We start from the raw sequence: 144,179 nt of genomic DNA, 5'->3' as shown, positions 1-144,179 counted from the left end.
CTCACCACGCTCTTCAGCCTCTGCAATCTGTGCCTCCAGGTTGGCGCGCTGAGAGAACATTTTTGAGAATAAGACTTCTTTCTATGTTTATCTTCAATTGATTTATTTACCGCTTACATTTATATTGTGGTCTTGAAGATGTTTAATCATACCTGTCCTTTGACAGAATCAATCTCTGATGTCAATCTCTGGATAATACGTGTGAGGTCCGCGATCTCTGTTCTGGTTGCCCTCAGGTCATCTCCATATCTGTTGGCAGATGTCTGCATCTCCTCATACTAAAACAAATGAGTAAGGTAATGAGTTACAAATGAGAATGGTTCTTATTAGGGAATGCACTCATTTCGAAAAAGAATGAAAAACAAAGTGAACGTCAAGACATACCTTGGTCTTGTACCATATCTCTGCCTCAGCACGGGTGCGGTTGGCAATATCCTCATACTGAGCCTTCACCTCGGCCACAATGGAATCCATGTCCAGGTTGCGGCTGTTGTCCATCTCCACAATGACTGAGGTGTCCTTGATCTGGCTCTGCAGCTCTAGCAGTTCCTGAATAGCAGCAAAAAAAGGTGAATTAAAATATACACATCTTTAAACTGCATCTTATGAAGAAAACCATTGAAATAATACCAAATGTGGAAAATGTATGGTGAAATTGCAAAACAATATGGTAATAATAATATTAAAATGGCACAACAGACATCATGAATAAATAAATCATCTTGTAACACTGATGAACATACTTGCTCATAGATCGACCTGAGGAAGTTGATCTCATCTGTGAGGCTCTCCAGCTTGGCTTCCAGCTCAACCTTAAGCATGTAGGCTTCATCCACATCCTGGAAACAGTAAAACATGTCATTAGAAAAAATTGGAAAAACAAAAACAAGAAAAAAAAAAGAAAATCAGATGAAATATGTAATGTGAAAAGACAATGCTGTCTGACTGTGAAATCCTATTACCTTCTTAATAAGCACAAAGTCATTCTCACACTCTGTGCGCTTATTGATCTCATCTTCATACCTGATAGGAGGAAAAAGTCAGTTAGATATCAAATATTCAGAAAAATTATCCTCACGTCCCTGTCTAACTTGAGCAGTATGTGCACATAAGTAACACTAGGCGGTGCAAGTTATCCATCATTCAGTCTCATCACTCCCTCCCCCTTGCTTGTCTGAGGCACAGAGCCAAGAAGTGCATCTGACTATTCTTCCTTGAGGCACTGGTTTTGTGTGCATCAAACACGCATGCACCTGTTTTGGTTGGAGAACCTGTAGTGTTTGCAGTGTGTTTGTGTAAACTACACACAGTTTTGCTCTAGACAACTGGGTAAAGACATTAGTTTCACCTCTCGTAATGTAGCGGGTGTTTAGTACATGCTTCCTCGGTGTTGTAATTCTCTTGAGTTTGCATGACGCAAAACAAGGAACAAATGTTGGGAGTAGTCTCCAAAAAGATTTACACAATGTAGGGCAGAACAGATCTTACTGCATACATCTGAGTAAAAGATTTGTGAATTTGCTCTGGTGTAAATGGCGCATCTATTTCTTGAAGGAGTACAGTAATAGGATAGTTAGGGCTACACCTTACAGCTGTACATAACAGCATATCCTCACACTCACTTATTCTTGAAGTCCTCCACCAGGCCCTGCATATTGTATAGGTCAGCCTCCAGTTTCATCTTGTCATTGCCCAGGCTGTCCAGCTGTCTACGCAGGTTGGCAATGTAGGCCTCAAACATGGCGTCAATGTTTGATCTGGTGGTGGTCTGTCCCTGCAGCAGGTTCCACTTGGTCTCCAGCATTTTGTTCTGCTGCTCCAGGAAACGGACCTGAAGTTGTGGAGACAGAAGTATGTGATGAGAGAGCATTCAGGCAGTTGGACTAGAAAATATAGATTCATTTCAATCAGATTTCAGAATTATGTCACTGAAGTCAGCTCTGATGTAACAGTCTCGAGAATTCCACACAAATCACCCATGGGGAATCAACCTTTCTCGTTCACCATGTAGAGACTTTGTTTTTTCTCATCTATATTTGGGGCCTTGCTGGCCACTGTTGGCCATTTTTCCAGACCTGCTGTGCTTTTCCAAAGGAAGGCATGACGTATGTGCATCCTGACAGGAGGCAGATGGGGGGGGGGCAAGACAAGGTTGGAAAAAGCCATTGATGTTAATGGCGGAATAGGGCACATTAACCCTTCTCCATTCCGCCTTCCTGTTTTTATACATTGGGCCCCAGCACAGAAAAGAGGGGGGTGGGGTGGGGTGGGGTTGATGTCAAGTTTCATCTACAGGCAGCCTGGGAAAGTTAAATATTTATCCACACTAAAGGTGTGACAAAAGCTAGAAGAGGGAGATAATACTAATTCAAAAGCAATAGGAATTCAGAGTTGACTTATTAGTTGGGGGGGGATGCAAAGTTGTGAAAGCAGATATGTGCTCTGTTGGAGATCTCATGTAAAGTGCACTTGATCCATATGAAGTGCTCAAAAACAGTTTGCCAGAAAGAATAAAGTATGGTTTATCTGTTGTGCATCGATGCCTGAAAATAAAAATGAAAATGGCCCTCGATACGCCTGTTGGGGGAGAGAGAGAGCCTTACATGTAGCTGTCGACCAGAACGTGAAACCAGCTGGCCTTTTTAAATATTAACCCACTACTGAGGCCTTGAAGCACAAATACACTCATCTACAAACACTGAGCATTGTTGGTGATTTAATCAATTTGTAAACTTATCTATCCATATTCTCTCCAGTTTAATTACATCAATATGCCATCAGTAAGCTTTGGACACCAGCAGTCTGAATTGAATGTATTTGCATTCTAGAGGGGTGGGGGCCATCAGTCCAGCAGAAAAAGCCGCACCCCATCTAAGGGAGGGACCATTCCCAAGGTAACTCGTATCACAAGCTCTGAGCTCTGACCTGACACACCCTTTGCTATCTTTCTCTCTCTTTCTCTTTCCGTCTGTCTTTGTTTTTCTCATTCTCTCTGTTTGGCACGCTGACTTTCATCAATGTAAAATGAAACCTGTACACAGCTGTATACACATTCATCTTTATCACTACATTATTGGGAGTTGACAAAAGCAGACAGAGGACCACAACATCCTCCATATAGTAATTAAGTGTCCAATAGTACAGGCCATGTGACAGACATATCGATCAAAAATTACAAAACAATCAACCAGAGACTCATTTTTTTTGATTACTATGGAACTACCAAAGGCCTTTCTCCCAGCACACACGCGTGCACACACTCACACACACACAGATAAGTATCTGCCCTTTAATTCAAGATCTTACCTTGTCAATGAAGGAGGCAAAACGATTATTGAGGGTCTTGATCTGTTCCTTCTCCTGTGTGCGGACAGCTTGGATGGTGGGGTCAATCTCAAGGTTGAGGGGTGTCAGCAGGCTCTTGTTCACAGTGACAGCGGTGATAGGGGCCTGAACCCCCATGCCACCAAATCCCGAGCCGTAACCCATGCCTGCGCCACCCATGCTGGAGGACAAGCCATAGGAAGTGCTGCTGAGGATGCCTCCTCCTCCGATTCCCCTGCTGGAACCTCCAAAGGAACTTCTGACACTATAGCTCTTGCGGCTGGTGATACCGCCAGGTCCTGCATAGGAGCTGCTGCTGAAGGACCTTGGGCCAGAGGAGGAAGTCTTGATAGTGTATGAGGTCTTGGTGCTCATCCTGGAATCTGGATTAGTTTTCTTTGGGGTGAAGTCTTGGAAGGTCACACAGACTGGTTGAGTTGGTGAGGCAGGCAGGCCAGCAGAGGGGAGACCGGAGAGGATAGGAGAAGTTGAAACTAGTGAGGAGTTTTTAACTGCTAGTTTATGTGGGAGGGGACTGTGGTGGACTGTCATTGGCTGCAGGCTGGGGCAAGAGATAGGAGGCAGGACTGTAATATTACACTGCCATGACACATTGCCCACACAATGAAAACCATTACCTGCCTTTTTTAAAGACGCGGTTGTCGGAGAAAAGCATGTCTTATGATGGGATCATTACATCTCTTACTTTCTTCTGTTCTTTTTTGTCAAAATAAGTAAGAGTATTAATACATGCATTGGCATTCCGGTGCATTGAAAAAACAACCACTTCCACCAGTAGTGATGTAACTTATGCCGCGTGTGTGTGTGTGTGTGTGTGTGTGTGTGTGTGTGTGTGTGTGTGTGTGTGTGTGTGTGTGTGTTTTACTGGTGGCATGTAAACATGTAATTAATGGTGAGACATTTACATTAAAATGTAAGTGAAAAACCTATTTCAGCAATGAAGCGCTGTATCTGTACTGCTAATTGAAATATACACACAGCAACAGCCAGCAGCAGGTTTCCTTCATTATTCCTTAAAACGACAGATCCCCTAAGGAACTGGTAACATTAATTTACACTTATCCCAGCTGTAATTGGGCGAGAGGCGGGGTACAGCCTGTACCAGTCATGAGTTGATCGCAGGGCCACACATAAAGAAAAATAACCATTCACCCTCTCATACACACATCTGGGTAATATTCAAATTATTTTTAAATTAACCTTCTGCGTTTTTTTCAGACTATGGGAGAAACGCAGAAATCCCCCGTACCTGAATCGGACCGGAGTCTCTCTTGTTATGAGGTATAAGCGCTACGAAAACAATATTAATAATGAAAAAAATAAGTTGTGGTTTCCAGGCCTATCAGGATTAAAAGTAAAGATCCCATTATAATGGCCTCCCCTCACAAAGGGGGGTTGGAGCAGAATGTTTTTACCTGCCCAACCAGATCTGTCAGGACGAATTTTCTGAAAACCACACAAGAGGGTTAGTGCTTTAATAATGAAAAACTAATCTGGTGGTCAAGCAGCGGGCTTGTGAACTGGTGGTTGTAACAGCGGAGTCAGTGTGCCCTGTAAGCTACCAGGGTTAGCATTCATCTCACCAGGCTCTCTGATCTTTGTCTTACACTTCTGTTCCTGTGCACTGAATAAAATATTATCAGTGTTGGTTCACTAACTTCAACATGATCTCCATCAAAATTCACCCCTATCCAAATCCCGACATATAGCCGAAGCACTCCCAGGATTTTTGATTTGCAGTTATGTATGACTTTCATTTTATTTAAAGTATCTAGCAGTAAATGAGCTGTTACTTTTCATCAGGAAGAGCAGCTTAAAGTTAGAGCAACAATAAATATATCCACCCCTTATTGTGTAATTTTACTTTTTGTTTTTTTTTACATTTTTGTATTTACATTTTCATCAAATTCTCTGGAAATGTTGCAGCCTTTGACAACAATCACAGACATATTTTCTGTGCTAATATTTGTTCAAGTGTGGGATTTAACACATCCACAATAATAAGCAAAAAAAAAAAAGAGTGAACTATTGGCCTTAGCTATCTGCTCGTCTTCTATAATCAAACATGATTAAAAAAAGAAGCAACGGTGAAGTCTCTGCTGGCTTATGGGCTCAAAATTCTGCAAACTACAGACTCTGAATAGAATACACACCACAAGTATTGTTTTCTTAAATCTGCAAAACAGGTGACCTGCACCAGCCAGCTCTTGAACAAAAACAGTGATACAACAAAGCCTGTTCCATTTAAAAACAATTAACTTTTTTTTTTACATATGATCTGTGTATGTTTATATTACATTACATTACATTACATTACAGTCATTTGGCAGACGCTTTTATCCAAAGCGACTTAGAAAAAGTGCAATTCAGTTACCGAAGATCCGAAGTACCAGTAGTCGGAAGTCAGAAGTGACCACTCAATCAAATAGCCATCTCAGAACCGTATACATACACATATTAATTTCATTTTTTTTTAAATGTTTTTTTTATGTTTCATAGCCAGTAGCAATGTCTTATTACTGATTAATAGGACTCCTTGATGAACCGTGACTGGTGTCCATTCTTCAGAAAACTAACTGTATAAACCTAGATAAAGGAATGATTGCACTGTTATCAGAACTGCTATTGCCTTAGTTACTATAAACTTATTGCACCACATTCTAGAGAAAATTGGGAGGCACACATGATAAACTTCAACAGGCCACCAATGCTCACCCTGGATTCTTCCCCTCCCTCCTCCACTCCCTCACCCTGCTGATGAGTCATGAGTCTTGGCATCAGGGAACTATGACCCCAACCACCACCGCTACCACAGTCATATTACCTCTCATTCTACAGTGTGTCTAGCCTCTTACCGTTCCCACCAATATCTCAGTAACTCAAATTCATCATCGCCATGGAAACATAACGAAAATGAAATCTCACTTCTCTCACTTGATGTCAGTTGAAGAGTGGTAAGGCGACTGACCCGGTTGTATTATAAATGCTGTGGGTATGGTGTCTTTGTATGTATGTAAGAGGACAATTCTGGAGCAGAGCTAAAAACAAACAGTTCTTTGGGGATGTCCTGCTTTTGCTCAATGAAAATCACATGACTTCAGTGAAATCAGACAGTATATAATCATTGGTTTTTGAATCATGTGGGCAAGAAAAACAGGAACAGTTCTCTCAGAATGGTGAGACATTAATTAAATTTCTGAAAATCCACTGTGAATTATGATTTGCTTCATCCTCTGACTCACATTTATCATTTCTGGCTGTTTTCTTTTGTAAACTCCACTATACCTGTTGTCAATATGACACATTGTAAAAGCACATTTTCAGGAAACTTGACTGATATCAGTTATCCCTTTCTGTTGGTGATGACATTGATCAATATAGCTGCCCTTTAATTTTAAGATCAAACAAGCTCCTTGTGATTTTTGGACAGTAACACTTTGATTATGTGCAGAGATAAGAGCTAATCTTTGTGTGTGAAAAATGACCGGGCTTACACTTCTATCTGGTGACAAGTCTTGCACTGGGCAGCGTGTGTGACGACAGATCACTGTATCCCAATCATTTGATACATCATTAGTCAGAATCACATGCTTGAAGTGGCCATCAGTGTTTGGTATTGCGACATGAAGGGCTTGATACTGTCTTTGATAGCTAATCACAAGCTAAGTTAGTTCTCCCTGCAACAATGAAGCTTAAAGGCAAATTCTATAGACTGGCCTTTGGCCTGTTTGTGTGTACGTGTGTGTGTGTTTGCATGCAAATCTATATTTCACACCCTGAAGGATAAAAATCACTATCAGCTTTGCAAGCCCGTCTTAAGAGTCTGAGAGCCTCACCGTCACAAGCTAATACAATCTGAATGCAATTGATTATCTGTGTATGTGTGCTTGTGTATCTGTGTATGTGTCTGAATCAAGGGTGTGGATTCATATTCTAACTTCCTCCATTGCGGACTTGGAAGATTTACAGAAAGCATAGGAGCAAAATTTAGAATCACTTTACCTTATATTTGAATGCATTTCTTCAGCAAACTGCCAGCTTTCCAATAGGGTTTCCTTTCAGGATGCAGCACAGTCATCATGTGCATAATACCCTTTGTATTTCAAGTCTCCCATTGTGATGGAATTTAACCTAATGCCTTGTTGCATAGTTTAAGATGAGTCTACCTCTTATATGGCAAAGTTTCTTGCAGATCATCAGTTTTTGTTTTTAGGTTGTATTTTTTATTTTATCTTTTTAAATTCGAGATTGATATCACATAAAAAAAAAAAAAGACTTATGAGCACACCTTCTTTTGTACCTGAACTGATTTTGCACTTTTATTTATTATGTGAAAGACAACGAGAGGTATCCACCAAAGCATTATTTTAAGAAATGTTTAATGTCATTTACAATTAATATGGTGTTATTTCATGACTTTGGAGACTTATGTTTGGCAGAGTCCTAATTTAGCTGTCTTTATAAAGAAGAGAAGGGTTAATCTGGAGGAGGGGATGGTCAAAAAGTTTAAAATGATCCAACAGTGACATTTGAAATTCATAGTATGGCTTCTTGTTCAGCTCAAAGATTTAGAGAAAGGCACAAACTATTTTGTCATTGACTTTATGGTACTGAGATATAACACATTTTATCATTGTCTTTTGGAACCTTTTTATCTCAGTGTTGGAACCGCTAATGTTTAGATTTTCAAGTACATCTCTGGCACCAAATAAAGTGTCAGCACCAGAGTTATAATTCGTTTTGCATTTGCAAATTTTAAAGGTACATGGGCTAATAAACATCAAGGCTGAGAGCTGCCGCTGTGTGTGTGAACTTGTATTAAGCATTTTATAATCTCTGCAAGGTGATTAAAAGTAGTATGTAAATAAAGACCATTTACAATTCATATCTCGCTGTAAGAGGTAAAAGAATAATCCTGAAACAGACTTTTTTTAAAAATACACACTTTGACACCAATCAATGATAAAGTGATGTGGTGGTGTGGACTCCTGTTAATTCTTTAGCCAGGTCACGACACGGGCAACCATTAAACAGCTCACAATGGAGACCTTAGAGCAAATGACCATGTTAAACTCTGTCTACTAAAAGTGTTTGTTTTTGCAGCTGATGGCCTCAGATTGCTATCAGTGCCTGACGACATCATGGACAGGATTCCTTGCAGAGATAGAGCCATGTTGGCCAAAAACAAACACTCAGTCATGGAGAAGGATCCTTTCAAAATAGTAGTAGAAGAGTTGATGCAGAGGGTGGGTTCAACAGAACTGGCTCACTATGTCTTATGGGTGAACAAATGAAAGGCCTGTTTCGGGACAATGACAAATCCACTTGCAACGCATGACTTAAAACTCCTTTCATGCATTTTATTATACTGCGATTGAATATGAAGGCAGTGTCAAAGATCCTGTCATCCAAACAGGCATGTTTTTTTTTTTTTTTTTGTTTCATTTGTTGTCTTTGTCGGGAATTGTGTCTTGTGATTTTCTGACAAATTTGATCATTTTAGTTCTCTAGTCCAATGATTTATTATTTCTTACCTGGCCTCAATGGTCGAAGACTTATTTCTTCCATTCTCAGAGAAAGGAAGGTTATTTTTGTACTTGTACCACCTCAAAAAGACACACACACACACACACACACACACACACACACACACACACACACACAGGCACACACAAACATACATTTATGAAGAAATGCAGCTGGACTGTGCTTCTACATAGCCGTTATGCTCAAAATGTTTTCTAATTGTTGTAATATGGAACTATTCCAGTTACTTTTAAAAGCCCCTGAAAATCACGATTTACCCTGAATGGTGTTTATGATGCAATTCAGCAAGAGATAAAAACAAATAAATAAATTAATAAAATCACAACTGTAAGCGGACTGTGACATTTGATATAAATACAACCTCTCATCCACAGCTGGAAATACATACATATTTATTCATTCCGAATTTTTTCCCAATTTCAATATCTAGATGATATTAAAATCAACTGTAAATCTGGGCTTTTTGATGAAGAGGCCAAACTCAATATTTTTCTCAATATTTCAATGGAAATATTACACTGTTCACGATGTTACTCCTTTGCAGACTTGGGTTATTTCAAGAACGAGACTCCATACAGGTCATAAAGCTTTGAAAATAGCTAACTGCTAATTCTCTCAATCTCAGGCTCGTTTCCACAGTTGAAATGTGAGAACTATCCTGACAAATCTTTTTTTTTTAATGAAATGTTAATGGCTATTCAAGTTTTGTTCTATGCTGTCTTGTAATTTTGGGGCAGCTATCCTTCTGCAATGTTTGCCCACTCCCTCAGACTTCCTCATGAAGGAAATGATCAAAATCTGGGCAAAAACACTGATGTTATTGTCTCAGCTGAAAGTTGGCCTGAGAAATTTGTTCATAATGACTTAATTCCATAGAGACTTACATAGTATGTAGTATGATGGAACAGGTGAAAGACATACTGTAGGCCGGGCCATGAAAGTGAACTCTGAGGGCACAAACTCTAAGTTTGGAAATCCTAAAAAATTCAACACTTAAAATATATAACCACTGTTATTGGTGTATCAAAAGATTCTTCTGCCACTGCACTATGCTCACATTGTCCATATTGGCTTACAAGGATCAGATAATCTCCAATCCATCCTAGGTATTCTCTATGAAAAACATAACTTTGCCTTGCTCCATATCTGTGGTCCAAATTCATGATGGCTTTCGAGTATCCCAGAAACATCACAATCTGCAGTTTCTCTCACCTGGAGTCTTTACTTTTCGGTTGCCAGATCATCTCATTCCTTGGAATCAGCATTCTACCATTATCCCCCCCCAATAGATTTTTTTCCCATTTGACTCAGACTGTGTTTTTAGATTTGTGGACTCTGCCAATTACCTACTGGTTTGGATACTCCATGTATTTTTGCTTGGCATGCACAGACCTCAGACTGAATAAATGAACTTTGACTGAAAACCATATATGGAGTCATGCATTTTGATCCAGATGACTAGTTTTCATGACAAGATAGTGTTAAATTGATGGATGATACTAATATTGATACTGATACTGATACTGATACTACAAATTCTTCTTTTCAGAAAAATAATTCAACCAACAATCTTAGCTTCAAGCCACATTATGTTTTATCAACCTCAAGTGTTCACGTTTTCAGTAATGATCAAAAAGACCAAATGAATAGATTGCCTGGAACGTCAAAAATAACAGTCAGCTATTATTAGCTACCAGAACATATTGTGGTTGACTCAAATTAAATTATCAAAACATGTTTCATCACTGTGATAAGCATTCCATGTTTTGCAACCAGCAGCTGATCTAAATCTGGAGATGTTTGACTTTCGAGTCTCTTTTTCATAAGCTTGCTACTTTGCAAGACTCACACAGGTCCAAGCTATGCGGATTATTTTGCAACTCTTGTTGTAGTTTAGCAGATATTACTAATCAGCCCACAACAAATATTGTGACTTATAAGTTCTTAATACTTTATCACAACATTTTCAATTTGAGAACTGCTCAAGCTCCGCTAATTCCGCAGTAATTGTCTTTCCTACCTGAGGCTATCAGACTTTTTAATTCCTCTTCCTTCAGCCGAAGGGAATATTCAAATCTTTGTACTTTTTAAGACCTTAAAACACTTTATAGCCTTAACTTGGACACTTCATATTTTATTTGTATTTCTTATTCTCCCTCCTTCCTACTATTGTTTTACTTGAAACTCTGGCACAGCAATTTCCTTCGGGATAAATAAAGTTGTTCTTATTCTTATTCTTATTCTTGTTCTTATTCTTATTCTTATTCTTGTTCTTGTTCTTGTTCTTGTTCTTGTTCTTGTTCTTGTTCTTGTTCTTGTTCTTGTTCTTGTTCTTGTTCTTGTTCTTATTCTTATCTTATTCTTATTCTTATTCTTATTCTTATTCTTATTCTTATTCTTATTCTTATTCTTATTCTTATTCTTATTCTTATTCTTAATTCCTTGCACTCAAAAAGAGTTGCAGCGCCTTATTTCTAGATCTTTCTAAGTCATTTATTTAAGTGCACAAGGTAAAAAAAATCTATTTTGGATTCATTGCCCCTGTTTTCCAACCAGCCTGATTATTATTATTCTCTCTGAACTTGGTAAATGAACTTCCCAGATAATAAATATATTTTCCATTGATCAAGATGGTACAGCATATTGTGCCTTTACAAGGCCCTGGTGTATAACTTACATTACTAAAGGCCTGACATTCCTACCTAGGTTTTGTTCCTATACAGCATCCCTGTTGTTGGAAACAGCAATATAAGACAGGTAAGGGTTGTCTGAATGTTTGGATCTGTTAGCAATCCCCATTCAGTTTAGTCATCACAAAGTATTAATCCAGTGATACTTTGGCATTCAGCAGTAGGTAGGAAAGAGCTGTCAAGCAACAGATAGCATTGTCGACCAGTTTGTGGACATCTTAACTACCAAAACTATACACATAGACTGTGGAGAGGAAACACTGTATTGTTCATGTCTGTCCAATGTATCCATAATTTCCAGGTGACTGTTTTCCTCCGTCATTGTCCTGGTTTCAAATTGGTTGCCCAGTCCAAAAATGAAATACAAAGGCTTTAAAGGTTCCAAAACGACATTATAAAGATGTCACACAGATGTTATCATGCTTTTCAATTGATACTCAACATACTAGAGAACAAAAAACACATGCAAAAAAAAAACAAACATTGGTAATACAGATTATACCCTTTTTTGATATAGTATTGTCTTATCTTTTATTGTCATTTATTTCATTGCTATAAATTTCATTTGATTTTTATCAAAATCCTGAGAAACAACATTTTTTATATTGATGTTGTTCAATGACTAACAGACCAGCTATGAAGTGCCAGTTCCAAATACTATTTATAGCCATGCAGTAGAAATAAAAAGACACAGAAGGAAAATATGAGGGTAGTAGAAGACCAACGTGTGTCATGGAAAACTCCAGCTCAAAAGGACTGGGCCTAGTTTACCAGAAACCACAAAAAGTTTGGCTTATTGATTTTCTGCCTCCACCTTGCTCCTTCCTCTGTCTCTAAAGAGCGCTTCCTGCTTTGTCAAACAAAGGCAGAATATTCTAGAAAGAGAGCGAGAAAGTGTGTGTTTATGTGTGTGCATAGGAGGGGCTACTATGCCCTTTTATTTTGAAAAATCCTGTGCAAACTTTAACCATCTTTCACTCACTTCCTATCACCACACAAACCACATATTCCTCTTATATTTCTTTGAGTGTGTGCGTGTCTGTGTGTGTGTGTGTGTGAGTGTGAGTGTGTGTGTGTGTCTGTCTGTGTTGGTGTGTGCCTGCATGAGTGTTTTCATGAGATCCTTCTGGAACTTTTTTCTTCTTATGTCTCCACCCATAACCCTTGTTACTCTACCCCACCCACACCCACAGTTGCTATAGCAACGGGGCTTGCCACAGACTGTTGATGATTTTGCCAGATGTGTGACCATGGAAACATTTTGAGCATGGTTACCATGGACATGGAGATACACTGAGCTGTACATTGTGTAATAACATATGGTTACAGTAATGTGTGGAAACACCAGCATGTGTTTCAGAGGGGATTTGTAGCCGTCGCTCTGTGTCAAGAAACGGGACAGGCGAACTAAATTACACGCATGCTGAACAGGGTGATAGTAATGCGCTGAGACTCTTAGCCAAGTTTTTGGTGAAGAACTACAGTGTAATAACCCAAACAGCCCCCTCAGTGCACAATTCAAAGGCAAATAAACTCCATCAGACGCATTAAAAGGAACAAGGATGGTTATGAATGAGCTGTTTGTTCGTTTTTCAGACTTCAGTTAAACTGCATTGAAGGAAAAAAAAAAGTCCATGTTGGATGTGTTTTAAATTAAAGTACAATAGTCCTCCTTGTTTTACTGCATATAGTTTAAATGACTTTTCGTTTAACAAGGTTTGTAATTAAAAGAATCACTTGGAGTAGTTTAAGTCAGATATGCCGGGGAGTCTGTCTTTTGTCCACAGTTTCTTTGAAGAATGCCTCAGGCCAACATTCTTCAGCAAGACAGAATCTAATAATTTACGGTCTTTTGTCTGCAGGTAGCTGCCCAGGCATGTGGTCAGCAATGGGAGTATCCTTTAACATTGCAGTGAAAACAGAAAGGCTGACCAGTACTTTGATAAATAAGAGCGTGCTCTTCATATAGCTTACTGCCATCTTTGGACTTAAATGATCTGCTCTTAAGTATCGGAGCATTTATCATTTGCAAGGCTGCATTAATATATTTTGAGAAAAGGGGCTTAACCCTTTTAAGTCCCAGTGATTATTAATAATGTGAATTTACTTCCTGACATGTGAACTTTATCTGTATAACTTTGTCACAATAAAAAGGATGGGTATTGCAATCTGTTCTCAGATAACTCGCAAAAAGCACAAGTTATACCCGCAAGTAAGGGAAAAGTAAAAATATGTGAGAATAAAAAGTGAACCCACAATTTCATTCATTTATACACACCAATAATTCTGCATTTGAATTAGGAGACAATGTATGATCATTTAGAAATAATTAAAAATAATTATGTCCTCCAATTCACTTTCATTTGCTATTTTGTCCTGTTTTGATACGGCAGTCTAATTTTTCTTTTAAGTGAAATACATGCTGAGACGGAAAACATCTAATGCTCAACTGTTGCTTATTTGATAAATCTGAATGAATGAAAATTCATGACATTCCTGAACAGTTGTGAGATTACGATAGAAATTGGGTATCCTTTTTTGCTCCAAATAGAGCTTTGAGGACCTTCTGAAAAAATTATATGTGTAGATTTCATGGACGATCAGGAAGACATGATTTGATTGACAGTATAAATCTTTGCTTCTCACATCTCCGTCTCCTGTGTCTGTGTGATATTCTGCCTTTCTCTGCTTTAACAAAATACAGAGTCCTTTTCATTCAAATATTACATCATCCATTTATTCATTAACTATATCGCTTGTACTACATTCAGGGTGGCAGTGTTGCTGGAGCCGATCCAAGCTGTCATTGAGCGAGAGGCGGGGTTCACCCTGGACCAGTTGCCAGTCAATCACTAGGACGCAAACAATCGATCGCACAAACGATCAATTGCAGGGACAGAAACGATCATTCACCCTCATTCCCAGGTCTGGGCAATTTAAGATATCCAGTTAATGTCCTGGGTGTTTTTGGACTGTGGGAGGAAACTGGAGAACCTGGAGGAAACACAAACAGACATGGGGAGAGCGTTCAAACTCCACCCAGAAAGGCCCCATGTCAAAATCCTATAAGGGACCCTCTTGCTGTGAGAAGGAAGTGCAAACCATTGCGTCACTGTACTACCTATATTACAATTATATTTTGATTTATCTATTCAAGTAGTGTGGAAAAAAATAGATAAAGTAAACATTATAAATCAGATTCTAAAACATGTTGCTTTTCTATTGCTGAGAAAGCAGACATAACAGAATTTAACTATTATCCTGACCTCCAGTCTGGAAAGAGGTGGCTGTCAGACAATGAGACCAAAGACATACGTCTATTGTTCCATGCAACTCAGTTTTGTTTTCCGGAGTCTCTGTAAGATCCTGTCTAAAACATGAAAGCTTTGTGTATCTTGATAGAAACTATGAAACTATATCCCTATACTTTTTCAATTTTTTTGATGATAATTAATATCAAAATAAATTACTATCAAATATGCCATGCTCATTAGAAGAGTCAAAAGATCTGATTGGTTAACTGATTTTGTGCTGAATAAATGAAGTTAAAATACATGAAATTATCAATCAATTATTAACAATCTTTATTTGTAATAAACCAATGGATTGCAATGATAAATCAATTTTTATTGTTGCTGTTCAAGGCTGTAATTTCCTCTTGCCCTGACATTACTAAGAGGAAATGTTTTGTTGCTTTGCCTTTTCACAGCACAGATACTGCAGCTTCAAATTCTCAGATGGTTTCATTTAATTGCCTCAAAGTTTCAGATACTCTAAATGCTTCTAAAATTAGTTTTAAAAAATGTAGCACAAAATATGGCTTTTTACATATCCACACCTCTAGTAGAATACAATGCAAAATAATATTTAAAATACAGTCAAGATTTATCTCGTATTTCCTGCTGTTAAATGACACTAATGTAGGAATATTAGAACACAGCACACTGCATAGCAAATATAAATGCAATTCCAAGAAGAATGTTGGGAATGCTTTGGAATGTATGGGATTCCTATTTTAGTCTTATATTTGTCTTTGCTCAAGGGAATAAGAAAAGAAACGTGAAATGTAAATTCCTATAAACTGTATGTTTCACCAGACTAATATATCAATAAGCCACTGCCTGCATTCTTTATTTATTTATCTATTGATAATATTCTCCATTCGTGCACAAAGCACAGCAATAGCAATTCAACATCAATAATCAAATCGATGACAACTCAAACTGGCTGTCAACTTCACCACAAGCAACATCTTGATCCTACAGGTGACTCATTATTTCACTCATTGTTTATATCAGTTTTTATGCAGTGTTGTAGTTGGGCAGGAGCCTATTGAGCGGGAAATATAGTTTAGCCCAAGTCAGCAGTTAGTCCCAGGGCCACATATGGACACATCCAACCATTCCTACTCTCATTCACACCTCTGGGCAATTAAATCTGCGGTTCACCCACCAACTGTTTTAGGATGATGGGAGGAACCCGAGAACCCAGAAGAAACCCACACAGACAAGGGGGAGAACATGCAAAGTCCACACAGAAAGTCCCAAGTGAGAATTGGTCCAAGAACCTTCTTGTTGTTAGGCAAAAGTGCTAATCATATTGGCTGGTGGGTATTGTGTTTAAAATGCATTCAAAACTCCATGAGTGACTTAATCGGATCTGGAACAATTTGAATATTTTTCAGACACAGATTTCAAGATGATGATGTGACACACACAAAAAGGAAAAGAAAATCCTTTTTTTTAAAGTTCTCATGAGAAACGGCCATCAGACATGTGTTGGACATTCATACAAATGTCTTTTATTAAAATCACATTATCAGGAAAACAAGTGAATGGATTTGGTGAAGTACTTTTTACCAGGCTCAGATCTGAGCAGTGTTATATTACATTACATTACATTACATTTGGCAGACGCTTTTATCCAAAGTGACTTACAATAGAGGACATAGGGACTGCAAATACACACTTGCAAATACAAGATGCACAGGAAATATACAGAACAGTAAGCTTGGGTTTTTTTTTTTTTTTTGTTTGTTTTTTGACAAAGACATACACAAACGTACACACACACACGCACACACACACACACACACACACACTGCATAGCCTAACTTGGTGCCTAACCTGATCTGGGGCATCAGCGCAGTAAAAAGTCCTGAAAGAGAAAAGTTTTTACCTGTTTCTTGAAGGTTGAGATAGATGATGCTAGTCTTGCTGCTTCCGGAATATATGTATGAATATGTATGAATATATGTATGAATATGAATATATTGCTTCCGGTTATATATGTGAATTGTCATTAAAAAACTCAATTCAAGGGAATTAATTACTATAGTCATAAACCATTAGACATACTTGCAACATGATTATATCGTGCCCGAGGTTAAGCGTGAGAAGTAAAATGGTGTCAGAGTAGTAGAAGATGCATTTCCTGTTCCAGCAGGCTGAAATGACATGTTGATTCACCTTTCATTCGTAGCCGCTGGTTTACGGTGAATCCTTTTTTGGCATACCCAATTAGTAAATTTGTAACTTTCCATTTATCATCATCAACTGAGTTACAACCAACCTCATGGAGTCTTAGAACAATGCCAACAGTATTCCTCAAATGCCAGCGAATTCCATCCAAAATGGTCAGCGGTACTACAAGCATGGACAAAAACTGCGAGGTATTGGAGCCTTGCCTGGAAAAAGTATTTGGAGTTGCAATGGGAAAGTTTGGAGACAGGTTTAAGATCCTGACGAGGATAAATGACATTTAGTTCAACAAGAGGTATCGAACATAGTGATAAAACATCAAGTTTGGCTCAGCCTCTTGTCACAGCTGAACGATAAAATTTTAGTGGTTTGGTTAAACCTGTGAAAAGACTGGAGTAACATGAGGTTTTTAACACCCATTATGATGTTTCATTGGTAACGTGTATGTCTTCCTCTCAGTTTCATGTATAAACTTAATTGTTTTGAAATCTGTGTAATTACATATACCAGGTTATACCTTTAAAAGGAAGTTATGTCATATTTTCTAACCAATGCAGCTGATCACTCAATGCCATTGACTAATACATATAAAAAATTAATGTTTTTAAAGCACGTACTATGTACGTACTATGTTGCACCATTTTCTCATGAATGGGCTGCTATTTTGGTAACCCAAAGTGTCCTGCAATGCTTGAATTGTGTTGCTTTTATTTCACATATCAAAATTTTCACATCTCAATTTTATATGTATATTTGTATGTATGTGCATACATACATATATACACATACACACATACATACATACATACACACATATATGTTTATATGTAGATGTAGATGTTTATATATGTACATATACACACACATAAATATGTACAGGACTGTCTCAGAAAATTAGAATATTGTGATAAAGTTCTTTATCTTCTGTCATGCAATTACAAAAACAAAAATGTCATACATTCTGGATTCATTACAAATCAACTGAAATATTGCAAACCTTTTATTATTTTGATATTGCTGATTATGGCTTACATCTTAAGAAAACTCAAAAATCCTATCTCAAAATATTAGAATATCATGAAAAAGTAATTTTTGTTTTTTAATTGCATTACAGAAGATAAAGACCTTTATCACAATATTCTAATTTTCTGAGATAGTCCTGTCTATCGGAATCAGAAAAAAAATGAATTTGTCACTGAGCCAAATTGTGAGCATCAAAGAGTAAAATAAAAAAAGAGAAGAATATATAAATATATGTATAGGGCTGGTATGGTGATGAGGGGTTTGCAAGGTTGCTGGAAAATTGAGAAGTTGGACGATTCTTGGGACAAAGGTTGCCCTTCTCCTCTGGTTTTTGGCAGGGCAGCGGAGTTTGCGACCAGAGGGGAGCCACTCAAGGATCTTTTTGGCTGGTTTTAATATTTGAGCGTCATGGAAGCGGGAGAGAGGTCTAAGGGGGTGGACAATTATTTTGGAGCAGACCCAGGTGGTGCGCTCCAGGTGATTCCTGTCGTGTTGGAGGATGGAATGGAACCAGCAGGTGAAGGAGAAGGTCATTGCATTCTCATTGGAGGTGTTATAGAACCTGGTTGGATTGTGCTGCTAACCGTAAATGACTTCCTGAGCAGATGCTGCCACTGGTAACATTTCCTGATCTCCTAAGTGTCAGAGGAGAACTTCAGGAGGTCGTCAAGGACACTGCCCAGGTATCTGTACACCTTCACTGTTCCAACTGGCTCTCCTTGTATGGTGGTGGTGATTGGCCCTGTCAGTTGTCTCTGCCTACTGGAGAACGTAATGACCATTTTCCTTAGTCTTGTTCATATTCGGCTTCAAACAGGAGACTTCACACCAAAATGCGAAGTCGTGGAGGGACAGGAGGATAGTGTCGTCTGCAGACTTCACCATTTGGCAGTCCTGTTTGGTGGACCTGCAGTTGTCAGGTGAGCCAATAGAGATGAAGAGGGTGTCAAAGAGGACATTTTTTGCCAGAACCCTCTGGGATCTGTTGGTGAGGAAGCTGATGATTTGCTGGATGAGTCAGTGGTTGAGGTGGAAATGGGTCATCAGCTTCTCCGCCTGTATGTACGGTTGCAGGGTTTTAACCCTCTCCAGGCAGATGTTGCAGATTTGCGACAGCTAAATGCTACTTAGCTAATTACGCCACAACTTAATTTGAGCCTGAGAGGGTTAAAAGCTGAGGAGAAGTCTGCAAAAAGGAGCCTGGCTGTTCCAGGTGGCTGAGTATGAAGTCAGTGAGGAAGATATGTATACATATACATATGTATACAATGGGATGTACAAAAGGTCATTGCTGTCCTCCCATATCCCTTGAACACAGTTTAGACACATTGAATTTAAATTCAAACAGACGATTCACAGCAGCATTAACCGGGGAAAACTGGACAATTGAATTCTTAACAGTGTCTCAGTTTACCCTGTATACAGAGACATGTCTTATGTTGACATCAATAAAACAGCAGAGCAGATTTTTGTGCAATCGAAAATAAATATTTTTGAAACCCGAATATGAAATGTAACATGCAGTCTTTAGCGTATATAAAAAATAATTTGAAATTGTTTGGCATCAGTAAATCAACAAATAGAATACTCTCTGACAGCCTGATACATACAGCTTATTATCACTGTGTAGGTCTAGGTGTATGTATCTGAAATATGTTTTTACAAGTTTTGTGGCTGAGTGATTTTGAAAGAGCTGGGTGGACCTATAAGTGAATTGTGAAAGTAAAACAAAAGACAACAAACAAAACATGTCAGGATTCTTATTTGTCAGTCATTTTTACCTGCCATGGGGGTATAGGATTCAAAATAGGTTTCCTCGTACACATTGGACTTTGTAATTGGCCGGGTGTGTCTATGTTTAAACATATACAAATAGGTAAACAAAGTATTATTGCGGAGGTTAAGCCGTGCCCACGCACTTGTTTGATGGCTTCATGTGTACCTCCTCTTATGGTCTAATTGGGTTTAGAGATAATCTAAGCACTTAACATTCACTATATGGGTGAGAACAAAGTTTTATAACCATTTAGAACGATAGCTTATCTTTTGCACCTTGCAATATGATTTTCAATTGCACTGGGGTTTCTTGTTAATGAGTCATTGACAGTTTAGCAGATGCCATTGGTAGAGTTACCCCTCATTTGATGCATATGAAAAGTTCACCAAACACAGAACATTCATGGGAGCAAAGTAAAGTATTTTCCAGCTATAAGTTGTGTTTAACAAAAATGTAAACTTGATAAAAAGTGAGGACTTGAGGGAGGGAGTAAACAGTGTCCATTTTCTGTTTTGTTGGTTGACTGGATAAAGCAACTCCTTAAAACCTTTACCAGTTTCCTGGAAACTCAAATGTGACACGAAGACTCTGAACAGAATAAAACATTTTAACTAGCAAGCTTTGAAAGTGCTTGAATTGTAGCCTATTCACCCCACCTCCTTCTTTATGTTACAAGAGAAATGCCCTGTCTAGCACAAACACAAAGAGATAAGCTATATACGTGTTAGTTCTCTCTATGAAAACAAGAAGTCCTTCTGGGTGAGCAAGGTACTTCATTGGTTCTTCATCAGCCAATATTGCAGAATGCCAATATTTGGAGGCCAATCAGAGCCAGACATCAACCACAACTTGGTTGGTAAACATCCCCTATACTGGCTTTAGATATATACATAAATCTCATTTTATTTTCCTTTCTCCATCACTCCAAATGGCGTGACTACTCAGCGTCTCCCAATTGCACACAAATACGTGGTATGTCACTTGCATGAACAACCGTTGTTTATCTTGATTAAACTGCATACATTGAAATATAAATCAAGACTTTAAAACCAAGACTATATACATATATACATATATATATGATCTCAGGCATAGATAGATAGATGGATAGATAGATAGATGGATAGATAGATAGATAGATAGATAGATAGATAGATAGATAGATAGATAGATAGATAGATAGATGGATGGATGGATGGATGGATGGATGGATGGATGGATGGATGGATGGATGGGCGGGCGGGCGGACGGACGGACGGACGGACGGACGGACGGACGGACGGACGGACGGACGGACGGACGGACGGACGGACAGACAGACAGACAGACAGACAGACAGACAGACAGACAGATAGATAGATAGATAGATAGATAGATAGATAGATAGATAGATAGATAGATAGAGCTGTTATTAATGTCTTATGAACTGACTTACCTGAAATGTTATCACTTGGGATTTACTGTTTTGTTTGACACAAGTTATTTTACTTTAATTTTGTTGAAGAAACCCAGGTCCGCCACAGGTCATGGTATTTGACGTTTTCCAATGATCTATGCTCCCAGTTGCTTTAGCATTCTGAGAACGAGATCCAGTAGAGCCCTTCCTGTCAGTTTGCCTGCCCAGATGTGGGCTGAGATGCACTAACCTTGTATACTAGATTGATCCACCATCCAAAAACAGCTTAACTTTGGAATTTCACCAGAGTGAAACAGGAGTGTAATATTGTATGGAAATACGCCCTATGGTTAATGTAACAACGGTAACACAGCATCTACATGACTTTCAGGGCGGCTGTGTTTGTTTCCTAGGACGTGAGGAATTTGTCATGGCTGTGTGGCAAACATGGGCTATCTACGGTAAAATTTGGGAAAAAATGAGACATCATCCATCTTGGTAATTTAGAAGGAGGAGTTTGAATTTCACATTGTGATGCTTCTACTGATACAGAACTTACTCATACACTTATTTAGAGATCTAAAGGATAATCTGATGGTCTTTGTGTTCATGCCAGGAGGTGTCACTTTGGAATGCAGACAGTAGGATAAGTAACACTGATAATCTGTATTTTTTTGTGCACGGTGAAACACTAGCGCATTCAAACCGTCGCTACCTGCTCTTTGAAGTTTTGCTGTTAAGTGTTAAAGCACATTTACCCCTTTGAAGTCCTGCTTGATCTCAGGCATGATTGTTCAAAGAATACTGTTCTTCATGTGAAATACTTTCATAGGAATAAAAATTCAAAAAAACAGGAAAATCTGCATCGTAAATGCCCTATTCACCTAAACAAAAAATGTTTTTTTTTATTAAATAAGCACCTTAACACCTTCCAAAGTAAGCAAAACATCAAGTAAAAGGCTGAACGGGACACAATAAAAAGGAAAACACAATGGTTTAGCCAAACAGCAGGCACTCACGAAAGGGAAATACAGTATTACATGACTCATTCCCTCATGGCTGTTCTGTGATGAGAAAAAGAAGAAGTACCAGGAAAAATCTGACCAACTCCAAACTGATGCTTCAAATCTGGATCTGTGTTTTCCTGTGCTGACCAGGGATGACTCATAAAGGGCTATTATACGTGCAGAAGTTGTGCTTGGTCCGTGTATCAGAATTACAGATTTCGATTGTTTACATAAGCCTTGAAATTGAGCCCATAATCTAAACAATCTCTGGAAGCACACTGTGAATTACAGTGGAAAAAGAGCATGCTGAAAATTTGTAAAATAAGAACCCTCTAAATCTGCAAATACATCAGCTTTATTGGATGTTCTGTCCTGTTTTATGTTCTTTTTCTCTGTGCAGTAGCTAGGATCAGTGGGCCAAGAGTCCAAAGTAACACCAAAGAGTCTTTGTGCAGAGCCTGGTTTACTGCAAGGGGGGGAGAAAGTTATGGCTGGAGTGCCTTGTGGGAAAAGCGGGTATGATGCAGAGGATAGGAATGTGCCAAAATGGGCAAATGGTGCAAAGGAAGACAAGGAATAGGAGTAAGAGTCATTATAAATGGAGAGGAGTGACTGTAGGAGGGTGGAGGCGTGCAGATAGGGAAAGAAAAGAGGCTTGAGGATGGATGACTTAGGATAGTAAAGCAAGAGGTAGTCTGAATGAAAATGGCAAAAAAGGGTAATTGTCTACACGCTGTACTTGGTTCCTTCTCATGAGCTTGTGAAACTTTCAAATTTGCCAATTCTTTTTATTTTTTTTTTATCCTGATCTTTTTAAAATGTTTCTTTTTATGACAAATTTAAAGGGAGAAATCCCAGATGATCTTCTCTTTATTCTCCACAAATATAGAATTTTTTTTAACATTTTTAAATTAGTGGCCCAACCCATTTTTTCATTTTGGAAGAAGCACAAGTGATTGTTGTTATATGTAACACAGAGACTTAAATTGATAATAAATAATAATAATAATACATTTTAAGGCGCTTTGCTTGACATTCAAGGATACCTTACAGACATTTCATATACACAAAACAGATAAAGAAGACTTTATATGTCTATAAAATAGTGAGGACCACAAACTAATTGCATAAAAGGTTTAACCATCATAGGTGATCAGTGTGGTCTGAATTTACATTTGTGTATTGTTCAGTATTTGGTTTGCTAGTAATCACAGAGCTCACTTCACTGAGAACATGCAAAACATTTGTTGTGGATTTTGACATCTGCTGGTGGCTGTACGCTCATAACTTTAGGCTGCTAACTGTGCAGGGTTATTATATATGGCAAGGACTGTTGCCATTTGTTGTTTATTGATATATATACGCATAATATTCAAGCTCATATACACCCCAGTTGAGTGTGAACCCTGTTATCGGATCAGACGTGCCCAACACCGGTGTAAAACATGGCTCCGAATCAGATTTCTCATCTGAGTGTCAGAAAAATGAATCCAAGGTGAGCCATCCTGTGATACATGTGGGTCTAGCTTGAGATGTGCACAGCAATTTTAGTATTGTTTTTGTTGGATTCAAGGTGAGCCATAGACAAAAAGCACAATTCCATTCTTAGAATTGATATACATAGCCTGAGGATAATACTCATATATTTTGCAGCCAGATGTTTCTGCTTCCTCCTTCCTAACTGGCTGCATGTCACCAGTGTGGGCTCTGCAAGACCAGAGAAAGCAGAGAGACAGTATGTACCCATGTGCCTTCACAAACCGTTGCATGAAAACTGTGAGGCATTGAATACAAGGATGGATTATGGGATAAGCAGTGGGAGGAGATGAAGTAAGAGTGCAACGAGAGAGAGAGAGAGAGAGCTACAGCAAACAAGTGCTTTAGTGTAAAGGGAGGGTTAGATTTATAGGTTCCACTGAAGAATGTGAAGTGTCCAATTCCTCACTTCTTCTGTCCACAGCATATAATCTTACTTTCAGAGGGTCTGTAAAGGAGGTATTTTGACCAGAGCAGACTTGTCATGTGACCTTGTGTCTACAGGGTCGAGGCTGGGAACGCAAAGCCCGAGGGAATCAGAAAGTTTAGTATATTAACATGACCCTTATGGTTGACGCTCGCTCTGCAGGGCTTTTGCAGGTGAATGTCACTGCAGCCACAGAGGGCATCTTCTGTGTTATTAAATTAGGTCTGCACATCCTTTATTTCTTTATGTGCTCTTAAACATTTATTTCTGCTGGTCCAAGTCAAAGTATGACATAGAAGGCTGCTGGCAGAAGTATAAAAACATGTTCATCTGTTGTTGTTTTTTTCCTTTTTCTATTATTCTTCATTCTTCACTTTATTTTCCAGCGGCGCATATGGTTTATAAATGACTATGGAGTGAACCTCAAAACAACAAAAACAAACAATAAATACCCTCATGTCCTTTTTTAGTATAGTTAAGCGAGTTATAGCAAGTCATCACTCTATGCAAGAACTGGGATATTTAATGATTTCAGAGTCACCGATGTTCATTGTTAGTTCTTAGATGACAGGCCAAATACTAAACAGGGTTGCTCATGTGTTCTGTTGAATTCCAAAATGTTTAGCTCAGCATTGCGTCCTCATCTCCTCACCATGTTTGGGGCCACTGTAAGCGACTTGTTCCCCAGGGCATGTCAGAGGGCTTCTTCATCTTGTTACAGTGCCTTCCTTTAGTGATATCATCTTAATAATGTAACAGTGTGATGTTGATGATTCACAAAGTACGATTAATAGTTTGTTGGTTTTTGCTAAATGAATATATCACTTATGCTTCTTTTCATGAGTTATGATGCACCAGTATTTCTTTATTCATGTTGCAAAGTATTTAATGTTTCTAATGCACTCAGTCATTATTAGTCATATACCATAAAGGAGTCTATTTTGTGCTCGCATTCAACTTCATTTTATTCTGTTCAACTCTCCCTGGTTCTAGAGTCTTCTATTTTATCATTTATTACTTAACAGATGCATACACCTACACACGTGGTTCAGCATTTTAGCCAGACATTTGGAGTGAATTATATGCTGCTTGGCCCACAGATTTGGGGTCTTTCAGGGAGTGGTCTGTAGTATATGTAATAGCGTGTGTGTGCGTGTTTTTTTTCTTTTGTGTGCCTGTGTTTGTGTGTGTATGTAGTCAGAGGTCTCTCTGGTGGGACACTCCTCTACTGGATTATTGTCATAACTTTGTTATGACAGGTGCATTGTCTTTATCATAAATCCTCCTTTCTTCCCAACTATTATTTTACACCCAAAAGCACATGTAGATTTACAAAGAGAGCATTGGACTGTACTTCTTAATTGACACACAGAAATGGAAGAATACGTTCTTTGAGACAAACATTGTAAAAAATATTTCAAAAAAATCAAAATTTCAGCTGGGGTTTGTGTACCCAGTCCCGCCCTCTCCACCACAATTCACATTACCTTAGACTGTGTGCATGACTTTAGCCTAGGAGCTGCAGAAGACAAGCATAAATTCATTACCTGGGGCTCTTGGAGAACCCCCCCCCCCCCCCCCCCCAAACACACACACTCACACTCACACTCACACTCACATTCACGCAGATGCTGGACTAACATGGAAGACAGATTGTTCTGCTCTGCACTTGACTATGTTAGTCTTGCAATACTGTGTGTGTGTGTGTGTGTGTGCGTGTGTGTGTGTGTGTGTGTGTGCGTGTGTGAGTACGTTGAAATTAGCTGACCAACAGGCTAAACCACCTCGGTTGGGTCAACATTGGCTTAAGAACAGTAGTGTGTGTCTTCTTTGTGTTTCCACTGTCGAAACAGGGCTCAGATAATTTTAAATACAAGTTGAGCATGTTAGCTGTAGCTTTGTCTGTCACTCGCCTCAAAATCCAAATGTTTATTTAATTTTCACAGTTTACATTTTTACAAAGCAGAGTAGGACTTTGTTAAAGGCTTTTCAGAGTTTGCATTACCAAATTCAGTTCATGCTTTAAGGCCACAGTGGGAAAAATTTTGTTTTCTGACAGATTAAGACTGATAGATTTCCTTGTGTAACTCCGTTATGAAACTCCTATAATCTGCATTTTATGCTGTTACGTCCTAAAAAGACTCCTCATAACTCAAATGACCATCAAAATTGGTTATTTTAAATCATCGAGAGTCATAGAGCTCATAAGAATATGTTCAACCTTGCATGTCAGGAGATGATGTAGCTTCCAAGTTGCCAAGTGATATTGCTGTTTTGTTGCTCTGTGAATGGTCTGTGGATAAAAATACTTGCACGCTGACCCAGAAGGATCACGCTTTGGGTTTAAGTTAACACATTAATTGATTTACTTTATTAGCCATCCTTCATACAGGTGTGATTGTTGACTTGAATGAACAGTGTGTGTGTGTGTGTGTGTGTGTGTGTTTGTAGATTCATATTTGAGAGTGCGTTCCTTTGCATTCTGGCCATGGGGTTAAAAATAATTTATTACATGCCATACCTTTTTTCTCCCTTAACTGACAGTATCAATTACCGATATGGGGGTGATCCTGGGGTCACAGCCAGCCATAAAACCTTCCATAATTTCTGCCTTGTATGGTAATATTAATGATTTGGTCTTGGTTCAAATAACAAACACACCCTGAAAATCATCCCAAAAGTATTGAGGGATACAACTTTTTTTTTTTTTTTTTTTGCCATCAAATGAAATGCATTCGGTGCTTATCATCTTCTTTGGTATATCATTTCATCAGAGTTCTGCAGAATCGAGTTCTTTTCGGTGTCTTGAAAGCCATCCTATGGAGAAAAAAAAAGCACTGACAAGCTAAGGCAGTGTTGACTACAAAGTTGGATACAAGTAATTTGCTTTTTCACATATTTCATTTCATGGCTCTAAAGCAGCAACTGTTTTAATGCAGATCATGTGTTCATTTCCACCCACCAGCAGCATGCTCCATAGTGAACGGTGATAAGCGCTCTATGAAGTCTGCTTTAACCATTTATCTCTTTATTTTATGAGTTCAGCTTTTTTCAATATATGATGTGCTCAACATTTTGCATCATTTTAAATTTCTACTGCATAACCAGTTTTGTAACCAGAAAAGTGATAAATTATTCTAAAAATAAATCCATAGATTAAAAAAAATCTAAAGCAGATGTACAGGATTAACAACAGAGGTTGTGGCCACAAGGGGAATTCCTGGATGTCAGACAGGTAGAAGAGGGGCTTCATAAGGAATGAAGAGGGAGATGTTACAAGACGCAAAAAAAAAAAAAATCTTTTTGAGGCATAGGGGTCAAGGGAGAGAAACAAAAGGATTTTGTGTAATGAGTTAAAATGAAACAGTAGCTAAGGCTTTATCAGGGGAAGTAAGAGAGTTGACCAGGAAGAGGTGCCCTGTGTAGCACTGTTATTTCCTACAAAGTCTGCATGTTGAGTTGAGATAACAGTTGAACACTTTTTTTTATCAGAGTGGAATGCAGGGTTTATTTTCTCAGAAAGGTATTGTTTGGATCCCAGCCACGGCACCTTTACAGCTGCTAGCTGACCACTGCCGCCGATAAGAGCCGAGCGATTTGAAGCAAAAGCACACACGTCAACAACCAGGGCTGTGTATTTGAATTCTCATCAAGGTACTTTCCCTTCACCGTAGGATTTCTGTCATCCCCCCACCCGTCTGCCACACCCTTCCTGCCTCTCTCTAACCCTTCCTCCTGACCAAACAGTACAACAGGTAAAATCTGTTTAAATAAGTGGAATGCAGAAAAAAATATAGAAAGATTAGAGGTGGGCGGAGATTCACATTCCTCACCTGATACTTTGAGACCACACTGTGCTACACTGCCCCCTTCTGTTTCCCTCACTGGTGCAAAATGAAGATTAACTGGATGCCTCTGATTTTAGCAATTATTCCTATCAGACCCGCAGTGTTACATGTTGAACCTACTTTGGAATGTTTCCAGTGAAATGTTTTGAAGAGCTGAGTAAAAATAGCTCATGTCTATATATTAAGCTGTCATATGGCAGCTGTCTGCTCAGCCCGAAAGTGATAGGAAATGCACCCATTGTGTGGCCCATTTGTTTGTAATCCGATACTGTTATGTAATGCTTCACTTGAAAAAAAATGCGTGCATCCAGGAGCAAGATCACGGCTTAGTTGTCAAGATGATAAACAGGATTCTTCAAATAATAATCAATGTTTTTTTTTTTTGTTTTTTTTTAAGGGAAGTTGAATGTTCTATCCATTAAATGAATGAGTCTGCAGCGAAAGCACATTTCCATGGTGGCTGGTGTGTCAATACTTGATTGGCTGAGGCATCCATGACTAAGTTGTTATATCCAGCTGCTTCTTTGTCCAACTCAATGTCTTTCTTCAGTCTCCACTGGGTAAACCATAATAAATATTTCATAGCCGAGGGTTATGCTGTCTAAAAAAAGACCAAAAAGCAAACTAATCACTCACATCACATCGACCAAATTTTCCATCATGCATGTTAAGTTGAGTTTTGAAACTGTTAAATCAAGATAAAAATGAAAAACGTCAAAATAACAACCCTATTGTTATTATGGTTTCATTCATTGTGTTTTTAAAGTCCCCACATAGATTTTGGTCTCACTGATTGTGGCATGAGCAACAGTCAGGAGTTCCCCTGAGTGAAGTTAATCCTCAATTTTAATGACTAATCCCATCTTCCTTCCTCTTCATGTTTCCAGATAGTATGGGGTTACTGCACAAAAAAAAAAAACTGTCATTGTGCAGGCATGTTCTTATCAGCTTATTTTGTTTGTTTATGTACAAACAGCACATTCCTGCGGGGGAGATGGGCGTGCACTACGGGAATCGGAGCTCAGCTCTGCAGCTGGAAGGTCAGGAGAGAATAGAGGGAGAGAGGGGACCCGAATGGGGAGGGAGTGAAAAAGAAAATGAATGTGCTGCACATGAGAGCTGAGCTGTAAAAAGCAGAGGGGGAGGAAAACACGGGGCGGCTGAAAGATGTGTGGCCCTGGGGAGAAAACGAAGAGGAGGTTGAATATAACAACATATAATCTGTGGATAAAACTTGATGAGAAAGGAGTCGAAACTTTGGGCTGAGAGGAGATGATAGATTTGATGATGAATTAGATCCAGATGGGAAGATTTCCAGAGTTCATTTGAAGGCACTCCTTGAGGAATGATGCTTGACACTCAATTTTTACAAATGTAAAATCATATGTCATGGTTAATAACCGTTATCTTCATTAACACAAAGAACACACATTGTTCTTTTTTTAGTTTTCTGGTTTGAATTTACAAATGAATAATGATTTGAACATTTTTTGTTTAGAGTTATGGGACCAACAGATGGAATGCAACTCATTTTTATCACATTCATCAGGTTAAACAGTGGTGTATGATGGCTTGTTCACACTTTAGATTAAGGTGATGCAAAAGCGATTGTAAATGCATTATAAATGATTGCATTAGGAAACCATGATTAAGAACATGACAGATTTATCATCAATCTACAAGTTGCTGGTAACATACTGTAGTCTTAGCCAAATTACGTTCAGAGGTAAAATAATGTTTATTTTACCTAAAATGACAGATAAACTGTTATCATTCTGCTCCCTAAAAAAGGAGTTGTAAGTATGTGGCAAAAAAATTCCTTTTAAGGAGGGAGGAAAAGTAGGGAGGCCCACAGTCCGGCAACATCTTCATTCTTCTTCTCAATCTTGGGTTATCAGCTGCCGCACCCAGTTCAAAGGTCAAGAGAAAACACAAATGCCCTCCAGCAACACACCCAATAATTACACATGATACAGCTACCGGGGAGTCGCGCAACTATTAAAAAAAGGCGTTTCAGTAACGTATACTTTCGTACCCACTTGTGCAAACAACCGCTCATTGTCTATGATTAACAAGTGAGAACTTTTTCAAGGGCTTGATACACAGAAAGAGATCATTGCATATTTTATCTGATGATTTAATTGAATTTTTGTCTGTACTATAAAGTGTTTCTAAAGCTCTTGGTCACTAAATGAGTTGACAAGGAGAAGCCGCTCAAAAGGTCAGTGAATGGGCTCCTGACTGAGTCCTCCGGGAAGCAACACAAACAGCCTCTAGACACAAGTGAGGTTTCTCTTTTCGATTTGCATTCACATATTCGTCCACTACCAGTAGTGTACAAACAGTATATGTAGTTCCTTTCTGTCTGCAGTGTGTTCCCACTCACTTGTAACTTTGCTACAGAGTGTTTGGCTGTTAATCATAGAGAAAAAAAGGCCGCAGCAAGAAGACTGCTAAAGAAGAGGGTAATTGTTGTTCCACCGTATGGAACTGGTTAAAAACCATTCCACGGCTTCAGTAGCATGGTGTGGCATGGAAAAAAAAAAGGATCGGAAAGACTGAGAAATAGAGTGGAAAGCAGTTGCCGGACGTAATGGTTTCCAGACTTGCATATATTAGGAATCTCTTTGGGAGGCATAGAGTAGGCAGGGAAGACTGTTTAGACCTCTCTCTTATATGGGGATACCCCCTTCCTGGAGGGATTTCCCTGAAACGATCTCATCTCCCATGCCTTCCATTTACTGTACAATCTGCACGCGTGCAGTTGGACAGCCAGGATGCAATTACTTGGGAGGAATGAGTCAGCTACCGTATCTGAAATAGCACAGCACTGAAAAAGCAGATGGGACAGTTTGGGAACCGGCGCTTAAAAATGAGTCCCCTGATGCCTCGGTAGCTGCTTGAAGGGATATCATTGGAAAAACAAATATTCAAATCTCTACATCTATCAGGCATAGATGTTTTAGTATTTTCTATGTAGCATAGTTCTGTGCTTCACCAGAGCCATTTTTAGGATAAATGGATTTTGACTTAAAACGTCTGGCCTGAATAAAACAAGAAAAGACAAACACAACAGAGAAAATGTGGGCTGTTCTTTTGAGTCTGTGGCTCCTTGCTGACTGCCAGGATTTTTTTTATAGAAATTTGAGCCATGAGATACAAATTAAGCAAAAAGATCCTGTTTCACCCCCTGGTGGTTCGTTACAGAACAAGATACTTTTAGCATAAAAAAAAATCCTGTTTTGTTTACTATTGTGAGCAAAGTTCATTTGCACCAGTCAGTCTGAACCACTTCCATGTAGATTCAGACCCCTGTCTGAGAATAGTGGAACTGTCCTTCACAGTTGGGTTCATTTTAAATGGTAAAACTCAGAATCACAGCAGTCCCTCGCTAAAAAGAACGCTGTCAGTAAACCCAACAATGGCCCCCATGAGATTTTCCTACCGTAAAAAATAAAATAGGAATTTGACAGGTGACTTCAACAAACTCCATGCAACAATTCTAAATAAATATATGGTTTAAAAAAGGCTAACGACTTGCCGCCGTCGCCGAAACCCACCATAAAGGCTATTTGTGCTACTTTTTGGTAAAAGGTACTGATTGTCTTAAGTAATCAACTAAATAAATACAATTAAGTGGTTCCAAGAAAATGCCATTATCAACCTTTTTAGTCCTCTTTTTTTAAATCCAGCCTAAAAATCTTTGTTTATCAGGTGCCAATAATATCTATTGTTTGTTAATGGTCAACAAAATGTCCTGCAAATCAGTAATAACCAGTATTATGTTTATCTCATTTAGTGATTGTTACTTTGAACACTGCACTGATTTTGGCATGATTACTATTATGTGGCATTGGTTACTGATTAGTACTGTTACATATTGTATTTGTAATGTCTAGCGGTCCGCCTGTTTTGTGGAGTTCAGGAAACATTAAAATTATATAAGCCTCTAGCCAGACAGTTAATTAGATCATTGTATCCATTTTGCCCATTTTTGTATATTTATGAAGGAAATAGCATCAGTCTATTTATTAACCTGATATTTGGGTAACTTGACCACTGGGGATGTGATTTAAACTTCCAAAGTCAATTTACTTTAAATATATGGTTGCCAACCCTATAATTTGCCCCAGTAGCTCCACTTGATGCTACAGTAAACTTTCACTCCTTTCCTCGACATTTCAGATGGAAATATTCTACTTTCTACCGAACTACAGCTTTACACATTTTCTTTATTATTCAACATAAATACAATATTTTAGAAGTTTGATGTTCAGCAAAGTTAGTTTCATCTTGTAAAAGTAGTGCTGTGATGCTAATAAAACTGTTCACAAACATACAAATACATCATATAATGCTGTAGCTGTCATGTTTAACCCTTGTGTTGTCTTGCGGGTCAAAAGTGACCCACTACCATGTTTAGCTGTAGAAAAAACACCTTAACCTATTTTTTTCCAACTTGGAATTTTATGACTTTTCCTAAAGAGACCCCATCATTAGAAAAAGTGATATTTCTTTTTTGTTTATGTTTCCATGTGGGCTGTACACCACTAGGGTACAAAGATTGTCTTATGGGTCATTTTTGACCCGTAGGACAAGGGGAGTAAACGCAATGTTAAGATCGCACAAGGGTTAAGGAAGATGAGCCGACCCAAACGCAAATACACTCCGGAGGTAGGGCGAATTAAGGGGTTTATTGACGAAGACAATAAAATTTTACTGTCTTGATGTGTGTCCCATCTGCCTGGCTTGATTTTCTGTCTGTAGTATATTGTTGACGATGGAACTGACACAGGAGAAATGTGAGCATTATGTGCTGTACCGGAAACAAATTCCACCAACACTGTTGCGTGGCCTAAATAAATGATTCTGATTCTGATTCTGACGGTGGATGGGGAGCTGTGCTGGGGCAGGGTTGTCTCCTGGGGAATGTCACAGCGGTCTCAGGAACTAGCCAGGGGTGACAGGAACCAGGGGCTGGCAAGGAGAATCGTCAACTATCAGGAACTAGGAGCTGGTGAGGAAGCGCAAGACAAAGAATGCGGGGGGGGGTCTCTCATACATTTTGCAGACAATACACACTTTTACTTTAGTGACAATTTCACTCCAGGATTTTTCCTATTTAAGTCTTTTTTAAATTGTTTCTCCTTTTATGGAAGAAAATCAGTTTCATTCATAACTGTATGTGTATATGTCTGGGGAGTGAGGTGGGGTATCATTCATTATTCTGAGAAATCTAGGGTTTTTTTATCCATCCATTTTGCAAGGTAATTTCATATATTTTTGCAAGACCGAGGCTGGTCTTGCCAGACCATACAAGGTAATGGCATTGATAAGAACACTGAAAACTGTTCTTTGCTTGACAATTTAAGTCTCATTTGTTGGAGGACAGCTTCTGTTTACACAAGTTACTTTCTCCTGCTGTGGACTTATACACGTGGAGCAAACGGGAAACCCCTGTATTTGGCTTCACTCTAATGGCTTGTGCTGTGAACAGGAACACTCGCCTCTCACGCACATCTCAATCAATGACTGATTCATCCTCGAATTTTTACTGAACAGATCTGACATTCCTTGAGACGAGACAGTGGTTGTCTTTTTCAACCCCCGTCTTTTCATTCTATCTTTGATGGAGACTGAGAGAGCTTTTGATTACTTTTTTTTTTTTTTCACTCTGAGCCTGTCCACTCAAATGAATCCATTGTGTCTCAATACGTTCACCACAGCAGCCCAGACACAGGGGGGAGAGGAATACAGCCTAGAAAAATGGGACTGCTACCACAGTGTATTCTTACACAAGCATGCGAAATGTGGTGTGTCAACTCCAGCGAGGCTTTGCCAAGAAGGATCTATACCGTCCCATCATGTGTGCTCAAAGGGGCTGTAAAATAATGGCCTGAGCGGAGAGCTTTTCCAAAATGAAGTGATTTGTTTCCCGTTGCCATGGCAAAACAGTTAGGCCCTGGTTTGGAATTTTCTTTTTCCTTCAGAGCTTTGCGTCAGAGGGAGGGATTCTGGGAGTAATTACTGAGTGGGAATGGTGGTTGCGATGGGGAAGAGGAGGAGACACAAAATGAATGTCTGCATGGAGGAAAGAAACTGAGAGAGAATGAAAGAAAGTGATTCAGATTTAATGCATAAATTCACTGTTCTTTATACATGTTCAAATAAGACAATGATCTATGCTACTTTACGTTCCGCCCCTTTGACAATAAGTTACAGAGGAAAGAATCAGTTTATGTGTTAGATACTGACCTTACCCTGGTTTGGAACTTTTACTCCCAAACCGAGCTCCCTCAACGCTCATATAGTCTCATCCACCCTACAGCCTTTTTTGGAACGAGAACAATCTTTTCTTCAAAATCCATTTCATCCAGTAAGTAAGGAAGTACTCACTGAGACTCTTATGAAGAACAACACAATGTGCCTATTCAGATTTCCTCTTCCTCCAGAAGAGCACAGGTTGACCTCTCACCTGCTGTCCAGAACTCTTTAAATCTATCATTTGTTTGAGGCTGCAGAATAGCTCCCGTGCTCCTTAAGACACTCCCAAACTTTGACATGAAAACCAAATTCAGGTTATGCCCTGAACTCATCTAACCTTCAAAAAGTATGCACTGTCTACACAACCTGTGCTTGAAGTTGGACATAGTGTCCTGCTGAGCCCAGGGACTTGACAGTTCAAACTAAATATCATAAATGGCAAAATGTTATTTGCCACTAAATAATCACCTTCTGAGATCAGCAGTGGAAATGGATTCTTGCTGAGCCAGTGTTTTGGTTTGATTTGAAATTTTAAGATCAGTCTAAATCATAACAGTAGGTCTAAAATGTACCATAGATCTTGGTCTGTATTCACACCAACTTTTGGTCTGGTTGAAGAGGATAATCTCTCTCTGGCTTAAATGTAGCCATTTTTGGCTTGTTTGGATGTTTGCAGGAAATAGTGGCAGACGGTGATTACTAATCAAGCTTCAGAATCAAATGATGCACGATGCAGTCATGTCATGCAAAGTTCTTTAAGCAGTCTATTTTCATTTGTTTAACCTGAGATACACTGCAATAGCAGCAGACTGTTTGTCAACAAAGACACCCTTTTTTTTTTTTAAATGATGCAGCCAGACCCTTCCTGTCGTGAGACAGGAATTTCCCAGGCAAGATACATAATCTCTCCAGCAGGTTCTGGATCAAGCATGAGACGGGCTGGACTTACCTTGAACACTTATATATCGACCAGAGGGGCTCTGCAGGTGCAAGAACCACCACCGCAGACTCCTTTCCAGGTGAAGCAGACACAGTTTTAAACTAAAATTCCCTGCTGATGCCTGACCTTCTCATCCTCTCTAAGAGAGCTCACAACCTTCAGTGAGGCTTGGAACTTAAATAGTGATAAATTGAGAGCTATTCTTTCAAGCTAATCACTGCTGACCTCCCACTGATCCTCTGCTGATGGTCTTTGTTACCTTCACTGAGAATGAGATAAGAAAAAAAAAAACTAAACATACAATAATTGGCCAATGTAATCTGTGTGAAGTCCTGAGATTTGTCATATTTTTACAAGAACAAGTTCCTCTCAATACAAGTACTGAATGGTACAAGAATCCAACACTGTACACACAACAGGATGTCAGTGTCAGGATATCACACCTGATCCCAATTTGTAATCGGCGCCAGCTGCAGCAGATGCCGCTAATCAAGATCCCTACAAAGGGCAGCGGCACGCCCTGCCTGGGGCCGGGGGATTGTGGCTCTCACAGACCACTGCGGACCCCAGCCCTGCCACGACCGGACCCAGCCAGCCGGTGTAACATTGGACCCTGCCGTGACCCCTCCTTAACCCGTTCTGACCGGACCCAGCCGGCCGGTGTAACATTGGACCCTGCCGTGACTCTTCCTGAGATCCTGCCGTGACCCTTCTTGCCTTCACCCCCCTGCCTGGGGGCCTGTCCTGCCTGCCACCCTGCCTGCAACCCAGATTCTGCTCTGAGGTGTGGTTCCCTGCCCGAGTCCGCCCCTGCGGTTCGTGACAGTCAGTAAAGTCTTTTCCATTATATATTATCAAAATTCATTGATTCATTCATTGTATTTTTAACGCATGTCCTGTACTTAGGGTCTCAATATATTTTCTTTAAAGGAAAAATTACATTTGAGCACATCAAATTATCCCTTCTTTGCATGTTAATTTAGAATCCAGTAACTTATAGCTCACGTAAAAAGGACATTATGAACACAATTGTTATTCTTTTTTGCTATCTTACACTGTTTTCATTGATAGCGTGGTCTCAGAAAAAGGACAACAGATGCAACATGACATTAGACAAGCCATGTTTTCTTACCAAATGGTCCAATCCCTCTAAACTATGGGATGCATCGGTGTAAAATATGGAAAGTACCCATTGAGTTCAGTCGAAACAGTACCTGGAGTTTGTATTCTCACTCGTAAGCAAAGCTGTTTCAGGCGCAGTCACATTCCCAGAAGAATGTATGAGTGATCGGAAATATTCCATATTGTGTCTGGCTACATGACGAACCTCTTCCGGTTCTCGGTAATTCTGTGACAATTTTGAGAGCAGCTGATGTATTTGTTTGCACTATCATGTGAATCATCTCCAGTCTTACCAGACATATGGTAAAAATGTCATCTGTACACTAGATGTGAAATATGCCTAGCAGTTTATTCATTGATGTAGGACAAATATTTCTCATCATAACGCAATCATATATTAGTTTTAGTATTTCAGATATTAACACAATTCAGTAGAACAAGACACAGGGCTTGTACTTTTCATTTGGTACTGTCTTTCCACTGTTTGATGCGCAAACCCACTCAGCAAATGACCTCTGACCTTTCTGTCACAATGGGGGTCTTTCAGCTCTTAATGCCATGTGCTACCTGAAATCTTCACTTCAATTTTTACTCACAAAAACTTAATGTACAGCCACTTTCATCCATAAACATATAGTCTTGAATGAAGCAAGATCTACCCTCCATCCACTGCTTCATGATTCATCTTTCACTGTGCTTACTTGTGAAAGTTCACATCTTCAAGAATCCACAAATCATCTGTGTGCTGATTTGCTTCTAAGGCAAAAAGGTAGCCACAACTTTTCTCACAGACTCATTATCAGGTTGTCCGTTATCACATCAGTGAGTCAGCAGGGTGCGACTGCACCTGGTGGTAATGTTAGTCTCATCTGTAAATTGTCTGAAAACAAGTGTGTCCCATCTGTGCTCCCCGAGTGACTCACTATATATTCTCACTTTTAAGATATCAGAGGTTTTTTTTTTTTTTCTCACTTCCAATGCAACGGTTTCAATGGAATCATCCTTGGTGGTTTGTTCTCCAACAGAGAGATGTATTGAGTGATACACTGCCAAGAACGTGGTTAATAATTGACCTTGGGTCAGACAGTATAAAATCCCTTGGCCTAGTTTGTTGAAATAGACTTTACAGTAGTCTCCATTCTACTGCTGTCAGGACCCCCACTGATTTAATACTTTCAGTGGGTGTTCTGACCTCCAGGTCAGAACAGAGAAATGATGTCCAGCTGAATAACAGCCCCGGAGTCTCACGGTGGCATTAAAATAAGCAAAGCTACTTGCAAATAGGATTTCCAACTGATAGTCCCATGATTTTAATTCCACAAATCATTATTTTGGTAGGACGCATAATTTACTGTAAAGTGTGTGATCTCATCACACAGGACTTGTGACGACTTGTCAACTGGGTTCACGCTTATTCGGCATTCAAGGCTTGGCCATGTTTCAAAATTTCTACTACCACCATCCCAGTCAAAGGTCTCAGATTAATACGAGCCCTTGTATTACCACCCCCATACTAGCCCACATGCATACACACACACAAACACACCTATGCACACACTTGAGACTGACAACACATAAAGTGTGCTAATATGAGATAGAATTTAGATTTCAATTGACTGAAGGAAACAGTTTCTGCATTTTCAAAGTAAACTCTTTAATTTATAATCTAAACATATTGTTTCCTGTAGGCTATATAATTACATTACATTATATTTGGCAGACACTTTTCTCCAAAGCGACTTATAAAAAAGTACAATTCAGTCACCGAAGATCTGAGATACCAGTAGTCGAAAGTCAGAAGTGACCACTCAGAACCATATACATACATACATTCATTTCATCGTGATTTTTTTTTTTTTTTTCTGGGGGGTTTGGGGGCTAAGAGCGATTACTAGGGTAGTGTTCGGTGAAGAGGGATGTTTTCAGCTCACGGCGAAAGATGGGCAGCGACTCCGCTGTTCTGACATTTTTCGGGCGTTCGTTCCATCACTGAGGAGCCGAGACCGAGAAGAGACGAGACCGGTTCGATCGGCAGCCAGGGGCTCAGTGATGGGGTGGCCGGTCGCCCAGAGGTGGGGGATCGGAGGTACGGGTAGGGACATGTGGCTTGACCGTATCCTGGAGATAAGGATAGAAGGAGATGTTAAAGCTATGATAAGATTTAATTTGGTCATCCATACTGACTGCTAATATATTGAGGGACATTTCAGGGGAGTCATTGAAATGTAATATTTCTTGGGACCAGGGATCACAAACAAACCATATATTCCTCAAATTTAATTTTATAAAGGAATCGAAATCAGCTGCTTTAATATACTGTATTTAAAGTGCAATTCATATGATCTAAGTTAACTTATAAGTTCACTCATAACACTTGCAATATGTCATATGATAGATTTTTTTTTTTTTTTTCTTCTGAAAAACAGGCAACAGAGGGTAAATGGAAAAAGTGTCGAATTAAAAACTGGTGCAGAACGATATGGTTGTTACCTAACACACCCCACATTCTCCACACTTGCACTGGTGAGGAGAATGTTGGCTTCTTCAGGCTTAATCTCAACTAAACACAACACAGACTGTTCCATGGTGTATGGGAATAAACTGAGTGCCTCCCCTTGAAGGAGCAGAGATTAGAGTGTAGACTTTGGGGGAGTTCACGGCGGGCGATGACTATCTGGGTAATGATGGCCCAAATAGTTGACAAGGGGCCAAAGCCTTTGTGGTAAGTCTTAGGTGCCATATTTGCCTTCAGAAAAACAGGACAAAAGGACAAAAAAAGAAAGTCACGTCAACATTTTCCATTAAGATGCCTTCATAAAATTTTTAACGACAACCACTCTGATGATACACTGTGTACATTGTGACATAAAGATGAACGGGCACACAGAAAAAATAGGCAGGTTAATTTCTGAATAACCAGTATTATAACTGTGATGTGTGAACCTGGGCCAGAACAGGGTCAGCTAAGGTGAATCATTTGTTTTTAACGTCAACTTCACACCTTCATGAAACAAAGCAAATTAAAGTTGTGGATAATGCATTGCAAAACTTATCTATCATGCCAGGATCTGTCAGTAGAGAGATTGAGGTGATTAAAAAAACATAAAAGGGAACTTTATTGCTGATAGTTAGTTCAGGAAAACTATACGGACCAACATTAAAATATTTATTGATTTGTTTTACTGACACACGACTCTCCTGTCAAATAAACTAACCCAAGACATTTACTTGAAGAAAATGGCAAAAATATAACTCTCAATTACAGTTTGAAGGAGCGATGATATTCATTTACGGTAAAATAAATAAGTAAATAAACTGTTCGTAATATGAATCGAAACCAGTGATCCACGAAACATGAGCTCCTCCTCTCCTGCCTCTGTTAATCTATAATTCCACTTAATATCGCACATTGAGCATTGAAAGCATAGACACATAATAGAAGTACCCAAGTAGAAGTCTTCACAATTGAAATTCAAAGAACATAAAACCCAAGGATTAGTGCTAATAGGGATCACATGATCCATTTTAGTTTACTATGCAGTTCTGAAGTCCACTTATGTTTGACATCAGACAAACTCTGTAAATCTCTGACAAAGAGGCTGAAAGTGAATCTCTCTGTCTCGGTGAGGAGGATGAACCATCAGGTGCATCGGGGTTTACATCCATCCAAGTTTGGATTTTCCTCAGACAAGTGAAATATATAAGTGGAAATTGAGGATTTGGGCGGGTGTTAAATTTTTGGAATACACAGTTGTTTCTAAATACATATCTGAAGCCATGTCAGTGACCATTGTTTTCTCTTTAAACCTATTTATTGTTTTTTCATTTAAAAAGGATAAAGGTAGATATATATTTTCATAGAGACTCAGACAAACAGCCAAGCTAAACTTAATACAGCTCTGTATTGCAACACAGGACCCTTAAAAGATCAGTTTTGCTGAATAAGTTATCCTTATAAACAATCATTCACCTAAAATTAACCTAGTTGATAGCTTTATATGTGAATTTCACCCAGTGGTTTTGACACCGTTGTCTGCTCTCTACCATCTCGATACAGCAATCTATTTTTCTAGTAGAAACATTATGACAAGACAAAATACCATCATTTCTAAGGAAAAGACCCCATGCAGATGAAGCTATGATTTTTTTTTTTATCTTTGTTTCCTCTCTTCTTTTTTTTCGGGAGAGGGATTTAGAAGTTTTGTTTGTCCTAACCCTCATTCATCACCCCACCTTGATTTTTATCTCTGACTCTGCCTCCATGCATCTGCCATGCCGTGCTTTCCCCTCTTCCAGGAATAACAAAACTTTATCTAAAGACATGTGAGGAACGTTTTGCATTTATATTATTATTATTATAATGTAATAATTACTATTATTAGCATGTTTTGAGGCCATGCTTAACATAAATCCCTCTTGTTTCCCTACTCACCACCCGTAGAACAGTTGTTTTGATTTCATCTGAAGCTCCGTATACTTTAATATCCTGCTGCGTTCTTTGTCCATCCTGGAAAACAACCTTGAAGCAAGGATGAGACCGTTGACCCCGAATGAATGAATGTTATTTGCCAGGGATTAACCTGGTGCTAAAACAGTGGACTGTGGGAGGCGAGACAAGTTACACTTTAAAGATGAGGTGCAGATTTCATTTTTTTTTTTATTTCTGAAAATGACCAATTTAGGTGTTAAAAGTAACACAATATTCAAATATATTTACAGAGCTCATGTGCTTGCCTTTCAATAACCAACAGAATACAACAAAATAGAATATACAAATTAGTATAGAATTGTGGTTCTCCTACAATATCAAATATCTGCAGAGGAAATTTGTTAGGAATGTCCCTCAGTTGAGAACTGCAGGGAGGCTTCTTTAATATGTTTACTGCTTATTGTTCTGACGTACTAACCGAGGAGCCAAAGTGATTGTTCCTTTGTTTGACCATATCCTTCATGGGAAGGGAATAACCAGACACACATCCGGACGGATCACGAACGGATACCAAACTGTAAATCTGGAACTGAAACAAACTGACTGAAATACCCATTTTTCACTTGATTTGTCACTTTAAAAACATACTCTACTCCCAGCTTCCTGCCCGTCTGTGACAAATATTTTGACGTCAACGGCGAAAAAGGTATGCAATAAAATACATTCTCACTGTTAAGAATACAAATGCTGTATTCCTGGCACCACTGCCTGTATTATCACCCAAGAACATGCCATGCATGTTTCTGCTTTTCTTCACACGATATGTTACTTAATGCAACTTGCAGGTGTTGGACATCTTTTGTGGTTTTGTTCTTTCATCAAGTCAAATGAAACCTCTCACATTTCCAGGTGTGACACAACCTGATCTCACACAGCCATAGGGAATGCGGATGATGAATGATGAAATCACAAATTGACCACATCAACCTCCCAGACATGTCTTAAATGAATTCCGATGAAATTAAGACATGTCTGAGGGACACAGTCTACTTTTCAGGGTGGGGAAGGTGAAGCAATTACAGGACTATCTGATTAGTCTATCTTGTGCAGGAAGCTGAGGAGTATTTGCTTATATGATTTCGTTTTTTTTGAATTTTGAATTTGGATAATTGTATTTCATCATTGGTTTTGTTTGAGCGAGCTAAGCAGGATTTTTTTTTAACATTACCTGGCCACTGTAAATGCAAATTTGTGTATTAACATGAAAGGTAAATATAAAAGAATTGAAAGGTAGATTGTGTTACAATGTAAAACATAGTATATCACATAATAAAAGGTATATAATATAATTAGGAGATTGTGCTGTTTTGTACCTAAGGGATAAATACAGCTAGTGTCTAAATTTTTTCAGGAACCCAATTCAAAGTATTTCATACTCTACAACTATCCAATTTCAAGGCTCAGCTAGTGTCAAAATTTTTTCAGGAACTCAATTCTAAGTATTTCATACTCTATAGCTATCCATTTTAAAAGCAAAAAAATGTTGATTGTGTCTTTAGAATAAAACAATGAAAAAGTCTGCTTCTATTTTCCAAATTCAAAAAAAGTTCAGGTTCCAAATCCCGCTGAATTTCCCAACTTAGGAAGACTCCCTGGGACAAAGGCATGCTGTGAGCTGTGGGCTGCGGTGCGGTTTAGGCCTGTGGAAAAGAGGGAGGCGGCTCAGGGTGGGGAGGAGTGGTCTGAGGGGCGGACCTGAGGGCCCGCTAGGTTTATAAGTTTAGGAGCTTTTGCCCTTCTCCTGCCTTGCATCTGTGAGTTCCCATTTCAGCCACCCAGCCTTAGCTCTAAAACTCACAGTCTCTCAAATTGCTCAGCCAAAATGCAAACCTCCAGGCAAACAACATACTCTGTACGCTCTTCCACTAGTAGCAGGGCTCCTGCTTTATCCATCAACCGTACCTCTGCTCCTGTCTACAGGGCCCCCACTATTCATGGTGGGGCCGGTGGGGCCCGCATCAGCGTCTCCTCTAGTGTCCGCAGTGGGCTGGGAGCTGGAATGGGAATGGGAATGTCCTCTGGAGGTTTGGGCCTCTCCAGCGGGGTCCAGGTGAGCTCCAGTGGAAACAGTGCCGACATCATGGGGAATGAGAAGTTTGCCATGCAGAACCTGAATGACCGACTGGCCAACTACTTGGAGACAGTGAGGAACCTGGAGCAGGCCAACAGCAAGCTGGAGCTTAAAATCAAGGAGGCCCTTGAGAGGAGCGGACCTGACTTCAGGGATTACAGCAAGTACCAGGTCATCCTGGATGACCTGAGGAAGAAGGTGAGGAGGGGGAGGGGGGGCAAAGGCGGAAATGTGTATTTCTTGATTAAGATGGTACATGTGAATGAATGATTTGAATTATTGAGCTTTTAACTGTGTGACATGATTAAGCAAGATATGGCTAAAAGTTGGGTCATACCAGTGCTCAGGGTCAGTGATTGGCTGGGAGTTCCTATCCATGTCTTTGCTTAACCCTTAACCCTTAACCCAGTGCCTTTCTGCTGCTGCCATGTGGGCCAGTATCCTGACCGGAAATGGCATAGAGGAAAAATTTCTTAGGATGTGGGGTCACAGAGTGAGGAAACACCACTTAACAAAAATTTGGGGAATTTACAGGGAGAAAAAGGTCAACTTGAAAACTCCAATGACCCTTTTCCTCATTTTCCCATACAATGGAACAGCAAACTATAAGCTGCACTGTTCTCTCAATGAAGTTGGTACTAATGAGCCGGCTGAAATGAAATATTTAATATTACAAAGTGCTGGCCGTATATCATAAATGATTAATTTGATGACAGAAGTCCTCTAATATAACACAAGTGAGGACATGTAATTTAGGTTTATTTTGAAAACACAAGGGCCAGGTCAGTGCTGACAGGGGTCATTTTTACAGAGGCATGGTTCAAATATCATTCAAATGGTTCTTCCCGGAACCATCTGTGGAAAAAAAAAGACTCTCAAGCAAACATTAAAACCAAATCTAAAAAAGCACACCTATACAAACACACACAGGCAACCCATACCACCTTTCCCATGCAAACAAGGTGCATCCATGCTACTGACTGAAATTATCCTGTTTCTCAGCAGCAACAGGATGGCGGTTTCCTGATAATCTATTATTCAAAGATCATGATCGTGGAGAGTATCACCTGAATCCACCCATCCCCCACCCCACCCTAGGCCATCAATCCGAACCCTTATCTGTCATACCTTGCTTAAACAAATGATGTGACTAGCTATATTCAAATTTACACATACAGGCAAGGACACTTCTGCTTTATCAATGCAACAGGTTGCATGAGTAATATCGCAAATTGAAAATAAAAAAAAGATTTTTATTTATCACTTATCTTTGCCAGGTATTAGTGCTCCAACCAGCTGTCTGGACGGGCCAACAGTTTTCTATTTGATTAACATTGTCCTTGTGCAAACCTGTTCCAGGTGTTTGATGCCACCATGGACAATGCCCGTCTGGTTCTCAGCATTGACAACGCTCGCCTGGCAGCCGATGACTTCAGAATGAAGTAAGTCCCGCCCACACAGTTGTTTGATATGTCTACAAAAGCATCAGCCTGTGACTCCCTGTTCCACTGGTTCAAAGAAACCGAGACACATGTTACTTTATAGTAATAGATTCAACTTAACTATAGATAGCATACTTGCAGCATAGGGCTTATGATGCTGCCTAAAAAATTAAGACATTTCTGTTTAGCTCAATGCTTAAAGATACCTGATCATCTAAAGCCATGTGTGGTAAACAGAATTTCAGTGTTTTATAAACATGTCTTTTTTTTTTTCTTGCCCTGTGTTGTTTAGATATGAATCAGAACTTGCAATCCGTCAGTCAGTGGAGGCCGACATCGTAGGTCTGAGGAAGGTCATTGATGACACCAACATGAGTCGTATGAACCTTGAGAGTGAAATTGAAACCCTGAAGGAGGAACTCATCCACCTTAAGAAGAACCACGACAACGTAAGTGTGAATCAGATTTGTTGATTTGTATATTTCTTTTATACGAAAACATCTACTGTGAACATTTTTAAAAGTTGAGCACATGATATCCCCGGTTATAGTGACAGTCACAAAAATTGTTCATTATGGTATAGCACCAGAAGCAATGAGTAGATATTTGTTTTCTAGCTCATCTCAATCATGACCTTTCAGCATCATTGTGTGTGCAATTTTGGGAGAGGGTGTTAAAAAGTGTGAATATATGTGGTGATTCATTTTGCAGCAGGCCAAATAATATAGTTTCATGAACATATTTTTGAATTAAAAAGCCCATATTTGAATTAAAATTTTATATTATCCAAAACACAATATATGTGGGCACAAAAATATATTACAAAATACGAGGAACATCCATATCCATGAGAAAATGTATATTGTTAGTTTTACAGGCATGTGATTTGTCTTTTTTTTTTTTTTTTAAAAATCCCAATAACCATTTTCTCCATACTTTTTTTTCTCTTAGGAGGTAATGGAGCTGCGTAACCAGATTGCACAGTCAGGAGTCCATGTAGATGTTGATGCTCCTAAAGGACAGGACCTGGCACAGATCATGGCAGAAATTAGGGCCAAGTATGAAAAGATGGCACAGAAGAACCAGGCTGAACTGAAAGCATGGCACGAATCCCAGGTAAACCTTTTACAAGAAACCCAGCAGTGATGATGCAATGACCCTGGGGTGGTAGATTTTTAAATATATTTGTTTCCTGGTTTCAGATGACAGAAGTACAGACTCAGGTCAGCCTGAACACAGAGGCCCTGAAAAATGCTCAGATAGAAGTGAATGACCTCCGCAGGCAGGCACAGACCCTCGAGATCGAGCTGGAGTCACAGAAGAGCCTGGTGAGAGGCAGCCATTCCACACACTTCACTGGCCTGAATACATGCTTATCTTAACTCCCTGAAATGCCTAACTCAGCACTCTCACTTCAAGTCGCTCACGTCAACTTTGTTGACACAAGCTTTCCACTCCGGTGAACTGTCGCTATGGGGCTATCAGTAGCATGCTGGAGTCACTATAATATTTTAACCAGTTCTTTTCCCCACTGCAGAAAGCTTCGCTGGAAGCCACACTGAGAGACACAGAGATGCGTTACAACATGGAAATCGAGTCTCTCAACAACATCATCCTGGGTCTGGAGGCAGAGCTTACACAGCTACGTAACAACATTCAGGTGCAGACACAAGAATATGAAGCCCTGCTCAACATGAAGATGAAGCTGGAAGCTGAGATTGCAACATACAGGCGGCTTCTGGATGGTGGAGACTTCAAGTGTGTATATTTCTAATTATTTAATGGGAAAAATGAGTTTCAAAAATTGAAACACCCAGGCATCAAATTCATTCTTTTTGTCTTTTTTTTTTTTTTTTTTTTTGTTTAGGCTTGTTGATGCTCTAGAAGATCAGAAAACGGTGAAGACGAAAGTGACAACTGTGACACAGACCCTGGTTGATGGCAAAGTGGTTTCCTCCAGCACAGAGACCAAGAATGTTTGAATGCAAGCAAAAACATCTGGCATAAACAGACCTAGCACTGTAATACGAACATTCAATTGACTTCATCTCTAATTGGCACTTGTTACACCTTAGTTTGAAAGTTTTAATCACAATTAACATGGTGATGAATTAGACTTCCTGGCTGTATAGCTCATCTACAGGCTAAAAGAAAACTGGATCAGAAGAAAACTAACCATCTTTATTTATTTCATCATAATCCTCCATTATTTATGTCTCATGTTATATGTCATGCAAACAAAATTCAGATTTGGTGTTAAGTTCATTGATAATATTAAGCACAAAAGAATAATGAGGATTCAAATTCCCAGCAATCATGTTTTCTACATATATATCATCAGCTTTAGTTTTCTCTGTGTCCAGTGACACAGCCTGATACTCTGTGTTATTCAGCCCCATCAATAAAGTCCATTCCAGAAAATCTTTGTGTACCCATTGTGTGTGTGAGTTCATGTGTTTATGTATGTTTTAAAACATAACAAATATAAAATGGTACATACAATGTTTTCATAGCATAATAAAGGGAGGATTGTATTAGTAGTAGGGGAAGAGCATATGACGTAAATTTGAGCACAGCCCATGCATTTATTAAACTGTGACTCAGTAGCCTTTTAATTCGAAAGATCCTATTTACTTATAAAGTCATCTTCATTATCATCATCTTGAGAACATGAAGTCAAAATATTATCCATCCACTGTCTAACACTTATCCTACTCAGGGTCAGAGGGGTTGCTGGGTTGCAGTCTATCCCAGCTGCCATCAGGCGAAAGGCAGGGTACAGTCTGGACTGGTAGCCAGTAATTGCAGGGCTACATACACAGACAACCATTCATTCTCTAATTTCGCACATCTGGGCAATTTTCCAATTAACCTGCTGATGTTTTGGACTGTAGGAGGAAATCTGAGAACTTGTAGGAAATACATACAGACACGGGGAGATCATGCCAACTCCTCATAGAAAGGTCCCCTGTTGGAATCAAACCAGGGTCCTTCGTGCAGTGAGGCTAACATGCTAACTACTGCACCACCGCTAAAATCTTATCTTTAGGTTTATTATTAAAAATAAATAACGGAATAAGCCCCAGAGGTCAAGACTTGACACCATTCAGCCAGTTAGCAGTCCTGACCGGAATCTTAATTACCAGTACTTAAATATAACATTAGTTACTTGATATGCAGATGACTTACTCATTCAGCTTTTTAATGGTACATTTGTTTCACCTTTTACAGTAATAGTTTTGATATGACAAAAGAAGGTCAAGCCCAATTCCCAGGAGGATATTCCGAACCTGCCTTTATAATACTTCAGATGTGGGTATCCCCATTCCCTATTTTTTTTAATTCCATTTTTAGGAGCCAGTAAAAATTAGTCCTATGATTCAGATAGCAGATAGATATGGAGATTTCTTTTATTCTGTCATAAACTGGATTTGGAAAGATTCCTGTTTCGCTATTAAGGAATGTCTAATTTTGCAGCGGACCAAAAGCTTCATAGCATGAAACAGCCAACATTAAATGCCAGAATATAAGTGGTTGCCCTCAGTATCATTGTAACCATGGATACTGGTTGCTAAACATTGTGAAATAGAGAGGTTTACACACCTTTATGGTTCGGATTGCTTTTGAATGGGGCAGGTGGGACAAAGTCTGGGAAAGAAGACCAAAGGTAATAATGCAATATAGATAAGAGGTGGGTATCAGTCGAAAATACCGATTTTCAGACCATATATAAACCTGTGAGACTCTTGTTTCTCACCTGCAGCTTCAAAACCCGTCCTGCACCAGACAGCCCGACATCTAATACTACCGGCAATGGAGCCTCTTGTTAGACGCCAGTCTTCTCAGCTTTTTACAACCGGTCAAAGGGAGAGCCTGTATGCTCACAGTGTTAGCGGTGGTGCAGGTGGCCATGGGACCAGGATTTCTTCTGTGTCCTATGGCACAAGGGTTGGCAGCAGCTTTGGTGGTGGGACATCCTGGGCGTCGACGTCTGGGGCCATGGTCGTCGGTAATGAGAAGATTGCCATGCAGCAGCTGAATGACCGCCTGGCTAATTACCTAGAGACGGTGAGGAAACTGGAAAAAGCCAACAGCACTCTGGAGATCAAGATCCGAGAAACAATTGAGAAGAGAGGCCCGCTGGAGGAAAAAGACTTCACTAAATACAACACCATTATCTTGGACCTCAGGGCCAAGGTGAGCAAACAATGTAGTAATTCCTTCAAACTAATCTATATTTTCTTCAGTTGTTACAAAAAAGACCCGAAATGTGTATTATGTGTTACTATTGCGCGCTAGATAGTGGTGTACTCGGCATGAATTTTTGGTAAATTCAAGAAATAAAGAAGGATTATCATTGATTGATCAACAGCTGAGTCTTTGTTTATTTTGAAACCTCTTGTCAATCTTTTTTTCATCGACCAATACAAGCAGCTCTCCTCTCCGTAATGTAATTTATCACTTGTTAATATTCACGGATTTATCTAAGTTAGTGAACCGTATGATTCACAGTGCTATAGTTAAGGCTGCATTCCATGCATTTCAGGCTAACTATGAATTACAGTGTTCACAATTAGACATGCTGGGAATTTCAAAATAGTCTGTAATTTCTTTCAGATATTTGACATGATGAAGGGCAACGCACATCTTGCTGTGTCTCTTGACAATGCACGTCTTGCCTCAGAAGACTTCAGGGTCAAGTGGGTGTTTGTAAATTATGTACATTAATTTACAGATTAATGTACTTTGTAAATTAATGTTTTTTTTTTGTGGATTTTGTGGAGTAATTCAATTATGAACTATTGTTGTAAGGTTGGAGTATGAGCTGTCCATGCACCAGGCAGTGGAAGCTGATATTGCAAAACTGCGGAAGATTCTGGATGACACGAATGTGATTCGTCTTCACCTTGAGAGCGACATTGAGTCTCTGAAGGAGGAGTTGATCACCCTGAAGAAGAACCATGTGATTGTGAGGGACTTTGTCAAAAAACAATTTGTACTATATTGAATCAAATAAGCCTTAACCTGCAGATATATGATAATAGCCATTGATGAATAAGCAGCACGGAAGTCTGTTCTTTCCTTGTTTCACAGACAGGATACCTGCACTGTCCAAAATCAGGAAATCACTCCTTCTCTTTAACCTTGACAGGAGGTTGCTGAATTGCGTTCCCAGATTACACAGGTCGGCGTCAACGTGGATGTTGACGCCCCTAAAGGTCAAGACCTGGCCATGATAATGGAGGAGATCAGGGGTAAATATGAGAAGATTGCATTGAAAAACCAGGAGGAGGTCAAAGCATGGCATGAATCTCAGGTACAAACAATATGATCTGATCAACATCTATGTATGGCACATTGTGTTTGCTTATTGTAATTATTCTTCGCATTTAACTATTCACTCAGATCAAAGAGATACAAGTCAGAGTAACAAAGGATTCAGCAAACTTGAAGGAGGCCGCAAATCTGATGAGTGAAACTAGGAGAAGGTATCAGGCTTTGGACATTGAACTGCAAGCAGCTTTAAGCTTGGTGAGAGTTTTTTTTTTTATTTTTTTTTTTTTTACATGGATGATCATTCACATGAGCTGCCTAGGCTATGTTGAGTTAGTGGTGCAATAGAAATATCTTAATTTTTTGAGAAGTGGATAAAGATTTCCCTTGTCATATTCACTGGATTTGGAATCACAACACCATATCAGCCTTGTCAGTTTGTTCAGATTCATCCAGGTGATGGTGAACAACCATAGTCCTCATCGATAAAAAGCTTCATCTGTAGTCTTTACTTGCTGTGCTGCATTATTCAATCAAACAATTAACTTTTCTCGAACCTCTTTTTATAGAACGCATCTCTGGAGGCAACCCTCCGTGACATTGAAATGCGTTACAATACGGAGCTGGAAAACTACAATACTATTATCCTGAGGCTACAAGGGGAGGTAACACGGATCCGCGCGGACATCCAGCAAAACACACATGAGTATGAACAACTGCTCAACATCAAGTTGAAACTGGAGGCCGAGATCTCGGAGTATAGAAGGCTGCTGGATGGCGAGGATTTAAAGTGAGTATAAGGAGCTTATTTGGGGACTGCAGTTGAAAGATTTGCTGAAATTCATACACATAAGGGGAGATGAAGGGGTGAGCTTCTGCATATTCTATTCAAGGAAGCTCCCTGCAAATATGAATTTTTGAGGCAAAACTAACTATTAACTGTTGTATTTGAGCTATCCGAAAAGCAGTTCATGTTTAGATTTTGTGAAAGTTTGTCTTTTCTATTCCTTTTTTTTTAAGTTGCATAGCTTTTCAAAAGTCAAACTAGCTTGTTCTTTTGCTACTTTACAGACTGGAGGATGCTCTTGATCAGAAGAAGGTCCAGACCAAAGTAGTGACACTCACTCAGACTTTGGTGGATGGAAAAGTGGTTTCTGAGAGCAAGGACATCAAATCTAGTGAACAGATTGTCAACAATTAAGAAATGAACAAAAAAATCTAAATTAAAACCTCTTACAAAAATGCGCCTCCATGACTAAGACTGATTCATTGATGTCTTTTAATAGTTTGACACAAGAATGCAATAGTCTGACTATTGGCTGTTGTCACATCTAATCGTGGCGGTTGTCTCGACAAGAGAACCTTCACAGATAAATAATACGAAATCTTACGGTTACTTTAATTTTAAAAACCCATTCAAAATTCTTAAAAGAGGAAAAGCTGAAATTGTTTCACATATTCTAGAGTTGTGAATCCATTTGCAAAACTATTCATGTGATAAATGATTTTAAACTTCCACTGGCAGCTTTTTGGCCTCCAACCATCAACACTAAAGTCAGGAGCCTGAGCGGGAAATTCTTTCAGCTTCTGAGAAATTCACATCCTGACCCCCAGAGCTTTAGCCTTGTCCCTTAATAGGAATAAGGCCCTGTTCCCATGCCATTGCCCGCTCAGGCAGACTGAGTTTATTTACATTTTCATTAGTGAGTTAAATTCCTATGACCCGTTTGATACTAGCCGACCTGTTTTGGTCCAAGATAAATCATTGTGTGACTTGTGTGTCAATAAAGCAGCTATATTATGTTATGTTGTGTTATATTCTATTATGCAGGCTCTGTTGACGAGCTAAACTAGAACTACACTTTTTTTTTTTTTTTTTCAATCTGACAGCTAATTGGATCTATTGGTGTGTCATCAAGAAAAGGGTGGGCCATGGGGCTTTAAATCCCAATGAAGGAAATAGTTTAAAAAATCATCTCAAGCTGGCAAAAACATTGTGAAGAAGCTAAAAAGGGTGATATCACTCAGAACTTCACATTTGGTGACAATATAAGTTCAGTTAAGTAACATTCATACGCTACCATCTGCAACTGCCCTCATCAAATGGTCCTTGACCCCCTGTTTGACAATGACCTGTCATTTTGTACATTATATTACTGTAACTCTCACAACCATACTTGTAAATATATTTTTCTTATGGTTCTGATGGTTTTGATTTTGATTCTGATGGTATTTCTGCAATTTCGCCTCTGTATTCTAAAGGTGCCAAGCTCATATTTTATTTTCACATTCGCATCGCGGGGAAACTATGGCTCCGGAGCTTAGAGTGGTTATTCTTGGAACCGAACATTCTTTGTTCATTTTTTGCTTTTTTTTTTTTTTTTCATTTTCTGCTCATGGTTCTTCCATGATGGGTTAGACGCACTGATGTTGAGCTGTATGTATAACGGAATGTCACAAATTAAGGGATTTCTATTATAAATCCCCTATTTTCCCCTTCTTAAATAAATATGTGGCCTTCTCTGATGATGTTTGGATGACCTGCAGGCGTCAACAAAAGCAGTATATACTGGTGCACACCTGCTTCTGTTATCTGATGGATCATTTCAAGTTCTGCCACCGATGAAGGGCTTTTTTTGTGTCACTATCAACAAAGCTTGTTGTTGTATTGGTAGTTTCAGTTGCTCTTGGAAACAGAAACTCCTTTCTTGGTGGTGGTGGTGTCAGCTTTTGTGCTTTTCACTGTAAAAACTTCCAGTGGATCGTGTACAAGTGGCAATCAGCAAATCTTTTACCAGTGTTAACTCAACAAGGAATTTGAATACATGAATATTTAAATTAGGAGGAGTAACTCTGCTGTATCGCTGTCTGTGATGTAACCTTTACTACATCCAGTGATGAGCTCTATATGATTAAGCCATTTCCTACTTTGTTGTGCTATAGCTTGTTTATGAAATTGATACAAATAAGTCAGTTTACAGCTCTGGTTGATATAGGACAGTCTCTGATTTGGTCATTCATTGTCTTTCAGACCAGTTATTCCAAACTGGTTATTCTCTACTAGTGGCTCAGATGAGTTGCACAAAACCAGTGCAGGAACAGAAAAAAAAACACCGCATACAACATTTTCACACTGAATAAACAAAATATACACCAAAACAGCCAATGGCATGTCTTTTGGGCTCTGAATCACCAGATTCAAGTTGCAAAACAACAGGTAATTTTTAAACCTATAAAGAGACTAAGCACTCCTTTACTGATTCTTTTTTATCAAACGGTCAAGGGGGCTGAAAGACGGAGGACAGAGCGATTCTACTTTACAAAGCAGCTCAAAATCAGGGAGGTTAACTAGCATTTCATAAGCGGTGAAAGTGAAATATTTGCTGTCATGGAAATATGTTGCGACAGGGTGTCTGTACAAACAGTAGACGCTGTATTCAAATGTCAACATCAGAACAAAACTCACAGTGGCCGTCAAAGTGTCTCTTCATGATTACAAGAGCTCAGTGCTCCAAGGTTAATTTGAAAAGTTCGTCTTTTTCCTGATATCCCCATGAAAATCGACCATGAACATTTTTAGACCTCCGAAATTTCGGAGCTAATGAAATCTGACATAATTGAGAGTTAGTCATGGTCTCTCAGTTTGACATTTTGATCGGATATTCACACTGTTTCTTGACATTCCAACTTCTTGACTTGCTCTGTCTTGGCTTAAGTTGAAAATAGGCTGAGTGCATATTTGTAACAGAAATAAGCCAAGAGAAGCTTCTGGAAGACTTTTTTATTTATAGCCATGTTCCTGGCTGAGGTAGAGCAATTGTCCAGGAGCTGTGATCGGTTCCAGCTGCCAAATCAGCCACAGTGAGATCCAGTAGTTTGTGGGAGAGCTTGACGGAGCGCAAGATGATCCAGGCTGCAGGTGACTTTCCTTTTGTGGTCATAATATAATGATATGATATTGATATTACACATAACCTCCAGGATATGTAAAGCACACTTGTTTGTCGAGGTAGGTAGTTAATGACAAAACAGGAATCACAAGTCTTGTTAATGTTTACGCTGAAATTAGTTTTGCCGTTCTCGCTATACATGCTGACAGTGGCGCCATATTTTCAGATGTGCCATTATCATTTCTTTATTTCCCCTTTGGGGGTCAATAGAGTAAAATAAAATAATGAAGACAATAAAGTTATTCACGCTACAAAAGTATATGTTCCAGTATGATATACGTTATTTGTATGTTGTGTGCTCACAGGGATTAAGAGCGAAAGCTTTCTCATTTGCTTATTTGGTGCCTGATTCTACCCATCCAGTCTAATTTGCAAATAAACAAAAGATTCTGGCCGGGCTAGAAAACAGTAGACAGGCACGGGGATAGGAGATTCCTCAGGGAGAGTTGAAAAGCAGCGATGGATAGGCATGCAGAGCACAGATGGGAAAGCAGATATAAACTAAAACAGGACTGCAGGCCTTCAGCTTCTCCCCTCCTGGGGCCCTCAAAGACCTCGCTGTGCAGCTGTATTGTCTGCTCAGGAGGCCCTGAGGATTTTCTTCCCCTGAATGTTACACCCTCCTGGGGTATTGCTTTAGATTATCATTGGCAATTTTTTCAATATAATTCCAAACCTTATTTATTTATCCATGTATTCAATTTAAACACTAGATGAAGGGGTGATAAATAAATATCAATACTTGAAAAAGTGTAGGAATATTTTATTTGACATATATTAAGCCAGTGAAATAAGATTATACAGCAACTAAATCAATAGCTCCTTTCACTGAGAAATTTCGCAGCAAGCACACAGTGATTGTAGACATTTTGCTCACCTACAGACTAAACATGCGGGCATAATGTTGCCCCTCATTGTGTCTTGATATTATGTTTAGCGACACAAGTACAGTGTGTGAACACAACGGTGTTTCTCTGCTTTGTGCATGCACTCCTTTGTTCATACCTTAACTTAATCTGTTGGTCGCACTTTTCAGAGGTCAATGTAATTTGATGTAACCCCTTATATCAGGCTAAAATGCCCGACTACAGTTGTCAAATCTTTTGTACCAAGATAAAACTTAATTGCCATTTTCCTTGCACGTGATTTTGCTTGGATGTCTTCCAGTGGGCAAATCTTACACATGGTAGAACCAGAGAAATGTGGGAAAATCATATGAAGTGTTCAATATGTTCTCATACTGCAAGTGTTACACTCATGTTGCATCATCCGGAGTACAAATACCCTCCTCTGGCTTTTTTCTCAGTTTGATAGACATAGCTTTTTTGTCAATCATAACAACACAACCACTATCCCTCCCCTGTTCTCCAAGATAAATTATGAAAAAAATAACTCATGAATCATCCGTAACTCCCTACATACATACATCCACCCTTGGAAACACTCTCCATTCTTTTCCCCCGCCCAACAAATCTGCTGGGTCCGTTCAAGGCGACTGATTCATCCTGCACTCTCAACAAACTGTACAGGCCAGGGTTGCATGAGGGAAAAAGAGTAATAAAGTCAGCAAACACAACGCCCCCACATTCTTTCCTCCCGTCATGTGAAAGTGCGGTGGTTAGTATTTCATGTGCACCTGTAGAGGACAACCACATAAAGCATAGCGCTTTCAAGTGTTAAACTACAGGAGGCCAGCAAAAGTTCTGACTGGCGGAACAAAGGCTGCTGAGAAAACTCTCCTATCGGTGTCCCCCCGACATGTTACAACATGGAGGATAGGTGTGTGCATGTTCACGTCTGGTTGTGCACTTGTCATATTAAGTATTCATGAGAAATGGTGACAGGAAGTAGAAGAACCAGTAGGGGAAAAAAGTCAAAGGATTGATTAAATATGTTGTGGAAACTCAACTGAGTGAAAGTTTCGTTTCAGAAATTTCCAACACTGGTGACTGACTCACCGACATGAGACAAAATTACAGACGTGAACTTGTTGTGAGAATACTACTGCAGCATCAAATAATAACTGAGAAAAAAAAAATATATGTATATACTTATACGCTTACATACATGATGAAAAAAAATCTAGAACCTCAGTGGAGGGTTGTAGTGGAAAACCATTCAATTTAAAGGTGAATTAATATGTTATATTCCACTCTGTTTTTATGATGTGATTTTTTATTGCATCTCCATAACTTTGAACATGTGCCACAATTATATCCCAACTCAGTTTATCTTTACATGGAGCAGGTGTTACATAGAGCGCCTCATTGAGTGCTTGCATTCTTTTCAAAAGAAAAGAATAGAGTAGAATGCACATTATTGATCCCCAAACTGAGAAATTATAAATCATGAATATCGGGTTTAATCTACTTGCTTCCTAAACCCTCACATGAAAGACAGGATGGGATCTGGTAGGACGATTTCTGGAAGGTATTTAGTTTCTTACTTGTATCTGTTTGATAATATTCTGTAACCATTCTATTTTCTCTGATTTCCCTGAACTTTTCCTCTCCTCTCACATGAGACACATTCCTATTGCATCGTAATCACCAACACCCACTGATACAAACATATATTACACTCTCACCGTCCTGCAACAGCCTTTCTGATAGTTACTACTTCCCACACCTTAGTTACTATTTCCCACATCATTTTTATTATTTCCCAAATCATTTTTAGCTGTTTTCACCTCCTGTTTTGTGTGCAAAATGTACTTCCCATGCCTTATCATGTGTTTACTCCTGTGAATAAAAGTGACTCACTATGACCAATAAACAGTCCTGCAGTCTCTCCAGTCCCTGTATACAACTTAACCGCCAATATAACTGGCCTCATCCACCATCGGCTTGGAGATTCGGACCCTAGAGTAGTGATTTCTTTGTAAGAAGAAAATGGAGAAAATGTATATAATGGCTAAACTTGTCAGTGATAACACAAGGTTTAGTTACAATGTGAATATTGCACCCTAACCTGATTTGAACTTCTTAATATTTATTATCTGGTGTAATAGGTTTCAATTCAGCCTGATACACTTTCAAGGACAAGGGGTATCATTTCAAGCCCTGTGAGGTAGTTGACTCACAAATAGTGTTTTCACTCTCAACGGCTTCTTGTTTTGTCAGTGATTTTAAGTTTTACATAATATACAGTGTATAATTGTTTCCTGATGTCAAGGTCAAGGGTGGTGGCCATGTAATGGGGTGGGGAAAGGAGCGAAGGTGGAGGGGTGAAGAAGATGAATACGAAAAATAACAGGAGGTGAACAGAGGGGAAAGAGCAATGTGGGAGCATGATGATGTGGAGGAGGTGCAGAGGGCAGATTAAGTAAGAACAGAGCTCGGCGAGGCGCCAGTCGTCAGGCGCCATTTTCTCTTCCCATTCTCTTTTTTTCCACGTGTGTGCAGGCAGAGAGCTGGAAATCTAAGTCGAGCCTGCCGCACCGTGGAGCCGAATTGGCTTAACTTATTGAGTGACTCATACATCTCCTTCCGTGGAAAGTAACCGAAAAAACGTAGTGACCAGAAAGGGGTGAACTGCGCGCCAGAAAGAGAAGGATGATTACCATCTCTGCTCCGCTAAAAATACAGCACTGAATCCACACTTGCAGAAAGATCTTCCAAAGCCACATCCAACAATTGGTGAAACTTTACTTGAAATTAAGAAACATCTTTTTATAAATATGTTTTTTAGTCTTTCACCCGAGGTGTTTTTTAACTCACAGAAACTCTTGAGTGAATGAGCACAATCATTAACCTTGGCATTCATTGAATGAGTAACTCACATTCCAGAGTGAAGGGTGAATGATTAAAACCACCCCATGGGACTGTGGTGCTCTGGACCGAGAGGACCAGAAGGAAAACCTGAAAAGAAAAAAGCCGCGGATAAATAAAATTGTTAAATAAATACAAACCTTTCCATTCAGCTACCATGCAGAAAAAAACATCTATCCAAACACATCTAGAACAAATACCGTTTTACATAGAGGAATTAAACTGTAAAAGTATGCTCTTTGTTCCAATTTGGATGCAAATAAATAAATGAATACTCAATGTGGCTTCCCCAAATGACGCTCCCCCCACAGTTGACTCCCATGACCTAAAAGGCAGAATTGTTTTGTGTTGCCTTAGCAACAGCATGTACCATCCTTCATTTATTCAAAACACAAGCAGTCAAATTATTGTTGTGAGGCGCAGGATGTTCAGAATCACATTACCCTGACCTGTATAAAAATGACTCCCCCAGCCTTTTTATATTGTGGGATGTGAAACTAGATTGCAAATGAGGATCAGATGAAGCTGGTAATTTATTTTTCTTTAATATCTCTCACAAATTGTGTCTGTAATGATGCCCACGATTAAAAAAATATGATGAAATCAAATTACATTTGGTGGAAAAAGATCTAAGAATTAATCTATGCTCTTGTTTGTAAATCTAGTATCTATGCTTGACTTAGATGACTTAAAACATCTGTAATGTGAAAAGCTTGACATATTAAGCTTCATATTTCCTAAAGGCATCGAAACTGTCCAAACCACTGTCTGATTTTGATTAATCAACGCAGAAAGCATAAACAATTAGACAATAGACAGGCTTGTTTCCTCACAATTTTTGTTTTTTATTTAACCGAAGATAATCCATTTACTGAGCTGCTGTTTAGAAAAGGGGCTCTAATTATAGGGAGGGTTTGGGAAATTTGTTTTCTGATGAGAGGAATTCCATCACAGGAAGGGAGTCTGCCTGTAAAGTGTTCCAAACGTTAGCACGGCCCTCTTTCAAAACAACATAAGCGACACAAACATGGGCAAGCACACAGACACACCTTCAGACCTCATTTTCCTGCACCCTGTGAGAAGACAAAAGGTCTCGGTAACATGATCTTGACGAAGGTTTTGTCCGCTGAAATCTAAATCTGAGTAAACAGGATAAAGAACGAGAACACGGGACACATGGGCTGTGACTCCAGACTGAAACCGCCGGGGTTTTTCTCTAATTGGTTTCAAGGACAGATGGATTTAAGAGGGTGATTAAGTTTTGAAAGAGCATCGGGATTTCAGATGAATCATCATTAATTACTCCCACAAAGGTTGGCTTGGAATGTCAAGAGATTTCTGTGGTTATCTGCTGTTGTTTTGTGATACAAGCATGCCAATCTATGAGTTGATTTGCATATACAATCTTTTTTTTTTTACAAGCAGTCTTAGATAAATTCATTGCACTAAAAAAAACAGACACAATAACATGAATAATTTGTTTGCAAATGTTTGATACCTTTTGATTTAGTAGTAGTACAGCAGCGGTGGTGTCCCTGAATGACTTGTAGCCAAAGACCAACTGGATGCTGTTCAGTGTGGTGCAGACCAAGAATAAGCTGGCTCAAAATAAGCTGGCTCAGCATGCGGGAGCTACAGTATGTTATACCATCCAAAACGTCTGTGATTAAAAACCTACAGGGAGAGGAAGGAGTTACAAATTTATCTGGCTCCGACCACACAACTGCTGGACAATAGACATTTTCCACGTGGAGGACTTCTGACTCAGAAGCTCTCAGTCTAGCACTCAGTCTAGTCACCCTCATTGACTGCTAAGATGGAGTGTCTATGGTAACAGAGAAAACAGTTAGGATACATGTTATCTTTCAAACTCAGCTATAATTCATAGGTTTTTTTTTTTGCTTTGTTTTTTTCATTCGGTCCCGTGTATGCTCCTAAAAGCTGAATGAGTACAAGGGAAAAAAAATCTATCTTGTCTGTCAAGTTCCAAGTAGAGAATACATATTTATCCTTTAAAATTTTGAAACTAACAGGACATAAATGGAATTTCAAAGGATTAGATATAAAAATGTTTGAAATTTGCAATAACGAAACCTCCGACAGGTTTTGTTAATTAATTCTTTTTTTGGTTTGCTTTAATTTTGTGTCTCCTTGCACGGCACTAAAACAATCTTGTTTGTTCCGGATGGACTGCCATAAACGGTGTGTGGGTTTTCCATACGATATTAATTTACATGTAGAGGACATCATTACTAAATGTTTAAAGTTGTGGCGCATCTTCTCCGATCTTTCTTTTTCAACAGAACCAGGGGATGTGGGCACAGTAGGTTTGACCTTCAGTTGTGAGACTTTGCAGTTGTTGATGTTAGAGAGATTAGACTGACAGTGTTGGGTTACATCCCTCATACAAACACTCATTACAGTTTGTTTTTCCTCCATTCATGAAGAGGTACTCCTCCTTCAACCATTTACCTGCCTCTTTATTCCCAGGGAAGAACAAGCTACAGGATGCCCATCTGACATCATTGTTTACACAGGAGGTTTAAAGGGGTTATTGAAAGAGAGGGGGCAGCCATTAATCTCCCTGGCTGCTGATTGTACTTTATATCCAGGAGCCAAAGTCGAGGTTCATTCATGTAGTTATGTCTTGGGTGTTTCCAGTTGCCATGGTTAGAAAATGTAGTAAATACTGCCAGAGGGAGTTTGTTTGGGTTTAACATAAAAAACAAAGGAATCGCATTAACAACGGGCGACTAGCCTAGAGGGGAGACGGTAGTCGCCGTCTATCATCACATATCACCTACCGGTAAACAGATGACAAAACCATCACTGTCCCGTGCAAAGCGATCATGCAGAACAGCTTCTTATCTCATAAGGTGGAGACTCAAAAAGCAAACATCTTCAAGCCAATCTTAGTGCCAGAGTCTACTCCAGAAAAATAGAGAACTATATAATATGGGCTTCCAGGTGTGCTCAGATATTAACATTATTCAACATCTCATGTTTAACATCCATTTAATACTGTTTTTTCATTGTATTCTTAGCTGAATTCCGCTCTCCACGGGGGCAACTTTTAACAAGGACCAAGAGAAAGGAAGTGCCACTTTTTGTTCCTTTATTGTCTTGAGTGTTATTCAGGATATACTTGATTTCAACAACTGTAGCGCAGAACCTCACGGTTCTCTTATATGTCTACTTTCTGCTGTGGGCAAGAGGAACTGAACGGCTACACAATGATTTTTTACAGCCACAAGTAAATGAAATGTTCTGTTTTTTTAAAGGTGATGTTAACTGTATAACAACAGACCAAGAAAAAAAATTAGGGCAAAAGGTTAAAAACCTACAATAACCAGATGGGGCCTGAATCTGTCGATCTCAGTTGCCACTCACAGCTCCTGTAATTTTCTTTTTTGTTGAAATATTGAAATGTTCCTGCAGTCCGTCTAGCCTGACTGCAACATTATTCTACCTTCCTACTGACTTCATATCATATCAGGAGTATTTCAGAACTGCTGTTTGCCAAGAATAACGGATTTGATTATTTTCCATCCAATTTGTGGTTTTAAAAATTAAGATTTCCTTATGAAATTACAGGGCTTGTTAGGTCAGCAGGGAGGCCGGAGCCTATCCCAACTGTCACCGGGCAAGAGGTAGGTTTCACATTGGAGCAGTCACAAGGGCCACGTATGGACAAAGAAACCTTCCCGTTCCTTGATGGTTATAATTCAAAAATTATCGATTAACAGGCATGAATTTGGTATTGTATGGTGGGAGCATATGCATTTCCTTGGATCCTGATGCTTTTTTTTTGTATTGTTTCCTTTTATTCGTCAATTTAGCTGCTTTAATCGGTTTAGTGATGTCCCCAATTATGCTTATTTTCTATAAAACAGTTTGTCTATTACCAAGAAATATGAATATAAGTATCAGTGAGATAGCAAAGTGGTTGTTACAGCTTCAACCTCACAGTAAGAGTTCCCTGGCTGGATTCCACCATGGGGGCTTTTCTGTGTGGCGTTTGCATGTTCTCCCCGTGTCTGCATGGGTTGGTTTCCCCCGGATTCTCTGGTTTCCTCCCACATTCCAATAAATATGCAGTGGGTTCACTGGAGACCTTAAATTGCCAAGATGTGCGTGAATGAACGAGCGAATAGTTGTATGTCTCTTTATGCGGCCCTGTGATCAACTGACAATAGGTCAAGGGTCAACCCCGCCTCTGGCTCAATGCTAAGATAGGATACAGCCCCTCCTAAGCTGAATGCTAGATAAGTCGTAAAGACAGTGACATATTTCATTGATAAATTTGTTTATGTCTTAAAAAAGAAACAAAGAGGTGTTTGTTGTGACGGGTGAGATAAAACCGGACAGAAGTAGTTCATTTTTTTCAAATTGATTTCTATGACTTTGAATCGATGATGTGCATTGAGTTATATGTTGATCTTATTGCATATAGAACCACAGAGCAACTCTGTGTCGCTAACAGTGAGAATGTGATATTACGATAAATGCACTAACAACTTTATTTGACGATACCACTTTTTCTTCATTTGAAAGCCATTTAGCTCTTCAAATCAACGCTTCACTCCCCCTTGTGTCTGTGAACGACAAAGGACCACTGAAGTGCCAAAGACATTACCCAAGATACACAAAAGGAAATAAGCATGTCTTGGGAAAACAATCTAATGCTTTTCAAATTTCAATTTAATCATCTAGATCTAAACTATTTATTCCATCCAAATCTCTGCAACAACCCCTTTCAGTCTGCGCATGCCGATGAATTTTGTCAGCGGTAGCTGGAGCGGCAGTTTCACAGCGCAGTGCTGAGTTTAGCTGGCTTATTTGGCTTTGGATAGCTGTGATATGACCAAAAAAGGCCTTCAACCAATCAGCTGCTACCGGGAATCCAGCCTTTGTCTCTCGACCGCTTGGGGTTGGAGTGTTATAAAATGCTGCTAAAGGTCATCCATCACAAGATTACTGGAGCGCTCCGTGACACACGACAGTGATGAGGTGCCGTACTGGAGGTGGGTTACATTAAAGTGTCTACACCTGACCTTTGAAGGCGGCTTTGTAAATAATGAGACCATTCCGTTCACAAGACATGTAATTATTAACAACTTCACCAGATACAGTGCAGCTGTACCGGATAGAGAACGAGTCGAAACTGTGCTATTTTATCATTTCTGGCAAACATTTACAAACCCTGATGATTACCTTGACATGACAGCAGGAGCAGATAGTATAGAAGCAACTCAGAGAAACTGAGGCAACACTAAACCCTCCTCTGGTCAATGTCCTCTCTAATCACACTGTGTAAACAAGTCTTCGGTTTGACATGATGAGGGACAACTTCAAAAGAATGTGAGAGACACAAACTGAGTGGGAGGAAATGAATTCAGATTATAATTTGATCACAGCTCTCTTAAAGCATCAAACTCTCGGTCTTGGCCCGGGTCGTGAGCTCTTACATAAGCAGGTTATAGTGTACTGAGACTCCTTTGGTCTGGAGTCAACTTTTTCTCTTCTAAAGCCCGAAAGGGCCAAGGATATGTAAGGCAGACTCCTGGAGTGATCTCATTATGAAGGCATGTTTTTTTTGTTTTGGTCAAGAGAGCCCCCTAATATTTGGTTCTGACTTCACCTAATCTGGCGCTCCTCCTGGGAGCAGCACACCCACAGTTCCTCTTTCACCACTGTGCTCATTTTAGGCTGCTGAAGCAAGCCTTCCTTATACAGTCAGAGCAGACGGCGACTCTGCAATGCCTCACAGGGAGAAAGCCCTTTCATTTGTTTCTACTACAAAATGCTATCGTCAAACAGATACAGCATTGACATTTCAAATTTCCGGTTGGTTGCACAATGGTAGAAAAAGGGGTGTTTTTCAGGCGATCATATTGAAAAAGCAGGATCAGATGTGGAAGAGAAATAAGAACGAAGAGGAAGAAGGCGAAGCACGTTGATACCATAAACTGTATATAATGAAAGGAAGACATGACTCCTCTCCAAAAGAGAAGCCAAAAGATCTTCATTCCCCCCTGGTGGCTTGCAGAATAATAAACCATAAACCTGGCCCCCTCATGTTACAAGCAAAGTGAAAATAGATTTATAAAAATTTGACTATAACAAAGGGATCCTGAAAAATCACAAACAAACAAACCGCTGACAAGCCGGACTATTTTGTTCGCACCCATCAGTCACAAAGACTGTCACTTATTGACATGTTTTAATTTGTTTCCAATTTAACTTTCATTGGAGTCCTTTATGCTGTGAGGCCAAAGCGCTAACCACTTCACCACCGTGCCACTGCCAATTTGTTTTCATTTAATTTTCATTTTTTCATTTCAACAACATCCACAAAATAAGTGTATCAGTAAAAGCTGGTTGAAACAAGATTACAGAAGAAGCTGTATATAAAAAGAGTTAAGGAATTGGGTTCAATTTCCATTTTCTATTTGAGACTTGAGCTTTAAATCAATCATACGAAAAAATACATAGTTGTTTGTTTTTGAACTAGATTCATACATTATAAAAACTAATTAACAAATGTTCCAGTTGAGAAATTTGCAATAAAATGGATTTCTACAAAGATTAACATGCCATCAGAAGTTCATATGTTATGCACTACTATATAAAGGTTTAACTTCTAAAAAAAGGCTTCACTTTGGCCTTCAGTTGAAGAGACAGGAGTGAAAACTACAGATAAATATGAGAAATTCAGTTCTGAGAGTAAATGTGCCTTCACCTAACTTAATTAACTGCTTTACCCACAGGGAGTTACACCTTCAGGTTTCTGAAAATGACAAAATGTGAATCAACTTCATAAAAGAATGCATTTGGTGAAAAAATGCCAATCTATCTTATTCGTAATCCTAATGGGATGACAAAACAGCTCACTCAATCCGTCAACTGGAGCTGTCAGCTTTCCCAAATTCCAGAAATTGAGTAGAAAGAAGAAAATTTGTCCAAAAATAAACAAAACGTATTTTACTGGAGCCCTACAACACCCAAACACACAATCCAGCCATTCCAGACAGCTAGGTAATGGTGAAGCCCCTGTGCTTCAGCTGACATCACTGTCCGCTGTCTCCCACTAGCACTTAATGAAACAATAATAGTGATTTTTTTTCTTTTTTTTCCAGGGGAGTATTGATGTCTGTTCATACAAGCGAAGGCCGGTGTTTTTATGACAGCATAGTGGGACCCTATAATCCCGCAAGCATCCTTAGCTTCAGGGGTTCACCGTGGTTCCTTCAACTGTGAAAAAATTACCAGTGGTCTTCGCTTAACGACGGGGTCTGTCATTAAGCGAGTTGTCGTAAAGCAAAACACTGTTTCTACCGTGCTACCGTACAGTATTTGTGTACATATCCGCTATTTGTACCGTGCTACTTTACCTTTTTTTTCCTTTAATGTTTATATTTGCATAAACATAGGCCAATTAGAAGCAGGGATAAGCGATTACAATGCATATTCACTCACAACTCCACTGCACATTCCGTGCGTGTTTTTGTATAATCGCAAAGCCGGTCGTAACTACGAGTCATTGTTAACTGAATACGTCACTAAGTGAGGACTGTCATTAAGTGAGCTTTTAAGGCAAAATCTTCTGGGGGTAAAAAGTTTTTAAACAGAATTTATACAGAAACTGAACTGCAAATCAAAACTGAACTGCAAATCAGAAAGTGAAAGAACAATAAGCAAATTCTTTGATACTTTTTTACCCTCTTTGTGTTCGTCTTCTCTGCAGTGATCCGAACCAAATTAAATTTTCTGTGAACTGGGACTGTGGACCTGGAAAATCTCATGAGACCCGCTGGCGTGCCAAGAGTGAGACAAGTCAGAGAAACTGCAGGGGAGTGGAAGGCAAGGATGCTTAAGAAAGTGCTGTGTTAAGAGGACGTTAGGTATAATGAAGGAACCCGGTGATTAAAACGCCTCTCACTTGAACTGCATGATGTGGTGCGTGATGAAAAGACAAATAACACACACGCCTGTTGACCCACAGTCAGCATTACGGCAGTTCTGTCAGTGCATGTGTTTGGTTTCCCTCAGCTGATTTCAGATTTCCAGTGGGCATTAACAATGGCTGCAGACTAAACCCTGCAGTGGAAACAAACTCGCCCATCCCATGACAGCGCAAGAGAATAACCAGTCAGAATAAGGGTAAGGTGAGATGTAGCGCCAAGACTTTCAAAAAAATATAAAGAGACAACATGCTGTTGCCGTATGCGTTGGACATTTAGCAAACCCAGGCTTGAACCCACAATGAGATTTCGGTTATACAACATAGTCATAGAAAACAGTAATTTATAATCCCTTAAAACCTCTTTGGTGGCAAACCAAATAATAATTTGGATACAACCAGCTAAACTGGACCTTAAACCAATCTGACCAAAAGAATGTGTAATGATGCGGTAATAGGCCATTCAGGACTGTGTTGGTGAATTCAGGAGACTTATCCACTTCTGCCACCATCTTGTATTTACAATAATAGAAACCTAATTCAAGTCATTCATTCTATTTGACTTGACATCTCTGAGTAAATAACAATGGCCTGGATAAAGCCAAAACAGGAAACTTTAAATTTGTCTTCCTGCTCTATCTTTAGATATTATTTGATGTAAACATAAGGCTTTCAAAGCTATTTTGGGGACAATCGGACAATGTGAAATTATTCTTGAATCCCTATGATGGGAAAACTCAATCTTCAAGTAAAGTTTTGCAACTGCCTACTAAAAGTCAGCATTTATGTGATAAATCACTGCAGTGTATTTGTGCGAGAGAAAATTCTGCCTTATCATGCTGTGAGGTCGGATGTCTTATGTTATCATGTCCCCTGTAAAATTTAACACGATGCTGCTAAACCAAATAACCATGTCTGTAAGGAATGCAGGAGACCTGCAGGTTTTGACATTTCCAAAAGCAGGAATGATATCATCTCGCTGGGGGTTGCCTCAAAGGATTACATGAATAGCCTTTGGAGCATACTACCCTGCATATTACATAACATTTATTTCAATTTGATTCTCATAGATGAAATTCATCAGATAACTGACATATTCCATTTGAGTCAAACTTTATTGCTATTTTATCCAAAAAAAAAAAAACCTTTAGAACAATTTGGCCAGCTCATTTGTTCAGAATGTGCCTCAAGATGATGCAGACAATATGGTTCTTTCACTGTTAGGTCAGGCTGCCCCCCTGATTTGCCTGGAAGGGGCAACGTGGTTGGCTGAATGTGAATATCTGAAAGGCCTTTAGTTCAAGTCCAGCAAAGAGTGTCTCTAAGTTTCTCCCTGCTGAGGAATTTAAAGTGATGATTGTGCCAGGAACCACACAGGGATTTCACTCAAATTAAGCCATGTTTCACGCCAGAGGAATGATGCACAGTCTATCAGGGCTGGATTTCTGGATGTTAGGCCAGCATGCTCTATTCACACCATTTCAATGCGGGAACAAAAAAACAATTATAAAGCATGAGGTGGTTCAAGCATGTAAATCCGAAGTCGAGACTGCTGAAATTTGCATTGTTTCCAATAGCTATCATAGTGAATAACTTGCTTTAAGCCCTGTCTGCTCTAAGACCTGTTGGATACTTTGTGCTTTGGCACTTTTACATTAAGGAGCGTGACAAAGTTGGCAGAGACCCATTCGTATAAATAAGAAACAGAAGAATTCTACCAATGTCAGTGAACATTTAATTGTTCGATCTTGCCACTCTTTAATACATCCCAGACTGTCAGACAAGACCAATTGAAAATAAAAAAAGTCCACCTCTCAACAGGTACATCCTTCACCCTTCTTCTGTTACAGGAGTGTTGATGACCTTTTATCGCGTTTTATGCCATAGAAATGACATGTTGAACATTTTTTAGAGGCAAGAGTTGAAATTAGCTATAGCTATAAAGTGTCTGTAAGGGAGATCAGTCAAATACTTTGTAATTTAACTGTTAAATTGTATCGTCCCTGTCTGAATAAATTCTATTTGATTCTATTTTGTTCTCATTAATTGACTTCACATGTCCTTTGTTTTGTTGTTGCATCTTTAAATATAAAAAAAAGATAATAAGAAATTCAGTTCAATTCAATTCTATTTTGTTCGAAACAATTTACTTCACTTCACAAATTGCCTTTTTGGTTTTGTTGTTTTTTTTAAATATCCAGCTTTGCACCCAAATTGGAACAGATCCATATCTGGTATCTGATATTAAACTTGATTTATACTTCAAAAAATAACTGAAATTGACAAAGATAAAGCACTGATTCTGGTGTTGAAAAAAGTGGAATGATGAAACAATTAAATTTGAGACAAGATTTTAGGCCTATGGAAAAAGGGATCTTATTTGTAGTTATGTAGAATCATTGCATTTTCAGTGCTTTTGACTTGGAGTTACAGGAAATATCCAATCTGTTTGGTTATATGATGTAAATATATATCCAATGTCTATTGAGAATAGTCATGAAACACAATTGCTCAGAGCCATCTGATAGGAGACCCTCGCATCTGATCCACTTAAAACATGTAAACATCTATGTAAAGATCTATTTGGGTGGTCCACAGCATGTTTGTGGGTGATAAGAGTGGCAAGTTGTAAATATAGCACCACCACAATGAGCTTAAAGATGTCATTAAACACCCTCATTCATGTGGGCTTTGTAAAAACAGTTGATTCTTCCCTATACCGGGTCGGTAAATAAAGTGTAAAGCTGACCAGGTAATGAGTACACATCAGTACCGGCTTTGCTTTTGAACAGCTGCTTTCTTTTGTTTATCAGCATGTCTGTCAACTCATTTTTATTTCCATTTTCCATCATCATCATTATCATCAAATCAGTTATTGTACCTTGTCACCTAATGTGTGGATGTTATGTTCCAGTGAGAACAGGAATGACCCAACTGAATAAATGTCACCGTGTTAAAATGTTTCAACAACATCAAATGAAAAATAATGACTGATATCTATGGCCTTCTTCTATTTTTTATTTAGATAAGTCAAAATCTTAGTGGTCACTACAAGACAAAACTCTGTAAATGCTCAACACTGCAAAAATAGAAGCGGGGAAATGATTTCAACTCATGCTGGGAAGTTTTCCATGGAAATGGCAGATACAGAGTTTCACACATTAGAGCTCAAAGTCTATCCAAAGCACAATTTATGTCTCTTTTATGAGGTCTTTAGGTTAAGCCGCTTACTAGCAGATGGGAAAAACAAACAATACACCACCTATAATTATGAAACTCTACCATGACTACTATGTGAAGAACACACACCTAACCCTCAATATATATATGCATAATACACAAAGACAGTGTCCTTGAACGTAACGCATATGTTCTCCATTTGCTCTGCAGTGCCACACAGGTAGTTTGCCACGCAAATATGAGTTAATTGTCACAGTTAAATATCATGTAAAGTAATCTAAAAACAACGACAAGGGATCACATTTGGTTGATTTGTTGATTGAAGTATTCATTTTGTACGCTATGTATGCCTGTGTGTGTGTGTATGCGTGTGTGTGTGTGTGTGTGTGTGTGTGTGTGTGTGTGTGTGTGTGTGTGTGCATAAAGAAGAGACCATTGATGTCATGTTTTGAGGGCCAACAAGCTGGTCAAGAACCCCTATGTGTGGGTAACTTCTGTCTCACTCTTCTCTCTTTTACACAAAATGTCAAAATTCTTGAATTTATAAAAAGCAGTCGCTTCCTCTTTTATATTAAGAACTAACTTTTGTGAGTTTGTATTTGCTACAGTTGCCATGACAACAGTCCCCACTTTTCATTACTATAAGATACATGATGACTTTTCCTTTTGTCACAGTCGACTTAAGTTTCCTGTTTTTTTCTGTTTTTCAGAGAATAGATGAATCACTCGCTTGTGATTTAGAATACAGAAATGTTCTGTCGTCATCAAAAAAGAGACATTTGGAGAAATAAATGTAATTTTTTGCCTTTTTTTTTCCCTTTTCCTTTTACCCATTAGTATGTGAAAGAAAACACATCAAATTGACAAGTCTATAGAAGTTCAGGTCCAGCAGCTACTGTTGGAATGTGAGGGGGCGTCGCTGTTGTCAAAACAGTGATTGAACTGTTTTGGAGTTACTAAGAGTTTCAGCGTCACTTTTGATGACCAGTGGGAAAAATCTGAATAGGAGTGAGAATCGCCCCCAGACTCCCATCCCGAGTTTAGCTTGCTCTCCTGTCCACACAGACAGGAACAGTCACTCAAATCTGTGACTAAAGAATGTAGAAAAAGCTGTTGCCAAAGAGCTCAACGAGAAGTTTTGACCAAAACAGAGCATTCGCTCGACCGGTTTGATGTGCTGATGCATGTCCGACAGCAGGACTCATCACTGGGATGTGATGTTGCTGATACATTACTACGCACAAATGGACATGAAAGGGCCGTGCAGAAATGTGACACTGCAGTTCCAGCTTCACCTTTCATTCAAGCAAATGTGAAACAACAGAAAGTGTTTGATCAGAGTGACATGCAAAATGTGTGGACTGAAAGGAGGACACAAAGAAATTAAAAAATCCAAGTAGGGAGTGTAAACTTTGACAAATGAAATCAGAGAACCTGTGGAACATCTATTTATTTTTTTTAGTTTTATTGAACCACTGCTTGCCACAAATATTATGGCACAATAAATAGATAGTCAAACTGAATTCCTTGCTTGTACTGCAGCCTGGTGGACATCTTAGGAAATGTCCTGCATGAGCAATAATTGGAACAGCAAAAAAAAAAAAAAAAAAAAAAATAGAGTTCAGTTATTTTAATTTGCCTTTTCCGGTCGTGTTGATTCAGACATCTCAGGGCTTTCCTATTTGCTGATTTTTAAACATCCAGTTTTTGGAAATCAATTAAAAATAAGTTTAAAAAAAAGACAAACATTAACATTTTTTGGTCATCTACATTATTTTTGTTCACTGCCTGGGATCTTTTTTTTTTTTTTCTCCCAAGAAACTTGAACAGATTTCACTTTTTCAGTTTGTCACAAAGATCGGAGGTTTACCATTTTTTTTATTATGTTTTCAATTTGTTTCTCTTATCGGATTTATTCATTTTTCTTTTATTTAACCTTGATAAATAGCAAATTAAAAGTCCTGCTGAGTTTTTTTTTTCTCAATAACAATTGTAGATTTATATGGCGACAAAGCCCAAATGCAAAAATATCTGCAATCTCTTGAAACTATGAATCCCTAAATCATATGTATCAATGTCACTGTAGATCTCAAAGCTCTTTCCATTTATTTTATGAAAAGTAATGTATTATTGATTGATTAGTATTCATACTTATAATATGTTCACATGAAGAAATCATATTGGAAAGAAATTCACAAACTAGCTTGTCAGTATGATACAATAATAAATGTAAAAATACATTTTAAAAAAGAAAAATTTGAAGAAAAAAATTGTTAAAAATTAATTTGGTTCAAGCGTTCATTTTTGCCATTGTTACAGCATTTTCATTTCAATAGAATACTATTTCTTAAAAGAACATTCATTAATGCCAATATCAACCAGACCTTTGGCCAACTCTTTATCAACAAATAATTTATTACAACTCTTACCTAGTATAATTTTACAACAAAAGTAAAAGTTGTCAGCATGAGTAATCTTGAGTGTCACTTTCTCCACTTCTCTCCTCATGTCCTCTGGATATTCACTCAATCCATATAATCTTTAGAAATTTTCTTGAATGTTTTTTTTCCTACCTTCCACTTGTAGACCTCAGAGACCTGGGTCTCATGGGACGGATGCAACCATGTCAGGCCAAAAGCTTAAAACTGGTGAAGCAATTCTGGAAGAACTTCACACCAGGCTGATATCATGATGCTGTACTCTTAAACAGCTTGTCACATGATCCAGCTGGAAACAGTCCTCAATAAATCTACAGCACGGGCCGAACATCTGCGGGACTGGAGGTGAAGATGTGTGCATCTATGTGAACAGCAGATGGTGCCAGGACCCACATATTGACAACTGCTCAGCTAATGCTTATAGGGTGATGGGAAAGTGATGAAATGAACATTCTGACTTTGTGGAGTGTTTCTATGTGGCTGGTGAAGAACTTCTTATCTGCACATAAGAGTCAAATGGCATATTATTATAATATTGGTTAACACTCTTATGTAATAAAGAACTTAATCCTTGTCACATTGTTTAGAATGATATGCAATTGGCATCATGATCCACATCATGCATCATGTAAAGAAACCTCCAACACTTGAACTGAGCACATCCTTCTAAAAGGGGATCCTGTAGAGACAATTTGCCACAAACCTGGAGCACAATCTGAATGAGCTACTGCACTGAGTGTAACTTCTTCTGTTATCTTTGTGTCAAGGCAATGTGTGGATCAACTCTCTTCTTTTCTATGCGATCACTTAATTACAGAACTCGCAATAATCTGCAAAAATACACTTGATCCTCAAGCCCAAAAGATCTGAATTTTTTTATCACTTCACTTGTGCAGGTTTTATACAGTCAATCTGGGAAGATCTATTGCACAACTATTGCTGACCCTGGCTCACTACTCCAGAAATTGATTTATCGCCCTATCTACATTGTTTCAATTCCTGCAGAGTTTATATTTCTACCCTTTATTTCACTGGCTGCACTTTACTGTGCGGTCATGTTTTTTTATACTATGTTTCCACTGTGTTGCTTTGTTTTGCTGGCATTCAATGCAGAGAGAAAATTAAAATAAATATTGTAGAGGACAACACTTTATCATTTGGTGCATATGACAGTAAACTCTTTTGATTCTTGAATCCTTGAATCTCTTATCAAAAAGAGAACATTGTAAATGATAAATACAGGAAATAAAACTCAATGCAAACATGTGGGTACCACAAACTAGATAAAATGTGTTATGTGGATTTTACTAGCCAAACCCAAAGGGAAAGGGAATGATTTGGATTTTCAAAGGTTTATAATCGGGGAGAAACTTGGATTTTTAATGGTGAATTAACTGCAAACTTCAGAGTCAAAATAAAGTTTAAAGCCAGATATTACACCAAATATCGAATATGACACATTTGCAAAATGAGAAAAAAATCTAATGCCATGTGTGGATTGCCTGATGTTCAGAGACACTTATCCTTCTGCCATGAGAATGTTTTGGTCATTAAATGATCTCACTGAGATTTGGAAGGACAGACTGGGTCCAGTGTTGTGCCAGGCAGAATTATTTTCACGTGTCATTTCCTTAGTTATCCAAAGCGTGAATGGCTCAGCACATAAACAGCTGCATAACGTCTCGCATGCATCCAGAAAAACACTGAGAAGACAGAGGGGGAAAAAAAAGTATCTTGGCAAGAACACTGAAAAAACATTGCAAGTGCTGTAAATTTGTGCAGTGGAATTTTGAATATTTGTGTTCTATCACTGCTTCCACAGTCGTTTGCTTGTTTTTAAGAATATGTTTCCTGTTTACAGAGGTTTATTGGGAGTGAGATGTAGAATTCTTTCACATCACTCCAAAACTCTATCTTCTTTTTTCTGTAGTAGCCAAACAGCTGCTATCTTTTCTTTCCTCTGTTTTTTTTTCCACACATATGTTAATGCTCTTAATAATACCATTCTGCTATATGCTACATGGTTAAGTAAAAGGTAAATGTTTATATTACACTTTTTTATAGTGGAGCATTTGAAAAATCAACAAAAGTTATTAAGATGGTTGGATGTAATTTTGAATTGAAAATTGCACTCACGAATTTGATTAGTCATTGAAATATCAATAAATAGCATTTGTTTGTTGTGAGTGTAATGTCTCGCTGCTGGTCCTTTGTGGTAGTAATGCGGTTCTTCCGCAAGAGAGTGGCAATAATACAAAATAAACTCAAACAAGCTGGGGAGAAGATCAGATGGTCACTCTCCTGCACATTTTGGGATTGCAATTCCAAATTGATTTTCGACACCTTTTTTCGCAGGGCAGGACATGAAAATGAAAATGCTGTTTGGATTACTATTTGCTCATTTTTGTTAAGAGTCAAAATATGCTACCACGTTCTGAAAATAAATAGGCATTTCTGCTAATGCCTTTTATCTTTGAAATTTAACATTTGTAATTGACATTTGATAACAATTTGCTGGGGAATGTTTTGAAACTTAAATCTTTAAAGTATTTTGTATATTTGTATTTTAAATTGGATTAAGTCACAGAATGAGCAGTCTTGAAGAAAAAAATTAAAATGCAGTTACTTTTTACTCATTTTAGCTATGAGTCAAAATATGCTAACACATTCTGAAAATTCTGACGCATTTTAATTTGAATTATAATACCTATATGCTTACATATTTTTATGACGATGAATCATAATAATGCATACGATTATTATCACCATTTGGGGTATTGATAATATAACTCACAAAGAAATATCCCCCAGCTTGAGCCAAGCCTCTATGTCGGAGTTGTGTCCTGGGATGATGTATGGACTGAAGAACAGGGTTTTCCCTATGAACAACACAACAGCTGCCTTGACAGAATTCTGAAAATAATTATGGTGCCCACTGACAGACACCAAAACAGAGAACCACAAAAATGTGACATAAAGACAGATCATGTAGTCCTTTAAGGCTGGATTATCACAGCACAATGAGAGATGCAGTCAGAAGTTGACTTTGCACGTGTCACATTGTGTGGAAAGTTCCCAGCACCAGATGACGTGGGAAGTCTTTTTTTCTCCCTTGTTAACTCACTTATGGGAGGCACTAATGGCAGAAATGTTTGTAAAAATGTGGAGGATGAGAAGTTATTTGCTAATCACAGAAGTTGGTTAGAATAAAGCTGGGAAAGGCAAGGTCTGGTCAGACATTGTTTTGGTTCTGTGCATGGTCATATAGGATTTGGAGGATTTCAGTAACAAAACTGGACAGTAAAGTGTTTTAAAGTTTAAAATGTTGGACAAGTTTTTATGTGCCAGTTGTCCTGATGTTTGGATTCACAATGTAGAGAAAATAGAAGAGGTGGACACAGTTTTCTGTCTTCTTTCAGATGTGACAGATTTCCAACCTGGCTTGATTTTTTTTTCATTTCAATTTCACCCTGTCATTTCCGTGATGAGTAGGCAAAAACGCCTCTCAGACAAAGACACCCCATTTCCTCCTTTTGTATTTAGTGCATGCTTTGTATCAAATCTGATATATCTCCCTCATCTCGTTGCAGAAACTAAATTTCTGCAATTTTTTTAATTATTATTTATCTATATTCTTTATTTCGCCACAGTTTTTTAGTTTGGCATTTTTAGTGTCTTTATTTTATAGCTGGTATGATTTATTATTTCATCAGATTATTACAGGCCCTGTTTTGACAGTTTCCTGTTCAGACTGTAGGGCCCCTGGGCACCGAGCCACAGGTGTGACATTCTCATCCTGCCTTTTCCAGCCCCACAGCTATTTCATGTAATGCAATTTGAGCTGTTTCAAATTGCTATTGCTTAAGATTGATTTTTCCAACGTTGAGTGTAATTAAAAAATTAAAATCTCTTTTTTTGCCATTACAGTCATATTTAGAACAATAGTCCAAAAAAATTGAAGTACTTTCTCAAAACTGTCCAAAAAAAGGAAAAAAAATCAAAAAGAAAAATTTCAGAGAAAGGAAAGTCAAGTATGTGTCAAGACATTATGTGCAAAGTGAAATATTAAAATATAAAAGGAGCAAAGTACAAACATACAGGGAGGACAAATGGTGCAATATGTGCAGTTTGTTGACTGTAAGCATGACATTGCATGATGTGGAAAATCAGGCACCTTGTGCATGGATAAGGGCTGTCACCTTGTTTTAAAAACTGTACTGTCCGTGGCTAAGGACAAAGGTAGTGATATTAGTTACTTTTATTATCGTCAACAAATTTAGAAAAAGACCTTAACCAAACAAAGCAGTTTTTTCTATGATTTTCATATGCCATTTTTGAAAATGAAAATGATTAAAAAAATATATGTTTTTTTCTAAACCTATGAAGGAGAACACACAATTTTGGATCAAAAGCACCTTGATGGATTGCTAAACTTAGTGCATGATAAATGTCCCGTAATGTGGCTTCTTGATAAGTGGAGCCTACGGATATGTATCTATTCAAAATCAAAATATTAATTGATGATCAAAACTTACACTGAAAGAGAACATGATAACAAAACAAGACTGACTTCATCAAATAGATTAATCTATTTATTTATTTATTTGTTTGTTTGTTTGTTTGTTTGTTTGTTTGTTTATGTAAATGGAATGGAATAAATTTGAAAAAATGCCCTGATGTGTGAATTAGAGAGTGAAATTAAATTGCAGTGTTAGTTGGCAACTGTAAAGAACTGCTATTGTTTTTTTTACAGTTGCCAACTTATACTGCATACGCATAAGCCTACAACCCAGCACTATGATGGCATGTAGGCCAGTAATAAAAATACCAATTTGACCCCCAGCACTGCATATAGGTGCTCACAGGACATAAGGCTGGAGTGTAACATATCACAAACAGCAGCATTTTGTAAAAAGACAGGAAACCATTTAATGAGTGTGTAAAAAAAAGGTTCAACCTCTTCATTGAGACGCAACAACAAAAAACAGCAGCCAATGTCTTTCAAATCTCTAAACCGGTGTTCCAAAGCTATGGAGATCATAGTGTGCTAATTCTCTTCAGCTGTGTATCCATTTGAGGATGCAGAGAGAAAAACAAAGTTTTTTCAAAATCAGAATAAATCACAAGCTGCTCCATGTTCTACTGAGGCGAGTCAAAGTGTCAGGCTTTGACAGCAGTTTCATGGAATGCAATGTTGAAGCCAACTGGTGGCTGGTGACTGTTCAGAAGGGAGAGGAATTTTTGCATTTCAGCAATCTTGGAACCAATTTTTCATTTAATTGAAGACACCATCGGGACAATTTTAGGGCAGCTCCTGGTAACGGGATGAGAATCTCGTCTTGCTGGTCTTCCACAAGAATACATCATGATAAAAAGGAACAAACAGTGGAGAAAGAGAGTGCAAAGAGTGAAATAATTTTTTTTTAAATACCAAAGAGCAAAATTTTATGTGAGAAAAAAGTTGAAAGTGAATAGTAAAACTCAGCATGGCCTCAGTGGCTGATTTACATCTTACAGATGGTGGTCAATTTCAAAATGGACCCATCTCTCTTTTCAAACACAGCAAACACAATTGCAGTCACATATATATTAGCAGTTTTGTACATTTTTGGTAGGCTAGAAAGGTGCAAGAATAATATCTAAACATCTCATGACATATTCAAGCTAATTGTGGGCAACCTTCCATCTAGATTGGTTGGGGTAGAAAGAGAATCTTAATCTCTTACTAACAACACTGCTTTTATGGTAATAGCTGAGATGATACATTAAAAAAGTTTGTATTCATTAAAGAAATAACAATGGTGGGCACCTGACCACACCGCTGCAGTAAATCAAATCACACCTGATTTTAGAGAGCCCAGTAAGAAGACATAAGGTTACTATTGTGCACTGATCAAGCGACATAGGTAACAGGTTAGGGGGAACTAGAGAAGTACATTATGGTATATCTCTGAGTAAAGTTAACCAACAGCAGTAACTATAAGCTTTCTCATAGAGAAAGGTTTTAAGCCTTATTCTTAAGCAAAGAGAAAGTGTCTCCCCCCTCAAGGAGACTGGAAGATGGTTCCACAGAAGAGAAGCTTGGTAACTGAATGCTTGGCTCTCCTCCTGCTTTCAGAAGCTTGAGGGACCACAAGTAGCTTTGCGTCCTGGGAGCATAAGGATCTGACCAGGTGGAGTTCTGAGAGTTCTTCGAAATATGTTGGCGCCTATCTCCTCGGATTTTTAATTCTACTCGTGATTGTACCGGGTAACAGTGCAAAGAAGCCAATACTGGAGCGATATGATGCCTCATACAGGTTCTTGTTAGAATACATCCAGGTACATTCTGAAAGAGATAGACGGTCGAACAATTTGTTTGAACAGTAGGACAAGAGAAAGTTACAATAAGCCAATCTGGAAGAGAGAAAAGTATGACTTTGTTTTTCTGTATCTGCTAAAGACAGAATATGCTTGATGCTTTTACACTATTATTTAAGTGAAAGAAGGCAGTCAAGTCAAATTTCAATCATACATTGCCTGAACTCAACAACATTGGTTGGACCATACTCTTTAAAATTATTTTGCAGAAACCAATCATTCCCGAAATGCAAGTAACAACAATGATGGCAAGGAAAAACTGTCTTTTATCAGAAACATTTGATAGACACCAATCAATGTGGGCGGCCTTCTGTCTCAACCAGTTGCGTTGCGAAGGACACAGATAGCAAGCAGGAGTTTGATAGAGACAGGGGTGGCGTGCAAGCTGGGAAGGACAGGCATAAACAATCGCATAATAATAACAGCAGTGCTACCAGCAAAAAGGTCTAGTGGCTTAATACAATGGTGGCTTCAATATTAATTAAGAAATAATGATGGGTGCCTGACAGGCCCAGTGTTAGATCAAGCCATGCCCCCAAGGAAATCTACCAGATGAGAACGCCCAAGGAGATAGGGAGAAACCAAACCTTGATATACATTATATTAGTATGTAGGAGGTAAACAACAAATTCTGGTTAAGGCCATCTCCCAGGTGTCCCAGGTGTACCCTCATAATATCGTCATCATGTTAATCTATGGACCCCGATTCCCCTGACAAGTCAACGCCCAGGATTGATAAGTCCTCTGGCCACGTGTCACAAGTCACACCCTCGCCAAATTGGTACCTTACTTTTACACAACAGCTGCTTCAGGTAGGGGAGCAAGTGTTAGTGCAGGTAAACTGTGCACTGATGTTTCAGTGAAATTCGCAACAGAACTCAGCGAGTCATATTGGTGTGTAGCTCTTCAGCTGGTGAGCATTTGCTGCCTTAAGAGTTTGGGTTATCTAGCTGACATTGTTTATAATGTCTTTTTATTTGTTGTATTCTTGAAATGGTTCCTAAACAATCATTTTTTGATCAAAAACCACTCATATAGTTAATACTAATAGGATAAGAATATATATGCAAGGCATATTTACAAACTTCATACATCACTGTTGAGCTATTGTGGTATTGACGTTCTGTGTATCTCAAATATGATGAGATATGATTTTAACCATGTGTCTGAGCGCGCGCGCACACACACACACACACACACACACACACACACACACACACACACACACACACACACACATGGATATCCTAGTCTGTGGTTTTATATGTACTTAATGTTATAGAGGAGAACATAAACTAACACACGGTGAGGTGTTTCAGTGATTCTTAATCTCAGGCCGTGAAAGCAGATACTCAGATACAGCAATGGGGCCAGGAAAGGGCAAGACAGTTTTGCTTCTCCTCACATCTTTTGGAAAGATCAAAATGTGTTGGCAGTGGTTTAAGTCATCTTCTTCTCTTAAAGTAGATGCTCTGAGACAAGCCCTTTATATTTACATTCGCGTCATTCCTGACATCATCACAACTGTGCCTATTTCTGTACTTCTTTGTTTTCTCAGCGTTTGTTTCTTCACATTACAATTCCTCCTCAGTCTCCCTGGGTCTCCATATTTGGATTTATCTTGTCTTAACATGTTATTCTTTCCCTCCCTCTATCCCTCTGTCCTTTCCTCTAAATCTTCCAGAAGTCCCTCATTAATCTTACCCGATCCAGACAAACGTGATTCCTTCCAGATCTCTGCATAAGTGCCAAGTTTGCTGCAAAATAAGATGAACACGTCTTTGCCAGAAAGATTAAATCAAAGAGAACTATCATGCTTTTAGGCTCTTTTACTGCAGTTTTGAGGAGACACGTGGATGGTTCTTTACTAACGGATAACTGTACCATCGTTACAAACGCCCTACCGTCTTTCTCATTGTGTTCGTTGTCAAACAACAATTCTGGAAAACGCTGAGTTGATTTGAAGGAGTGAATTTCATGGGAAATAAAAGCATGAGGGGTGCTCATTGTAAACATTGCATTTAGCCTGAGCTCATATCTGAAACTTGCCTTGGAGCCAAAACATATACAAGAAGGGAGGACTCATAAGGAGATGACGGAAGGTTGGAGGAAGGATGGATGGCAGAGCTGTAGCAAAGGAAGGACACCTGGAAGGCTTGTCTGAGGCAAAACGTTGTATATGTGGTGTGTGTGTGTGTGTGTGTGCGTGCTTGTGAGGGAGGGGGGCGTCAAGAATTTGCCTTTTAAGGGGTATGACCCCTCTTGTCCATGCCTTGAGAGCACTTGTGCCAAAGCACAAAGGGAGAACAAATAAACAACTGCGAAAGAGAGAGAGAGAGAGAGAGAGAGAGAGAGAGAGAGAGAGAGAGAGGAGAAAAGAAACTTACGCAGTAGTGATATTTTTCCCAGTGTGTAGTAAAAATAAAACTATGATGGAATTATGGCTGTTGTGGCCACAGATAAAGACAATGAGTGACTTGCAATGGAGCAAAAGGAGAAAAGGAGGAGAAAAATATAGACTATTCTAAATTATAGTCAGACATTCACAACAAAGCAAGTTGAACCGTCTTGGGGATTATTAAATCATATTTATCATATATAGAGCTGCCAGACAGGAGATCTAGAGGAAGACCAAAGAGAAGAATTATAGATGTAGGAGAATAATAAGTTAGTTGGTGTGAGAGAGGAGGATACAGAGAATAAGGTTCGATGGAGAAGGTTGATTCGCTGTGGCGACGCCTCAAGGGAAAAGCCAGAAGGAAAAGAACACAAATGTTTATATCATTCTCTAAATGTTTTACAACAAGTGTATCAATTAATTGTCCGCCTTGTAGTACACAATGTCTTTGAAAATGTGAGGGGGGAAAAAAAATTGATGAGAAATGAACGAGAAAAAATGTTGGATCAATGGTGAATTCTAGAGAAGGAACAAATCGCACTTCAGCTTGAGGTCCAGACAACAACATTTAGTAGTGGGTGAGGTAATCGTCACTGAAGATCCAAAATAAACACTATGTTATGAGTTTTCTCATGAAGAATGGTCAACGTACTTAAGTAATCACAGGATTATATAGCACATAGATTACATAATATTCGCCAGTATTTTTTCTTTCGGTATTTTTTCGTGATAATCTTGATCGTGAGAAGTTCTTTTTCCCACCCGTACCCTGCCGCTGCAATATACTTTCCTCTTTTTCTTATTTAATGGCAGTTAAACACAGCCTCTAAACCTAAGGGATTTGCCTTTACACTGGCAATAAAAACATCCAAAATGCTTTGAATGCATTCGCCATCACCAGAAAGACCTTCTTGCAACCTTTGTTTCACAATAGGTAGGGAATATGGGCTGACAGAGCCCTTGTTCAAATACTTTTGCAGTGAAAATAAAGGACAGCTTGGTCTGGTGAATCACAGTCTTGACACGCATCATAACAACTGCCGTCACTGCCTTGGTTTTCTGCGACAATACAGAGCATGTGTTGCCTGAGCTGAGGAGAGTATCTGGCAGCAGGAAACAGAGGGGAGCTGAGGAGGAGACTTGGGTGGGGGTGAGAACAGAGAGGTAATTGTACAAGCGAGGCAACCTACTAGAAGGGCAGAAGCAGGAGCAGCGGGAGGAGGAAAGGGATGGGAGGATAACTTTAAAAGAAAAATGTTTGGGTTGACGGCGAAGGAATGAGTAAAGTAGGGAAAGTTAGGGTGTTTGTGAAACAAAGCTAAAGGAGGTCGGGGAGGGGAGAATTATGGGGTGTCCACATGTGTCTGCGGGGCTGAGATCCAAAGAGAGGTGTTTTTAAAGTGTGAGTAGCGGTGAGAGAGTGTATCCTTCCCTCTGTCCCTGCAGCCAGGCTGAACCAGAGCCAGGAAAAGGGGAAGGGCCTCCATCTCCTGCCTTCCAGCTGACAAAAACAGCTGCCCAAGAGCTGCGGGCCGGACCTGCTTAGAGGACAAGGAAGGAGGACTGAAAGAGAGAAGAAACAGTCCCTTAAGCCAGGACCCGGTCCAACTATATGGGTTGCGTCCTGAGTTCGGACTGGTGCGGGGAGGAAGTGGACCAACCAATGTTGGTGGTCAGAAACTCATCTTTGAGGGGAAGAAGCCTGGAGAGGAGTGACAGTGGCAGGATGAGGCTGATGAAGGTCAGTGTTCATGCAGTGCAATGTGTTTGTGTGTGTCTGTGTGTGTGTGTGTGTGTGTGTATCTAAAGCACGGTTTTTAAATGTCTTAACATAATGGATCCAACAATGAAGATCTCTATGAGGAAAAGCCTTTTCTGAAGAAACATGATATGTTGATTGCTTCAGAACATACAAGCATGCAAGGGAATTTTGTCAAGTCTTAAAAAGTGGAATGAAATACCTAAAAATTAGAGAATTGACGTAATGCCCAGTTAAAAACCCTTTAAAAGCCTTAGATGAGTCAAATTGGATTGCTCAAGATCATTTGTTCCAGATTGAATAGGAAAATACCTTTGTGCCAATATCTGTTTTCAATGTGTGAGGGCTGTGCAATATATTGACGAATGTGCAAAATATCTGTGGAGTTATGTAACCGTCGAGCAAATATGTCCAGGGTAGGAAAATCTCCAGAAGCTGTGTGTTAATTTACCACAGAGTCCAATTTATGTTGTCCATGGAGGGAGGGGCTTGGGGCAGTAGGTCAGCAACAGACTGAAGGTGCTGGAGCTAATTTGTTTTTTCCATCATGGGATGTGTTTGCTTATATCCTCTGCCTTCAACAAAGAATGTTTTTTTATGTGTCTGACATGTTATGGTGTTTGGATCATCTTATAATTTGGCTTAATTTGCCTCTACAAAGTTACCCTTAAATTCTTCTCTTACACTGGAGTGATGAAAGTTCAAAAAGTTCAAGATGAACTTGTTAATAACAGATCCAAGAATGACAGAATAATGTGCTTAACACACATGTCTGCATCAATACACACCTTTCGAGGTGGTTCATCATCTTCACAAATATCTTTGGCTATTTAGCGTTCTGTCAGAACTCAGAGAATAATGTCAACCCAGGGATGAGTTTGTTTTTTTTTGCTTTGGGGGCAAGAATGTAGTTGAGAAATAAGCCAGATTCTGATCTCTTTTATTTAATTATCCAAAAAATATGAATGAGTTTTATTATAAAGGCTACAGTAAAGAGAACTCCTGTCATGTTCCAGAAAGTCTTGGTCATCTTGTTATCTGTTTGTGACATGACCTTTTGATATGATTGATGCGGTAAAATTGGTAATTTGCTGTTGAACTGCAATTGCATTTAACTGACACTGTGGTCGGGTTTCGGGTTTGGCTTTAAGAATAACGTTTGAGATGGGGATTCAGTTGTGAAGGGAATCCATTGACTTGGTAATGTGGCTCGACAGTGTGTGAGCTCAGCATTGTAGACAGATCATGGGAATGACTGTGGCATCATCTTTACGCGCACAATGGCCACGCTGTGGCATTCACAAATCAGCTGGAGGGTTTGCCATTACATAGAATGAGGCAGGCTGATGGAGAGACATTCAAGTACCTTTGAATTTTATTCAACTGTCACATAGGACATGGAGCTTACTGACAGAAGGGAACCTTGCATCTGTTTTGACTGATAACCTGACATCAAAATGATGAAAGGGTTTTTGCATGAATGCAATATTACTAAGAGTATTTCAAATTGTCAGAAGCAATGCAATGCATGAATAGGTGTGTGTGGTCAGGCTACAAACTGCCGGGAGAGAACAAAAGACTGTTTGGTTTTATAAACGTGACACAACTGTTAAATTAAATGGCAAAATGAGCTGGAGGCTTTGGATAAAGCAAAGGCCAAACAAATACGCAACAGATATATGATCCCCATTGCCTAACTTCAACTATACTTTTTAATTAAAGCTTTATTAGTACTGCCTTTATTAAAAATGTTTTGCTGTCTTTCATGACAAAATATGCATTTTGTTATCTACTACATTATCCAGCAAAACGATGAAGCCAAAGTTGATTTCCATGATAGTGGACTGGACTTTAAATGTACTGAACTTCAACTATACTTTTTAATTAAAGCTTTATTAGTACTGCCTTTTTTAAAAATCTTTTGCTGTCTTTCATGACAAAATCATGTATTTTGTTATTTACTACGTTATCCAGCAAAACGATGAAACCAAAGTTGATTTCCACGATGGCGGACTGGACTTTAAATGTACTGAATTTCCTTACATAGATTAAATTTACATTTGACTGTATCTTCTATCGTACCTACATAACTATCTAATGTGCACGTACAGTATATACTCGGGTGTGCCACAATACTAGCAGCTCCATATCAAAGTTTGAAGAGCGTGGGAATGTGGAGCCCTCTGAATGACGTCATCAGCCAGCGATTGACCCTGCTGCACGGGTGTGGGAAGCAGTTTGATCGCATTAGAGAGGGAGATGTGGTCTTATCTATTTATGGTCTTTTTTCATGGGCTTGTTTCCCACTCCTTGTTGAAACTACTTGAAATCCTTTTCATCAGGGAGAAATTTACCAAAATATATTTTTGGTTTTAAATGTTAATAATGAGGAAAATGACCTTCCCGTAATGGACTCAGCCAGCTGGAGTCACTTGGCAAGACCAAAACTATGATTTACATTCAGCTTACACGCTTGCTGTTACATGGATTTATTATGTTGTTTCGTTTTTTTTTTTTATTCAGACTTTGTTCATGAGAACATTACCCCATTAATGTGGGTTCAACGAAACTATGATAACGCGTTTTTCACTTGAAACAATGAAGAAACATAAATAGCTTTAGTTCATGGGTTTGGATTTGGAGTTCTTATTCTGCTGTCACTTGTCGTCATATTTTTATTGTTTTAACATGATTAAACAATGGAAGTGTTTCTCATAGAAGCAGAGCTTGCTGTTCTTAAAACATTTATCCACCCCAACAGCGAGTGGAGGGAAGCTGAACAGTTGAAAAATCATTGGATTGGATTCATTAAATGAAAATCCTTTTGACAAATGAAATGTATCTGGTGATTTATTAGTATTTTCAAAGATCATATTTTGTGCATGTCAGAGATATACCAAAATTGTGAAAAGATCACTGATTTATAATGAAGATAAATGTCTACAATCACTTTTCCCATTTTCAAGTCTCTTAATGTATTCTTTACTTTATACTGCACATGAATATTTCAGTTATAGCATACAATTCTTTCTAAGGGATTTGAATGTGAATTCATAAACTTGTTTCAAGGCAAACAAAACTCTCTTGTCATGATTTTCTTGCCATCACCAAAAAGTACTTGTTTCAGTGCAATTACTTCACTACTAACCACATAATGATATATCAAGCAAAGAAGTTGACCTTTGCTTCTTAAACTGATGTACATATCTGGAATAAAAGAGAGAATGGAGATATAATCAGCAAAAAATGAAGCTTATGGACTAACTTTACATATTAAGTAATTTATAGTACTGTCATAATCTTACTTGCACATTATATACAAAAGAGTTGTAAAGTTAATCATGCAACGTCACATTTAAAGCTAAAACTTTTTTAAAGTTTGGAACTTTTTGAATCATTTTTTTCTTTAGTCCCAAGAAGTTCTGAGCTGGTACAAGAATACTGGTATAATTTTACTCAAGTAGAATCAGTGTTTATCTTTTCTTTTTTTTTTTTTTCAAGAGCAGTTTCTGGCAGCAAGAGTCAAAAGCTTCATGGTTTCTTACTTCCACTGCCTTTTGTTAGTGTCACATGGTACTTCTTAAAAAGAGAGAGGAGTTTTGAATCATGCAGGATTTACGAGTTATGAGACAAAGAAGGTTAATATCACACAGAAGCCACCCCTGGTTTATATTTGATTTTTTTTTTTTTTTTGGGGGGGGGGGGGGTATCTGTGTGTCACATAAGCACCAATAACCCAAAAAGCATTGAACCTAGATCCACTCTTATGTCAAATTAACTAACTACAGGTACATGTATATTTGCTAAGGAACAAATAAATGAATACATTTCATTTCTTCAGCAGCCTATTTTTTTGTTTGTTGGTTTGTGAATATTTCAATGGCTGTGGATAAGCCTTATATTTTTCTATAGTCCTGTGGAGGAGTGATTCATTCGACAAAATACTTGATGTAATCTGCATGTCATAATACTTTATCATGGAGCTTCAAACTGGACAGTGGGCCTCCTCAGCTAGGAATTGTTGCATGGGAGACTCAGCGCATTACAGGGAAATCATATGACTCGAATTATTAAGAGAACATCTTCTGAAACCCTTCAATACAGGTGATTTTGTTCAAGAGAAACCCCAGAGATGGAAATGTTGTGTTTATTTACTGTAGCATTTGAAAGACTAGTAGTTGTTGTCATCTGAAATTATGGCACAATATTTTGAGACAACAAACACAAGCCAGACAATAGTATATAACCCACACTTGGATACTTTTTGTCTGCTGAGCCCGAGCTCAGTGCAGCACTTTTTCTTAACACACTTAGCATAACAGTAAAATAATGGGAAAATTCCACAGACTTTGCTGATGATTGTCACAATCCACGTGCAGCTCCATCTTAGAACATTCCAGTGCAGTGTCTGTTCAATGGTGGACATGGTAACAGCAGTAAGAGGAGGGGCAAATGTATAAGATTAATGCATTTGGAAGTTGATGCTGAAAGCCAAGGAGGAAGTAGGAAAACATAAAGAACCAGAGTTGTTTCTGTTTAGTCAATTTTTTGTTTTTTTAATTCCTCAATATTCAAAGCAAAAAAAAAGAAAATGCTTTCCATCTCTTTAGTGAGATGGAAAACATAAAATTCCTTTAACTGGAAGGCAGGAAGTTTATACGAGAGCTAGAAGTTGGACAAAAGTTCAAACATTTTTGAGAAACAGACTGTAACACTGAGGCTAAAGGAGATAACAAATATAATTTATTAGCGTTATTGTTTAAAAAGAAAAAAGCTGTTTTCTCTTTTTGCCCATTCGCCACAAACTTCTGCTCTTTACCCAAATCAACTCCTTGTGTGAAAACATTTATCCCATCCGATATTTAATGACCTTCAACTGACTGTCTTGCTAGAGAACAGATCTTTTTACATTGCTTAACCAGTTGAACCGCTTTTTCCTGGAAATTACAAGTGTTGAGGATTTTAATCATCAAGTTCAGAACAGCTTGATCTGAATGTAAATGTCCCTTAGTCATAAAAATATTGTGGGTTATTCAAGCACAAATGATTATTTTGCATAGCATATAATATGATAAATATATTTATATATACGCTTCAGTTCTATCATTATGAAAGTTTGCATTTTTTTCTTCAAGAACCTAGCTGTTGTGGTGTGATGGAGAAATTATGTCATGTTCTCTATTATTGACTGACTGTATATAAAATCCAGAGTTACAGATGAAATATTGACTTGACGGTTTCGGCTTTGGGCTTTCCCTATCATCATTATCATCATTGTTTTCAACATTTCGTCGCGGTGTTGATCTTTTCTCATAGAAACACACCAAGACTTGGCAATATGACAGTGTTTTTATTGCATTTTGTCCAAGGTCCCTGTAATTTCTCATGAAAAACAAAGTCTAGATTGACCATGACCAATGCTGAGGTCTATGACCGCAGGAATCTACTACAAACACACACCCAACACAGGAAGGAACAGTAACCAGCAGCTGGTAAATATAGACCCAACATTGTCTAGCAGTTCTTGCTATCCTGATACCAGAAGGTGAACTTATTATAAAGTACCAAAACTCTGGTCTAGATTCCTGTGGCTTGAAAACGTAGATCTGAGGAGGGATTTGAGGAATGCTTGTTGTTGTGTGCAGATGAAAGCTGACCGAGCGAAAGTAAGTAACCGTCTCCCTCTTAGCAAGTCTCCAAAACCCAACGACAAATCCCAAAGGTGCCCTTAAAAAAAAACGTTTCACCATTGCAAACATTTCTCATCTGTTCTCATACGCAAACCTTATCATCGTGTCGGCGAGTTACATTTTGAAATGCCCGACAGTTGCAGGAAGATGTCACTGAACTCATCATTTTGATAAACACGTGCTGCTTTGTGTCATCAGTATTTCTCTCGTAGCACTGCTTTCTCACTCTTTTAAACAGCTGCACCTTATCAGGCCTTGGCTGAGCTCCGTCTTACACAATCCGTCCTCCAGCTACGCTGCCCCCTTTTCAAGCCTCCCCCTCCCCTCATTTCCTCTCAGCTCCCCGGCCCCCACTGTGTGCATCTCTTTACCACTAAAAAACCCCCTTCCCCATGTCTCTAATTTGTCTAATCTAGACAGGCTGTGTTCATTTAACGGCATAGAGCACCTTGCGCTATGATCTTGATTCAGAACGGTCTGCACGTTTTTTCCCATCACTTCTGTTGAACCCACAGCAACTTTCCTCATCGCCCTGTTCCCCCAAATGGGACCCTCCCCCACTTTATTCAGCCCGCTCATTCCAATCCTAAACACCAGCTTCCTGTCGCTCTCCCCTGGTCCCTCTACATTTTCTTACCCTTTCCTTTCACATCACCCTTTTTTTTTTACTTTTTTTGTTCTCCTCCTCCAAAATACCCCCCAGATCTGATTTTTTCTCTCAGAGAACACGCATTCCAGAAATAATTATACTCGCAAAGACCACCAACATCACTCTACCTTTTTTTTTTTGGAAAAATAAGTTTTAAATTCCTGAGTTATGAGGAAAAGGAATGGGTGGAATTACCTCATATGTCACAAACTGTAGACACACACTGATTGGGCAGGGATAAAATGCAGAGCCTGCATACCTGCACATCCATCAAAACACATATGGGAGTGACTAAGAGATTGAGGCGGCAGACAGAGATCATGCCCTGTGCCTTATAGCAGCCAGGGCAATTGGAGACAGGCCACTCGAGGGGAGTGGACCTATATATGCATACATGGGCTTATAGAGAGCGTAATCACATCCATAGGTTCACTCACACAGCCGGGTGAAGAATGTATGGAATGCAATCCTGTTGCTTATTTTAATTACAAGGGATCAACTTGGAAATTATAGCAAAAATCATGTGCTTCATGCAAGTTTTCAGACAAACTTCAGACACAGTGAATGGAAAAATCTCTCAATGCATGCATATATCTTGCTGAAGTTTCTTAGAAACTTGAATCTGCAGCTGGTACACTACCTAGTTTTCACCAGGAGATGCCACTATTGATATACTGAACGAGAGCAGCTGATTGAGCCACGCGTTGAATCAATTGGCGGCAAGGCGTTCAAACATGTCACCTTGTTTTCCAGGCTCAACTTCAGCTGGGGTAAGAAATAATATAAATAAAAATAGGAAATAAATATGAATGTTAATGTAAAAAAACGTCAGAAGCAATGGGTACAATATAATATATATAAATAAAAATTTCCTCGGTAGCACACTTTTGGATGTATATGTTGCTAGTGATAACTAATCTATGAATATTCATAACTTTATTCAAATGCGTTTATTTAGGTTTCTACAATATATTTCGGACTAAATAAATACAACACTGAGCGCGATGAACGGTCCTCGAGGAATTAGTGGAGTCGTTCAGCCAATCAGAATCTGATATGCAACGCTCCTCCCAGAGGTGACCAATCATGCGGCAAGCTTGCAGAAATATTACGCCACGCATGGTATAGGCCCCGCCCCCTCGGCCCCAGTAGAGGGGACGGACCAGAGTAGGGAAAACAAGTCAACTGAGAAAGAGTCAGTTATCGTGACGGTTCCCGCAACATGACGACCCCCTGCTGAACGGGACGACATGATCAACGGGAAAATGAACAAGGTAAGATCCCGAGTTCTACGTGGGAAAGCGACTGATTTTGAACTTCCCTCTCCCGGGTTCGAGTGAGGACGTGTGATGCTGCGTGTTTTTTACGCGCACGTTGGTTCAACGGTGGCGCAATTGCGCTGTTCTCTATGTAGAAGTGACGTCTTCTCAGTGAAAACCGTGATTTTTCGCCCACCTACGGATCTTAAGCCGGTGGAATGATTGTAACGTAATAAATACTATTTTCGAGACAAGTTTACCGGGAGCCCCCTCTTTACCTGCTGCATGTTTCCCACATCTCCATTCTTACTTGTGGTTTCAGTGTGATCGTTTTTAGGGGAAAACCGACTCGTCTTTGTTGCTCTTCTCTGAGAAGAAACTTGATGCTTCGCACTTCATTAAACTGACAAAATGTTCAGAAGAGGGTCATATGATGCATTAAGCACAACCCACCCCACTGTAACTGCGTCAGCACCAGTCATTTATTGTTAATGTCACACCGTTGATGGAAAAAATAATCCCTCCCCGGTGTATGATATCACTGTGCTTTCATTCATACAAATTTTATTATGTTTTAAATGAAAGAAAAAGTTAGAGTATATGTGTAAGTATGCTGGGTGATAAAATTTTATTGAAATATCATTGAAGTTTTGAACAAAATAGGTGATAGGTGGGAAAAGAATACTGCCATTTATCGGAAAGTGATTGGAAAATTTTAAGACATCTTTCATAAAATTGGTTTATTTGTCATCATGAATATTGGCGTGTGTTGATAAATATATGTAATATTGTAGTTATTCCTATTTCAAACGCCTTTCACCAATGTAAAGGTTTTCGAGTCTCTGCATTAAAAAATCTTTTCACCAGACTTAAGGTATTGTATTGAAAATGTATACTTAACTTAAAAGACAAACAGTATAGACATGCGAAATCTAACAAAACAAATATAATTAGCCTTTATTAACTTCAGGTTGGAATTCAGGTTATATTGTGGAGAAAAGTGTTGACAATTCTGATACCTGTGCAGTATTGGAACTGTTGGGTAAACGTAAAGATATATGATTCTGTTGTATCAGACACTGTTACGGTATGTTGAAACAAATAATTATTAGATTCGTTTATGAATTGAAGTATCTGCCCAGCTTAACTTCCTGTGAGTTAGCCAAGCTGCGATTCTAAAGAGGGTATTAGATGAAGCCGACCCTTATTGACTCAATGCCTCATTAAGGCAGGAAAAGATGACTGTGCCCTGCAATGTGTTATTTTTCAATTTTGTCGCAAAGGGGACTCAATCACCATTGGACAAACACACAGGCTCACCAACTTGTATGCTTGTATGCACACACACAAACACACACACACACACACACAGGCTGTTCTATGTACGCCTAAACAGGGCAATGTTGATTTATGATGGTTGCATGGCTCAGAATCGGCTCCATATCATGATGCCTTGTCAGAGCGCCCATCCTGCTTTGACAGCTATGAATTAACAACACGATAACATTGTCCAACCCCTCTTAGCTTCTCTGTGCTGATTACGCCATGCTCAGTACTGAACATTGTCCTATGGGAAGCATATAATGTATTTTCTTCAGCTCAGGAACCCATCCATTCTCAACAGTGCATGCCGCCACAGCAGAGCTCTGACTCTTCATTGAGGACACATCATGTTCTGTAATTATCAGATTTAATGTAATATATTGATGGTCCAGAGATGGCCAACAGTGGGTGTGTTTACTGTAATGGGTCCGCTCACATTCTCCCAAGTTTCAATGCAGAAAAGTGAGGGAGTCTCACCTGTTACGACCTGAACATGCAGCAAATGGATACATACAGAAAATTCTGCAAATAAGGGAGAAGAATACAATAATTGAGTTAGACTGCATATTTCAATTCTACTTTGATATGGTATCCATTTAAACTGATTAGTTAAAAATAATTGAATAAAAATCAGTGATATATGCTATAAAAAAAAACTAGATGTCTTTTACTAAATTTGATCTGTGTTGGAAGCTTTTTCAGTGAAGTATTTCCAATATAAAATGCTGCCATATCTCAAAACTTGAATGGCATTACAGTAATAAAACATTATGTAGCTCATTTACAGCCAATACTCATACAGTGTCTGGTTGGTTGTAACTGAGACCAAGACAATATGGTTATTTGTATGAATATTTGTGTCTGTGTTGCTTTTAGACCACCAGGATTGTTCTTGATAAATCTCACTCCGAGGAGAACCAACCAGTAGTATTTTGTAGTATTTTTGTGAGTCCCCTCACAGAGAACCCCGCTGCTTAGGAGCATTGTACATTGTACTACTGTGGTACTGTCAGGAAGAGAAATGGAGTAGGAGTTATTTTGAAGGAGGAGTTTGTTAGGAATGTTGCAGAGGTGAAAAGAATGTCGGATAAACTTATGAATCTGAAATTGGACATTGAAGGTGTGATGGTCAACGTTGTTGATGGCTACGCCCCATCGGTGGGATATGAGCTAGAGGAGAAGAAGTTCTGGAATGAGTTAATGAAGTGATGCAGAATATCCCCAGAGATGAGAGAGTGGCAATTGGTGCAGACTTCAATGGACATGTTGGTACAGGTAATAGAGGGGATGAAGAAGTGATGGGCAGATTTGGTATCCAGAATAGGAACACCAAGGGATGAATGGTGGTAGACTTTGCAAAAAGGATGGAAATGGTTGTAGTGAACACTTTTTCCAAAAAAGACAGGAACATAGGGTAACTTAACAGAGCGGCGGTAGGAGCACGCAGGTAGACAACATCTTGTATAGACGAGGTAATCTGAATGAGGTAAGTGACTGCAAAGTAGTGGTAGGTGAGAGTGTAGCCTGACAACATAGGATAGTGGTTTGTAGGAATACTCTGGTGACAAGGAAGATCAAGAGGACAAAGGCAGAACAGAGGACAAAGTCATGAAAGCTGAAAAGTGGGAATGTTGTATGGTTTTCCGGGAGGAGTTGAAAAAGGCTCTGGGTGGTCAGGGAGAGCTCCCAGATGTCTGAAAACTACAGCTAATGTGATCAGGGAGACAGGTAGGAGAGTACTGGATGTGTTGTCAGGAAGGAAAGTAGATAAGGAGACTTAGTGGTGGAATGTGTGCAGGAGTATATTCAAAGAAAGCAGTTTGCAAAGAAGAGGAGGGACACTGAGGGGACTGAAGAGAACAGACAGGAGTACAGGGGGATGCAGTGTAAGGTAAAGACAAAGATAGCAAAGGCAAAACAAAGGGTGTACGATGACTTGTATGTCCATTTGGGCAGTTAGGAGGGAGTGAATGACTTATACAGGTTCGCAAAACTTAGAGATAGAGACGGAAAGAATGTACAGCAGATCCGGATGATTCAGGATAGCGAGGGAACTATATTGACAGTTGCTAGAAGAGTGATGGGAAGATGGAAAGATTTCTTTGAAGAGCTGATGAATGAGGAAAATGAGAGAGAGGACACTGAAGAAGAGGTGACTATTGTAGACCACAAAGTAGTAAATTAGTAAAAGTGAAGTGAAGAAGGCATTGAAGAGGATGAAAAGTGGAAAGGCAGTTGGTACTGATGATATACCAGTGGAGGCATGGAAGTGTCTAGTATCTAGGACAAGCAGTGGTAGAATTTCTGGCTCGATTATTCAACAGTATCTTAGAGAGTGAGAAGATGCCTGAGGAATGGAGAAAAAGTGATGGTGCCCATTTTTAAGAGTAAGGAGGATGTGCAGAATTGGGGTTACTAAAGAGGGATAAAGTTGATGAGCCATTCAATAAGTTATGGGAAAGAGTAGCGGAAACTAGACTGAGAGCAGAAGTCAGCATATGTGAGCAGCGGTATTGCTCCATTCCTAGAAAGAGTAAAACAGATGGAGTATTTGCTTTAGAGAAGGCTAATAGAGAAGTACAGAGAAGGTCAGGGGGAGCTGCATTATGCTTTTGTAGACTTAGAAAAAGCATACGATAGGGTGCCGAGAGAGGAACTCTGGTATCGCATGAGGAAGTTTGGAGTGGCAGAGAAGTATGTTAGACTGGTGCAGGACATGTATGCTAGCTGTGAGACAGTGGTGAGGTGGAGGTGGGGATGGGACTTCATCAGGGATCAGCTCTGAGACCCTTCTTGTTTGCAGTGGTGATAGACAGGCTGGAGAATTAGAGGCAGAAGATTTATGGACGTAGTGAGAGAGGATATGAAGTTAATTGATGTGAGAAGAGGATACAGAGATAGGTTTTAGATGTAGGTCGATTTTCTGTCGAGACCCTTGAAGGGAAAAGCCGAAGGAAAAGAAGACGCTGTCCTATAGTGGATGAGAAAGGTGACATGTGATACAGGTTCTACTCAATATTGTGGTTATATCTCATTTATGCCTTGCTCTGATTATATGCAAATAATATATTTTTTGTCTGCTCCAGTATTTCCAATTATATGTAGCTTACTTGTTTCATCCAGGTAGCCACATCCAATGATAGGTTGCTATGGTAAACAGGTAAGCCTCAGTAACACTGATGCTGGTGGGGTGGCCAACAAGCACACCTTTTCATAACAGAAGCCTTGGAAAAATGAGAGTCATCGTCCCTTTCTCCAAATTGCCACGTCAAACTCCTTCATGGTTATCTGTGACAACCTCCGCGTTTGCCTGTCCATGCCCTTGTCTAATGTTTATTTAATGCAATGTCGGCACAAGCAAACCTGCAACCACATTTGCTGTACTGCTGTTGCTCTGGTCTTGAACTTTTGTGGTGCAAAATACACTCTAAAATCCCACACAAATGTCCAGATTGTCTTTACCGGAGATCCTATCTGTGTATATTGGATTCCCAGCTGGTTTGGATTGTATTCACCTTGGTCTATTTTCAAGTTGTTTTTGCTGTACAAACCATCAGAAACCAATCTGGAGATGCTAAAAAATCTGTTCCGGGGTGGGATTGTGAATCAGGCTTTCGAAGCCTTCTGGTACAAGGGTGCTCTGAGTTCATGCTCTCTGGCTGCCAGGGTAACATAACATAAATGCGCTGCAGAGATGTGTGACCAGACTGAAGGTTTGCATTCACTTGCATTCAAATGTAAACCATAAGCAAAGAAAACAGCAAGAATTTAAGCTGCCAAAACAAACACAGAATCATTGGTATTCCCTTTTACACATGTTTATTATGATGCCAAGTAGAACAAAGTTTTGGGGGAAGAACCATTCATTCTGATAGTCCCTTGAAGGCCAGCTCAGCCCTCGTGTTCTGTCCATTTTTGCCCCTATTAAGTTGAAAGGAAAATAAGTCACAGGTTGTAGTTGATCCTTTTCTAATAGCCATATTGTACATTGACTCAGATATAAGTTAAACATCTAGAAACAGATTTAGTCTAATTGAACACACTCACAATAGGATACTGTTACTTCTGTGTACAGTAACTCCATTATAGCTGACAACGAACAGAAGAACAAGCTCTAAATCTTGGGTTATACAAAATGCAAGTGTTACAGTTGCAGTCAAAGAAAAACAAGTCAATCATTTTTAGGGAAAAAAACTGATAAGCTCTGGTCCTTGGTTGATTATTTAACTGTCAAGCCTAAGTAATGATGTTATTCTCTTACTTGGACCACTTCGCAAACTTAGGGAACATTTTTGGTAAAACGAATGTTATATTTTGCCAGTAAATATGAACAAGCTCAGAGAAGGTGTGGTGGCGCTTTAGCAGTTAGTTGCATGCGTGTGTTCGTGCATGTGTACGTGCATACGTGTGTCCAGCAGGAGTCCAAGGGAACGGAAGTGTATCATGGTGGCACACTGACCTCACCCCAGGAACAGGCAGTCTCTGTTCCCTCCACTGCCTGACCCACCCTCTACACAAACTCAGGCACACACACAAATTGAGACACGTATTAACTGGCCTTGATGGCGGCAAACGATGCAAGATTTCAGATAGCAGCAAATGTGAGATGGAGGGCCGGATACACATACGTATGAAGTACTAACAATGTGACTTATGTGCATTCACTGAAGTCCGTTTTGCGGTGGTCACCTAACATTGAAGCTGTTGTCTTTTCAAGGTAGTATGTACTGTACCATAGATGAGTGTTACATTTTCTCTACACATTACTGAGGGTGATATTTTTTAAAAATCTTCAAAAGTAATTCATTTTTAAAACTCTACATTTGTCAGATGGAACATCTGCTCTGTTCAGGTCCCATTTGTGGACCAGATGCAGTTGGACCTTACAATCAGGCCTTGCCTCTCCATCTCCCTGCAAATGCATTTTTTCAGTCAGTCCATTGTAATCAGCAACTCTTGACAGCTGATTATTTATTCAAGCCATTTTTCATACAGGCATTTCTTGGCTAGATTCTCTTCTGCTGATTTGCCTTGCATGGCATTGATCTGGATGTGAACAGTAGTTCTGCATTAGTTATCAAATCATTGCTGGCTCAGTCCACCTGCTCTCCACAGACCCCTGTCAAAATTCTATGAGCAACACACTGAACCTAAGTTTCTTTCAAGAAATCTTCAGTGAAAGAGGCAGGGGTCTAAAACAATATGTTTGCTACATAAATAGAGGAAATGAACTTCTATATAGGTCAAGGTCCAGTACCTTTGCAGTCTCTTGCTGCCCTGTCCTCACAAATGAAATGCAGCTTTATTACACTCAGTGTCTCAGACTCTTTTGTCTCACTGACTTGTATGAGATGCAGAAATAAATGGTCTTTCTGCCATCAGACTTTACATCACACAGGTGTTTGATCTCCAGGACTGCAGCCGCTCAAGGGACAAGAGACGGAAGGGATGGGTCATCGCATGGCACCATGTGCATCAAAATAGGCAGTGTAATTTTATGGCACTTTGCTATACATTGCTATACTTTAGGTCCTGTCAGTAGATTTCGCATCTGTAAGTTATTTTTGTCATGTGAAAGACCTCACATCTCTCTGAATGCTGTGAAAGGCAGGGGAAAAAAGATTGAATGAACAATATTTTTAAAAAAAATACTGTAACACATTACAGCGGATTAGGTGTTTAAGGTTCCTCCGCAACTAAAAGAATTTATCAATTAAATCAATTATGCACTTAGTCTTGCTGATTCTTGGCATCTCACCAAGAATAACCATTGAAGCCTCCTCAACATTTTCTAGTGTTACTTTTCATTAGACCAACAATGGATATGAAGGTGTTGTCGAGGAACAAGGAAACTGACATTTACATGATTTTATGGCAGTGAATACTTAGTCTCAACTGCAGCTTTTGATATTTCACACTTCACCTGAATTACCACATGTCTGGGACTAGGATGTTATCGAACTCTTAATTCTTCACCTGTCCATAGGACGACCTCCTTGCCAAGTGCAACATAGGAGGTTTTTGCTTGAAGGATTATTTTTAATAATAATAGTAATAATAATACTTTTTCCTCAAGGTGCCTTAGTCGACATTCAAAGACATTATAAAGACATATGCATACACACAGAACACATGTGTCTAATCTTAATATTAACCATGTTGTTTGAGATTTGGAGTACATTGGGAAAAAAAAATCCACTACCTTTGTTACAGGTTTTTATGACTTGATAAGAAAGGTCAGTGGCAACAGAAAACACAATTCCTCACTTTAAGTCATGCTCTACTGTGTTATGAACACAATGCTTCTTTTTTAAACACACTTATTCACAAAATAACAGCCGCAAATGTAGCATTAGTCCTTGACTTATGACAGGAGAAACGACCCAACTAGAAAAATGTAAGTAACAGGATACAGAATGTCATTATGATTAAGTGATCATCTGTGATCGTCACAGAAAAAAATATCCATGGCGAAATACCTGTCATTGCATTGCTGTTGGGCAGATGGTAGAGTGGCTTTGCTCGACTTTTATTTTATGGATTGAAAATCCAAGACGGAATTCCATTGTTGGAGATAAATATTAAAGTTATTCTAAAGGCAAACTAAGTTTAAAGGCTTTTAGAGTGCCCTTTGCTGTGACCGTCCGCCAGTGTATCGGAGGTCACAGTGACCAGTCCAGGCGTCAGTAATGCTCCACTCACACACAATGACTGTCGTTGTCCAAGAATCAAGGTTATTTATAGAGAGAAACAAGGGGGGGAAAGTAAGAGATTCCAGGGAGTGTTGCACACGAATGGCTCTGTGTTTCCATTTGTTGTTGTTTTTTTTATTTGCATGCGTCAGCCCCTGCTTCTGTGTGCATCTCTTGTCCATGTATCCAACCTCTCCCTCACTCAATTAGCTACTGTTCCATGACTGCTGGCAGACTCACAGTGAGGAAAGGGGTGGGATTTTTTGGTCAGAAAGCATCTCTTTGACTCCAAAATCCCCTGGTCCCTTTTTCTGCCAGGAAGCTAAAAATATTAGGAAAAGGACCTTCTTGTATGGAGCAGATGTGCTGGAAGAGGTGGGGTCTCTCCTGGAACATGGGGGGACACGGGGACGGGAAAAAGGAAAAGGAAGGATATGTGTAACCACTGAGCGATTGCTGGGATACACATCTGCACGTGAGTATGTTACAGGGGGAGTTGTTCTGGTGGTATCAGGTAATTGTTTACATTGAGTTATGTGGAAGTTTAGACAGGTCCCAGATGGTAGAGGCTTAACAGCTTAAACATTGAGCCAACTTTTGCAGCTTTGTCCTTCAGCACGTGTGTAATTGCGTAATCGCTGTGAGTTATTTACATGATCAATTCACACGTCTTATATCGGACGTTAGATTTACTTGTGCTTGAAGCAGCAGGAACAATATAACCAGTAACTGTTTCTTTATTAGCTCGGTGTGCTGAAAAACACGTGTCATCAGAGGAGGATGTTTCTTATCCGTGACTGCGGTGACAGTAATTACTATCCTGGGGACCCAGGCCCGGCTTTGCAGGTTGTTTTTAGTGCTCATCCACTCAGACTTTACCAGCTGTTTTCTGTTTCCACTGTTCTAAACCTCCTCTGCTGTGGTTTCCCTGTTGGACTCCCAGGTTGTGTTAAGTAGAGTGTTTTGGTTTAGCATTGCAATCAGTTTGCATTGTAAACTATAGGATTTTTTTGTAGTCGTTTTACATATGACTCTACTTCCTACCACGTTGTGTCTTACTGATGGAGATTTTTCTGAAATTGTTTTAATTGATCCAATATTGACAACGGAACAATAAAAAGAGATTGTAAGGCTTCTGGTAGAGCTGGATGTTTCTGTAAATTTATGACTTGTTGGGTTTGTGCTTTTGTATTGTGTTTAAATTCCTTGATGAATATGAGCTTTGGCTGCACGCTCCCAAGTTGTCTTGTATATTGTATGGATGCCAGGTCAAAAGAAGAACTTGAACCATCATATCAGCCTTTGTTCTGCACAAGCAGGTCTTGGCTGATGGAAACAACATCTCAATATCTTGTTGTTGGATTCTATTTTTTCCTATTTTTTCCAACATAAGGACGTAAGGGATAGGTTGCCATACATTGACCCTGTACCCTATTCAAACTTGAAATAACATCATCACGTCACATTTACAGAATTGTTGTGTACTTTGAAGATGATAGATTCTCTGTTCAGCATAAGTTTGAATAGATAATATGATGCTTCAATTGTGAAAGCAGTTCAAAAGTCAAACTGGTCAATTTTTTGAGCTGTTGAATGTACAATATGTAAATTATGTGTATGTCTATACGGTAAGAAAAAGGTGTAGGCTCAGGGTAAATACAACCATTACAGAGCAGTGCCCATCTGCCATTAGAGACGCTTACAGTGTCCCATTAATTCTCTTAATGGAGTTTCTGCAGGAATCTGAATGGATAAACTGTGCAAAATCACTTCATAGATGAAAAATTGTCACACCAAATCATTTGGAGTTACCGAGGTTGTTCCCTTTGACACAGGAAGAGGCCTGCTTTTTTATTATTTGTCGACATAATAGGAAAACAGTTGGGTATGACATAAAAAAGGTCACAATCCATAAAGCTTTCCTGGACCTGGTACCCTAACACCACTAAAGCAGGTCACCCTACAAATTGCATGAAATATAGTGTGGTCCTTTGCATCAGTAAATATTTACTATCCCGTCTCCCCTGCAACTCATATTAGTATTGATTCATAGAGACCTTACAGCAGTCGCAGCTGTGTTGTATATTGTTCCCTGACCATGATTGCCTGAGGTTCAGATATGTAGGGGTCCTAATTTCTGTTACAAATGGGAAACAGTCTGTCAATCTCTTTGCAAAACGTTTATCTCCCAGCACACATTATCACTGCAGCTAAACTGAACCTATTTGCTTGTATCATTAATAGATCTAACCATGCTAAAGTCAAAGGGAGTGGGGAATATGGCCCTCTGACCCTTTTGCTCATTTCGGTGAGGTTTTAAGCAGTGAAAGTGCTCCAAGACTTCCTCTCAAAAGCAGAGAAAACAATAATACTATTTCAAAAACAATGCATTCCTTGCCTCTTCCTGTACAGGAAAAATATGTATCTTTGGAGTGAATTTTTGCATTATTTTAATGTGAAAGTGGAGCTGATTTCAACACAGTTTTGAAAGTGTCTTAGCAACGGAGAACACTGACACCCCTTTGCTACAGTTTGGTCTCTTCAAGGCCATGGCAAGTCTGGTGTTCCAAGCATCCGGACCAAGACTTCCTTTTCTTTTGACTGTTAACAAGAGACATCAAACAGGACAATAGCATCATAGTTGAGAGACTGCACAGACAATCACCTTTTACAAATTCCAAAGACAATTACTGTGTTTATGGGTTGTGTTACACAAACATACATTTTGTTTTAAGTTATCTAATCACTTCAGTCAATGTATGTCATCACTGTTTCCCCCCACACTGTTTACCTGCAAGCCGCCAAAGCATTTTCCTGTATTAATAGCTGTCTATTTATAATGTAGTCAAGAATAAGGGATCACCACCACTCTGTTGACAAACAGAATATCAGAAGGTGCCTAAAATTGCCTCAAACAAAAGTCTTCCTTCCGAGAGTTCCTCTTACGTGGGTGCATGGTCAACGATGGTCAATATACTCGTAGCAGTATTTACAAATCAAACCAGTCATGTATTCTTCATCAAGAACGACTGTTAATCGTCAAACAACATTACATAGCCTGACACGCTGTCAGAGAATATTTCTGTCCAATTAAAGCTGTGAGCAATAATTGACATAAGGTGATGTTTCAGCTTCTTGAGAGAGTAAATGGCATTTGATTGGAGAAACAAGTATATGAAAAATCACTTTTGTCCTGATTTTGGTTTTGTTGCCACAGAGCATTTAAGCATGTGACTCTTAAAAGTATTGACACGCCCATGGATGTCAATCTCGCAACTGTTCCGTTATGTAACTAGCCCACCCAGTTCCCCCTCACCATCCATGGCTCTGTAGTTGCAGTACACTTGTGCTGGAAGTCACTAACATGGCTGGCAGAGGGTGATGCCAGGCAGGCAGCTGACCAAACATAGCCTGGTCCCTAGAACAGAGCCAGGGCCACGGGATAATGGAAAAAGCGTGCAAACAGATCTGTTCCTTTGTTGCCAAGGATGAAACAAAAAAGCCCTTTGTGTATATGCATCCGTTTAATTAACCAAAGCTATGGAGACGCAGGCAGAGAGTAGACTCAGAGGCAGGGTGATGATGCTTAAGATGTGTGTGTGTTCATATTTGCTTTCAGATCAGTTAACACATAACAGCCAAATGTAATGAGAGAAACAGTGTTTCCTCAAACTTTCATTTCTGGATACTTGCCTCAGTTTCCAGGCAACGTATGCAGCCTCTCAGCAGGCCAGTTTAAACTCTCAGCCCTCTCTCCAAAATTTTCCCCCCTTCTCCCACTATGTATGAAACGCAAGGAAACATGCAAAAGCAATCCTCGTACTTAGCCTGTGGTCGTTAGTGGTCTCAAGTTCAAAGACTCCGCTGAGTCACGTCAGACCCAGTCATCTGCGGAGCTAATCCTATGTTGGGAAACAAAGAGGCACTGGGCGGGAATGGTCACCACATGAACTAGCACACACTTGTGTTCACACACATACACACATCCTGCAGCCATAGCGTTGTGCATTGACTAAAGACAAAAAAAAAGAAGAAAAACTTGGAAGACGTCTTTCACAAATCATTGCTATCTCTGTCTTTCAAGAAGTAGAGATTTGCTCTTTTTTCATTCACACATCAGGGATTACTGAATGATTTGGGTGGGAACCACAAGGTTTATTACTGCTGAGATTGTAACGCAACCAGAACAGTTGTTAAAGAGACAAAAGAAGTGGAGAATGAAGTGTAAAGATTTCTGTTTGCTCCTTCATTCATAAAAGTGTGCTGTTTTTAGAAATAATAATAAAAAATCAAAATAAATAATCAAAAATCAATTCTTTAGTTATTGGGCTACATGTTATTGAACGACAGTCAGATATTCTCCAGAAATGATGGAGCTATTTGAGATTTTGAGTCCCAGTACGAATTGGATCAATGCAAACATTCAATGCAAATGTTTACTTTAAATACATCAGAGTTCTAATTGAGTTGTTACTATTGTTTGTGTGTGTGTGTGTGTCATCAGGCCGGGAAGGGGGAGCCCCACGTCTTTAAGGAAAAGACCTTCAAGAAAAAGCGACAGTGCAGTGTGTGCCGTCAGAACGTGGACAACATCGGTTCTTTCTGCAGAGGTACATGTCATGGGCCAGAAAATGTAGCCATATTGGGCTTGCACTGTATTCTCCAGGTCAGACCTGGGCATTTATGGGTCGGTAGCCACCGGCGGCCCTTTGGCTGTCCCTGTCCAGCTCGCGTGAGGTCATTCAGAACATGAATGAAAAAAACATTTATTCCGTTCATGTTATTCAAGCGTTTTGCTTTACTGTTATCCCTGGTTCGGCCCTCCAGGTTTCAGGTTTCCCATGTGGCCCCATGTAATTGCCCACCCCTGCTCTAGGTGATTTCAAGTTTTTTGGCTCAATTTCACCACCAATCAAGAGCCATAAAGGAATATAGAAGGTCACAAGCCTAGTTGGTTGTCTCAGTTTTGACCTTTTGGAATTGGGCATCTCACAACTAAATGACTGTGACAGACTGATGTGTGTCAGCAGCATGTGCAAAATTCAGGAGCAAAGCTGAAAAAATATTCCTAGAGTGCTGGTCCAAATTGATTCCAGAGCAAAGTACAGCGTTTTATCTCATCAATATCATACGATGAGCCGACTCATAAAAACAAGAGTTTTAGTGTTGTCTCTGTGCCTGTTGTACAACAGACAAGCTGGATGGATGAAAGCATTTAAGTAAATGGATATTAAAGCTGAAAGTTTACATTATTAAGATGCTATAATAATTTTTCCAGGTGAAGATGAGCAAGTGGACAATTGAATATCTGTGCCAGTACTCATGTGTTTTGTGTCTTTCCACTCTCCTTCTTCCTATCCATCAGTCTGCAAGACAGCTACGCACAGGAAGTGTGAGGCCAAGGTAAGAAGCAACCTCAACTTCTGCTCCTTTATTTTTCCATAAACTGCCATACTTATTTTACTCCATCACATTTATGAACATTCAAATATAAAAGTAAGCACATGAACCAGAAAAATTGAAACATTTGTGTAAATTCAGAACTGCCAAATTACACAATGTAAAAGCCATGACTTTATTGCAAGCACAGCTGGATGAAAGTGAGACACACTGAATAAAGGATAACACAAAGACAGTATAAACATGGCTCTAAACATACTCTCATAACATATGTACAAACACTCAACACATGGTTGAGGACCGATTATTGTGTATCAGAAGTGTCACAATGGGCTTTTCCAAGTAATGGATAGGCATTCATAGGAAAAAGTGTGAGTTCTGGTATAAATGAGCTCTTTAATAGGGTAGTTCCGGGATGTGTGCCAACCAACCAAAGGTTTAATACATTCAATATATAACGAACACACAGTCTTTAACCTGGGCATTTTGCTGTTTGCGTTCTCCGTTTGAACATCTGGTGAACTCCGTTTGTGCAGAGTATTCTCCACTAATGCATGGTTTAACCTAATTTCAAGACCACTAACCTTGCCCCAAGAGTGGCCATAGGGAACCTAAGGAAAACTAGTGTGACTACCCTCCACTGAACCAATAAAACGGAAATTCTCATGTCACTCATTGCCTGGTGTGTGTCTCAGTCTTATGTGTGGGTGTGTTAGTGAGGTGCAAGAGTGGCACAGGTGGGGGCACAGGTCTTGAGATGCCTGCTAATATGAAGGTCATACTGTTGCATTCCTCAGAAAGTGTTGCTAGCCTGGCTCTGAACCCCACCCTGCTGGGTATGTGAAAGGATCATTCATGGATGGACAGAATAATGAATAGACAGAGTGATGTCGAGAGAATGCCAGCCTCAGCTGAACTGATGAGGAGGGGGCAGAGGTTGAAGCAGGGATCTTTGGCATGCAGAGGGTGAAGAAGTGAAATCCAAGGGCTAAGGCGTGTGGCAAAGGCCGGACTCAATTGTCCAGCATCCCTCTATCTTCTTGTCTCTTATCCAAAGAAGCAGATTTGAACAGGCAAGTAATGCAGTACAACAAAATTGTTCTGGTTTTCCTCTTCAACCTGCAGGGTGTCCTTCTCTCTGTCTCGGAGTATAGAAATTAGTTTGCTCCAAGAGCTGAGTGAATTTGTTGAGTATTAATCCTGATTTTCATCAGTGTTGGGCAGTCTTTTTACTTGACAGTTGCCCTTTTGCTTCAGTTTAAGTGTGATAAACTTTATCTGGTAAGTAAAATGTGGACATCAGACATATTGGCATGCAAGTGTTAAACTGATCTAAAACTGTGGATCAAGCTGGGGTTATTCTATTTCCTAACTGTCTCTTCATAGTTTGAGATTGTATGATTTTGGGAGGGAAAAAATAATCAGTTTTATTTTTCACACCCAGACAAATTGGCATCTTGATATAATAATCAGTTAGACCTATGGTAACATTGTAGCTGGAAAAGATAAGTTATATTTAGTACATTAGTTACAGAGAAAAGGGTTAGATGGAGAAGGTAAATGTAGTATATTTATAGTAAAAATATTTATCATATTGTGACATGCCAGAGTATGTTGTCATCTGTTTTTTGACTTGTGAATCTTAAAAGTGGTAGGTGTGACCGAGTGAATAAAGCACAATTTTGCCCAAAGATATTTACATTCCATACCCTAATGGGAACAATATGAAAAAAGTGCAGCTAGCGGTAAGGGGTGGGTTTGCACATGATTTTAGTTTAAGAATTTACAAAGGCGAGGGAATTGCTGTGTTAGGGGAGCTTGACTGGTTGGGGAGACTGATGACAGAAAGCAGCAGGATGTTGTTTGATTCTCTTTACAGTAACCATCTCATATGTGGTTGTCACACAGCGATATCCATCACTGCTGCCCAGGAAGGGAGAGGTCAGATAATAGAGGGCGTGTGGCTCTTCTGCATCCATCTCCTCTGTCATCTAACTCTCGTATATAGTGGGATATCTGAGGCAGAATGTACGGTGCCATATCCTTCTATGAATTCTGCAATTTAAAGAGGCTGTTCTAAATTTAAATTAGCTGTCCTGGCTGATTATAGTCTGGATGTGGACGGTGGTAAATAGCTATTATGAGTGTTGTAAGTTCAAGGTGCAGTACTTGGGATTCAATCCCATTTGGCAGTTATTACACTTAGCCTTGTAAATTGTAAGCCACCCACTGTCATTGATTAACTCATTTCTGTTAACACAGATCTGGAGCCCTGTCATCTGCTAGCCATTTTTGTTTTTGCCAGGCCTCCATTTACAGGCCTCATTGTTTGGTGACAAATCATATAATTACTCCAAGTCTAGTGTCCTGTCTGTTTATCAGCCAGCTTATTTGGCAAACAAAAAAAATCTTTACTTAATTAAGTAACTGGAAGCATTTCCGCTATTCAGAAGAAAAACTGCATCAGAGATTTACTGGTTATCTGCTTAGCTCATAAGTCAGACATTGAATCACATCCTGTCCAATTGACTGACTCATCACACAGCAGAATATACAAGTATAAGGATTAGAATGAATGTGTTGAGTGCAGGAAACCCTCATTCATTTCAGCCGTTTGGATCCACAATCTTGTTCTTTCGGTCATGACCAACAGCTCATGACCATAGGTAAGGTATAGGAATGTAGATTTACCCGTAAATTGAGAGCTTCTCCTGTTGGCTCAGCTCCTTCTTCACCAAGACAGACTGGTGCAGAGTCTGCCTCACCGCTGAAGCCACACCAATTCACCCATTGATCTCCTGTACCATCTTTCCGTCATTTGTGACCAAGATTGTGAGATATTTGAACTCGTCCACTTGAGGCAGGACTTCCTCTCTGGCCCGGAGTGGCTACCGGTTTCTGGCTGAGGACATGGTCTCGGATGTGGAGGTGCTAATCCTCATCCCAGTCGCTTTGCATTTGGCTGTGAGCTCACCTTCCAATGAACCCAACAAAACCACATCATCTGCAAAAAGCAGAGACCAAAGGCCCATGATGCTACCAAACCGGTTCCCCTCAACACCCTGGTTGCACCTAAAAATTCTGCCCATAAATGTTATGATCAGAATCTGTGATATATACTGCTCAAAAAAATAAAGGGAACACTTGAACAACACAATGTAGCTCCAAGTCAATCACACTTCTGTGAAATCATAGTGTCCACTCAGGAAGCAACACAGATTCATTTTGACTTGTTTTAAGGACATTACATCAAAGTTGGATCAGCCTGGAGTTTGTTTTTACACTTTAATTTTGAGTGTGATTCCTAATCAGACCTCCATGGGTTGATACAATTGATTTCCATTGATCATTTTTGTGTGATTTTGTTGTCAGCACATTCAACTGTGTAAAGAGCAAAGTATTTCATAAGAATATTTCATTCATTTAGATCTTGGATGTGTTTTTTAAGTGTTCCCTTTATTTTTTTGAGCAGTGTATATATATATACACATACACACATATATACACACTTTATAGTACCTGGCAGTAAAACTTGGTCATTCTCTCCAACATTCAACTATGTTTAGATGACATTGGTGGTGAGTTGGGTTCATGTTTTAGTGAGTCTTTCATTTCGTCAACAAATCTTATCAAAGTGAAAATGGACTCTGAGCAAACTCATTTTCTTTGCTGGTTGATGTCTCATTCCACTGTTAAAAAGCATCTCAGAAATGTGATTACCACTGGGTTATCTCTGGTTGAGGCCTTGAGCTCAGGTTTCTTCTTTCCTTCTTGCTTGCCCAACACTCCGCCAAATAGTCCTGTAGTTGGTGTGTCATCAGGGATGAAAGAGGTCCAACTACATGGTTTCCAAATTCAGCAAGAGGTGTCTGTGTCTACTGTTGAGTAGACACAGCTCTCATATCACAGATATCCGTGCCAATTGCTGATATAGAATGGTGTGTTTCAAGTTCACTCTGTGTGTGCGTGTGCTCACGCTTGTGTGTTAGTGTGGGAGGAGTGAGGGAGTGAACAAGTGTGTGAGCAACCGTTGGTTGATGAGAGTGTAAAACCATAACCATGACAATTAGCTCATCCAAGTGGAGCCTCTGCCAGCTCTGTGTGTGTGTGTGTGTGTGTGTGTGTGTGTGTGGTTTGAGCATGGTCATAAGCCTAACTAATTGCCCATTGCGTTTGGTTTGCCTTGACCATAAACACCCATAGGAAAATAAATGTTAGGACATTTCCGTTTACGAGGATCTAAATAGAGCTGCAGTGCAGTATATGACACAGATTATAATCCACCATAATCACTGTGCACTTCATGAAGAGTACTCAAGTTAGATTTAAAAAGTTGAAAAAAACATCTTAATTAAGTCATTGCACTGTTAATTAAGGTTTTTCTGAAATATTTAATGACCGCTTCTTATTCTGACTCCTTAGCATTTCAAGCATATGCATGGAGTGAAGCAATGCCATTTTTTAAGAATTAAATTCAAAATGTCATGCATACCTTTCTTAAATGTATGTTATTTTAGTTTAATCATATTAAGGATTGCTTTGTTATTATATTAAGGATAGTTGTTACCATTTAACTCCTAATATTTAGTCTTCACAAAGGCTTAACACTGACAATAATGAGATCTATGAAAATTTTAACATTGAATACATCTAACCGTCGAACAAGGTATTTTGCTAAATGTGGTTTGGTTGTTGTCCATCCTTTTTCGTTTAACCACATGATCCACTTCAACCAATGTTCAGTGGTGCTGTGAACTCTTCAGACAAATTTAATGACAGGAAGTCTACAAATGCGGCAGGGAAAAAGGGGGATTCTGAGTGTAAATCAAACTCTAGCAGCCTGTTTCATGGAGCAGTCAGGATCATGGCTCAGCTCACTGTGGACAATACAGAGAATTCTCTCTCCTTCCACTGCAGTGATCATACACATAAATATAAACATTTTCTTAAACCCTGAAGGAGATGTGGTTGGTTCAGAATCCAGATTTGAGGATGACAGTATTAGGACAAAGCCACAAAAACTATTTAGTCAAACACTGGATCACGGTGGTCAGCAATTTATTATATAGACGTTTCTCTGTTTCTGATTAAACAAAAATGTGCCTCCCCCTCTCCCCCAGTTATGTTTCTGTGATAAATGCATCTTCTTATTCCATGCGTCCTCAGGCCTTAATTTGATGATTAAAAAAAATTAAAGATATTTACCGGAGCTTGCGTCTGTGGTAAATTCCATTCAGCCTGAAGGCTGCTATAGTTATAAAAACAATGTTTACAGGAAACCTGGGTGTGTGTCTCCTTATCATCAGATTGAGAATGAGACCAATGCATGAGAGGGAGGACTGACCACAGAGGACACAAGGGAGGCAAGGGTTCATCTGTTAAAATGCTCTATGTTGGCTTGTTCACAGACATTTTTTCCATTCTTGATCAGTCTCAATCTGAATGCAGCTCATGTCTTCCGCCTGTGTTTATTTACCCATATTTATTTTTGTACTGGATTTATAGCTCTCAAACTCAGTGTGGCTTTGGGGGGAGGGTTGGTGGGGGCTGGAAGGGACCATTGTGCCTTGGCCCTCCACATGCACATTCAATCCCTCTGTGCAAGCAGCAACATGTGTGCATACTTGTTTCATGTCTTCCATCTGCATACCTTCATGGTATGTTTGCAGTGTCAGTACTGTCATAACTGTGGACCACAAGCTCCATAACACAGAATTGCATCCCGGTTGGCAATTAATGCCACGCCAAGGGCGACTGTTTGATCTGTAGTGCCTTCAACCTCGCTTTTAGCTGCTTGGAATGAGACTGAAACACGAACAGAGACTCCATTTTTCTCCTTACAATGCAAAACAAAAAGTGTGGGAACAAGAGACAAAGGGTGAGAGACGACAACATGCAGAAGAGTGAGAAATTAAGAAAAAAAGAAAACAAATACAGATAAATTCTTCGTTAGTCGGCTTCACATACAAAAGCACCAAATATGGGACTTTTAAGTCCAGAGGATAGAAGTGTTTCCCCCATAGGTGTTGGTTTTGCTTAACCAAAGCCTTGAACTCCCCTCGTGTTAATCTGGGTACTTTCAAAGTTTCTCATGAAGTCCACCTTGTCATGATTAAGTGGTATTAGACATGTGGGGTGCATTTGAAGGCCAGATATACAGCTAAGCCCAGCAACTATATGCCATAAAACTAGTTGTGTAGGTTTGTTCAAAGGGGGAGCCATCTGCATTTTTGACCACCAGTTTATCTTCAAGGTATTCGTTCAGCGCTTTACATTGCGGAGAAGATATTGGCTATTTCCATGGGAGCATAGGGGTTCAAAAACGCTGTTGAAATGAACATTGAATGTGCTGCCAGACTTCTCAATCACTAGCTCACAAGAAAAGATAAAAACAAGATATTTAATTGGAGAGATGTATTCACAAAAAGTGGTAACTAAAACAGAAATCCTTCGAAACCTTTCATCTACTCTTCAGCACCCCCGCTTCCAGTACAGCTGCACTCAAAGCAAATTAAAGTTGGATTTCTAGCCAGAACCAAACAAAACAAGTCTTCTTCTTTTTCTCCTTTCAGCTTTTCTCCCTTCAGGGGTCGCCACAGGGAATCAACCTTCTCCATCTAACCCTATTCTCTGTATCCTCCGCTCTCACACCAATTCCCTTCATATCCTCTCTCACTATGTCCATAAATCTTCTCTTTGGTCTTCCTCGAGACCTCCTGCCTGGCAGCTCCAGTTCCAGCATCCGTCTCCCAATATATTCACTATCCCTCCTCTGTACGTCTCAGAACCATCTCAGTCTGTCTTCTCTGACTTTCTCTCCAAAACATCTAACATGTGCTGTTCCTCTAATAGACTCATTCCTGATCCCAGCCATCCTTGATCACTCCCAAAGAGAGCCTCAGCATCTTCATCTCTGCGACCTCTTGCCCTTCCTCCTGTCTTTTCATCATTGTAACTGTTTCTAGGCCATACAGCATCGTTGGTCTCACCTTTCTTGTCTTGTACACCTTTCCTTCATTCTGGCTGATAGTCTTCTATCACATAGTACCCTTGCACTTTTCTCCACCCATTCCAACCTGCTTGAACCCATCTTTTCACCTCTTTTCCACACTCTCCCACACTCTCCGTTGCTCTGGACTGTTGAATCCAAGGGCCTGAAATCCTCCAACTTCTTGATCTCCACTCCCTGTAGCCTCACCATTCTGCCTGAGTTCCTCTCATTAACATTCATGTACTCTGTGTTGTTGTGACTAACTTTCATTCCTCTCCTTTCCAGCACATACCTCCACCTCTCTAGATTATCCTCAACCTGTTCCCTGCTCTCACTACAGATCACAATTTCATCTGCAAACATCATGGTTCATGGAGATTCCTGTCTAATCTCATCTGTCAGCCTGTCCATCACCACTGCAAACAAGAAGGGGCTCAGAGCTGATCCCTGATGGAGTTCCACCTCCACCGTGAACTTCTCTGTTGCCCCCACAGCACACTGCATCACTGTCTCACAGCTAGCATACATGTCGTGCACCAGTCTAACATACGTCTCTGCCAGTCGAAATTTCTTCACACAATACCAGAGTTCTTCTCTTGGCACCCTATCATATGCATTTTCTAGGTCTACAAACACACAATGCAGCTCCCCCTGGCCTTTTCTGTACTATTCTATTAGCATTCTCAGAGCCAATACTGCATCTTTATTACTCTTTCTAGATATGGAGCCATGGCACTTCTCACAAATGCTGACTTCTGCTCTCAGTCTAGTTTCCACTACTCTTTCCCATAACTTCGTTGTATTACCACTCTCTCATCTCTGGGGATATTCTGCATCACTTCATCTAGCTCATTCCAGAACTTCTCCTCCTCAAACTCAAATCCCACCTGCGGGGCATAGCCACTAACAACCTTGAGCATCACACCTTCAATTTCCAGTTTCAGACTCATAAGTCTATCTGACATTCTTTTCACCTCCAGAACGTTCCTGACAAACTCCTCCTTCAAGATAACTCCTACTCCATTTCTCTTCTTGTCAGTACCATGATAGTACAACTTAAAGCTTGCTTCTAAGCCTCTAAGCCTGACTACCTTTCCTCCTGGACACACAGTATATCCACTTTCCTTCTCTGCATCATGTCTGCATCATCTCTCTACCTTTTCCTGTCATAGTCCCAATATTCAAAGTCCCCACTCTCAGTCCCAGACTCTTTCCTTTCCTCTTCTCTCTGCTTCCGAACACACTTTCCTCCTTTCCTTCTTTGACCTACAGTCGCCCAGTTTCCACTGGTTCCCTGAGGGTAATCGGTGCCAATGGCGGTCGTTGTTAACCCAGGCCTAGACCAATCCGGTATGATCTGGCTGTTATGATTAATTCGCATGTTTGGTTTTGGCAAAAGTTTTATGCCGGATGCCCTTCCTGACGCAACACTCTACATTTATCTGGGCTTGGGACCGGCTCAGGGAAACACCGGCCCGTGCCCCCCCCCACCCCGAGGCTGGCTCGGGGAGACACCGGCCAGTCCCGCCATGAGGCTGCACTTAAAAACAAAACAAGTCTCTTTAGTCTGGATTTCAAGGGCTAAAATATAGTCGGCATCTCTGCCATGTGATGCAACTATAGTAGAGGCTGGCTTCCTCTTCCTGACCATGTATGTATCTATTTCCATCTCTGAATAGCAGTACTGTGTATTTTATAGGATGGAACAAATCCATAATATGGGTGAAAACTGAAATTAAAATCCTGGCAAAGTGATGAGTATTCTTCTTGATATCAATAAAAAAAAATCCTCCCTTCAGTAGTGTGAAAGCTTTAGCTGAACAGCACTGTTTATGGAGAGGAGGAAAAAAATACTGACAATAACACCCCTTTCTACCTTCTATATTAGGACTAAGACAAAAGCCATTGTATACGTCATAGTAAAGTCTAAAAGCCATGGTGAAATCTTTGTTCATCAGTGGGACAGTAGATTCCCAGCTGAGGTTTATTTATCATTTTTAAACTGTTCTCAAACCAAATACAGAGAGGAGCTGATCTTGTTCCCCGAGAGCAGACTCCAAATGACCGAATTAAAAATGAATGCACACAAGAAATGAAACCAGAAAAATTGTCTGTCGTTGCATACTTGTATTTTGTATTGTCTACGAAGATCCCTCCTAACTTATCTGTAGAGGTTCTCTGTCACCCAGGTGATTTTTGTAGAAATCTTCTTGTTGTGGCAACTGGACTTGAATTTCTTCATTTGAAGACGTTTCACTCCCCATTCAAGAGGCTTCTTCAACCCTGAATTCTGAAACATTGTCAAGTGAAGAAATTCAAGTCTAGTTGCCACAAGAAGAAGATATCGACATCCCTCCTAACTTTCTCCTAAATGGCCAGATCGGATCTTCAATACAAGCAGCCATTAATTTGGGGACAGCAATAGATGGAGTGAACTTATGACGTGCCTTGAGTTTGATACCTTTTCCTCTGCACACATTATAGTGTTATGATTTTCCTATATACACTGTGTGCACAATTATTAGGCAAGTGATTTTTTTGACCATATCATCATTTTATCCACAATTTTCAACTCCAAGCTGTATAATTCTTAGTGGATTTAATGCATATCAGGTAATGTGTATTCATGGAAGGAGGGAGGCTGTGGCCTAAGGAGATCAAAACCCTATATCAAGGTGTGCATAATTATTAGGCAGATTCTTGTCCACAGGAAAAATGGCCCAAAAAAGAGATTGACTGACTCTGAGAAGTCAAAAATTCTCAGAGACATGGGCAAGGTAAGAAAGGGTGAAACCCAACCACCTCTGAACAAGACACATCAGTTGAAACATCAAGAACGGGCCAAGAAATATCTGAGGACAGATTTTTCATAGGTAATTGGGACTGATGAGATGAGAGTGACTCTTGATGGACCAGATGGATGAACCCGTGGTTGGTTCAGTAACGGACACAGAGCTCCACCTCAACTCAGATGCAAACAAGGTGGATGTAGGGTACTAGTATGGGCAGGTATTATTAAAGATGAGCTAGTTGGACCTTTTCTGGTTGAAAATTGACTCAAAATCAAGACCTACTGAGACCTACTGCTGGCCAGTAAAGGCCTTAAAGATGAAAATCCAATGACATGGCCCCCTTCTTCACCTGACTTAAATCCTATTGAGAAATTTTGGGCCCTTCTGAAGCAGGAAATTTACAGTGAAGGTAAACAACTCACCTCTCTGATCGGTGTCTGTGAGGCTGTGATTGCGGGCTGCACAAAAAAATTGATTCTGACCAGATCAAGAAACTGACAGGTGAAAATAAACAAGTGAGATGGGAAAATCTTTGTTTTTCATTCAGTTGGCATAATTATTTTGCGCCATAATAGTCGCCTAATAATGTTGTACATATAGATATTCTCTTAAAAAAAAGCCCAAACTTCACTTTTACTACTCAAATGTTCAGGTTTGAGGGTTTAACATTTTGGATTGACCAAGAGCACTGTACTTGTACAATAACAAAATTAATCCTCAAAAAAGGCAGCTTGTCTAATAATATATATATATATCATAAGTTAAATTGCTATTGCACACTTCACACCAAAAGTCATCTCACCTCACATGGTGTGACATGCAGTAAACATAATAATTGTTTCTGAGCCTAAAGCTTCCTCAGATTTCCTCAGACACAAAAAAAATTACACTGTTGGTGGAAAAGCAAAGGTTTTCCACTTTCGTTCAACCCTGATGTATCAGGAAACAGATGTTGTGAAATTACTAAATGGTTAAAAAACATGTGAAATTATTTAGTGTATGACTGCCAAACCTCCCAACGTGATATGGATACATACTCCTGCTTCTTCTGAAGTACCCATTCAAAAATGCTTTTGTTTGGCTCAGATAACTTTTAACATACATTCCTCTCTACTGTTCATCCATTTGGGGATTTAAAGCAGAAAACAGGTGTTAGAGCTAAATAAATGTCCCCCTGGCGTTGGTAATATCGCTGGGAAATTCATCAGAGCTGTTTTTCTGAGTTGAGCAGCTGCTATTTCATAAGTCTCAGGACCAGACACACATTTGGCTGGAATAATAAGTAAAGGCAGTAGTCTGAGAGTCTGTGTTATCCTTTATTTTTGTAATCTCATCGTATCCGTAGGATGTCTGTTGCTTGTCATTGGTGCGGACGCACCTGTTACATCAGCGCTGTTCTCTCAGTCATCACCCGCTGCCGTCTTGTTGTTTCAAAATATCACTGCTCTCTGTTCCCGTTTTTTTACTTGTTCCATGATAAGGGCATTGATGAAAGCAACGGGGTCACAGTCCGCCGCAGCTTTCGGTGCTGATTCAGTGTGACTTTCATCAGTGTGCTTGCACTGATTCTCCCAAGAGGGATTATGGTATGGCAGGACTAATAAGCCTGAAGCTATCCACCAAAGAAAGAGACACTTTCATTTGGAGCAAAACAGGGGATATGGTTTAATTAGGATGTGTACTGACCGTTTTTACTCAACACACAATATTAAATGTCAAATCAAATCTGAATTATTACCGCAAGAATGTAGGATTTATGCCTTCATTTCTCGCAAAGAGGACAATAACTGATTCTAGCATACAAAGCTGGCTTTCCTCTTCTTAACTTTACTACTTTTACAAGGATCAGAAATAAAATGGTCTTACAACAAAACTTATTTTACTATATTTCTTATACTGCGGATTTTTTGAAAAGGCAGTGAAACATAAACATTCTATTTTTATTACTTTAACAAAAACATGCAGTTTGGTCATCAGCTCTCATTAGCGAGCTTGCAAACATAAGCAAAACAAGACTGGGGAAGTTGATACTGACTAAATATGAGCGTCTCCGAGTGTAATTGCTACTTTTTTAGCGGATAACACTTGAATGCGAGATTTTTTTTTTCGACGGTTTGTTATATCATGTTACCACTTAAACTACACTCAAATTAAACACTCTGACGTGACCACTAACATCACTGTTTCACTTTCTACCACTGCCACTGTTTCTGTCAGATTCCTCCAATCCTTAGCACGCGTGATGCCAATGAGGACTTTCCCAGAGTTATCCACTTCAGTTTCTTTCTATATATGAAATATGGACAGAAAGAACTTTTTTCCTGTTCTCAGAGCCCTGGGAGCAAGAAAAAAAATTCACATCTCGCAGAGTATGTAGAGGATGTTACATACCAAAGCCTCTGCCACGCCAACCCTCTACAGGCATGTGTTGAGAGGAAAGACCTGCGCATTATCCATTCGCCGCACTCCCTCCGGCTTGGTTCGATCAAAGTACATATAAAGAGTTGGAGGAGTTACGGCCTCTGCAGCTGTGAGAAATAAACTGATAGGAAAAGCATAGAAGGCTGGGAAATGAGATGGAGGAAAGACGGTGGGGGGGTGAAGAGAAGGTAATGGGGGTCAGAGTGTCGTCAGCTGGACCCACCTGGGAGAGGACAAGAAGGGAAGAAGGAATAGGGAGTTTTACTGTGAGTTTAGGAGAAGGCTGTGGAAAGGGGAATAAAAGAATATACAGAGAAGAAGAATAAAAGTAAATATTTGATTTTTTTTTTGTCACGTCAAAGTTTATTACTATTAAACTACTTGGGTGTTTGTTTTCATGTCAGCAGCTCTTTTGTCCACTGCAAGTCAGAACAAGGTCTCGGCCATTTTCATGGATATTTACTTACTGAAGGACATGTGGGAGTCAGACTTTGTGACCCTTCAGTTTTGAGATACTCCTTGACCAGGGCCGTGAAGATGTAAAAGCCGTAATGAACACAGTTTTTGTTTAAAAAAAAGCACGGAGGCCAAAGGAAGCCAAACAAGGAAGGTTTTGTTTGAAACAGATTTGAGGAGAAAGGGAAGGAGGAGGAAGGAAGTATTGGGATTGGCAGGAGGAGGTTGGATAGGAGTAAATAGAGAGTGATGAGGAGGGACAAAGAGAAGGGTGATTAAGAGAAATTGGACTGACAGAGGAGAAGGGATGAGAAAGCTCTTAGCCGGGAGGAAGGGAGATGAGGGTAACAAGAACAAAAACACGAGGGAGGAAGTCGAAATCTGAAGAGAGAAAGGTACATAAAAAGCAAGTACTGGGGGAAAAAGCAAGTACTGGGAGAAAGAACAAGCATAAAAACACGAGGATGCAGCTAAAGGAGACCCCCGTGACAGATAACCGGAGAGCAGCGAAGATGAGAAAAAAAGGAAGCAAGAGGGAAAGAAAGGAGGTGGGTGGACGGCAGCTTTGAGGAAGTTTATGCGTAAGTTTTGGCCCGGGGAGATGGAATCTGGTCTGGTGTTTGTTCTGGTTTAGCGGCTTCCCTCCACAGGCCCCTTCGCCAGGCACTGGGAAAGAGGGGAGTGGAGTTAACGCTGGGAAGGATGAATAGTTTCAGGTTTTTAACAGGCTGAATAAAAGTGGAGTTAATGGTGAACCAGAGCCCAGGTAAAGCTGGATTCCTGGTGCATGGAATACAGTCAAAACTGTGAAACCGTTGCTATAATTACTGGAAATTTGAAACAGTGTCAACTGTACTTTCCTCTTTTTGCCGGGTTTGGCCGAGTGACAGACTGAAACCAGCATGATGCAGAGGGTTTTGGGTTTTCTTGTTAAAGGCTAGTTGGATTGCCGTCCTATCCCGTTATACCAGCAAATTTCACAATTACGTTTGCCGCTTTTGAGTGGATATCAAGACCCACAAAGAAAGTGAGGCACTTGCTCACCCGGTAACATAATCTCCCGCTTTCTAAGGACTCTCCAGGTTCATCCCTCTATACTGCCCTCCTAAGTCTGGGATTCCCTCAACCATCACATGACCTGAAGAATATATACAGTGTTACCTGATATGCCTTTTATTGTAAACAGTGCAGCAATTTAGAGGCTCTTCTGGAAACAAAAAAAAAAAGCATGACAATTCTTAGGCAGAATGTTTTATATGCTTTCCAGTCATGATGTAATCAACAAATACAAAACAGTATCATCTGCTGTAGATCACCAATTTGTGGTAAAAATTGTATGATTAAAGTTTGTGGAAACTGATAAAAGGTCAAATAGTATGTGTACTTTCATTGCATTTTTACTCATGGTCACATATCAGACTTTTAATATTTACCATTTGTGTATTTTGAATGTTGTCAAAATATAAATTATCCGCACAATTATCTACAATCCAGCTTTTATGCAAACTAACTGGGGAAGGGGAAAAAAAGGGACACTCAATATCCATTCGTTCAACTCCATAAGTAGCTCTGAACAAAGCTTTTGGCTCAATGCCTGAGAGACTGGCAGGTATGTCGCCCCTGTCCAGAGTGACACAGGAGACTGCAGAGGAGATAAAAGCCTTCCTCTTCATCAAAATGTCTATTTTAGTTTGTTTGCAAGATAATGGATGTACCATGCAGGATGTAAAGTTTTGCTGGCGCCCCAAAAGTCAGACCCTACAAAGTTTAAGGAGCAATTGAAAGCCACATTTTTATCATTACGAATGAGTTTCATATGTTCTGACAGAGCCCCCTTCAAACTTCCTTAGTTTTCACAGTGTTCACAGACGTTATTAAAAAAAAAAAAAAAAGCAAAGGATTCCAATCATGGGGAGCCATTTCAGCTGTACTGCACCCACAAGCTATCTGGTGAGGAATCCAGTTCAGGCTTGGAATGAAAACAAACCACAACACAGTGCAAGATTAGATGTGTGTAGAGATGGAAAATCATAAATTCCCTGACTGGGTCGCTTAGGAACAAAGTCCAGTGACTCATATGATTGTCGCATTTTAGCTAATTCCTTCAGAAACCCAGGTCTTCATTTAGCTCATTATCTTCTCCTGTGCTTTCCTGTTGTTTCATGTCGTTATACATAAGCAACAGCAGCACACACTCAAATACACACTGCGGTGTCACACCCCAGGGTTCAGGGCCTTTGAGACTTCCCTTTTGCGCACAATGAGATACACAAGTCCATGCCCTTTTCCTGTACCCAAATAAACAGTCCAAAAAGAGCACCATGGCGGGAACAGTGCTTTGTGTTCACGTGTGTTTGTCCGTGTCTTGCATTTGTTACGTAATCTGGGCTGTGGCCCTGCAGTCCCCTTCATTAGGGCTGCTGCTAAACTCCTGTTTCCCTTGGTCACAGTTCACCGACACAGAGGCCCATAGCAGAGCAGCCAATCGGAAATGTCCCCGTGTTTTTTGCCCTTTTGCATGCGTGCGTGCGTGTGTTAAAGTTTCTCTCTCGGGGTTTTCTGCAGCTGTCTGACTTTATGTTTTGAGGAGTTCCAGTCAAATGCATGCTTTTGGTTTTCACTCACCACAAACAACACCACCACAACGGGTCCATATAGTTTTTAAAGATATCATGATGCTGTACTTATTATCGGCAGACATTACATATCTTTCTTTATCCTCCCCTCCTCTGCTCTGTGACTGCAATGGTTGCCTGATACTCAGTCCGTGAAATAGACCCTTTGTAAAAGCTAACAAGAAGCTTCATAATAGGAAAATGAAACAATGACATGGAAAGCATATTTAAAAAAATCGTATGATAAAGTGTGGCTGCAAGTTGCTAATCTTCTTTTTCCTTACACTGTTCCAAAATAGCTCTCCTTTGTCCAACCTCTGGCCTTTTACAGACTATTCTACCTGGTACATAAAGTGTCAGGGCTCTTTTCAGTCTTTTGGCAGCGCTCTGTGTTTCCTGGACGTGAAACTTGTGACATTCTGTTGCTTTGTCAAAAAATCCTGCTTGATTTTTTTTTTTTATTTTTTTTTTATTTTTTTTTTTATAAGATGTGGTCTCTTTTTTTAGCACAACCATCCAGTAGTCAGGTTTTTTTTTTGTTTGTTTTATGTTTTGTTTTTTTGCATTTGAAATATGGTATGTTGTTGTATACTGTCTCAGTCATTTTTTTATCTTTTTTTATTTAGGCATATCCATCAGTTTTCTAGAGTGACATTAAAAAAAATCTTGATAGGGGAAAAAAATTGGAGAGTTTTTTTTTTTTCATTACCTTTTCGAAGTTGGTTGACTGTCTGCACATCTCAGTCTTTGCAGGAATAATTTGATGTGCCATGCCTGAATGAAAATATCCATGGATATGGAATTTAGAAACAGAGAAGAGGCTCATCACTGTACCCTGTCAGTTTGTATGAAATGCAAGGTTTTAAGCTAGAAAATAAGAATTCATGCTTCGATTGATGCACAAAATCACATCCAATGTCATATCTGAATACGCTGTGACATTCAAAACTCCCAAAAACAAACGGGCACAATTACAGGACATCTCTGTGAAAGACAACTTTTGGAAGCTCTTCATTTCAATCTTGCTTGGAGCAAGAAACACATGAAAATAAAAATTAAAATAATGAAGAAAAGCCAAACGTAAATTCACTTGAATCTAAAAATGACAGAGTGGCTCAAAAGCACCTCACCACAACCATAGGAATTTCAAATATAAAATTTCAAACATATTTGAAATATGTCCTCCATACATCACCGCATCAAAAAATATGCCCAGTGTTTCTTATTGACTTAAAGGAGCTTGAAACTAGATTTCTCTGGGAAAAAAAGTACCATCACCCAGAACACCCAACCATATTTTCTTCAACCTTTAATTGTATATACAAAATATGATACTGGACTGTGAATGAAAGCGAACGCGAAGGATCAGTTGGTCATACAGGTTTTTTTTGTGGATTCTACCATCTCTCTCCTATTGTCTGAGGGATTACTTGTGTCCAATCGTCTCGAAGCCGTGACCTTTTCACTTCATCTTTAAGCAAAAAGGAGTTTATGTGTTCTCATGTGTCTGTCTGTGTTTTTCAGGTGACCACAGCATGCAACCCAGCTCCCTCCAATGACCTGGTAAGTCCTTCACATAATCTTGACTTTTCTTCCCTCAAGATAGTGCTGCACCAGTTTATCCCTTTTGTCTATGCTTAGCTGCAAGGTATTGCTTTCCTAAAAAGAAAAAAGCACGCTGTGCCGCAGAGATCCGGTGCAAAAGAAAAACATAATGTTTTTGTTGCTTTCGGAAGTAGTCGTGTTTATCCATTAGAGAGTCTGTTTGTTTAATTAACTCTCTTTTCCTTCCTCCATCCCCTCCTACTCCTACTTCTCCCTCCCTCTCGAACCCTCTCACTCAAACTGTCTTCTGTTTTCTCCCGATGTTCCTCTGTCTTGATCCACCCTCTCCTTTTCCCTCCAGCAGCGCAGGGGAACCACACCGGCCCGACACGTCCAGCATCTGGTGAATAAACCATACCCCCCCCCCCCTGTGTCCCCTGTCGTTCACCCCCTTAAAAAACACGGTGGAACCGCTTTATGGGTCAATGAATGTGATTTAAAACAAATTTAAAACAACTTTCTTGTGTTTTTGAGGGATCCCAGCTCACTTCCCTTTAAAGACTCATACAGATCAAAATGCTGTTACCATATTAGGGGAAACAGAGTTGCAATACATGATGAAATGGCTTTTTAAAATGTTTTAAATCTCTTACTTTTGTTAATGAAAGGTTCTAAATGAATTCTAAAAATCTAACTGCATGTAAATGAAAATTTTGGCTAGACGCTGTATCATGAGTTAATAGTAGGTTTTGTTTATTCAATTGGAAATTGTATGCATAAGTACAATTTGTAAGTGCATTGGCTGATCATTAATTTCACTTATCATCAAGAAAAAATATCACCATGGTATTTCTTGAGGATGATTTTACAAAAGCCTTGAAGACATTCATACTTTACAATATTTTTGAGTTTGAATATTGTAATGGTAAACAAAGAATACATAGTTTTTGAATTTTGGATAAGACTCCACTTTCAAGAGTACTATACTGTATTACGATGTATAATGCATTTGTCCTCCCATAGGGTTCCACCAAATCTCTGACTTACAACAAACAGAGGAACACCTTGCCAAGGTAAATTTCAGCCATTTATAACAACACTGCCTCCATCTTACTTCACATAGAATTAAGGTTTTTCCTTTCAAATCAGGCTGAATACTTTGCTTTAAGTGTCCTTTATTTTCCCGATCTTTTGCCCTTCCTCACTCTAAAGGCCAACTTACTTTAATAATAATGCAGTCAGAATGTTGGATAATCGGAAACTTTAGATGGTAATTACTGCCTTAACCCTCATATTATGTTAAGGGTCAATTTGACCCATTGGGTCAATGGGTGAAATGGGTCAAATTGACCCTTAACATAATATGAGGGTTAATGCAGACAATGTAGAATTAAAAGTCTGATTTTTAGTGTTTATGTAAGGTTTGTGTTATGCTTTGGTCAGTGAGACGGTGTGGATCTTTTTTTTTTTTAATTTAAATTGCATGTCATCTTTTCCTGTCAGTAAATCCATCTGATCCACCATTAGGAAAATCCCATTACTAAGTTCAAAAGAAAACAATTTCTGCAAAACAATTCCTTTTGATATTGCATCAAATTAACTATCTAAATTAAAGATATAACCTAACAATCAGGAAAAAAAATGTATCAAAACATACCACTTATCTCCTTTTGGCTTTTCCCGTCAGGGGTCGCCACGGCAAATCAACCTTCCATCTTCTCTGTATCTCTGTATCACTCTACACACACACTATATGTATATAGTGTGTGTATACTGTATATGTATAGCATTATCAATATTGAAATGAAACATTTGAAAATAAGTAATCTGTTTAAAAAATATTTTATTTATTTGTTTTAATTATCGGTTTCATCCAAATTTTGCATTGAGCTGAATTTCGACAATGTTAAGATAAAAGTAGGGGCAAATTAATACCCGTTACTGTTTTGCAAAAATGTAAATTGAGTCATGTATTGGTCAATGAATGGACCTGACCAATGATTGTAATGGATTATTCCATCCTGGTGATTCAGTGCTAGTCTTGCATAGGCATTTATCTGCCCCCCCTGTCACACACAGTTTACACCTCCATCCCTCGTTCCGGTTGAGTCCGTAATAACTCGTATGTTTACTAGTTCCCTTCTTCACCACAACCTGACCTACACTGCCTGCTTCCTCCAGGAGCTTCAGTGTGGACCGGGTGATGGAGCGAGTGATGGAGCGCCACTACGACTTTGACCTGACATACATCACGGAGAGGATCATCTCTGTCTTCTTCCCACCGAAGCTGGAGGAGCAGAGGTACCGGCTCAACCTGAAGGAGGTGGCAGCCATGCTCAAGTCCAAACATCAAGATAAATTTCTGGTAAGGAAGCAACTCACGACTCCCTCCCATCTGTATCTGCTACTGTAGTGGTCTCTGTGGAAAAGGCATGGGCCTCCTTAAGGAGGGGTTGAGCCTGAACAGTAGAGAGGGTTACATAAGTTACCCTAGAACACTTAACAGTTTATAGAGCTGAAGGCATGATTAGTTAATCCTCATATTATGTTTAGGGTCAATTTGACCCATTGGGTCAATGGGTGAAATGGGTCAAATTGACCCTTAACATAATATGAGGGTTATTGAAATATTTAAGAGAAAAATAAGCGGTTTCTAATTTCTTCATTTCTTATTGTTTAATATTTGTTTGTGAAATAATACTGAAAGCGACACCCAACTTCTAAAGATCGGTATTTATACATTTATTATGATATGAATTATTTTGCTGGTTGTGATGTAATGTACCTGATATAATGTCTCCTCTCTTTAAGCTCCTCAATCTCTCTGAACGGCGCCACGATCTGACCCGGCTGAATCCAAAGGTCGAAAAACCTTCTCGCCCTTCTCGTAACGCTGACTTTAGAATTCACTTCACAGCTTTAAAATGTAATCTCCTCAAATCACATGCCCTGTCTCCTCCCTCTCTGTACACCAAAAGGTTCATGACTTTGGCTGGCCTGACCTCCATGCTCCACCTCTGGATAAGATTTGTGCCATATGTAAGACCATGGAGACGTGGCTGACCTCTGACCCCCAGCATGTGGTGGTCCTGCACTGCAAGGTCAGAGTTCATGGATCCTCTGGGGTTTTTCAGACTGATGCTCTTGTGTTTCCCAGGCTCTATTCACCTTTGCACTTGCCAGCACCAACTGACTACCCCTTAAATACTATTTTCATATTAATAGCATTTAGAATACAACTAGTTTGAAAAACTTATTACATGATAATTCTAATCCAAAGAGTAAATCAAGTGGCTGGAGCAAAAATATTTTTATATTATATTAATTATTCAATGCTCCTCGCTTTGGAAGATGAACATCCATCCATCCATCCATCCATCCATTGTCAACCGCTTATCCTACTCAGGGTTGCTGGGGATGCGGGTGTCTATCCCAGCTGCTATCAGGCGAAAGTTGGGGTACACCCTGGACTGGTCGCCTGTCTATCACAGGGCGAAACAAACAACCATTCACTCTCTCACATGCACATCTGGGCAATTTTCAATATTTTTCCAATCAGCCTGCGGCATATTTTTGGACTGTGGGAGGAAACCCACGCAGACATGGGGAGAACATTCAAACTGAAAGATGACCATGAGCCTTGTAAACGGTTCAAAACATATTTACTAAATGACACATTAGCCATGAAAGAAGTTATTTTGATTATTCATGCCTGCATAATTTGCTAATTTAATTTATGTAAACACTCATTTAACTTTATACTCTATACCAGATCGTTTGTTAGAAAGTTTAAACGCTTTATAATGTAGGTAGGTGAAGACAGGTAATAATTAAATTATTTTAAATTAAATAATGATTTAATGAGCATGAAAAAAGGAAAAGCAAGTTAAGGAATTGATCATAATTCTTACTGGGTTATACTTGTTTTCCTTTCACTTGCTGAAAATGATGATTTATGAAAATATATTAGTAAACTGTATGACAATTGTGACATGATAACAACATGCGTAAAAAATGAATAAACAACCTAAAGGAATGACTTCCCTAATAAATTAAAACAGTAAAATCATAACCAAACAAATTCATCTTGGCAAAGCAAAAGCCGTTTTTTGCGAAACAATGCTTTTTAAGATCTGACCTGACTCTGTGAGGGTCAAACTGTCTGGCGGGCAGGTGTGGGGGTCTTGAAATTTAAATCAAAAAGATGCTACAAAATTGTGTTGGTTATCACAGTGTGGTTAATATACATTGTAATAAACCCATGATTGCAGCACTAGAAGGGAGCCAGGAAGTTAATTAATCCATCTGGATGAAACTTAATCTTGTGTTTCAGCCCAATTCTTTAGGGATTTGCCATTGTCAACCTTTCAGGGAAGCAATTTTACTTTCCCACCGCTGCCAAACAGCAACCAGCTCCCACGGCTCATTTATTTATTGGTTTTTGTTCAAGACAATTTAAACCCGAAAACCAGGCAACGTCTGTGGTCGTCTGACTGTCCAGAGCATTCCAGCTACGGGGCAATTCTCTCCATGCTGCTGCAGATTACAACCAGAGATGAGCATAAGCACGTTATTGTCAATGAGAATCCTGCACAGTGACACGCACACATACTGTGTTACAGGGTTTCAGAGTGTGCAGAGCTGCAGCCTGATTACGGTATCTGGAGGGGTCACAATAGGAATTTGAAGCTGGAATGTTTTTGGAATGTGTCAGGAAGTACCCGGTGTGAGAAAACACCACAGGGAACTTTTTAATTTGCGCTCAAACTGTTTTTCTCTGGGTGCCACCATGTCCTTGTTTCTCCTTCCGCCTGTCGCTCCGTTGCCCTGGACTAATGTTGTAAAAAATGTAAAAGATCAGCTTTCTTTTAAGAAATCATCCCTCACACAGCCTCAAAGTACTTCCCCCTCTCTCTTACAGGGCAACAAGGGTAAGACAGGCGTGATTATTGCGGCCTACATGCATTACAGCAAAATCTCTGCAGGGTAAGTGCGTGCGTGCGTGTGTGTATGTGTGTGAGGCCTCACGTTTTCTCCTCAGTCAGAATCTGTCTGACATATAAAAAAAAAAACATACTGGATTCAAATTTAATGATTCTCCCCAACATGTTTTAAAGCGGCGGTCAAGCATTATATCTTGTTGCTGATGTGTGCCAGGTCAAATAGGAGCAGCACAATGATTTTCATTCAGCCTTTGTTGATAAGTCTTTCGATAAATTGCACCCGGTGGATTTTGAACAGGAACAGTGGAAACTGGTTTATCCTGTGGCCAGTGCCAGCTGTATCCTCTCCATGTATGTCCTGGCATCCAGTCTGGTGAAAGTCCCACAATGGAAATAAATGCATGTTTGTGTGCGTGTGTGTGTGTGTGTGTGTGTGTGTGTGTGTGTTGGTGTTTTTGCAGGGCGGACCAGGCTCTCAGTACTCTTGCCATGAGGAAGTTTTGCGAAGATAAGGTGTCCTCTTCCCTCCAGCCGTCCCAAAACAGGTAGAGGCTGTGTAACGTTGTGAGGGGGGAGAGGGAGTGAATGCGGGGATCTGACATCACTGTGTCATGGAGTGTCACACCTTCACCACTAAATGTTTTCAACATCCAGTAGTGAACAAATAAGAGTGCTGCTGTAAAGAGCTGACTCAAAAAATTGAAAGCATTAGACTTGAATATGTTACCGTTTAATTGTGGCTATTAGTTATTAGGAACTAAATATACATATCTTAAATTACTTTTTCCTAAATTCATGCATATTTGCTGTTCAGACACCAGTTGTAGGATGTTTATGCATTTTGCTTATAAGACATTCATTCATGGTAAGAGATGGGGGATCAGACCTCCATGTATCTGAGAGACAAACACAGGATGAAGTCTAACTGTTAAAATGCTAATTGATCCATAGCGTAAAGACTATAATACAGAATAAATGTGTGAAACATTGTGTTCTAAATTAGTGAAATCTTACTAAATAAATATATTTTTCTGATAATCACAATATCAATATCTTATGTGGCGTGCTGCTGCAATGTAATATCAAAGCAGACAACCTTGTCATGCTAAGAGTTTTGGTTTGAGTTAAACTAGTAGTGTGTTGTAAATATGCTGAACGTAACTAAAGCAAATGGCAGAAAGTCTTTCCCGGAAAACATCTAATGAAATGGCCATGTTCTCGGTCTGGAACGGTTCCTCAAGCTGACATAACTATGGCCGCCCCAGATGTTTCAAGAATTAATAATATAGATACATATCGAAATATTTGTATCTGCATTTCAGACATAGTTTTAACATTCAGATACAGCAAATAGCAGACCAATCGGTTGGGAGCGCTCTTTTTTCAAGCCTTCAACTTGTCACTCTGGTGCCGCTGATGCTGATGTCGACCTCCGACCACCAACCAGAAAGGAATGGGCTGAGAAGCCTGGCAGAGCCGCTACACTCCTGGAATTCAGGCTCCTTCCAAACGGAGGGATTTAACTGCAGCTCCCCAACTCATCCACTTTAAACCAAATAGACAACTGAACATACCCAACTCTCATTATCCTAAATTGATTTCTCGGTGACGTCATTTGACTTCTTTTAGTCATTTTCTCTGTTTTTGTGCCTTTGGCTTGCGCAAAAAGGCTATAACCTTCTCCATGTTTTCCATGTATCCTCATGCTAATGTAAGATAACTGCATTTGCAAGATCCAAATTCACGTTGGAAATATAGACAATTAATTCTTAGTAAGGAAAAAAATGACTTCTTTCCAAATCTATTCATCTAAATGTGTTGTTTTGGAGCAGAAAAATAAAATCCCTTTGAAACCTAAAGCTAGTACATGTAATTACTGATGTGAAAAAGATAACGCATCAATTTTTACACGCTGCAAGGCAGGCGGCAGCAAATGTCCAGACTGAAATAATCCTTTTAGATGATTCTTTTCCAACGTATAAAACCATTGTGATAAAAATGATCCAAGAGGTGGCCTGGATCACTCTACATTGCACAGGAAATTATTTGTGATACGATGAGGCAGTTGTGTATGGGAAAATATTTGGAAATGGATAAAACATAATTATGTCTGCCTGCATCTTGAAGACATAACTACTTCGCTCTGTATGATGTTTCAATTTTTCTATACTGCTGCATGAATTGCTCAAAATTGAATCCTAGCATTCTCAGGACCATTCTAACCATATTCATTTTTCTTATTTATCATAACTATTTTTCTCACCTCCTCTCTTTTGCCTCCCAGGTATATCTATTACTTTGGGGGCCTTCTGTCCGGAGCCATCAAGATAAACAGCAGCCCCCTCTTCCTCCACCAGGTTCTCATTCCATCACTCCCCAACTTCCAGGGTGAAGGAGGTAGGTTTGGCTTAATTCACATAAATCATAAGATAAGATAAGATAAGATAAGATAAGATAAGATAAGATAAGATAAGATAAGATAAGATAAGATATGACCTTAGATAAAGCCTTTAAGACCTTAAAACACGTGCTATAACCTTGACAATTTTTACTTAAATGGATTTCTTATTCTTCTTCCTTCCTACTATTATCTATTACTGTTATGTTTTTGCTTGACACTCTGGCACAACAATTTCCTTCGGGATAAATAAAGTTGTTCTCATCTCATCTCTCTCTCATCATAAGATAAGATAAGATAAGATAAGATAAGATAAGATAAGATAAGATAAGATAAGATAAGATAAACATTATGGATCCCCATACAGGGGCGTAAAAGTTATAATGTCAGAGGGAAAAAAAGGAAATAAATATGAATGTAAATACAAGTATAAATATAAATAGAAAGGCAGAAGACAGGATATAGCAAGACAACGACAACTACAACACGCAACACCAACATCAGGAATGACAACGGGCAACATCAAGGAACAGTGAGGGTGAAAAATACAAAACTAGAACCAAATAACGATATTAATCACATTCATCTTTCCATACCTGTCAATAACTTAAGATATGATAAAGAAGACTACCTTATTAAACAATAAAGGGGTCTTGGAGATTTATTCCATCCATCCATCTTCTGCCACTTATCCGAAGTTGGATCGCAGGGGCAGCAGCCAGAGCAGGGAGGTCGCGACTTCCCTCTCCCCAGCCACATTGTCCAGCTCTCCCAAGACGTTCCCAGGCCAGCCTAGAGACATAGTCTCTCCAGCGTTTCCTGGGTCTTCCCCTTGGCCTCCTCCCAGATGGACATGTCTGGAATACCTCCTCCGGAGGGATCCAGAAGGCATCCTAACCACATGCTGACCTAGCCACCTCATCTGACTCCTCTCTATGCGATGGAGAAGCTAGTCTACTCTGAGCTCCTCCTGGATGGGCGAACTTCTCACCCTATCTCTAAGAGAGAGTCCGGACACCCTGTGGAGAAAACTCATTTCGGCCGCTTGTATCTGCGATCTCGTTTTTTCGGTCGCTACCCACAGCTCGTAGATCGATCGGTACATTGAGAGCTTCGCCTTCTGGCCTAACTCCTTCTTCACCACAACAGACCGGAACAGAGTTCGCATCACTGCAGATGCTGCACTGATCCGCCTGTTGACCTCTTTCCTTCTTCCATCCTTCCCTCACTCGTGACCCAAAGATACTTTAACTCCTTCACTTGGGGGAGGACCTCTTCCCCGACCCTGAGTGGGCACTCTACCTGTTTCTGGTTGAGCACCATGGTCTCGGATATGATGTGCTGATCTTCATCCCGGCCGCTTCTCATTCGGCTGCCAACAGAACCACATCTGCAAAAAGCAGAGACTCAATCATTTGGCCACCAAACCAGATCCCCCCAACACCCTGGCTGCGCCTAGAAATTCTGTCCATAAAAGTTATGAACAGAATTGGAGACAAAGGGCAGCCAGAGCGGAGTCTAACTCCCACCGGAACAGACAATGTGGACCAAGCTCGGACACAAATCATACGGGGACCATATTCCCAGAGCACCCCCCACAGGATTGCCCGCGGTACATCGTCGAATGTCATTGTTGCATATCTTTCAGCAAAACCGCTGTCATATTTTTTTTTTCTCTTTGGTGCTGCAGAAGGAATCTGTTTTCAAAGAAAACTTAATAAAAAAAAAAAATACTTCCTGCTCAGCTGCACCAAAACCATCCAAACAACAGTCAGTGACAAGATGGTAAATTGCCAAAAGAGAACAAAACCAGCAAAATCCAAGCAAATATTGACCTTAGATTTATCAGGGTAGCCACATGAACGATCATTTTACCCCCTAAATGCTGCACAGATAAACAAGCAACTGTTTTTTACTTAATACAAATTATATCCAGTAAGTATTTGCCCAAGGGCAGGTAAATGGATAAAATACAAATTAAATTTGGATACATAAACAGGGTTTGCCCCACGTTTGCCCGACATTGGGCCCTGAGTGACTGCATTGTCTGACAACACTGTAAAAATTAACACTTACTACATTTGTCTGATCCAAATTAGACACTATCATTCAACAAGCAACTCCTCAGTAAATAAAACACATTAATTTCTAAGAAAATAGATTGTGATTCATTAAAGTAAGTTTTGTAAGAAAATATTATTCAATTAAATTTTGGCATGATAGCAGGCAAAGACATAATGTCATGCATATTAATCTCAGAAATATTTAACTCCGATTATGTGTTGCATAATTAAATCTGTCAACTAATGTGATGACAGATGGAAATATGGCAAAATACAGTGCAATATACCTGATTTATGTTCAATTAAGTTTAATAATATTTTTTTAAACAGAGATCATAAAATATACTTTGTAAGGCTGATTTTTCAGGGAAGCGCATTACATTTAAACCATGAACATCTAGCCAGGATAGAATCAGTCAATGTCATAACATAGTCGTAAAACCTAACCGCTACAGTCAAAATGAAAAATAGAGTATTCATTATTTTTAGGCCCTCCCACCAAATTCTGAAGTTCATAAAATGTATGTAGGGGTTTATCAAAGTTGTTTTGATGTTTCACTCTAGTATAAAAGTCTACCTTTCTGAGCAAATTATTATTTTATTCACATCAGTTGTAGGCCAGCACTTTTACTTTATCCGCCTAAAAATTCCTGTGTGTGGTTAAGACCATGTCTGCTAAGGAGGTCATGTTTTTATCAGGTTCAAATTTTTTTTTTCTTTTTTTTTCCTTCAGGATAACGCTAATTTTCCAGGCTGATTTTGAAAAAAGTTGGTGGAGGGCTGTGCTTGACAAAGGAAAAATTCAGTCAGATGTTATGAGGCAATTTTTTTTTGCATCCAAAAAGGGGCTTTTTTTTAATTATTTTTTCTCAAATTTTGCCTAAATGATCTGAGCCACACAGTTTCCTTCTAGTTGTGAACATATCAGCCGATGTATGCATGTATTCTGGCAGGACAGAAAGTAGAGCTGAGCGTTGCAGATCATTACTCTTATCTGACTTACTAAACAGGACAATAACAAGAGAATCTTGTTATGAGATCATTTTTAGATGCAGTTGCCAAACAGTTGGAGGAAAACTTTCTGCCAGCAACAACTGTAGCTTGTTGACAGAAACCCTCAACTCCTACTTTGGTCTTCAGCCTAAGTAAAAGGCAAAAAAAGGGGCGATGCGAATAAGATATCTTACAGTATAATTTAAATATTTTACTTGTGTTTGTAATTTCAACATATTGCCATCAGATGTTTTAACTTTCTCACACACATCTTTTTTCTCCACAAAGGGTTGTCAATATTTGTCAACCTAATTAAATTTTATTTTTTAAATAAATGCAGTTTTGAAACTCTTATGGTCAGTTTTGAAAACTTGAACTATTTATTAAATATTGTAATATGTATTTACTGCAAAGTACTGGTACACAATTCAATGTGTTTTTTGTTTTTTTTCTGAGCCTTATATTTCTGCCTGTTTCTTTTCTTGAGGATATATTTATGTCACCTCTAGCCATCCTTTAGGTCATCCCTTGACTTGTTGTAGTTGTTTCTAGATCGTAGCTATTCTAATTCCCAGACGTGTCTGCTTACTCTGGTACACTTGACAATTTCCTTTAATTGGTGTGTAAATTGATCACATATTACTCTTAAGTGGAATTTACAGAGGAAAAGCATTTTTCCAAGACAGTGATCAATGACTGTATAGAAATGATAGAATTACATTTTTAATCATAATCTATTTAATTAAAACATAATCCTACATCACAGTTTGAGGTCACTGGGGATGCAGCAACATATTTGCCAGCCCTGCTCATGACGCTGCCCCACGAAAGGCACAATTTGAATCGCAGCAATGTGATCCGCTGCAGATCTCAACAGACAAGTCCTCCACCAATACACACACACACACGGGTCTGTTTATCTTTAATCTGATGATCAACTCCAGCAGGAGGGTTAGTAGTCAGCACATTCCTCTGCGCTGTGATGATAATGCTCGCTATGTTTAAATTTCTCCCTTGCCTCCTTCTTTCTCCTCAGGTTACTACCCCTTCTTAAAGATCTACCAGTCCATGCAGCTGGTCTACACCTCGGGCATATAGTGAGTCTCTCACTGGCAAGCTGGCACTAAAGTAGCTCACTAAGCCAACTTTCAGATCACACACTTATTGTTGTATTAAAGTAGAGCTGTGGCTGGTATACAAGTCGGCTGTTTTTATTTGCGGAACTCAGCCTTTCCAGATTTATCAGTGTTGACGTTAGGCGATGAAATTGTATGGGTCACTGTTTTATACATTGAAGATCTGAATAGTTCCTTACATTTAAATTATCATAAACAAAAAGAAATTCTACATTTTCCAACTGCCTAAAAATAAGCAACTACAGAACTGGACATTCTAAGATCTTGGGATGCTTATATATTGTCAGTTGTAAGTCTGAAGCTGAATTGTACTTTGGCTCAATTTTTCTTCCTTCTTTCTCATATTGAAGTGAGGAAATTATTTTTTTGTGATGCTAAACTGGCAACGCTTGCATTGCTGTTGTTTTTAACAGTCATCTGAGGTCCTGACTTGATATCCTTCAGCTATAAAACAGACATCAGCTGCTTTTTTATAGACTTTTCACAGGGATGCTGTGTTGGCAACATTCAAAAACTACTCAATCATCAGTGTCAGGGCATATTTTAGTCGCTGTACTTGAGAAAATTTTAATGTAATTTACTAACATGATTAGAGAACTTTATAAATCACGAATATCAGGTTATTAGCCAACACCCACAAATTTTTACTGCACAAGTATTAGAATATGTATCAGTGTTGGTCGGGTATCCATTAGAATAACAATTAGTAAGCACATAAATCAGTCCCTTCAGAATTTGTCCATTTATGGTCACAGTCACCATGTTTATGTTGGAATTATCTAACCAGATTGTTTGGGGACACTGTGTCTTCAACAGTGACCTTCAGGGGACAGGAGGGAGGCGTCTCTGCGTGACCATCGAGCCAGCCCTGCTTCTGAAGGGTGACATCATGGTGAGGTCACATTGGGAGGAAATGGCATAGGGTGCATGAGGTCGTAACTATGTGCCCTTATCTCTGACAGACGAAAAATTAACTCCAGGAAAGCATTCCTTTTTGAACAGTTGCCATTTACACTGAGTCTGAAACCCCCCATAAAAGACCACTAGATGTTTCATGGAAATTTTGACTCCTGATTTTCTTATATGTTAAAATTGAGATTCAGATGTCACTGTCTCCATCTACAGTCCAGACCATGTTGCTGTTTGTTTAATAGCTGCATCTTTTAAGATGTTTTTTTTTTATCTTCAATAAATTCACTTGACGCGAAAATCTATAAAAAATTGACAGAGAAAATTTGCATTTCATCCCCTTCAAATCCTCAGGGAATTCCCTATAACTTCTTTTTCCTCCACGCCCCAACCCTGCACCGATATATGTCTCTGCTCTGACCTCTGCTGCCTCCATCAGGTGAAGTGCTACCACCGAAGGGCCCAAAGCGCTGACAGAGACACAGTGTTCAGACTGCAGTTCCACACCTGCACCATCCATGGGGCGCAGCTCTGGTTCGGCAAGGGAGAGCTGGACGAAGCCTGTACTGGTATGTATAATTCAGGTGGTTGAAACATAGATGTCTGCCAACATTCTGATACTCTGTATTTGCTATAAGCGGTTGTTAGTAGCTAATCCCCATAGGATCTGTATGTATAACTTGAAATATATAACACAACAGTGCAACAGTTCCGCAAATTTTCAGATTAATTGTTTATGGGTCTCAATATTGGTAGTGTAATTGTCGGGTTTTTGTTTGCAATACTTTGTCATATATGCCAGAATAGGAAAGAATTTTCTCGGGGCTGCGTCATATTGCATCATCTATGAAATCTTGTAACAAAAACATCCCAAGATGAACAAGTTCCTTATTTAGAACAGGTATACTGTTTACAGTATATGAAGCCATTCTCCTTTCATTCATCCTCTGCTTTGAAAATGAATTCAAATTTATGTTAAGTTTTTCTCGTTACTTTGTTTTGTTGCTATATTTTTATTTCGTTTTCCTTATCCTACTTCGTCTTCATTGTAATTTTCTGGCTTGTCCCCTAGTCACTGCTTTTCATTTAGCCATATCAATAAAAGTTATCATACGTATATCGTCATGATATTTCTTTATTTTAAAATATTTAAACATGGGATTTTCATTTTTATTTTCAAAAAATTAACATTTCTTGCCACAGAATCCTGAGAAATATAAGAACACAGTTAAACGGGGTTTTGAATCATGATTCATACTGTTGTTACACATAATTAAAAATAAGTTATTTCTGACCTGATTGTTTAGTTTTTTGGTACGTTGATAAGTATTCTTTTGTTATGTCCCGTTAATTCTGGTTTAACAATCACCACTCCACCACAAATAACTGACATAATAGCTCTTAAAATGCCATTATTAGGATAGTGGTTTTGTTTCATAATTCTTAATGTACTAAAGGTCGATACACAGTGAGAAGATATCAGTACATCTAATTTAAACTATCCTGCTCGGACACTAATACACATGAAATCAGAAAGAAGATCCTCTGAGAGGGTATGTATCCTATTCTACATTTATTATCATTGCAAAAAGTCCAAACCACAGTTTTACTGTTAGTCAACAATAGAATCAAATGACTCCTCATATCGTGAAAATCTGAAGTGTGCTTTTCCAAACCAAGCGGTCAAATATTCTGATTTAGGTCACTCTTCTCAATATTTTTTCTTGTTTGCCCCCACAAAGGCTAGCCCTGGTTAACTTTTTTTGGTTTTAGTTTTAGTTGAACAGTTTCTTTCTTTTTCTTCTCCTTCTCCCCAGATGAACGTTTTCCATCTGATGCTACAGTGGAGTTTGTCTTTTCCTCTGGACCTGAGAAAATCAAAGGTTGGTAGCCTCCACCTAGAATTATTCGGCTTTGACAAACACAAAGTTTAGCTATCATGCTCATTGTTCGTTATATATGCTAATACAAATGCTGAACTGGACATTAATAAGCATTAGATGGGGTTTTATTAATTAATTCAAACAATATTTAATAGTTCACACAACAATGCAGTAACTACCATTCACTATCTGTATATTAACAAAAAGCATTTTTAAAAATGTATTTTATAATACTTTTATTAATGGTTTAGAATGGTTATTTAATATAAGGAATACTATCTAAGTAATTCCACGACCAGTTTTAATCCAACTAAAATAAGTTTTTAGAGGTGTTAATTCAGTATCTTACAAAAATATTTGATACATATGGAGCTCAGTAAACACAAACCCATTGTCTTAAGAAGACTTGAGTGTTAGTTTAACTTAATAATATAATTTATGAAGTAGAGAAGGTAATAAAGGTAATTCAAAAATTTAAACCCTGGGTAAATAAAGTTAACCCAAGTTTATTAGAGTAATGTTGATACAGGTAACTTCTTCAAATCTTTCTGATTATTTATCACAATTTTTACATGAATTTTTACACGAATTGTAAATGACATCCTCAATTAAGATGAAACCATCGGGTTAGTATTATGAGACACTTGGTAAAATAAAGATACTTGGTAAAATAATATTTAATTCATATTGCAGAAATTTTAAATGTGCATTAATGGAGCCATTTTTGTACTACCAACTATCTCGAAGGAAAGTGGTATTTAAAAATAAATGAAAAAGATTGAGAGAGCTGTTTTCTTCACAGGCCGTGAGTACCAGAAGAATGACCCTGCTGTCACGGTCAACTACAACACTGCTGACCCTGTGGTTCGCTGGGATTCATATGAAAACTTAAACCAGCGATACCAAGACAGCCTTGAGGGTAATAAACTGTCCTCTTTACACTCCCTGAAGTCATTTTGCCATCTACAAAAACTAAATCCCAGTCTTTAGATTTTATAGCAGAGACAACCAAAGGAAATGCTTATTTTGGATTGAAAATAATGTCATCTCTTTCTATCTTAGATATTGCCCACACCCGAGGTCCTGTTGATGGCAGCCTTTATGCTCAGATAAAGAAGCGCCGTGGCCCCGGTTCTGGTTCTTTGACCTCAACCAACGGCAGCATCCCTGGAGCCGGCCTAGCAGATGACAGACCCGATCATCTCATTTCTCAACGTTCCGACTCCACCCTGTCAACTCACTCCAGTCATCTGAACCCATCGTCAAGCCATCCTGACCACCAGGAAGACACCGTCCGTCCGCCGCCTCCAACCAGACAGGAACGAGAGGAGCTCGAGCGTCTTCTGGGAGGCATAGAGGGAGGGCGAGATGCAGAGAGAGAGACGGCCATTTTGGACGATGGAGATTCCTTGCCTTCGGAGCGAAATGAGACGCTACGGCTCAACCGTTCCTGTTCCTGTCGGGATGGTTATCGGTCTCAGCGCTGCGCAGAGCCTGGCTGCGACCGCACCCTCCTTATGCCAAATGGTTACTGCCTGGATCGGGCTCCTGGGACCAACGGTCACCACGGGGCAACCCCCTCCGCCAGCCCAAACCCAGCTTCTCCACCTTCGCACATGGATCTCTGCCAGCACTACAGCCCCCAGTCTCACCAGTCCCTCCCACCACCTGATCTAGTTTGGGACCGCCAGAGCGGCCCCTCACACTACCTACATCGACCCTACTCAGAGGCGACCTCACCACGCCATCTATGCCCCTACCCTTCCCCGGACCTCAACCACCATCCCCACAACCACCCCCATCACCACCCTGTGTCCGCACCCAGTCGCCTCTGTTGTCGAGATGACGATTACAGCTCCTACCATCACCCTCCCCCGTCCCACAGCCACCACCATCCCCACCAACTCCACCCCAAACCCAGTGCCAACCCACCGTACCACGACATAATGCTGATGGATGGTTTGCAGACCTCCGGGTGTCCTTGCAGGGACTGCAGCATCAGGCGAGACGACTCCTACAGTCTGAGAGTGGACCGCGGAGAAAGCTTCCATTGGGACCGAGAGGCAGAGCTCCAGCAGAGAGAGTTGGGGCTTCGGAGAGCCAGGGAGGCTGAGTTACCCAGAGGAGGGTCAGAGATCCACTGGGAAAGAGATCCTGGATTGAGACGGGGCAGAGAGTTGTCTCTCCACTGGGAGCGAGATAGGGAGGCTGAGCTTCAGTGGGAGAGGGAAAGAGAAGCTGAATTTTGGCACAGGAGGGAGACCATTGCCTCCTACGGCCCACAAGGTCATGACCTCCCAGCCTTTACGTTTGACCCCTTACCATCAGGTCATCCTGCTTATCCGGAGGCGTCACGCTCCCATGCCCATTCTCATCTCGACTTAAAGTACAGCAGTAGCAGCAGTGGTTACCAAACACCCCGCCAGGTGTGCCCCTGCTCCCCATACCAGCCCTCGCCGTCTGAAAGCAGGGGCTACGCATCGGGCTACCAGTCCGAATCCACCTCCCCGTTGCCTCATGCTTCCTCCATGGTGGGACCTTGCAACCACAATAATGGGCCATCTGAGCATCAGCATCACCATCACCATCCAGACACGCAGCAGACCTACAGCTCTGAATCACATGCTGGTGAGTCATGTACTGTAAATGTCCAGATCAGACACTTTTGTTTTGATTACAAAATCTCATTTTATGTGACATCATATAAAACTTATAAATGGTTCCTCTCCGGTCTCAGATGGCCTTCGTAGCTCTGGTGACAGCGTAGGCTGGAGGGAGCACATTACCCAGGGATCCTTTAAGAGGATTCACAGAGATGGTCACGCTGCATGCTCAACACCATCAGACATGTCTGGACCGTCCACCCCCGTCCACACCAGCAGCCCTCTACGCACACAAGAAAGGTATGCTACTTTTCTACATTCACTAGTGAAGGGAGTGACGTGAGCAGGAAATATTAAATTGGCACTCCTCCATAAATTATCAAGAAACTGTATGTTGAGCTGATGGTGACCTGTGATGTGCCTATGTACTTCAATTCACAAAACTATGTTTTGAAGGTTTATTGATGATGAATATCATCTAACATTCTTACGTGAACTATGATTCTGCCAATACACTACAGCTTCCTTTGGAAAACATCTCACGGCCCCAGTTGGGAGTGCCATATTTTTATATGACGACACCAGAAAAACCCTGGTCTGGTTTGTCATAGTTTTGTTAAGATTTTCTGTGGCTTTAACAAGGTCACGGATTAAACCTTCACTTTGACACAACTGGACAGACTTGTAACCTCATCTATTTAGCCAAGAGTGTAGCATGAAGATTGTAAACAGACTAACCTGCACAGGGCACTGGCTAGATGTGACTGGTCTTTTTTGTAAAATGTGTCTCGAGTCGGACTTGCCTTTATGAGATTGATGGTCTTGACTGTCTCCTACTTGGAGAAGTCTGTCGAAATTACAAAATGTAGTGGGCGCTCGAACAGGTAAGAGGCATGCACTTTGCAGATGAATCATGGTTGATTCGGACAGTTGGCCATTCTTAATGGATACCTCTGGAGTCTCAGGAAAATAGGAGGACTAGCTAAAATATAGGGAAGGCTCAATCTTTCGCATACAGGTCAGTGTAATATTTTATTCTTCATGTACTTTCATTCTAAGCCCAAGTCCAGGAGGGAGAGAGTGTGAGATTCGGACCACAGACATCAGCAGCAGCGACTACAAGACTGCCCAGCTGCAGGACGGATGCTACCCTGCTGAAAATATCATCCAGGAGTCCCAGGAAATTCAGAGAAGTAGCAAAGACCCATCTTCCCCTGCGCAACATGCCAAAAACACACAGCCACAAGAAACCGCATCAGGCACCCACAACCATTGCACTGCACCAGCCGTTCTGTCCTCTACCATGCCCAAACACTGTAGCCCAGACACAACCTCATCTCCATCAACACAGAACACTCCTTTTGACTCTGTGACCACATCCAACGAAGGGCCCTGTCCAACCGCTGCACCCGATCCCTATTCCCCACCCCTCCCCGTTAGTCCCCAATCCCCCCATCCCTCAGAGGCTGCTGCTCTGCCTTCCACTGTGACTCAGGCAGCATCTCAGCCTCCAAGCCAAACACAGGCCAACAGCTCTGTGGGACCCACCTCATCCTCTCCAACCAGGTTGCCCCACCCTGAAACTCCCAAACCCACCAGTCCTACAAGTGCCTCTACATCAGCCAACCAAGCTTCGCCAGCCTCTCTCCAGGCTTCGTCCAGCAGTATGGACAGTTCCCCTGCTTCAGATATCCCGGTTCCGGGCTTTGCCACCTTGGGCAGGAGGTTGATGTTAAGTGCTTCTGACCCTCACTACCCCAACCACATCCAACAGCACGGACTGGCGCATCACCACTACCCAAGCATGGAGCAGAGTCCCACTGCTCAAGACACAAACAAGAGACCCTGCTACTCAACTCACAACCCGCAGCTCAACCCATCGTCTTTCTCCAACTACTCCACCATTGCTATCCCCCTTCCTCACCCACAGCCACCATTGCCAGAGAAACGACACCCACCCTCTCGACAAGGATCGCCCATCCATGGGGCGGGGACTCTCAGGCCAGCATCTAGCCATGTTCAGCCCCCTGGCACCACCCAGCATCAGCATCATGTCACATTTTCTCCGACTGTGGGTGAGATTGCACCCCCCACAAACCAAAGTGATGAGGTTGAGTCTGAGAATGGGAATAGAGTCAGTGTGAAGTTTGTCCAGGATAGTTCGAGGTTCTGGTACAAACCCAGCATCTCCAGAGAACAAGGTATTACTGAAATGTTTTTTTTTTCTGTGTAAACAAAAGCAAAATCTGATAAGATTTGAATGATTAGTTTGCCTTATAGAGCCAGTGTACAATACATACCGTATGAATTGCTTGTGTTTGACTGTAGCAATCGCAGCGCTGAAGGAGAGAGAGCCTGGAACCTTCCTGATCAGGGATAGTAATTCCTTTCAGGGGGCATACGGCCTGGCCCTGAAGGTGGCCACGCCTCCTGTCAACATCAACAACCACAGCAAGGGTACAAATTACCATTTACTGTTTTATGGGGTCACGTATTCATGTGTTTGATCATACTGTTAAGAAGCACATTTAAAAAAGTCCCTTGTGGGATTACCATAGGTCCTAGTCAGCAGCATTTGGTTGTATGTCATTTATCCATTCTTTATTTTCTAGTTGTAAACGGTTCATCATCATTATTTGAGATGTAAATAGTATTTTAGATATCTGAGGTATAAATTCAACTAAACAGACTCCTAGTCTCAGGAGATGAAGATCAAAAACCTGGAAAAATTCTATTTTATTGAAATGACCTGCCATATCAATGAAATCATCTGAAAAACAGTTCATTTAAGAATATTCAATTTAATCAGATAACAAGAAAAGAGAAACATACTGTGTTTTTCTATGTCTGTTGATGCTTGTAGAGTTACGTATCATCTTTGTTGCCAGACATTAGAGAATATCTGATGTCTCAATTCTTTGCCTGCCTCTTCAGCGGGTGACCCTCTGGAGCAGTTGGTCAGACACTTCCTGATAGAGACCGGCCCTCGGGGGGTCAAGATTAAAGGATGTCAGAATGAGCCCTACTTCGGTAAGTCCCTATTTAAGGTTTCTTATATTATCTAAGAAAGCACCATCGTATTCACTCACTCCATGTTCATCTTCACCCACAGGAAGTCTGTCTGCACTGGTCTATCAACACTCCATCACTCCCATCTCTCTGCCTTGTGCTCTGAAGATCCTAGAAAAAGGTTTACTATCCTCACAACCATTCATGTTATTTAAGGCAGCAAAGTCTAATGTCCTCAGATGCTTTTTTTTCAAAGAAGATTCGAATAGAGCTTTGAATGCTTAAGTTGAAATGCCTTTTTTGACACATACAGTTACACATCAGCTAAATGTGACCACTGCATTTAACCCATCATGGATGCACCATGAGCAGAAGGCAACTAAGAAACAGCGCCAGGGGAGCAGTTAGGGGTTCGAAAGGGTTAGGAAGAACCAGGAATGTTTGGTTCCAAGGATGACCGCTCTGACCACTGTGCCACGCCATCCCTAATACCTTTTGAAGAAGCATCTTAATGTCATCTTCTGCTCCATGCTCAGATCTGATAGGGGAGGTGCAAGATGTTCAGCCAGTGACCAACATTAGCACAGCTGCTGACCTGTTGAAACAAGGAGCAGGTGAGTTCTAAACATATTCTAATAAAAAAAAATATGCAGTCTTTGGTACTTTTTGGGTCAAATGGAGCTCAAAACAATTTAATTTTTTAGAGGCAAATTGTATGTGTGATTGGGAGCTATGTAGACTAAAAGTCAAACAAATTTAAATGTACATTTTTCAAAATATTCGGAATTCAACCGATTTGAAAAAGTCACGTTGAATTATAAAATCAATTTGGTCATATGACCTTTTCCTCCAGTGAAGCCAAGAGTTTAGATCCCCGGGTTAAATCAGTGTTTTTTGTCTTTTTTCTTCTTTTGCTTTAGCTTGTAATGTTCTGTACCTGAACTCTGTGGAAACGGAGTCACTGACTGGGCCCCAGGCTATCGCCAAGGCAACTGAAGCAACACTTGGACGTAACCCACGACCTGCTGCCACAGTCGTCCAGTTCAAAGTGACATCACAAGGCATCACGCTGACCGACAGCCAGCGCAGGTAAGACACAGAAAATCCAGGATTTACTTATTCTTCCCAAGGTTTATCTCAAATACAAGAAATACAAGAAATATTAGCAATATATGTAGCAATATTCCAATGTAGGTGTGAAATCTGCCAACTGTTAAGCGAAAGTATCAGTGGGTACAAAATTATAAAAAAAATTTGATAATCAAAGTTTACACATTTTACATCTAAGACATTCTAAAACTTTCCAAAACATTGTAAGCTTCTTGTTATCCTTTACTTTGAAAGTTATTTGTCTTTTTTTTTCTTTAATCGTTAAAGTTTTGCGATTGTAAAGGTAAATAATTGCCAGTTTCTCCTTGCATTTCCTCACAACTATGAAAAGAGTGAAGGGAAGTTTCTGATCAGAAAAGAGATTAATAAATCATAATTTGATGTCAAATTATTGTATGTGTTACAGAGATTTTAGGATTCAATTTTGCCCAGCCCTTATTGAACCTATTTGTTCCCTTATATGCTTTCATATGTACCTGAATGCATCTAGGATTGTGGTATTATGTTTAAGCAAAGCTGGCAACCAAAAAAATTCAATAGATTTGCTACTCCTCATGCAGGGTTTTCTTCAGGAGACATTACCCGGTGAACAGCGTCACCTTCAGCAGCATCGACCCCAAGGACAGGAGGTAGGACGCTTGAGCATCTCGCTTATTTCTTATAGCTGAGGTTGGAACCAACAACTCGCCTACCGTTAGTAAAAATGGTTCATTAGCTCCCACATGATCATTTGCTGCCTTTGCGCCCATGAGCTGTTAGTCGCATGGATACGTCTTATTTTGGAGCGCTTGATCAAATGCTTGGCGAGTGGAGGATGTGCACGTGACACTGTCAGTGTATGTGCGCATGCTGGCTGCGGCTGTGTGTCTCAGTCCGGTTTCTCTCTCTCTTTCTCTTTCTTTCTCTCTCTCTGCGTAGGTGGACTAAGTCAGACAGCACAGCTGTTAAGTAAGTGCTCTGAAATGTTCGGGCATCTGCATGGCCTGGAACTGCCTGAAAATCAAGTCCTCCATAACCCCACTTCCCTGCTTGTATTTAACCATTTTCACGATAAATTATCATGTCGCTGCTATAGATTCAGTGATTTTGCATCCTCAACTCTTCCTCACCTCTTCTTCCAGGGTGTTTGGGTTTGTGGCCAAGAAGCCCGGCAGCCTTGCAGAGAACGTTTGCCACCTGTTTGCCGAGCTGGACCCGGAACAACCAGCCTCCGCCATCGTCAACTTCATCAACAAGGTCATGTTGTCACAGCGAAGATAGGAGGACCAAAGCAGTCTGTTATTTGCTGTGTTTTCCGAGGTAGGACATGAGACATGCAGCAGCCAATCTAAGCTAACTGTGATTAAATCCGTCCTCCTGATGGTATTTCACCAACTCTTACTCTAATCTGCCTACAACTTCACTCTCTGCAACGTTGTATGTCCGTATCCAGTACAGACAAAGCCATAATATACATTACAACTTCTCCAATGATCAGGAGACACTTGGGTAAACAATCTACCAGAGGCCTATATTGTGAAGCTTACCACAGAGGCACATCACCACAGTAATATTACTGAACAGCTACTGTAGCAGAGCAGTTCCAGTCATGATCAGAGCTATAATATATCAGTTGACACCCAGGTGGTCAATGGATGAAATTTGCCATGGCAAATTGTTAAAGTGCAGTTAGATTGTTTATACTGCCTTGCAAAGTCCAGCTTAACTACGGAATTGTAGTTTTTAGGCAGCATTTTCTCTGGACATAACTGTGGTCTCAGATGCTCATAACAAGGTCTGTGGAAAACCTTGAGGGTTTTTTTTTTTTTTTAAATATTTTTGTTTTTCCATTCTCAAGATTTGGAAGGCATGGTCAGCTGTGACAGAGAAACAAAGATGCAATTGTGTGCTATATTTTTGTATTTTTTTTATATTTTGCACATTTTGCAAAGGTGATTTCTCACAGCTTTAGCCATGGCATCTACCACAAGATTTCGAAACCAATCAAGTGAAGATGGAAAAACCGGGTTATTGTCACGGCATTTAACAAAAAAAAGAAGAGTAATCATGAAATTACATGATTAAAAATGTAAAATTAAACAATTTGTAAATAATAAACTACAATAAAGTACCACGGCTATGCCCCCATTTATCTATTCTTTTAACCCAGCTGAACTTGCTAAAGAATTAGAAAGAAACATTTTTACTCACCAATTGTGATGGGCTCATAATTCACATAAACACACTCAGCTGGTAAGAAAAAGAAAAGAAAAAAGCTCAATGGTGTTTCACGATATAGGCCTTGGGAAAAGATGAATACATCCAGCTTGGCAAGTGTCTGTGTGTCCTCTCGCCACATGTTTTTTGGAGCGTCACGATGAAGACCTTGCACTGTTTGACAACAACAGGGAGTATCAGTTACAGCCAGTGTTTCTATTCCATATTGCTACAAAATCCCCTATTTTTGGTTCTAAGAAAAAAGTGGCCAAAGAACTGAAGTTGTATCTGAAGCATCTGTATCCAGATGCTTGTACAGAACATTTACTTGTGTGACATAAACCTCATCACAGTGGACAATCCAGTTCCCCTTCACTCACTGAATAATCAGAGCATGACATAACTAATGAAAGTCATACAGAATGTCAACTTCAGTTATAATATGAGTGTGTGCGTGTTAGTCTGTGTGAGATAGGTGGGTTAAGGGTTCTAGTGTTAAGGGTATCCAGGTTAATATGACAGACGAAGTGTTACGTCAACTGTCAAAGAAAAGCAAGTGAAAAGTGGAAAAAGCTGGATGAGGAAGGATGTACAGTGTTCAAAGTGCACTGTTGCTGTTTTCAAACGGATCCACACACACCAGCGAAAACTCACTGGTGAGGAGGAAACATAAGCCAGGCAGTGGCCTAATGACAGATGTACTTAACCAAAGACAAAGCACTCACGCATTAATAAGCTTTTTATCCAGCTATATTTTTGTACTTAATGCTTCTTGTATTTTTACAATGCATTTACTTAGTATGTTGCCTTGTTTGGTAAAACCTAGAAATACACAACCTGTATCACAGTGATAATATATTGTGATCTATTTTCTTGTCGATCTCTGTATTATGTAGTAATATATTTTCACATGCAGCTCTAGGAAAGCATAAAAGGAAACTTTTCTTTGTCTACAAAAGGATATTATGCTATTTTGTAAGCAAGTTAGAATTAAACTGAAATGATGTGGTACCTAGAACGCTCTCGAGTCAGTTTATTTTTATTTCCATTTTTTTTTCCATTGATGTCAGTATACACGTGTGTGTGTGTGTGTGTGTCTGTGTGTGTGTGTGTATATTGTGGCAGACATGAAAGGGCGTGGTCTCTCACCCCACGGGACTAACGGTCTGGGCGCATGGTTAAGCCAAGTATATATAGATGTATTTTGTTGGTGTTTCAAATTACAGGATCAAACTCTGCTACGCCATTACTTCATCATTGAAACACCACAATGGTGACCCTGAACTGGGTATGTCTGACTCAGATGAAGCTTGCCATGCTACCTCATCTACGGCGTCCCATCCTGCTCAGCCGGACCCAACCGTCACCGGAGTTTTGGCTTTGTTACATTACATTACAGTCATTTGGCAGACACTTTTATCCAAAGCAACTCACAAAATGTGCAATTCAGTCACCAAAGATCCGAAGTACCCGTCATCAGAAGTCAGTAGTGACCACTCTTCCAAATAGCCATCCCATAACCATATACAAACATACATTCATTTCTTCGTTTTTTTTTCAGGGAGGGTTGGGGGCTAAGATCGATTAGTGGGGTAGTGCTTGGTGAA

The 144,179-nt window shown here is 39.6% G+C and overlaps 4 protein-coding genes across 9 annotated transcripts in view; 3 read left to right on the top strand and 1 right to left on the bottom strand.

Annotated features, from left to right (window-relative positions):
- Positions 1 to 3,810, bottom strand: part of krt8 (keratin 8) — a 4,916-nt gene extending 1,106 nt beyond the window's left edge. Inside the window, exons 1-7 of the mRNA XM_086159939.1 lie at positions 3,307 to 3,810; positions 1,623 to 1,831; positions 963 to 1,023; positions 744 to 839; positions 385 to 549; positions 153 to 278; positions 1 to 48 (exon numbers count right to left, since the gene is read on the bottom strand). The exon at positions 1 to 48 is cut by the window's left edge and continues 217 nt beyond it. Coding sequence (XP_086016065.1) covers positions 1 to 48; positions 153 to 278; positions 385 to 549; positions 744 to 839; positions 963 to 1,023; positions 1,623 to 1,831; positions 3,307 to 3,699 — 1,098 coding nt within the window. The 5' untranslated portion in view covers positions 3,700 to 3,810. The remainder of the gene's footprint in view (positions 49 to 152; positions 279 to 384; positions 550 to 743; positions 840 to 962; positions 1,024 to 1,622; positions 1,832 to 3,306) is intronic.
- A 38,744-nt stretch (positions 3,811 to 42,554) lies between these two features.
- krt18a.1 (keratin 18a, tandem duplicate 1) lies at positions 42,555 to 46,825 on the top strand. Its single transcript, XM_086159926.1, has 7 exons — positions 42,555 to 43,160; positions 44,322 to 44,404; positions 44,697 to 44,853; positions 45,356 to 45,520; positions 45,607 to 45,732; positions 45,942 to 46,162; positions 46,272 to 46,825. The coding sequence occupies exons 1-7, from the start codon at positions 42,714 to 42,716 to the stop codon at positions 46,384 to 46,386; spliced, it is 1,314 nt and encodes a 437-aa protein (XP_086016052.1). The 5' UTR covers positions 42,555 to 42,713; the 3' UTR covers positions 46,387 to 46,825.
- A 1,294-nt stretch (positions 46,826 to 48,119) lies between these two features.
- On the top strand, positions 48,120 to 51,259 carry LOC147227358 (keratin, type I cytoskeletal 18-like). 2 transcript variants are annotated; one of them, XM_086159927.1, is made up of 7 exons: positions 48,120 to 48,601; positions 49,022 to 49,104; positions 49,217 to 49,373; positions 49,557 to 49,721; positions 49,811 to 49,936; positions 50,248 to 50,468; positions 50,750 to 51,259. In XM_086159927.1, exons 1-7 carry the CDS (start codon positions 48,218 to 48,220, stop codon positions 50,877 to 50,879), a joined length of 1,266 nt encoding a protein of 421 aa, XP_086016053.1. In that variant the 5' UTR covers positions 48,120 to 48,217; the 3' UTR covers positions 50,880 to 51,259. The 2 variants fall into 2 exon arrangements, with proteins under 2 accessions (XP_086016053.1, XP_086016054.1); XM_086159928.1 differs by lacking the exon at positions 50,750 to 51,259 and having other exon boundaries at positions 48,123 to 48,601; positions 50,248 to 50,472.
- A 29,962-nt stretch (positions 51,260 to 81,221) lies between these two features.
- Positions 81,222 to 143,590, top strand: tns2a (tensin 2a). Of its 5 annotated transcripts, none has more exons than XM_086159934.1 (28): positions 81,222 to 81,478; positions 101,614 to 101,719; positions 102,475 to 102,512; positions 119,309 to 119,347; positions 119,694 to 119,732; positions 120,353 to 120,402; positions 121,511 to 121,694; positions 122,141 to 122,191; positions 122,308 to 122,430; positions 124,251 to 124,315; positions 124,734 to 124,817; positions 126,557 to 126,669; positions 130,763 to 130,823; positions 131,679 to 131,754; positions 132,211 to 132,340; positions 133,589 to 133,654; positions 134,457 to 134,573; positions 134,717 to 136,282; positions 136,392 to 136,557; positions 137,317 to 138,458; positions 138,586 to 138,714; positions 139,192 to 139,287; positions 139,370 to 139,447; positions 139,803 to 139,880; positions 140,187 to 140,355; positions 140,937 to 141,005; positions 141,295 to 141,324; positions 141,498 to 143,590. In XM_086159934.1, exons 1-28 carry the CDS (start codon positions 81,350 to 81,352, stop codon positions 141,634 to 141,636), a joined length of 5,133 nt encoding a protein of 1,710 aa, XP_086016060.1. In that variant the 5' UTR covers positions 81,222 to 81,349; the 3' UTR covers positions 141,637 to 143,590. The 5 variants fall into 5 exon arrangements, with proteins under 5 accessions (XP_086016060.1, XP_086016059.1, XP_086016061.1 ...); XM_086159933.1 differs by having other exon boundaries at positions 119,691 to 119,732; XM_086159936.1 differs by lacking the exon at positions 81,222 to 81,478 and adding an exon at positions 88,991 to 89,109 and having other exon boundaries at positions 119,691 to 119,732.
- Positions 143,591 to 144,179: the final 589 nt, after the last annotated feature.

Source organism: Fistularia commersonii, chromosome 14 (assembly GCF_037954325.1).
Source record: "Fistularia commersonii isolate RoL2024-O1a breed Wild chromosome 14, RoL_Fcom_v1.0, whole genome shotgun sequence".
Classification (NCBI taxonomy): domain Eukaryota; kingdom Metazoa; phylum Chordata; class Actinopteri; order Syngnathiformes; family Fistulariidae; genus Fistularia; species Fistularia commersonii.
This window is presented reverse-complemented; position numbering and strand designations above follow the sequence as displayed.

Bases quoted from the DNA above. Each gene is read 5' to 3' on its own strand.
- krt18a.1 (XM_086159926.1), top strand. From the start codon at position 42,714: ATGCAAACCTCCAGGCAAACAACATACTCTGTACGCTCTTCCACTAGT. The intron at 44,854-45,355 runs GTAAGTGTGAAT...TTTTTCTCTTAG, and splicing joins TTAAGAAGAACCACGACAAC to GAGGTAATGGAGCTGCGTAA. The intron at 45,521-45,606 runs GTAAACCTTTTA...TCCTGGTTTCAG, and splicing joins AAGCATGGCACGAATCCCAG to ATGACAGAAGTACAGACTCA.
- LOC147227358 (XM_086159927.1), top strand. From the start codon at position 48,218: ATGGAGCCTCTTGTTAGACGCCAGTCTTCTCAGCTTTTTACAACCGGT. The intron at 48,602-49,021 runs GTGAGCAAACAA...AATTTCTTTCAG, and splicing joins TCTTGGACCTCAGGGCCAAG to ATATTTGACATGATGAAGGG. The intron at 49,722-49,810 runs GTACAAACAATA...CTATTCACTCAG, and splicing joins AAGCATGGCATGAATCTCAG to ATCAAAGAGATACAAGTCAG.
- tns2a (XM_086159933.1), top strand. From the start codon at position 81,350: ATGGGTTGCGTCCTGAGTTCGGACTGGTGCGGGGAGGAAGTGGACCAA. The intron at 120,403-121,510 runs GTAAATTTCAGC...TGCTTCCTCCAG, and splicing joins CAGAGGAACACCTTGCCAAG to GAGCTTCAGTGTGGACCGGG. The intron at 124,818-126,556 runs GTAGAGGCTGTG...TTTGCCTCCCAG, and splicing joins CTCCAGCCGTCCCAAAACAG to GTATATCTATTACTTTGGGG.